The following is a 113,471-nucleotide window of genomic DNA, read 5'->3' as shown; positions in this document are numbered from 1 at the left end:
TAATCATTGGACGCAAGGCGGGAATACACCCTGGAGGGGGCGCCAGTCCTTCACAGGGCACCAATAGAAATGACCCCAATTTGCTTGGAATACGTTGCACTTAAATTAACTTCACACAGGTGTCGGGCAGCACAGGGGAGCTCCAGGAAGAGTCACTGTCACACAGCAGCAGGGTCTCTAGGTCCTGGGTCAGTGAGGAGCGTGGAGCATTCTCCCTGTGTCTGTGTGGGTTTCTTCCGGGCTGTCCCCTGTGAAGTTACACTTTTTTCAGACACAGTTTTGTTTGGACAGCGATGTTTTAAAGTGGAGGTTCTTAATCAGAAGAATAGGACCCCTGAACGGAGGAAGAGACTGCAGCCTGTTCTGGCCCCCTGCCCCCTCCCTCTCCACCGAGAGGTGGTCTGGGGGCACTGTCATTTCCACAGTGTTAATTATAACGTGTGTAATGTGAGCTGAACTGAACCGGCTGTTTGTTATTTGTGATTGACTCTGTGTGGAATACAGTAGGTAGTAACTTTTTAGTGTTTTGTGTGTGTGTCCAGGAGGAGGCATTATTTAGGAATCTCAGCCCCTGCACTAATCCCCCCTAAAGCCCCCCCGCTGCCAGGCCCAGGGCATTATGACATTGTGAACTATGAGGATCCTCCCAAGCAACTGATGACTAGCGCTGCGTTCGTGTCAGGAACGAGCCGGTGGTCTCAGCAGCCCAGAGGAGACGGAGTCCCTGGACCAGGTGAAATGACATATTACACATCTCTCTCCCTCTCTCTCTCTCAGTCTCTCTCTCTCTCTCTCTCTCTCTCTCTCAGTCTCTCTCTCTCTCTCTCTCTCTCTCTCTCTCTCTGTCACTCTCACTATCTCACTCTCACTATCTCTCACTCTCACTATCTCTCTCTCTCTGTGTCTCTCTCTCTCACTATCTCTCTCTCTCTCTCTTGCTATCTCTCTCTCTCTCTCTCCCTCTCTCTCTGAATGTGTGTGTGTGTGTGTGTGTGTGTGTGTGTGTGTGTGTGTGTGTGTGTGTGTGTGAAAGCCTGACTCAGTGTGTTAGCCTGATTTGGTTGTGGACACAGTTCTGATGTGCAGTGTGATCCGTCTCTGTTTAAGCAACATTGTTTTTTCTATGTTCCAGGCTCCTACGAACCAGACGTTCCCACAAAGCACACACACTCTATCAGATTGAACAGAACCTGGGTACCAGCCTAGACCTAAACCCAGCCTGCAGCCTTCCCAGCCCTGAAACCCCAGGGTAATACCCATGAGCACGCATCCCATCAGCCTTTCTGTGTCTTTTATTTACTTACACTGTTTTACTGAGCTTCTGTTGATGAGCAGAATGTTTCTGTGTCCATTCCTCGTGGACTCATACGAGGCAGAGCACAGGGGCTTTCCAATAAAGCAATGTCCAAACTAAAGCTTGCTGTTGGGTGGTGTTCTCATTTACCTCACTTCAGACTTCAGTGGACGTGTGTGCTCAGAACGTACGCTTGGTCTCTCAGCTGTGATTCACATTAATGCTTTGGACCTGAAGCTGAGCGGCGGTGACGCTACCTGCAGTGCCATACGGTACGGCCCCCTTAAATGTGACGCTTACGATTGTGCTACAAAACTAAACAGCTCAAGTTACAAATGAGTTTCTGTGGTAATTCAAACAGTGAATAAAGACAAGGTAAACTTCAGCCACCTACATACAACAGTCGTCTTTCTCCTGAAACACACCGTTCCACTTTAAAAGACGTGGACCTTCTGAACGTAAACAAACTGAAGAGAACTGCATTTCCTCACAATCATAGAGGTTCCCTAAAAGGGTGATGTATTCTACTTCTTTTCCATAATTGAACACAGTTATAGGTCTTTAATGAAACACCTATGACCTGCTTTGGTCAAAACACCACAAGGATCAAACCTCACAGCAGCGTTCTCCCCTGATAGATGACAAAGGAGCACTTGATAGCGCTACAATTATAGATTGTAGACCCTCTGTTGCTCTGCATACATAGGTTAGATATTGATGTTGGACGATGGGTCACAAACACCACTTCATTCATTCATTCATTCACTCGTGTCCTGTAACTGCTGCATCCTGATCAGGGACGTGGTGAGTCTTCCTGGAATCATTGACTACAAACACACCCCAAAGAGAGCAGCACACTCTCCAGCTCACCCCAAAGGTGCTGAATGGAGTTCCATCACTCCAGGGAACACTGTTCCTAACTGAGTCCCAGCTAATCCTCACCCGCCAGCCCACAGTGTGTTGGTGCCCACAGACCTCATCTACGGATGCAGAAATTAGACCCTGCACTAAAGCCTGTTTCAGCAGTGACTCAGAGACAGCTGAGAGCCACAGACTGCACAGCTGAGCTCCACTGATCTGCATCATTACAGTCTGATCCCAGAGCAGTCAGTCCCGCTGATATGGAGACTGTGTGGTGTAAAGGAGCGGCTGACCCTGAGTCAGTGGATCAGACCGTAACTGGAGCTCATCGCCACGGCAGCTGCTGTGGGCTGTTTGAGGGAGTGGATGTGGGCGTCAATGTGAGCAATGTGGGAGGAATTGAGACAAATGGAAAATCAGCTGCTCCTCGGCTAAAACAAAGTCAGAGAGCTTTTGCTGCAGTCTGATGAGTTACTGATCAGGAGCTGAATCTGGGGCCCACCAACCCACACACTGTGAAACAAGACCACCCAGTCAGTTCCTAAGTCTGAAAACATGGGATAAAACGAGTCGTTCTGATTATGCTCTGCTTCTGATGTTGAGTACAGACTTTAGAATGGCCCCGCCCCCTTGTCTGAGCCTGTCCAATCACAGCGCTGGACCAACATTTATGTGAGAGTGCAAAGACGAGGTTAAACGCAGCAAAATAGACACAACGAGTGCAGAGAAATAAGAGCCCTGAATAAAGTGAGAAAATCCCTGAGAAAAGCAGAACGGAGAAGAAAGAGAATGGAGTGAAAACGGTTAAAAACCAGAGCTTCTGCACCACACTCCTCACTGCTGTGCACTCAGGGTCAGGGTGAACGGCAAGTGACTCATTATCAGTGTGTGGACTGGTAAGCTCCAGATCCTCACATTATTTAGGGTGACCAGACGTCCTCTTTTACCCGGACATGTCCTCTTTTTTAGACATAAAAAAATGTCCAGGCGGAATTTCACAAACGTCCGGGATTTTGTTTTTCTAGCGCTTACAAAGAACTTCGAGAAGTTTCGTTCACAAACTAGTCCCGCCCTCCCCTACTCCGATTGGTTCGTTGAGTGAGAAGGGGGCGTGGTGAAGTAGCCTAAAGTCTTCTGATTGGACGGTCTGACTGTAGAGCTACAGTTATTGGTCGATAACCTTCTGTGTAAACATTTAATTGGTCAGTCTGCACGTCAGTAGTTATTGTTTACGTCAGGCAAAGCTCATGTACCTACCCTCATCTCGAGCAGCTATGCCGAAACGTAAATGTAAGTGTGTAGCAAATAAAGGTGTAAAAGCCCCCCCCCGGAGGCATGTCCTCGGATCTCGAATCTGGTCACCCTACATTAATGTGCACATGCTCTGAACAAGTGAGTTTTTCATAACATGACCCATGTAACACAGTTCTGGTTCAAATTTAATGCCGTCCTTCAGTTTCTGGTTTTGAAATAAAAAAATTACAGCATAAATTTGAGCGAATTTGTTTCCATCAGGAAGTAAAAAAGTTTCAAGGTGAATATTTCCAAAGGCTGAATTTTTCAGACGCACTTATCCACTGAGCTGTCAAATCAAATAGACCTGTATATGTCAGATACATTTTAGATTTTGAGGGTGAAGTAGGAAAGTGTGTAATTCTAATTTTCCAGTAAACTGTTCCTATTACAGGATCCGTCATGGTTATTAGGACACAGCCGGCTACAATTCTCCAGCACACACCAACAGCCCACATGCTAGGAGGTGTGTCACGTGTGTGTAACAGTTGGAGTAATCCCAATTCACACTGGTTCATTTGGCTTGTCAATTTTTTAACCTCCTGAAGATAAGCAGCACTGGGGTGTTGGTCTCTGTGGGTAGTCACTCACACCTGTGGACAGTTTCACACACTCACCCAGTCACTCACACACACACCTGTGGACAGTTTCACACACTCACCCAGTCACTCACACACTCACCCAGTCACTCTCACACTCACCCAGTCACTCACACACTCACCCAGTCACTCACACACTCACACCTTTGGACAGTTTCACACACTCACCCAGTCACTCTCACACTCACCCAGTCACTCACACACTCACACCTGTGGACAGTTTCACACACTCACCCAGTCACTCACACACTCACCCAGTCACTCACACACTCACACCTGTGGACAGTTTCACACACTCACCCAGTCACTCACACACTCACCCAGTCACTCACACCTGTGGACAGTTTCACACACTCACCCAGTCACTCACACACTCACCCAGTCACTCACACACTCACACCTGTGGACAGTTTCACACACTCACCCAGTCACTCACACACTCACACCTGTGGACAGTTTAACACACTCACCCAGTCACTCACACACTCACCCAGTCACTCACACACTCACACCTGTGGACAGTTTCACACACTCACCCAGTCACTCTCACACTCACCCAGTCACTCACACACTCACACCTGTGGACAGTTTCACACACTCACCCAGTCACTTACACACTCACACCTGTGGACAGTTTCACACACTCACCCAGTCACTCACACACTCACCCAGTCACTCACACACTCACACCTGTGGACAGTTTCACACATTCACCCAGTCACTCTCACACTCACCCAGTCACTCACACACTCACCCAGTCACTCACACCTGTGGACAGTTTCACACACTCACCCAGTCACTCACACACTCACCCAGTCACTCACACACTCACACCTGTGGACAGTTTCACACACTCACCCAGTCACTCACACACTCACACCTGTGGACAGTTTCACACACTCACCCAGTCACCCACACACTCACATCTGTGGACAGTTTCACACACTCACCCAGTCACTCACACACTCACACCTGTGGACAGTTTCACACACTCACCCAGTCACTCACACACTCACCCAGTCACTCTCACACTCACCCAGTCACCCACACACTCACATCTGTGGACAGTTTCACACACTCACCCAGTCACTCACACACTCACACCTGTGGACAGTTTCACACACTCACCCAGTCACTCACACACTCACACCTGTGAACAGTTTCACACACTCACCCAGTCACTCACACACTCACACCTGTGGACAGTTTCACACACTCACTCAGTCACTCACACACTCACTCAGTCACTCACACACTCACACCTGTGGACAGTTTCACACACTCACACCTGTGGATACATTTCACACACTCACCCTGTCACTTATGCACTCACACTTTTGCAGTTTCAGAAGTGAGGGGAGGACCCCCAGACCCTGGAGTTTTGTGTCAGTAACAGCACGTGTAGCGCCACCATGTAAGAATAACAATGTTACCATAAAATAAGGGAGTATAGATTTCAAGTGTAAAATTGGAAGTAAATAACAGTGTGTTAATTCTTAAAAACAATAAACAATAATCCATTGTATGTTGAACCTATGCTATCAGGAGAGTCTCCTGAGTTATGTTACCTAATTTAAAGTGTGGGTTATTGCATCCATTTAGAAAATCAGCAGGTTTTATACTTTCTTTAGTTTTTCACATTTAATTTTACACCCTTATTAATTTTACCTCATGTTTAATAAATAATGGCTATTTAATATGAGTAGCTGACTCTGTGACACACATGGACTCCAGCAGCTAACCTGGTTACACTGCTACAATAATCTGTCCTCTCTGGTCATTTATGTTTAATGGCAGTCATTATTTCCAGGGTAGGTCAAGGTACAGCTGAGTATCCTCCACCCAGGCCCCCCCTGCCCTGCAGCCTCCTCAGCTCATCAGGTTCATACGGCCTCCAGATCACACACTGAGAGGGCTTACTGATGAGCTGAATCAAGTGTAGACCACAGCAACACAGCACTTCATGTTGCTCCTGCTCCACACTGTGACGAAGTAAATCTGACATCCCCTCACTCACTCACAGTGGTCTGATAAGACCACTATCTTTACACATAACATCAAAGACAGTTCTAAAGATCAGACCCCAATAGTTCCACAGGTGTGGGCATTGCAGGAGGTGGTCTTTTGAACCTCAGAGTGGTGGAGACACAGGGGGCGTGGTTATTAAAGAGTCTTTTCCCGTCTTTGTGAGGAGACGAGTCTCAGATTAGGTGTCCTCTAATCCACATTTAGCAGGAGGACTTTAAAAGGATTAGAGGGACTGGCTGCTTGCTTAATCCCATTTGTGTTTGTGTTAATCATATCAACTCTATCCTGTTTCAGTGGCTCAGTCTCAAATCATCAGGCTATATGCAGCTGAAGGGGGGCTGGAGGTGGGCTCTGAGAGCAAATATAATCCCACCTGAAACACTGCAAACATATTTAAAGAAAGCAATCGAAGAAGAATTGAGCTGATTTCCCGGAGATCTGGATGTTGCTGGTGGCTTTTGTATGACATTAAACCATTATGACATCATAAAATAACCAGATGTTTAATTTTACTAATTAATTATATACATTATAATGAACAAAGACAAGCAACATTTATTTTCCCTTATTAATAGCTCAGATTTGTTCATGATGACATCACAAAGAGAACCAGCATTCCTTTTCCTTTATTAATTACTCAGTTTTGTTCAAGATGACTACATACCATTGTGACATTACAAACAGAAGCAGAGTTCCTTTTCCTTATTAATCACACAGTATTGTTAATGATGATATCATGCCAGGGCGACATCACAGAAAAGTTCAATTTCTCTAATTAATTACATATTGAAAATGATGACATCACACCATTGTGAAAACATGAAGGGAACCAGCATTCCATTTCACTTTTTTATTACACACTGTTGTTACATATGAACAACTATTGTGACATCATAAACAGAGCCAAGGTTTCATTGATTTATTATTCATTACTGATTCATTACACCCTATTGTTAATGATGACATAACACCACTGTGACATCATAATGAGAGTGGATGTTCCATTCCACTTAATAATTCCACACTATTGTTAATGAAGACAATACTAGAAACAGGTGCTCTAATTGTAAACACAGAGCAGCCCTGAGCAGAGACTAAAGACACAAAGGGACGAACTACCTGCACCTGGGATTTATTAGGACACCATGGAGACAGACAAAGGGATGGAGGATAGAGACACAACAGGAGAGGAGGTGGAGACAAGGACCAGGACAAACAGAGAATGTGGCACATGACAACAGACTGGATCATAAATGAAACAGAGCATGAGATGGAGGTAAACAGACTCAAGTAGAAAGTTACACACTCACAAAATGGGTCTTAGTTCCTTTGCCACAAACTTCCTCCTCACTGTGCAGAGCCCCACCTCCACCTCCATCCCTCATCCCCCCTCACAGACCAGGTGAATGGGTTTCAGATGAGCTCTGCCCCCTCTGAGTGAAGGTAAAGGATACTGAGGCAGGAAAAGGGGGCAGGGTGAGATGAACAAGAATGGCACATCTTACAGCAACAGTGTCCCCCAAGCAGGGTCCTCCACACAGCCCCTCTACACAGTGCTAATCTGGGCAAGGAAAGGGGGACACCTCATGTCCTCTCCAGGGGTCTGACAAGGTCTGTATGGGGTTTAGGTTTAGGCTTGGATTAAAGACCTGTTTCCTCAAAGCCACTAAAGCCCAAAGCTACCATTAGCAAGGACACCACTGTGAACAGGTCATCCTGGAGCTTGAGAATGATGCTGATTGGTTAGATAATTCTACTGTGAATTTTGAATTGACAAGGACAGGTGTTGTGTTCAGTGTGTGACACTACACGAAGGTCTATTGTCTCTTAATGAGACAATAAATAAAAGTAGATAGGTTTTGAGGAGTACTACGTCACAGTGGTGGTGCTCATCCTGGACCACTCTGTAGGACAGGTCTCTGTTGTTTATCTGGGTACTGACCAAGATATTTTCATCCCCTCTGCCCCAGTGACATCAGTGACTCTGAGAAGAGCAGGAGATGAACTGTACTCTATGTCCATGGGGTGTTTCCATTTCTCTGGTTCTAGATTTTCCATTTCTCATATATAATATAATCAATATATCATTTAATCTTGATTAAAATAATATGATTTCACAGAAATCTATTCTATTATATGTATATTGATTTGAGTGTGTGAAACTGTCCACAGGTGTGTGTTACTGAGTGACTTGGTGAGTGTGTGAAACTGTCCACCGGTATGAGTGTGTGGTTGTGTGAGTGACTGGGTGAGTGTGTGAAACTATCCACAGATGTGAGTGACTGGGTAAAAGAGTCCAAAGAGTGAGTGAACCAAGGAGCAAAAATACCAAATATTACCTAGTGATGCTTTTAAACATCTTATGTTTAGCTATTTCTGTTGATTAGCATTTTATTTATTTGCTTATTCAATATTTTTATATGGCCACATGTTGGCTATTAGCTTAAATTTTGCACTAATTCTATATTAACGGTTGGGTGCAGCCTAGATGGACCCTATGTATCCTATTGGGTCTTTCCACTGCATTGTACCTACATTTTTTGCATTTCCATTAGGGAAATATGGTCCCAGTACCTAGAACTGGGTTCTTTTTTATTCCGTTCTTTCATGGTTCTGAGCGAGTTGATTTAGGACTAAACCTTGCAGCGTGTAAACCTTGGAGAGCACTGATTGTCCGGAGAGAGTCATCACTGCAGACGACCAGCACTAACTCTCCATCTGTAAAATCTCCAGCTGCAGCAGAGATCACGTTTGTTTTTATCCGACTCACGACGGCAGCTCGTAAAATGACACCGTGGCCTTTTGAAGAGGTTCAAACGCTCCTTGGATCAGTGACCAACGAAAGAATCCTGCGAGAACAGAAATCACAGCTAGTCAAAAAACCTAACCTCAACATAAGTCTCTGGAAGAGATCTCCAAACAGGGGGAAACCTTCTTAAACTATGTTTATTTTCTCCTGTTAAGAGACACAAACACTGCTCACTGACTCTCAGACAAATGGTTAAATCCCATATTAGCTATATTAATGCAGTATTTCACGGTAAGTAAACGATATCCATAGTTTTGGTAATGTACTCTTCACCAGCGCTCCCCCCATTTCCCGGAGAATGGTAGAGTCCGGCGGCGAGGCCAAGGAGCCTCTTCAGTAAAGAGATCCAACTCCAGCGCTGCCGCGGGGAGGCGGCTTTCTCTCTCTGTTTTTTTTTTTTTCTTTTTTTTCTGTCTTCTCTCCGCCCGAGCTGGGCTGTGTCCTTCTCTTCTGAAGCGTTCCCTTCGCTTTTACCTCCGCCCCTGCCTCGAGTAGTCGGAGGTTCGCGTTTTATTAAGCAACCGGGTCGTTTTTCCTTTTTCAGAAAGGAATCTGGTGTTATTCGGGCTCGTGTTTTTTTCTCATTCTAAACGGAAGAACTGGGATTTGGTGAGAAATAAAAACCTCTCTCTATCTCGGTCTCTCTTTCTCCCTCTCCCCGGGAGCCACTGTTGGAATGACGGAGTGTGGAGAGGAGCAGCAAAGAGATTAAACATCGCGATAAAACACAGATATGGAGATCTCACACCTCGAGAGCAGCTTTGAGGAGAAGCTGACCCTGGCAGAGAAAGGTAGGTGGGCTTTAATGCAGTAACGAGGGGAAAAAAAACACAAGCATTTCGTTAGATAGAGAAGGAAGGAGGAGAAGGAGAGGGAGGGGGCATCCCATAACTTTGCCCTCATTGTCTTCTGGAGCAGTGAGGTTTGGCGCAGTGTTAAATAATCTAGTCCTAACACTGACACAGCCCTGGAGGGTGAAATAAATGCCCCTCTCTCCCATCACCTCTTTAATTCTCTTTAAAGAGTGAACAGGACCCTTCCCTGCGACCTGCATAACGGTTCAAGGGTGTAGCACTCCCCACACACTCCCACAGTCCGAGTACTTCTCATAGCAGGCCCTTACAGTTCCCTTTCAGTATTCACCACGGTTAGTAACGGTAGGTACATTGATATTAGAGGTTCTGCTCTCATTTGTTTTTGAGAGATACACTAATTAAGAATACAGTCTCCACAGCCTCATCCTCACCCTATTTTTAGGGACTTCTCCCTCAGGTCACAGTGAAGGGCAACTGGAGTCAGGTCAACGAACCTAAGACAGCATTAACGGAGACGGACGGCCTTGTTTTGGCAGTGAACAGTTGTGTAGTTTATATTTACTGAGGGGAAACACAGGGAGTGTGATTAAATTACAGCCTCAGGGGGGGTCATATTCCAGTCAAGTCTACGAATCACGGATGAATGTAACTGTCATAAACACAGGTAATGACTGGACGAGTCGGGAGACGCCATGTGACTTTGTTTCTTAGCCTCTGATTGTTGCTCTGTCCTAGCCCCCTCGGTGCAGGCTGTGACTTGCCCCACATTCACAGCCCCTCAGCTCCAGCACTGAAGTGTTTCCTTCCAGTCACTTCCTTCCCAGAGGATATCCCACACTCAGTTCATCAGAGCTGGGTAAACACCTTTGCTGCACCCCCCCACCACTCCCCACCCCCTCAATGCCAACGTAAGGACGAAAGGTCTTGAGTGCACTGATGTATTCTGACCTTCTGGGGGTCCATTAGTGTGTGATATCAGGAGGGTAGCTTGAAGGACACGGATGTACTCTGTGTGTGTGTGTGTGTGTGTGTGTGATGGAGATATGGGTTCAGTATCCAATCACAGACGCATGGTACCTAGAGTAACTCATAAATCATTTGATATGAGATGGTGTATTTGCTCAAGGGTGTGTGGAGTGGATAACACTGCTGCCCTCCTCAAGGCAGACTAGGGTTCATTTCCCAGCTCAGGCAGGAACACTACCTTATAACTCAACACACTTGGAGGAGAACACAAACTGCACAGCTTTCTTTGGCCTTTGCTTTCAAATTAAACTGAATCCTATCCATCCATCCATTATCTGTAACCCTTATCCAGTTCAGGGTCACAGTGTGCCCAGAGCCTACCTGGAATACACCCTGGAGGGGGCACCAGTCCTTCACAGGGCAACATACACTCACTTTTTGAGTCGCCAATCCACCTACCAACAGGGAGAACACACCACACTCCTCACAGACAGTCACCCGGAGGAAACCCACGCAGACACAGAGAGAACACACCACACTCCTCACAGACAGTCACCCGGAGGAAACCCACGCGGACACAGGGAGAACACACCACGCTCCTCACCGACAGTCACCCGGAGGAAACCCACGCAGACACAGAGAGAACACACCACACTCCTCACAGACAGTCACCCGGAGCGGGACTCGAACCCACAACCTCCAGGTCCCTGGAGCTTTGTGACTGCGACACTACAGTTCAAAAGAGTCAGTTCATGAAAATGAATCACACTTTTGAAGCTGTTTTTTCATCAACCAATCAAATTTCTACAGATACAGTTCTTCACATCTCCTCCCACCCAATCCTCCAGTTTCATGCTGATACATCACAGTAAATATGTGAATTTGCTGTGATTTCTCTTTAACGTTGACTTCAAAGGCAACACATTATGAAATAATCACTTGCTCAGTTCATGTTCATATTACTGTGAGAATTTGGAACCCACCAACCCACACACTGTGACACAAGACCACAGTCATTTTTTCTGTCACATGACTAACCGAGAGTTTGTGCTCCTCGTTCCTCACTGCTGTGCACTCAGGGTCGGGGTGAACAGCGGGTGGTTATTATTTAAAGGGACAGGCGCTGAAAGTGGCCGCTCTGAACGCTACTGTTGGGTTTGATCCTTGTGGGGTTTTGATCAAAGCGTGTCACAGATGTTTCATTACGACCCAGATCTGTGTTCACTCGTGGAGAAGAGGGGTATATGTCCTCTTTATGTGTTGTGATGTGGTGCTCCTGCCACATGTCCCTCCCCGGTGTGGCGTCTCAGCTACCGGATGAAAACACATTCCTTCTGGGTGACTGAAGACACAGAGTCTCCTGTAAGAGCTGCATACCACAGTGTCTCAAAGATACAGCCTCCTCCTCCTCCTCTTTCTTCTTCAGTGGGTTTGTATTGGTCTTCGTGGCCGTGACGTTTGCGCTGCATGTCCTCTCCTGTCCAGAACAGATGTTGATGTTTGATAGTTGCTTTAAAGTCTGGCTTTGGTTTCGTTTGAAGTCCAGAAGGCCCTCTCCTGCTTTAGCAGCGTCTATTGTTCTGGAAAGGCCTTGCCGTAGATGGTGTTGTGGGTACTGCTGTTGGCATTAGAGCTCCATCCCACCAGAGAACACAGTAACACCGCTGCCCTGCTCAGTGCTACGGGGATTTATACCCCTCTTGCCAGCTGTTGGCATTGGATATGGAGCAATGTGTAGCTACCGTTGCACATATATGACAACCCAATTGATAGCAACATACATTGTGTTTATACAATGTCACCCCGTCACTCTCTCTGAAGAAAGTGGGAGTGCAGGAATCCCTCGTGAGTGAGTGTGTTATTCCTGGTCTCTGTGATGTCCTCGGATTTCGAGGCACGTGCTCGTCCCATGCCTCAGGAGTGTGGTGATCAGAGAAGCAGATTCCATACGGGGTTAATACTTCCATCTGACTCTGCAGCAGGAGGGAGCGGAGTGCGCAGTAGGAAAGTTTTCCATGGAAACAGATGGGAACAGAGAGGGCTGATGAAAGTCCTGAGTTGCTGCCACCTCTTGATCAGATATGTGGTTGATGAAGAGCTTCCTCTGAGAGGTGTGAACCCAGCCACTGATTCTTTTCAAACGGCTACACACACAAGTCTACACACTTGGAGAAGGCTTGTGGGTGGCATTTGTAGTTTTTGGGGGATGAGTGTTCGGGAATGTCCGGATACATACGGATGATCCTGAGTCTGTGATCCTGTGTTTGTCTGAAAACCTCAGGCTCCTGTGAGTAATGAGGGTGTGTGTGTGTGTGTGTGTGAGTGTTGGGCAGACTACCAACAATCTCCATGACTGAACTTGTTCAAAGAGACAAAAAGAAAAAGGCGTGAGGTCTCTCTCTCTCTCTCTCTCTCTCTCTCTCTCTCTCTCTCTCTCTCTCTCTCTCTCTCATGTGTTTCTCTTTCTCAGTTTTTTCACCCTCTCTCCCTTTTCTGTCTCTCTTTTCGCTCTCACTGTTTCTCTCTTCGTTTTCTATTCATTTCTATTGCTCCCATTTTCTTTCTCTTTTCTCTCTCACTTTCTCTCTCCATTTTCTCTTCATTTCTCTCTCTCTCTCTCTTCTCTCACACACCCTCTGTTTTATCACTCTTTATTTTTCTCTCTCTGTTCTATCTTTATCCCTCTCTCTGGTTTCTCTCTCTCTTCATTTTCTCTGTTCTCTCTCTCTCTTTCTCTTTCCCTTACACATTCTCTGTTCTATCACTCTCTCTCACTCTCTTTCTCTCACCTATTCTCTGTTCTCTCTCTCTCTCTCTCTCTCTCTCTTTCTCTTTCCTTTACCCATTCTCTGTTCTATCACTCTGTCTCTCTCTCTCTTTCTCTTTCCCTCACCTATTCTCTGCTCTCTCTCTCTCTCTCTCTCTCTCTGTTCTATCTTTATCCCTCTCTCTGGTTTCTCTCTCTCTTCATTTTCTCTGTTCTCTCTCTCTCTTTCTCTTTCCCTTACCCATTCTCTGTTCTATCACTCTCTCTCTCTCTCTTTCCCTCACCTATTCTCTGTTCTCTCTCTCTCTCTCTCTCTTTCTCTTTCCTTTACCCATTCTGTTCTATCACTCTGTCTCTCTCTCTCTTTCTCTTTCCCTCACCTATTCTCTGCTCTCTCTCTCTCTCTCTCTCTCTCTCTCTCTCTCTCTCTCTCTCTCTCCATCTCCATTCTCTGTTCTCTGTAACAGACCAGGGAAGTTAATATTCTCCTGAAAGCGTGTTGAGCTCCAGTGGCATAGCTATAACAGCAGCTCAAAAAGAAGCAATGGTTGTCTTCAGTCGTCTCAGAGGAGGCACATTCTCCTCACCCCGGACTGGGGAGACGGAGAGAAGTTTTTCTTCCTTACAGTGCTGATATATGTTTATCATCCTCCTCTGGAGAAGCAGAGAGACTCTTCTTTCCCTCCCACTCTTCCCTGAGAGAGGCAGGACCAGGCCGTTCTCTCACTGCCTCCTCTGAGCGACTCCTATCACATGATGTGGTCATTCTCCCTCTACAGAGCTCTACTCAGCAGTGAAACATCTCCTGGCCGAGCCAGCGGACAGCGTGGACGATTGGAAATGTCGATCTCGGGCCAAAAGTCCAGCTCGCGTTCTCCTGACCTACTTCTCAGCCGAAGACCAGACTGGAGTGAGATAAGGACGGTGTTATCAGACTAACAGCTGATAGTGTTGTTTACGTAAATCTGATCTCAGCTGTAGTGAAGGGGTTAAAGCCGGTCGTAGATGAACTAATCATAGCCACCTCCCGGAGTTCAGTCTCTTCTCAACTTTAACCCTCTGGACGCTGAGAGCTGCTACTTTCAGTTCTCTGTGCTAGAGCTGGGCGATGTGAGCGCAAACCAATATCACGATTAACATTTTACCTCAATTACGATTAATGAATGTTTGTATTGTTTTTGTTCTTTCCCCCTCATAGTACACTGACGAGGCCTGTACTATAAATAAACTCCGGTATTTAAGGTGGGATACGTGTTTCTGATGTCGCTTGGAGCTACTTCTCTGTTCTTGAGCCACACTCGGTGTGTGTGTTCAGTGTAAAACAGTCATTAACTTCGGCAGCATTAGTCTTTGGTACGATCTGTTTGAGTTGCTCGGACCGTCTCAGTGTTTAGGTTCTCCTTCATGTTGCTTCCATGTGTCAGACTGGATGGGGAAGAGTCATGTGACTACAGTGCAGTAGTGTGGTTTTTAAAAGGACAGTACATAAACAGACAGTAGGATGTATTGACAGAATTAACAGTAAAAAGCATGAAATGAGGCTGGACAGTAAGTCAATATCAATATATATCACAATATAAAATGTTCGATGGTTGGCTCTAGCCCTTTACTCTCAGAAGATCTAATATAAACAGTGTGACTCATTTTCTACTTGTTATATTATCATTATATCAACAGCAGAAAATGGTCTAAAAATGACAGTAATATCGTTGATTGCTATTGATTCTGAGGCTATATATCAACCACAAAATAAAAGGCTGTTGTGACAGGACTACCGTCGTGGTGAAGACGGGGCTGAGCTTTAAAACAATGCTCTAAATTGACCGGTCGATCTACATCCCCATCCTACAGTCATGAGCTTTGGATACGGACTGAGAACATCTTTCAGAAGCGAAACTTGAGAAAAACAATGCTTTCATCAGGTGACAACAGCCATTTCCCACGGCCTTGGGTTAGAAGAAGACTCCAGGCTAAAGCTAAGCCATGTGTGGTTCACTGATCACCAGCTCTGACTGAGTCTACTTCTCTCCTAGTGTTTTGGAGCGTGTTGTAATAACATTAAGCCGAGCTGAGGAAGCAAGAGGAAGTTCCTATTTTCGTTCCTCGCGGCTCTGTTTTTGGTCAGAGCGGTGTGTCTGGTCATGAACTGGAGGAGAGTGGACGGGAGGGAGGCTGCTGTTAGACTAGAGTAATGGTTTACTGCAAGTGCAGGAGGGAAAGGGAGGGGAAGAGAGAGAGAGGGAGGGGTGCGGGGGGTTAGATTTTCCTCTGTCTCAGATCTACCACGTCAGCTCTCTTTTATTCCTCCTGACGTACTGAGCATGTTCAGAGGAAGCTCAGGAAATGTTCCATCCGGTCACTCAAGGACGGGCAGCAGCACGAAGAACCTTGTCAGAACAAAACCCTGAATCTCTTTACTGCCCTTGTACTGCCTTGTGCTGCACCATTTAACGTGGAAAGGACAATTTCAGCTTTATAAAGTCCTGTTGAATATTTGCGTTCACTTTAATTTTTGCAGCAGTTACCATGTATTTTTCATTCCACCTTAACCCAAGCAGCAGCTGTGTCCTGGTATTAATTGTATTTTCAATTCCACCTTAAATTGTGTAGCATTTACTTTCTGACTGCTTATTAAACTTTCTCCTTACACATTAACTTGTGATTTCCTATTCAAACTTGCAGTTCCACCTTAAATGATGTGGCAGTTTCATTATGGTTTATTTGAATCTTCCATTCCACCTTAAATGGCAAAGCAATTATATACAGACTTCTGATTTGTGTTATCCATTCTAAATTAAATGGTGCAACAGATATATTGAGATTTCTTATTTGAATAATCAGTTCCACCTTAAATTATACAGCAGAAGTGGTTTGAATTCTTATTTAAATTCTTATTGCATCAGTTATATTTTTTATTTCTTATTTGAACAATTTTTTCCACCTTAAATGGTGTATTAGTTACACTCCAACGTCTAATTTGAAATATCAGCTCCACCTTAATTGGTGTAGTAACAAATTTCTGGCATCTTATTTGAATTGGCCTTTCCACCTTAAACCCTGTAGCAGTTCCACTCTTCGTACATTTTATGTTCAAACTTTAATGTCCACCTTAAATGATGCAGCGGTTACACTCTGAATTTTTATTCCAGTTTTTAGTTGCACCTTAAATAATGGCAGACTAACATTGTGGGTTATTTGAGGTTTCCACTCCACCTTAAAGAGTACAGCAGTAACACTGATTTCTTATGAGAAACTTAGGTTCCACCTTAAATCTTACACATCTTAAAAATTTCAGTCAGCTCCTGAGCTGTGACCCTTTCATTTGCATATTTTGAAATACTGGCCCGTGATTGGTTGAAGCTCACATAGTGTCATATGCTGGTAACAGCTGTGATTCAGACCACAGTCTGAGTCATGATCCAGAGCCACACGAGTGAATCCCACATTTCTGAGAGCGGGGGTCTTTACCTGAGGAGCCATGAAGACCACCTGTGAGAGACCACCCCAGTGACAGTGTACAGCCCCTTTTTCAAGTTGGTGGATCATCAGAAATGTAACTGCTGTTATATTAACTCTGATAAAAAGCTGTGATTTTTCCATTTTCTTGTCATATTAAGTTTTTGGAAATACAACAGGTGAATATCGCCTTCGGATCTAGAACCAGAACACTACTGGTTGTGTTAACTACATCTCAGCCCAGTAACATTGTCCTACAAAGCTGGGGGCCCGGCGTGGTGGGGGTGGAGCTACTTTACACGTTCTCTGAGACCCAATGTAACAGCACTGGATCTCAACACACTTGCAGGAGAGCACTAGGAGACTGACTCTCCTATGAGCTTGAGAGCACTCTGAGACATGGAGGATAAACAATAAACGTCCCCCTCCCTTTGGTCCTGGCTTTGTTTTTAAATGCCTCGTCTGCAGGGCTGGGGGTCTCAGGAAGGAACCCGGCCCACCCTGGCGACTCCCTCAGACAGCGAGACGGGTGAGAGACCATGTACGCCGACATGAAAGAGTCTTTCAGTCAGTCTGATGTCTCAGTCCCTCTGATGTGTCTGCAGCAGGCCTCTACACGCTCCTGTGAGGACACGTGTCTTACTTTTGAAACGTGAAATATCTAAAACATATGTCTTACTGCTGTAATGTGAAGTATCTAGAACCTCCTACTGCATAACAGCTGATCTAACACAGCTGTCTCCTGTCCAATGCACATTATACTAATTACTGGCAGCATGTGATTCACTGGGAGGCACAGGTGTGTGTGAGAGTGACTGGGTGAGTGTGTGATATGGTCGTCATTCAACCTGAACAAGATAAATCAGTTACAGAAGATGAATGAATTAATACATTTGAATCTCTTTGTGAGACATTAATGAATAATTAATAGAATCAGTAGCTGCTGTAAATGATTATGTCAAATTACTGTCAGTAACTGCCAGTGTCCACTATGAAAGACTCACTACCTATTATCACTTTGGACAGTGCAGCGAAGAGTGTTGTGGACAATGACTGGACCATTGTTGGATGGTGTGGTGGACAGGAGTTGGACAGTGTAGTGGACAGTTGTTGGATGCTGTGGTGGACAGGGGATGGACAGTGTAGTGGACAGGAGTTGGGACAGAGTGGACAGTTTTCTGTGGAGTCACTAACAGCTATAGAGTTCATTTCAGCTTTGAAGTGGTGTGTGTGTGTGTGTTGGGTGTTTGTGTGGTCATTGGTCACAGGACTAGCTACTAAATTTAGAGTCCCATCTGAGACTGGACACCTCAATCACACACACACACACAAGAACACACTGGAATGACATTAACAGGAGTGTGGCCCTCTTTCTTGCAGTAGATACTGCACTAGATGTTGGAACATTTATGTGAGGATTTGATGGCAGCCACAAAAACTCACAAAACCTGCAATTCCCAATAAATTATTTAATGCCTTTTCAAACCTGGAATATTTTCACAAACCTGAGATACTAGGTTTTAATTCTCTATGGACTGGGACATCCTCAAAAACCTCGGATCCCCAGTCTAGCCTAGGATTCCCTCAAAAACCAGAGATTCCCTCAGAAACCTGAGATTCCTCACAAACCTGAGATTCCCTCACAAACCTGAGATTCCCACACAAACCTGAGATTCCCACACAAACCTGAGATTCCCACACAACCCTCAGAAACTTCGGATCCCCAGTCTAGCCTAGGATTCCCTCAAAAAACAGAGATTCCCACACAAGCCTGAGATCCCCTCACAAACCAGAGATCCCCTCACAAACCAGAGATTCCCACACAAACCTGAGATTCCTCACAAACCTGAGATTCCTCACAAACCTGAGATTCCCTCACAAACCTGAGATTCCCACACAACCCTCAGATTCCCACACAAGCCTGAGATTCCCACAGAAACCTGAGATTCCTCACAAACCTGAGATTCCCTCACAAACCTGAGATTCCCACACAACCCTCAGATTCCCACACAAGCCTGAGATTCCCACAGAAACCTGAGATTCCTCACAAACCTGAGATTCCCACAGAAACCTGAGATTCCTCACAAACCTGAGATTCCCACAAAAACCTGAGATCCCCTCACAAACCTGAGATTCCCACAAAAACCTGAGATCCCCTCACAAACCTGCGATCCCCTCACAAACCTGAGATCCCCTCACAAACCTGAGATCCCCTCACAAACCTGAGATCCCCTCACAAACCTGATATTCCCACTCAAACCTGAGATTCCCACAAAAACCTGAGATCCCCTCACAAACCTGAGATCCCCACACAAACCTGAGATTCCCTCACAAACCTGACATTCCCACACAAGCCTGAGATTCCCTTACAAGCCTGAGATTCCCTCACAAACCTGAGATCCCCTCACAAACCTGAGATCCTCTCACAAACCTGAGATCCTCTCACAAACCTGAGATTCCCACACAAACATGAGATTTCCACACAAACCTGAGATTCCCTCACAAACCTGAGATCCCCTCACAAACCGGAGATTCCCACACAGACTGGAGATTCCTCATAATCCTGAGATCCCCACACAAACCTGAGATTCCCTCATAATCCTGGGATTCCCAAACAAACCTGAGATTCCTGGACAAACCTGAGATTCCCACACAAACCTGAGATTCCCACACAGACTGGAGATTCCCACACAAACCTGAGATTCCCACTCAAACCTGAGATTCCCTCATAATCCCGAGATTCCCAAACAAACCTGAGATTCCCTCATAATCCTGAGATTCCCAAACAAACCTGAGATTCCCACACAGACCGGAGATTCCTAACAAACCTGAGTTTCCCACACAAATTTAAGATTCCCACAGAAACCTGAGATCCCTCACAAGCCTGGTTTCGTCCTTAAGCTCTTTCCTCTCTGGACCACGGATGGTTTGTTGTCTGCAGGTTGGTAGTGTTTAATGATATGGGGCTGCATGTTTAAACAGATGGAAACTGTCATGTTTCTCTGCTGTCAGTCTACATAGTTGTCGGACTGTAGCTAGTTAGCAGCAATGGGTGGGAATTATGGCTATGACAGGGTACTAAAATTGGTTTTAATCCAGACAGCCCCCTTTAGTGGATCTGACCCCTGTCCCAGTCTGAGCGGGCAGTGAAAGTTGATGCCTCACCAGGAATCATCAGGAATTTGTCCTGTCCTCTCTGACCTCCCCGCAATAGCTCCTCCCAGAACAAATGGCTCAATCATGGCTTGCACAAGTGCTGCACTAAACTGGTTCACTGTGTGTCTCCTGGTCTGATCTCCTATGGGAAGCTGAGGGAGATTGGACTAGGTGACACAAACAGTATAATTCATTTCTTATGGACAGCAGCCAGTGCAGCATAGCATTTAACAGGATTTGGAGCTTGCCACTTTGCTGTTGCATTTGTGAACACTGTGTAGTCTGCTGAAGATGTCCTCCAGTGCTGCTCTTACTGATCCTGCTGCATACGAGCAGGTGGGCTCTAGCCTCATCAGTCCCCCGTGGTGCTTCTGGTAGTGTCACTGTCACACAGCTCCAGGGGCTCGGGGTCCTGGGTTCAGTCCCTGCCTCGGGTCACTGTCTGTGAGGAGTGTAGTGTGTTCTCCCTGTGCCTATGTGGGTTTTCTCCGGGTGCTCCTGCTTCCTCTAACAGTCCTAACACAGTTTAGGACGTGGACTGTACACAGGGGCGTGTGAGTGACTGTGTGAGTGTGTGAAGCCCTGTCGGGTGTGTGTTCCTGCCTGACGCCGCGACAGTGATACGGCTGAAGCATTTTCAGAAAATTAAGTGTTGGAGATGCTCTGATCAAAGTTGTTATGATTATTAAAATGATTAATAAACGCTTACTTCAGACTTTTTTAAGGTGGAACAGAACTTTCAAACAAGAATCTGATGAATAATGTCAACGTTAGCTGCTTCATAAACAGACTCATTTAAGGTGGAAATTAAGGTTTGATTTTGATAAATGAGAATAAGAAGCAAACGTCTGTCTCCTAAAATGACATTTATCCTTCTGTGCTTTCTCACCATCCGAAGTGGAGCCATTTAAGGTGGACCAGTTAAATTCTGATTTAACTCTGCAAGTCTCAACTTAGTCCTAGACCTTTGCTTCAACAGAGTTCCCTCCGTCAGTCAGTGAGTGAAACGGTCTCTTTATATGAAACATGTAAAGTGTTGTTGCTTTGATAAAAAAGCACTTCTCAAAGTCAGGACTTATTTGTTGGCTCTGAGTTTTTACAGGTACTGAAGCTCTCTTAACAACAGCAGCTTTACAACACCCCACCCACACGCTCCCGGCCGCACACACACCACCATTAAACTCTGGACTGTGGCGATATTTCCGCTCCATGGAGTGTTTTAATGCTGTTTATCTCCTCTCTGATCTCAGATCAGCCTCTCGGTTGAGGTCTAGACTAAACACAGGCCAAACCCAGTCAAAACAAACACGGCGGCCCTCACCGTACCCAATCGTTTAGGATGCAGATGTGCCATGGAGCAGTTCTGGGAAAATGACCAGGACCACTGTGAAGAACCCAGGAGAGTGATTAGTCGCAGTGGGATATTAGACTCATGGCTAATTCTCCAGCGCCGCAGACACGTGACCGTCCTGCATTTCTTCGCACAGCAAGGGTGCTGAGTTGGCTCCCGTTTCTGCAGACACAGCCTCTACTCTTCTGGGAAGGCCTTGCAGTATTCGTGGGAACGCTGCTGTGAGGATTTGGTGGAATTCAGCCTGGTGACTTTCAGTGAGGTCAGGTCGTGATGACGGATGATTAGATCTAGATCACAGACACGACTCACACACTTTACTCCGAGGTACTGAGTGGAGATCCACTGAGTCACAGTCCAGAGGTGGCAGGCTTTATACACCACTGGCTGACTGTTGCCATTGGGCATGATCCATATTGTACAAGCTGTGTACGTTTTTAAATAACAGCAGGAGCGGTATTGAGTAGACACTGTGCATTCTTAGAATCCCACTGTTTTAGTTTCAGACTCTGGAGAAGAGCAGAGGGAGAGGAAGGGCGCTGAAATATTTATGCGGTGTGTAAGGTTTATTAGGAGCAGTGTGTGTGTGTGTGACTGTGGGTGGATGGGTGTGTGTGTCTGTGTGAGACAGAGGGAGAGACAGACAGAGAATGGCAGAGCTTGCATTTGTGTGAAGCTGTGTGTATGATTCATTATGACTGTGTGTATGTGTTGGAACAATGTGTGTGTGTGTGTGTGTGTGTGTGGGAGAGAGAAGTTGAGAGAGGAAGAGAGAGAGCTTGCATGTGAGTGAATGTGTGTGTGTGATTCATGATGACTGTATTTATGTGTTTGAGCTGTGTGTGTGTGGCGACTGCAGATGTGTGTAACCCAGTTTCTGAAGCGTGGACGATGTGGAACATGCTGCTTGTGCTCTAATGGAGGAGGATCATATTCATCACAGGCTTCACTGCTGCTTCAACACAGAGCTGAGGCAGAGACAATAGAAAGCCCCCAGACTGCGATTACCAGGGTGATAACGTTATTAAATAAACACTTCAGGGGTGTGGAGCGATTCATTGCAATGAATCATCAGTAATCGTTGTTTTAAGTTTAAGTACGTTTGCTGATATTTGACCATAAAGTCAAGATGTTTAATTACGAACGTAAGAGTGCTGCATCAGGAAGGACTCATCACCGTTCTTCACTCGGGATCAGTGTTCTCACACTGCCTCATGTTTATTGGAACAGAACGTCTCCAAGACATGGAGCAGCACAGACCAGGCATTTAGGAACGCCGTTCCCTTTGTTTTTCCCTCAGATTCACTGTTGATGATGATTTAAAGCAAAATTAATAGAAACAAGAAGCACATGGCGTAGATGCAGAATAGTGATCCAACAGGGTTTCCCCCAGAAAATCGCTTAGTCAAGGCGGTACCTTTGTTGACATGGCGTCCACTGATATTTCGTGAATTTTGTTGTCTGGGCACTCTGAGGAACTTATATGTTGAGTGTAGAGTCGACTTGTTGAGTGAATCGGTTCACGAATCAAGTGTAAATTCAAATCAGTGATTCAAAACATTGTTTATGAGCATGGGCTGCACATGCTCTGACCTTGTGTTCACGGGAAAACTCAGAGAGGACACACAGCTCGCCTTAAACACTGGATTATACTTCAGAACATGTGTTTGTGACTGAAAACTGAGGAATAACTTACTTGCGTACTTTAGAACTTTGAAGGAACTCTTATTATTGAGTGTTTATTAAAATGGATTGATTAATCACGGATCACTGGACACAGCAGAAAGCCACGCTCAAACACATCGGAAGCCTTAATAGAAACTGAACGAATTGTGGGGGTGGGGGCAGGGGGGTGGACGACGTTGTCAGGGCCGTAAAGCACTGTAAAGCACTACTGGAAACCCTGTCCAGTCACTTGGGCACTGTGTTTCCTCTGTATCTGCCACAGTGATAGGATAAAACCTCCCACTGTTCACTGGGTCACTCCAGAGCCCCACATCTGTGTTACTCACAAACAGAAAACAATAAAAGGGCAGGATACCAGTTAGCATGGTCATAACTGTGCTGTGTTGTCTCCTCCAAGTGTACTCTCCAGAGGCACTGAGTTAGCAACAGTGGAGGCTGGCGTCCCCCTCCTAGTTTGGCAGCACTGTGTTACTGGGGAAACCTGCCAATGGCTGGAAAACTGACCAATAAATATGCTTTTCTAAATAACCTGGCAGATCCAGGACCTGATGCGGAAGCAACCATACATCACCCTAAGGAGCTTTTAAGGTGTACGTTATATATCTATTTGTTGGGTTGAACACCTGGGACCCACCTGGCTTCAGGATGGGCTCTAAGGGGATTGGAAAGTAGGCTACTGAAGGGAGCCAGGTGGGCTGCTTATATTACTGTGCAGACAGCCCAGTAACTCTCAGTATATGTTGGCCCAAATAGGCCTATAATATGTTGTCAGTTGGGCTACCCTCTGGGGCCTGTGTTTGACCAATCATGGCCCCATCATTGACCTTGGAGGGCATGCACTGCTGAAACCCCGCTGATTTTACCCAGATAGCAGACACATTTGGGCTCTTATGGTTCAGGTACGACGGTGGCATGTGTCGTGTGGGCTGGACATGAGCCAAAAGTCATCAGCCGGACTTGACTTGTGTTACAGCACGTGTTGTGAGGGCCAGACGTTGTTCCACCACACACCGGACAACTGGCACATATAAGCTGAGGCAGCCAGACTCACCCGGAGTCCAGGCCAAATGTGGGTCATAAGAGAACTGCAGATGTGGGACACATTTGGGTCAAACATTCATTGCTACATATCTGTGTAGCAACTGCTTAAAGTTTGGTGGTTAGTCAGCACAATGCTAACTGCTCAAAAATCACCACACATTAGCCTCGTAGCTTCAGCGGCAAACTAAAGGAGAGGACTTCAAGGCGAGGTTCACGATTTTAAAGGAGCAAGCCGTAGGATAATTATTGTACTCAGTCATAAAATGTCCAGGGTGTGTGATCATAGAGAAAGAAACAGTCAAAGCTAAAGCACTGCTGCCTCTCACAGCATTGCTGAAGCAGTATATTCTCTTTGAGAAGTGCCCAGTCTTTTCTATATATTTTGTTTAGCATAGATAGATGTTTTAGTGAAACAATAAACACTTTTATGTGTAAACAGGCCGTGATCTTCTTAGCGATTACGGCCCAAGTTTTTAAACTCGTCTCTTGTTTGTTCAGTTTTCCTCGAACTGGCCCCCTGCTCGAGCTGCTCTGGGGAGGAGGGGGAGGAGGCAGATATCTCTCTCCACTGTTTTGACACTGTAGTATAGTTTCGAATTTTAACGCTTGCTGTCAGTATTACAGGTTGCTCCTTTAATCAAAAAAGGGCTAAATAAGCTTAAATAACTTAAATAAGTTTTTTGGTGATGAAGAAAACTGCAAATGTTGAAAAGCACAAACCGAAATGGGGATATTGCTCTATTCCTGTTTCATCGGTGGGTAATATTCACTTATTTCTGCTGTCTCAGATTATTTAAGTTAGAACTGACAGCTAAATTTGGGGGAGCGCTAACTGCATGAAAGTAAACACAGAGTGAAAGTGCTACAAAACTAAACAGCTCGAGTTACAAACGAGTTTCTGTGGTAATTCAAACAGTTACAGACAAGTTACACTCCAGCTACACACAAACAACAGTTCTTATTTTCCTCAAGCACACCATTCCATCTTAAAAGATGCAGAGCTTCTGAACGAAAACAAAGCAGACAGAACTGCAGTTCCCCACAGTTAGAGATGTTGCTTTTCATGATGCACTACTTTAGGGATTCCTGGAGTCCTCAGCTCTTTGTGTGTGTTTAAATGGCGGGTCGTTGCCACCTCCACATTTCTCCTGTGTCCTTCTGCCAGTGGCTGTTCGGAGAAAAGGAGGCGCTGGCCTCGTTTCTCTGCACGTCCTGTGTCTGCGGGTGATATAACTCAGTCACAGGATGCTCCTGGACTCCCTGCTCGCACAGTAGAGGCTTGTTGTTCCAGGCCATTGAAGGTTTCCATCAACATCTTCTGAAGGGGGATGGGGGGTAAACAGGGCTTTGAGCTTAGGGAAGGTCTTATGAGAATTTTGGATGTTCTGTGAAAACTTTACATTACGTATTGGAATATAGCTGTGAGGATCTGATGGCTCCACTGCTCCACAGCCCAGTTGTGGGTGGTCTTAACACCCCTCTTGCAGGGAGGCTAGTTGCTTTCTGTTGACCCAGCTTTTCAGTGAAGGTTATATAGACAAATTAAATGCAACATGACACTAGTAACAGCATTGCTGTGAAGATTTGATGGCACGCAGCCAGGAGAACGTCAGGTGCTGATGTTCGATGGTTTGTTCTGGATCACAAACCTCACTCCAGATCGTCCCGGCAGTTATTGGATGGAGCCCAATTGCTCCGGAGAACACAGTTCCAGTGTTTTTGTTTTCTGCGCCGTCACGGTCACGGGCGCTTTGTTTGTGTTTTGTTGGTTGCCCTTCGCACCAGCGCATACCCAGCATTCCCAAAGGGACGGCTGACCCACATCCTCCTGCAACCTCTCAGCCCAGCACCAGCTCCGCTGACCCACTTCACGCCCTGTTCCCAGCTGACCCGGGAACCAAAATAAACAGCCCCAAAGTCATCCAGCACGGTTTATTAAACAGACTGGACGCTCTAGCCTCTCCCAAACCTTTGTTACAGAACTGAACCATGTCAGAGGGAGATCAGCACTCTGTACCATTGCTGTGAGGAATTGATGGTATGAGTGAGGTGGGCATTGAGCTGTGTATCCAGGGGGGTTCACACGAACTCTGCTCTCCCAGTGGCTGTAATGTGCTGCACTGTGGTGGTGAATATCCCATGCTGTCTTTGTTGTCTGATTGTATCCGTGTCCCACTGTGGCTCTGCATACGAACAGCGGGGATTCCTGGAGAAGTGTCTGCTAAGTCTCAGAGCCTTTTATGGAGGGTGGGTGATCTGTGGTTATTTTTACTTTGGGTAGATATCGGCTTGAAACTTGAGCACTCATCTGACAGATCTGTGTGTGTGTGTGTGTGAACACTTGTGCACAAGTGTGTGCATGTTTAGTTCACGGCTGTGTCGCCCAAACAGATGCAGCCCTGGGTTTTCTCCGACGTCTGTTTGAGCGAGAGTTTATTCAAACGTAAATCTGACCCAGTTTCTCCAAACACAGTTCGGTCGCTATTTTATTTTAGCTCTGGACCCAGTGCTAGTGTTCATGGGCAACATTTGACTGTTTGCCCTCCTTCACTGGAACCAGAGCATGAACATGACCCACTGTCCGTAAAGACCACACGCTCTTCTAGTTCTGTTTGGTAACATGCTGTTTCTATGGTTACACTTCACGGCTTTCATTGACACACGACTCTGGGTTTTCTGGAGTCGACTCCTGCTGCTGGAGTCTGATTCGACTCCTCCACTCCACTCGAACCAGGATTGAACCACAGCTACACACAGAGCAAATACAGGTCTGTCACGAACATACACTGTCGAAATAAAAAGTCCAGTACAGACTAAAGGAACAGACAAAAATACGTTAGTTAGATTCCCACCGCCAGAGTGGAACGTACCACAGTGACAGTTATTCTGAGCGTGTCGCCTAGGGTTCACCTCAACTCCCAGAAAGTTCAGAGTCCAAGAGTCGACTCTTTTGAAGCCTTGAAAAGACTCATTTCGCGACACGCCAGACCAGCGTGCCATGTAAAAACAGTGCTTTATAAGAAGAGCAATCCAATGAGCGACTGCCAAACCAGGTTTCCTACACTCATCCTACAGTTACATAGTGCAGCTTCTGCAGTGCTGAGCTTTTAGTAGCAAGGGCAGAGGCTCTGTTGTTCGTACTACAGCTCTGTGTAGTATCAACCAATAACACCCAGTTAATCCAGATTTCAAAGCTTTAGAAGCAGAGTAAGAGCCCCCACGGCTGTAGACTGGTAGCACTGCTGTTAAGTGACTCTGCTGCCCCCTGGTGTTGTGGAGATCAGATCAGCGTAAAAGGAAATGTAATCCTGCCATAATTAGAGTGAGACGACTAGAAGGTCGAGGGGGTGAGGGAAGGCCCCTCCTGACACTATGTGTGGTTTGTTCTGGTGCAGTTCGGTGCTAAAGTCAGTAAGGGTTAGACTGAGGTCATGGCTCTACGGCCACAGAGGGGGAGTATAAAGCCCACCCCAATCCAAAATCACTCTCTGACTTCACTATTGGTCTTGTGGCTGCCATCAAATCCTTACAGCTTTGTAGCTGTGTTCAACACGGAGTTCAGTGTCTCTCTACTCAACCCTCACTCTGTCTTGAGCTCTCTCTCATACTCTTTCTCTTTCTTTATCTCGTACTCCCCCTATTTCTCTCTTTCACTCTCATTTCTCTCTCTCTCTCTCTCCCTCTGTCTCTCTCTCTCTCTCTCTGTCTCTCTCTCTCTCTCTCTCTCTCTGTCTCTCTCTCTCTCTCTCTGTCTCTCTCTCTCCTGTTGCTATGCAGTGTGGTGAGGAGGACGTCTGTGTTGCTGTGGTGCCCGGTCCTAAAGTCAGTCTGTGTTTGGTTATAAGACGAGCTGTGATTCACATCGGCTAAAACGTCCAGAAGTTTGTGGACACCTGCTCTAGTTAATTCTGGCATGAACTGCTCGTCCCGGGTTAGGGTTGCTGTGCGGATGCAATGGTGTTCAGTCACATTTACTTTCCTGGGGTTAGGTCTGATGTTCGTGGATCTCCAATACATCTCCAGCTTGTCCCAATGGCGTCCACTGCTGTTGCTCCATCAGAACACCGTTCCACTGCTCCACAGCCCGGTGCCGGGGGGTTCATACCAACAACTACATTTCACATTGAAGAAATTGTTTTAAGGAGGAATTGGACCTCCTCAAACAGCCGTAGATCGACTCCAGTGACCCACTGGTCCTGAAAGGGTTAAATCCAGTCTCCAGTCCCAGGTTCTGGGATCTGTCTGGTTCTGATTTACACAGAGTGTACTTCACTTCCTTTAGCACAGGATAATTCATCACATCCCTGAGAGAGGGAGAGAGGGGGGGGGGGGGGGGGACTGAGGGAGAGAGAGAGAGACAGAGGGAGAGAGAGAGACAGAGGGAGAGAGAGAGACTGAGAGAGACAGGGAGAGAGAGGGGGGGGGCTGAGGAGAGAGAGAGAGACAGAGGGAGAGAGACACAGAGAGAGAGTGAGAGACAGAGGGAGAGAGAGAGACTGAGAGAGAGAGAGAGAGAGTGAGAGACAGAGGGAGAGAGATAGATAGATAGAGAGAGAGAGAGAGAGAGAAGGGGCGAGAGAGAGAGTGTGTCAGACTGGGACAGATGGATCTCTGCAGTGGCCGTTTATCTCTCTCTCTCCCTCCAGTGATTTTCCTGCTGCTAAAACATATAAAGGCCCTGCAGGAGAACATTGGAGACCAGCCCACCCCATCTCTCGCTCTCTCTCTCTCTCTTTCTCCCTCCCTCTCACACTTTTTCTTTCCCTCTTTCTCTCTCTAGCTCTTCCTCCCTGTCTCTCTCTCTCTCCCTCCCTCTCTCTCTACTTCTCTCTCTACATCTTTTGTTCTCTCTCTCTCCCTCTCTCTTTCTCTCTGTCTCTCCCTCCCTCTCTCTCTACTTCTCTCTTTACATCTTTCGTTCTCTCCCTCTCTCCCTCTCTCTCTCTCTCTCTCTCCCTCCCTCTCTCTCTACTTCTCTCTCTACATCTTTTGTTCTCTCTCTCTCTCTCCCTCTCTCTTTCTCTCTGTCTCTCCCTCCCTCTCTCTCTACTTCTCTCTTTACATCTTTCGTTCTCTCCCTCTCTCTCTCTCTCTCTCTCTCTCAAGAGCAGACACAAAGCACACAGCGTCGATGCCAAGTAGTGCTCTAGATGCTCGTGGACAGTGTTCTCACTCATGAGTTTATTAGCCACAGTGGCTGGATAGGACTAGGCCTCACAGCGACCAGTGTCCACTTCATACACGTTATGACCAGAGCAATCCAGAGCAGTGCGGCTGTGTCACTCACAAACAGAAGAGACTAAGGGTCTCCTTGTGCTTAGTGGAGCATCACCATGACTTTGAAGCTGTACTTTTACATAGTGTTACTTTAATCACAATAGCCATGTAATCCCTGAAAGGATCTCTGTAGGAGATCTGAGGTGTTTGCTCAAGCAGTGAGTGCTGAGGGTTTCCCGCACTTTCAGGAGTTAATCCATGTCTCGCCATGGCTTTGTTGTTGTGTCTGTGAGGTCTGAGCTTTATCAAAGGCAAAGAAATATACCTTCGACGTGTAAAAACACACTCCTCGCAGGACAACACCACCACAACGACAGGACGTCTGGGCACTCACGGACCTCCCAGAGACCCCACTGAGGTCAGGAGCTGATGAGCGTGTCAGTGAGGTCAGGGGCTGATGTTCGATGATTAGTTCTGGTGCTTCAGCTGTTCCCAGAGAACACCGCTCCACCGTTCCCCAGGGCTTAACCTCCCTCAGAGAGTCAGGACACTGGTCTTTACGTCTCGTCTGTTCAGTACAGTGTCTCTGACGCTGCCCCCAGTCATAAACACCGCCCCCTGTTGGACTCATCGTGTGGTTCCCATAATGACTAGTTCCTTCCTCAGCAGAGTATTAACTCGGGAGCTGTTATCTCAAGGCCAAACCGAGGGGTCCGGACCACGGAACCCTTAATTACACGGGCTCAGAACCCGCCGCTGAGAAACTAAACCGCGTGGAGACTCAGTTGTTCGCCACTGCGGTTCACACAAGGGCATCACAAACACGCAGTGAGTTTCCCAACCTACTGTAATACCCAGCTATTGGAAACATTTCTCTCTCACACACACACACACACATGTTGGTTCTTCTATACTTGTGAGGACTATCTGTCGGCTAAATCTGGCGCATTTACAACATGAAATTATGATGTTGATTAAAGTGTGCTGTCACTGTTATTTAAAATAAATGAACAATAAATAACACACACACACACACACACACACACAAAAGAGAAATCACACATTGACAAAATACAATGGCACAGTGGTGTCCTCCCACAGTCCAAAAACACACGTTGGTGGATTGGTGACTCAAAAGTGTCTGTAGGTGTGAGTGAATGTGTGAGTGAGTGTGTGTCGCCCTGTGAAGGACTGGCGCCCCCTCCAGGGTGTATTCCTGCCTTGCGCCCAATGATACCAGGTAGGCTCTGGACCCACCGCGACCCTGAACTGGATAAGGGTTACAGATAATGAATGAATCACTGTAAAGTTATAAAAAAAGTATTATATATTTTGAAGTCCACCAAAATATCCCCAGAATACGACGAAATGTGAGCTCCCCCCTATCCTTGCAAGGTTATATAGTCCTCACAAATATATAAAACACACACAGACACACACACACCAATGTAAAAGTCAAATCGCTGGCCACAGACCCTTGGAAACATTTACGAAACAAACTTGAAGAGGCTGATGTGTAATATTCTGTTACTGAGACCACATCGCAGCTGAGAGTTTTCCATCCATCTCTGTTCTCTATTGTTTCGTGCCAAATATTTCACCCAGTCGTCTCCAACTCCAGTCCGTTAACTCATTAGACACTTTCACCCCGTCACACACGAGGTCACCAGCGCTGGGAAGGTGAGGACAAGCATGTGTCTCAACCACTGTGACATGAGATATCAGCCACTGTCTCCTTTGGACATCCCAGTGTACCGGAGAGTATCACACACACCCACCGACTCGGCCTTGGACAGCTGAGGCATCACCGGGGACTGAACAAGTCCGTTCATGATGGAACCTGATTTACACTCATTTCATTTTTGGATAAACTGTCCTGTAGCTGTTGCTCTGCATACTTCCTCAGCCCCCTTTCCCCCTGTTCTTCAACGTTCAGGACCCCCACAGAGCAGGTGTGATGTGGTGGTGGATCATTCTCAGCGCTGCAGTGACACTGACGTGGTGGTGGTGTGTTAGTGTGTGTTGTGCTGGTGTAGAGTGGATCAGACACAGCAGTGCTGCTGGAGTTTTTAAACCCTGTGTCCACTCTCTGTCCACTCTGTGAGACACTCCTCCCTCGTTGGTCCACCTTGTAGATGTAAAGTCAGAGACAGTAGCTCATCTGTCGCTGCACAGTGTGTGTCGCTCGTCCTCTAGTCCTTCATCAGTGACTCAGGACGCTGTGTGTGTGTGCAGTTGAAACCCATGTGTCTACACATTTTTGGACATGCAGTGCTGAAATCTGCAGGAGTGGAGATGGCTGTGGGGTATGGGGCTGACGCAAACTCCTCTGCCTCAGCGCTCTCTCTTCTCTCTGGCACCGCCGAATGTGAAGGTGTTTGAAGTGAAACCCCTGGGAGCCTCAACACACGGCTAGCTGGTTGGTGTGTGTGTGTGTGTGTGTGTTAGCAGTTTGGCTGGTGTGTGTGAGTGGAGTGTGAAGAGGAATGCTAATGATGCGCTAACTGGATTGGAGTGCTACGCTAATGAGCTCCAGGAGCTCTGCTGTAGCAGAATGAGAGGACACTAGCTAGCGCCGCCATGCTAATGCATGCTAATGTCAGACCAACAGAGCTAGCAGTGCAAGTTCCTGTGTAATGTGCAACTGTTCTGTGTGTGTATTAAATGTGCTGTTGTTTTGTGTTTGTGTGTGTGTGTTTAATGTGTTGTTGTGTGTGTGTGTGGTTTCTGTGTAACGTGCAGCTGTGTGTGTGTGCAGCTGTTATGTACAACTGTTCTGTGTGTGTGTGTTGTATGAAAGCAGCAGAACACGGCTCAGCCGGGGCTCATGTTCTGTCTCTGTGAGATACACTCATCTTCTTCTCATGCTTTCTGTTTATTATTGTCACATGGGTTTAATATCTCTCTCTCTCTCTCTCTCTCTCTCTCTCTCTCTCTCTCTCTGTCTGTCTGTCTGTCTCTGTGTCTCTCTCAGTTCTCAGCAGTTCTCCTCTGGAGTCCAGTACCCAGTTGGAGAAGCAGGACGAGCCGGACTCTGAGCTGTTGAAAGCAGATGACACCACAGTCACCGACTCGTCTCTGATCACTGACCCACCATCCAAAACAGAGCCCCGCTCCAAACCCAGCCCCACACCCAGCACGCCGGCCGCCAGCGCCACCCCACAGGCCAAGAAAGGTACTGCAGCCGGGGAGACAGAGGGAAAGTGAAAGAGAGAGATGAAAACAAATTCCTGGATAATTGGAGAGGGGATAAAAACCTCGCTCGCTCTCTCTCAGGGAGGAGTTGGATGGCCCTCCCTTTCCCATAACACAAGAGTGGAGAGAGTGTTTATTGGACGGCTCACTTGACCATTTGAGGTCTTTGCCAAACCCAGCCCTGGGCTGTTAGTGTTCTCCTGCAAGCGTGTTGAGTTTTCCAGAGCTGGAAAATAAGCTGTAAGGACTGCCTACAGCCTTTTGGACCAGGCCTAAGTCTCTCTGCAGGAAATTTCTACAGTGCTGACTGTGTGTGTGTGTGTGTGCGCAGTAGCTTCTGTCCTCAGCGGTGTCTGTCCTCTGTCCAGCAGATGGCTGTGGCAGGATGCCAGATTGTCGTTTGTCCAGAGCGAGGGGTGAGACCGCCACGGTCATGGAGCAGGTTTAAATGCACCGTCCTGGACACAGGAGAGAGAGAGAGAGAACACAAAGATAGGAAGGAGAAAAGAGAGAATGGATAAAGAGAACACAGAAAGAGTGAGGGAACACACAGAAAGAAAAGAGAATGACAGAGAGCACACAGAGGAAGAAAACAGAAAAGCCAGAAAGAGAGACAGAGAGAGAGAGAGAGAGAGACAGGCCTCAGGCTTCTGCAGTGATTTTCTGTTATAGAAAGAAAGACAAAACACAGAGATTAAGGACAAAGTGGGAGGGGTGGGGGGTGAAAAGTGAAAGATGGAGCCAGAGCTGGATAGAAACAAAACAGAGAGAGTGGGTGACAGCGTGTGTGTGTGTGTGGACACAGGACTGTTGTAAAAGCCTCCTGAGCGTCTCCAGTGTGTCTTGTCCTGCCGTGCCTCTCCTCTGCAATGAGAGGAAAGTGGTTGCCATAGCAACAAACCGTCTGTTCTCCACTGCGACTGTTGTTCCCCCGTTATAGATTCACTGAGTAAACATTAGCACACAGCACATGACGCAGAGCAACAAACACCAACACAAACACACACACACACACACACACCAGTTCTACACCAGGACTGAAACACCATATATAAACACCGACCTGCCATAACATTAAAGCCACCTCCCTGTTTCTACACAAGTGGATCAGACACAGCAGTGCTGCTGGAGTTTAAACCCTGTGTCTACTCTCTGTCCACTCTGTGAGACACTCCTCCCTCGTTGGTCCACCTTGTAGATGTAGAGTCAGAGACAGTAGCTCATCTGTCGCTGCACAGTGTGTGTGGGTCGTCCTCTAGTCCTTCATCAGTGACTCAGAACGCTGTCGGCTGGATGTTTTTGTTAAATGTGTCTGATCCACTCTACACCAGCACAACACACACTAACACACCACCACCACGTCAGTGTCACTGCAGCACTGAGAATGAACTACTAAGTGGACTACAGTAGTTGTAGAGCTACAGAGTGCTCCTGTGTGGACAGTGAGTGTAGAAACCAGAAGGTGGCTGTAATATTATGGGTCTCTCGTGAATCTCTTGATACGAGTAGTTTTTTTTTTATTTCAACACACACTGAAGGATCCTCAGATCGGTGTTTCACCAGGTGTCAGTCTTTCAGCTTCACGTATGGACTCCCCTCTGAATCCTGGACAGCTCCTGGGTCCTAGCTCCTTGCCCCAACCTTCACTGCCCGATTAAACACATCCTTCAGTAATTAGAAAAGCACTGATCTGAGACCAGACGAGTGAAGGGTCCTCAGCACAGACTCCAATCACTTTCTCTCTCTCTCAGCACACTACACTTTCATTCATCTGCACACTGTGGATAGACCCTCGGGGGTGGGGGGTGGGGGTGGCATTTGACAGACCCTTCATGACAGAGGGAGAGAGAGAGAGAAAGAGAGAGAGAGAGAGAGAGAGAACATAAGAAAATAGAAAGCAAAAGAGAAATGCAGCGAATTGAGAGAAACAATGAAAAAGTAAAAGAAAGCACAGATAAAAACAGTGAAAGAAAAAATATAGAACAATTCACAGAGAGAAAGAGAAGAAGATGGAAAACTGGAGAGAGTAGAAAGTGAAAGGCCATAGAGAAAAAGAAGTAAGAGACAGAGAGGGGGAGAGATAGAGAGAGAGAGAGAGAGAGAGAAAGAAAGAGGGGGGAGAAAGAGAGAGAAAGGGGGGGAGAGAGAGAAAGAAAGAGAGAGAGAGAGAGAGAGAGAGAGAGGGGGGAGAGAGAAAGAGAGAGAGAAAGAAAGAGGAGGAGAGAGAAAGGGGGAGAGAGAGAGAGAGAGAGAGAAAGAGAGAGGGGAGAGAGAGTGAGAGGGGAGAGAGAGAGAGAGAGAGAGAACCCTATAACAGATCCAGGCCCTGCTTCCCCAAAGCTTCTAAGTTCTGAGATCATTTTAAAGAGTAGAGAGAGTGTTCAGGGTAATGCTCGCTCTACCATTTGGGACTGAGTGTAAAATGACCAGGGCCTTTGGGAAGCCCCGCCCCAGAGAGATGGTGTTCTCCTCCGAGTGTGTAGAGCTGTACAGTGGTGTTGTGTTAAGAGCAGATGGAAAAGAAGTGTGGTCGATGGCAATGTGTGTGACTTTTGAGGCGGTGGGGTCTTAGCTAATGGAGGAGGGGCTGACGATGACTAAACTGTTCAGGGGAAAAGGACATGAGTGAAGCTGAGGCTCGCGTTATTCCTGAATTAGACTTTTCCACAGATTTCTCAGACATTCTCCTCTTGTTGTTTCAGATGGGATGAGCTCAGAGCAGAGACAAAAGCAGGCCAAGCAGAGGAGAGAGGAGAGAGCCAAGTACCTGGGTAAGACACACACACACACACACACACACACACAGCTTCTAACCCTGATCCAAAGGAATTCATCAGGCCAAGGTGGGTCACCCTCAGGCTCTAATGAGGTCTTATGGATCTGAGCCCTGGGCCTGGGCATTACCACCTCTCGCACTGGTCTGGGGTCAGGAGAGAGGAAAGTGTGATTGATTACTGATTGGTTACTGACTGCTGCTCTTCTCCACTGTTTCTTAATGCTTCAGATCAGAGAACCCAGGAGCAAGGTAAGATCCGTTACGTTATCTAGAACAGGCGATGCTCTCCTTCCTGACATCATTCCCGCCCTGATCATTCTGATTTTGGTTCAGTGGCTGTCTGTGGCGACCATTTTCATTGTCCAGGCGCTGGAGTAATCTAGGGCTCTCACTGATTTCATATTTAATTATGGGTTTGCTTTGGTTTGTTTGTTTGTTTGTTTGTTTACATCGGGCTTGAGTCACAGCAGCATGCCGTTTTTATGGGTTACCATCTGAAGCTCGCAAGTGCAAAATGAAGGCTATTAGAAGGACATCTGTTCCCCTTGTGCTGCAGTAACAGCCTCTGCTCCTCCTGGAAAGCTTTACCCCGGACGCTGGAACATTTCTGTGAGGATTCTGTGAGGACAGCGTTCCTCTCAAATAAACCTTAGTGAAGTCAGGTGCTGATGTTGGAGGATCAGTTCCGGATCTCCAGCTCTTCCTGCAAGTGTAGGATGGAGCTCCACCACTCCAGAGAACACGGTTCCACTGCTCGATACGGAAGACGAATGTCTGCATGTGGGAATCGACCATAGACCAGTGCCCCCCCACCAGCCGTGATAACGATCGGCTCTTAACCCTTCAATAGGGCCCCGGGGTCTGAGATATGTGCCTCCATTACAGCGGGGGATCAGAGGGAATTATTCCAGCCATTAGCGTGATTAGCCGGCTTGGCTCTCTGTGGCTCTCTGCAGCTGTGGAGGAGCTAGTGGAGCCAACCTCTGTCCAGCTGTTAGCCGCCAGATAAGTCTCAGAGCGCTCCATTTCAGCTCCGCACACAAAGCCTTTTATCTGGGAAATAAAAAAAAATCCCAGCTCCGCCAATGCAGCGTTTACACGGCGACAAAGCCGTCTCTGCTCCGCAGATGAATAAAGACATTTTAATACGTCCCCTTTTCAGCCGCATTCAGGAGGAGAGGGTATTTTTCCCCGGCTCTGAACGGCGCTGTTATGTAAGCGAAGCCGTGTAAAGCTAAAAGGATTAGAGTGTTTTGTGCTCGTCCTCACGTATCAGGATCATGTTCTACAGTGGGGGATATGTGCAGAGAGAAGGCAGGGGCTTTTATTTTGGAGGCGAATAAAGCAAATTCTAAAGGAATAACTGGTAAAACATATGACACTGTAATTTACACACAACAAAGAACCTTAAATCCTGAATAAATGCTGCACAGCCTGGTGTTCGTGCGGCAGGAGCAGTGTTTCTGAACTGCAGATACAGTATGACTTTAAATAGCTGTAGTGGAGTGGGCTGGGTACCTACACAACTCAGCTCTACTCAGCACTGCTCTTGATTTTCCATCAGATAAATCCAGTCCTGGTCCTAGAACTGGTTTCTTGTTTAGTGGCTGTTCTCTCGTGGTTCTCACTGAGACGAGTAGGGCGTGTAAACCTTGCAGAGCACTGATTGTCCATAGAGAGTCATCACTGCAGACGACCAGCACTAACTCTCCATCTGTAAAATCACCAGCTGCAGCAGAGATCACGTTTGTTTTTATCCGACTCACGACGGCAGCTCGTAAAATTACGCCGTGGTCTTTTAAAGAGGTTCAAACGCTCCTCGGATCGGTGCCCGACGAAAGAATCCAGCGAGAGCTGGACGCTGCAACAAGGAAGGAACAAACTCTACTGATCTGTCTGAACTGATGACGGAGCTGTGTTCAGTCCCAAACAACAACAACAACACGCCAATACACCATGAGTAAACACCACGTAATGTTACTGCCTCCGTTGTTCCAGTTAGAGACGGGGTTTTGAGACAACACTGGATACATTTGGGGAGGGGCGGAGCTGTGGTAGTGGAAAACAAACCAGAGACCAAACAAATAGTAGAGTCAAGTAGGTACCATGCAGTGGAAAAGGGTCATTAGTGGAGTTCACTGGGCCAAAGAATGGAGACTTTAGTTACTTTTCGGCGCAGTAGAGTATTGTACTGTGACTCCAACCAGGTATTTCTCACCTCAGTGGCTGAGTTGGCTGAGCCACGAGCCAGAAACTTTCTCACAGCAGTCGTAGAGCCGACTCGTCCGCTCCGCAGCTTGTGTGTGGGGTGTTTTGTTGACGCTGACAGTTCTGTGTTAGTTCAATTTGCTTGAGTAAACATTTGTTTCAATCAGACGAGCGAGTTCATGTTTACACCAGCCTGGGAATGGACTTTAGTGGCCCTTCCTGAAGACCCTGATTATGTTTCACTAAGGGAGAAATGGCTTAGACAAGGAAATCCATATATGGGCGTGAAGTCTTTAAGAGAGGTCTATGAAAGCTTGAGTAAGGCCCACGTTTCATTGAAGCCTCGAGTGTGGGTTTGGAGTCAGTGTGTTTCACTTCTGCTGGGTTCACATTCCTCCCTCCCCCCACTGTCCCATCTGGACCATCTTTAAACACACTGTTGCATGAGTATGTGTGTGTGTGTGTGTGAGACAGTGAGTGAGCTGGTTAAGGCTGTGGAAAACAGGAAATGCTTCCCCCCAATGTTTTCCGCAGGGAAGGACTTCACGCAGACGGCTGCGCAGCATGCGGGGAGCTGTAACCACCGCAGTGTGATTGGTTTTTAATGGTGGTTGTATTAAGGAGAGAAATGGAGCTTGATGCAGTTTCAGGCTCTAGGTTGGTTGCGCTCTCCTCAGATGCTGGTGTCCCGTAGGAGGCTGTGCTAACAGCTCCAGGCAGAACCAGCTTTAATTAATCCTGCTTTATTAAAGAGATTAGACAGCGGTTAATGATGGAAATATGTCTCGAGCAGTAGTTTTGAGTATGACGAGGTTATTTTATGGCTGTAGTGAACTTACCATGGCCTCAAGAAGAGGCTGGAGGATTGTTGGTGACAGCACTCTAGCTTAGGTCTTTATTACAGCAAAAAGCCATGAGAGGACATGTGTTACTGTGCTTTATCATGGGGAAGGGTTTGTGGCACAACATGCAATGGAGTACCCCGTGATATAAAGACCAGTTCAGGGTCACGGTGGGTCCAGAGCCCAGAGCCTACCTGGAATCATTGGGCGCAAAGCAGGAACACACCCTGGAGGGGGCGCCAGTCCTTCACAGGGCAACACAGACACACACACATTCACACCTATGGGTGTACACACAGGGAGAACACACCAAACCCCCCCTCATAGACAGTCACTCGGAGCGGGACTCGAACCCACAACCTCCAGGTCCAGGACACTACCTGCTGCACCACTGTGGTGACCAACGTAAAATATGACAAATACACTAGTTTACAAAAAGCCCTTTCACAATAAACTATACTTCCACCACACAATGTAGTCGGTTAACAGTGATCACTGTTGCTGGGCAACACGAGGGTGATGATATAATTAAATATTAATGTGGCGTAGCCACTCCATGAAACAAAATCTGTTTGTGTGTATTCAGGGGGTTCGGTTTAGTAGAAAAACATAGACTTTTACTCCAAACAATCTGTGGCACTGACATCGTTAAAACACGTCTGTGATGCCTCTGTTTCTCTGGGAACTTAACGAAACTGTGTGTAAAACAGTGGGACATTCAGATGTGATGATTCAGATTTTAGGACTGAACTCTCCTTTCTGCAATTGTTAATTTACCTTGATTATAGCTACTCCCTCAAAGGGACAGTCCTCCATCTGTAATGTCTGAACCTGCATGATTACTGAGTACATTCCCAAAGGGAAAGTCCACCAAATTTCCAACATTGCTGCAGAGATGTAACAAGGTCATGAAATGTATTTCCCGATTGTTTTAAAGAGGTGGGGACTAAATGTATTTTCATGGATCTGCACATATTGAATGAAGGTGGAGGTGTAGAGTTTACATTAAGGCACATTTTTGCTTGGAAATAACATGTAAAATTGTTGTTGTGATGAACAGAGGGGAGTTTATAGGGATTTAGTCAATCAGCAGGGTATAGGAGGACTATTTTTTGTAGTGTGTGACTCTAACTTTTCCCCTTCCTCCTCCTCCTCCTCCTCAGCGGCGAAGAAGGCTCAGTGGCTGGAGAAGGAGGAGAAGGCTCGGCGTCTGAGGGAGAGTCAGCTGGAGGAGCGCAGGAGAAAACTGGAGGAGCAGAGAATCAGAGCCGAGAAAAGAAGAGCTCTGCTCGAGGACAAACAGAGACAGAAACTCCAGAAGAACAAGGTCCTCACACTGCACTTAAACACACACACAGCCCCTCCCCAAATCACTCCCGACTCCTTCTCATGTCTCAGAGAAAGTATGTGCTTGTTTTGCCCCCGTACCCCCAACCAGTTTGGAGCGTGGTGTGACTGGGGGGGCCTTGGCTAAGAGGTGGAGTCAGCAGAGACTAAACTGAGGAGACAAACTCGCAGCCCACAGCTTTGCTCTGTCACTGTCATGGAAGGAGAAGCAGTATTTGTCTGAAGCTGCACCACACACACAGTTTGTGACAAAGGGCTACGGCATTAATATGTATAGATTGTTTAATGTGTAGAGTACGTTTCTCTCCAATTTTCTCTCCTATCCCTTAATGAAACCCAGAGGAGTGACTACGTGTCTCTGTGCTGTGTTCTGTTTTCAGGAGAGATACGAGTCTGCCATCAAAAGATCAACCAAAAAGACCTGGGCTGAGATCAGACAGCAGAGATGGTCCTGGGCTGGAGGACTGAACCAGACGTCCCGCAGAGAGAGTGAGCAGTTTATGATTATGAGGAGTATTAATAACTCTGCTTCAAAGGCAAAAAAATGTTACCATACCATGTATTATAAAGAAAATATGAAAATTAACAAAGATAGAAAGTCAAGAAAGAAACTTGAATGCACATTAGAGAACAGAGCACACTGCACAGAGTACACGGTACAGAGTACACTGTACAGGGTAGTACACACTACAGAGTGCACTGTACAGAGTACACAGTACTGGGTAGTACACACTACAGAGTGCACTTTACAGAGTACACGGTACAGAGTACACAGTACTGGGTAATACACACTACAGAGTGCACTTTACGGAGTACACGGTACAGAGTACACAGTACAGGGTAGTACACACTACAGAGTGCACTGTACAGAGTACACGGTACAGAGTACACAGTACAGGGTAGTACACACTACAGAGTGCATTTTACAGAGTACACGGTACAGAGTACACAGTACAGGGTAGTACACACTACAGAGTGCACTTTACAGAGTACACAGTACAGAGTACACAGTACTGGGTAGTACACACTACAGAGTGCACTTTACAGAGTACACAGTACTGGGTAGTACACACTACAGAGTGCACTGTACAGAGTACACAGTACAGGGTAGTACACACTACAGAGTGCACTTTACAGAGTACACAGTACAGGGTACACACTACAGAGTACACAGTACATAGTACACACTACAGAGTGCACTGTACAGAGTACACAGTACAAGGTACACTACAGAGCACACTACAGATTACAAAGTACAGAGTACACTACAGGGTACAGAGTACACCGTACAGATTACACAGTACCCAGTACCTAGTACACTACAGATTACACAGTACAAAGTATACTACGGAGTACACACTAAAGAGTACAGAGTACACGTACAAAGTACACTACAGAGTACACACTACCAAGTAAAGAGCAAAAAGTACAGTACACGGCAGAGTACACAGTGCAAATAGTAGAGTATTGAATACACTACAGAGTATGCAGTAGAAAGTAGAGAGTACAAAGTAGAGTGCAGGGTACATGGTAGAGCGTAGAGAGTACACAGAACCGAGTACAATACAGAACTCATAGATCAGAGTACACAGTGCTGAGTACACAGTATAGTACAGAAGTCTTTTTGACTGATATCTCAGCCCCTAGATCCTTCCTGACACCAGCCAATAGTCTGGAGGTCACTGCAGTGGACCCTTACACCTCAGTGCTGGACCGGTTTTCTCAAAAGTGTGTGTGTGTGTGTGTGTGTGGGACTGTGAATGTGAATGTGTGAGAAAGAGAGAGTGCGATGATGATGACGATGGCGTTGTTGTGGTTAAGGCATTTCTCCTGCTGGACGCTGCTGTATGAACGTTTGATTGTGAGCTGTGTGTGACTCCATTCTTCCGTACTGAAGGGATCATGAATGACAGAGGGTCATACACCCCGGCTCGCCAATGAGAGAGCGGTTCAGTCTCATGGGAGGTTGGGGTTAGGACACGGCGCATTTCTCATCTGCCTCTTACTAGTGTCAGCTGATATTGGGAGGAACACATCATCTGGTGGTCATCTGAATATTTTACTGCTGATTAAAAACTTCTGCCGGTTTGATCTCAGGTGTTTCCTCACTCATCTGAGTCCACTCTCCTACAATCTCAATCACAGTGCTAGCCAGTGTGTGCCTCTGTAGCTGGCACAATAGATCTGCGCAGGTAGTGTTCTCCTGCAAGCGTGCTGAACCCTCCAGTGGCTCAAAGAGGAGCAGGGAAGCTTCACACTTGTGCTCCTGAGTCTCCCAGTGTGAGACGGTGGGGGGGATTGTGGGGGCAGCGATGGAAGAGACGGAGGGGACGGGGTTGTGGAGGGATGAGAAGATTTCCGTCACAGGAGACTAAAGGGAGGAAGAGGGATTTACAGGGCGTGGTCCCACACCTGTGCCATGAACAGCAGGAAAACAGGAGAAAGGGATTATAACTCTAGATGGAGCCGGGTTAAGGTTACCATAATAATATCAACTTTAATTTCTATAATAATAATAATGATGCTTTCTTCAAACACACACAGTTTCCCTTGCATATTATTCCCTGGCAGTAAGCCCATGTAAACTCTGCTACCGAGCTGAAAGTCCAGGACTAGTTGGCCTTGTAGATCTCCACCACTGCGGCTGGCTCTCAGTCAATGTGTCGGCCGGGGACGTTCAAAACCAACCCAAACACAAACCCGCTGCAAACAATACGTAAAACAACCAGCAAAAAGCAGTATTAGATTCACATTCACAGCATGTGGAGGACTCTGTTCTGCAGAGTGACTTACAGTTTCTTATTCATGTTTCTGATGTAGGTTGAGAAAGCCTAGGGGGCTCTGTTTTCATGGAAATAAGGCACAAACCTGAGCATGTGGCACAAACCACACAGAGACTAATACTGGCAGTGCACACAGATGTCAAAAGCATCGCACAAACTAGGTATATATTAACTGTATTCTAAAGACATAGGAAAATAATAATACATTTAATTAGTCACAAAACCTACTTAAGTGCACAGAACAGCGCCCTCAAGTGGAAAACCAGCCCGTGGCTCAGAACACCTGCCCGCTTCCAAATGTTGCACAGTGCAGTTTCTGTAGTGCTGAGCCTGGAGTAGCAAAGACAGAGGCTCTGTTCTCCCTGTTACAGCTCAGTGAAACATCACAATGATTTTGACGCTGTTATTTTAGTGTAGAAATGCTACCTAATGCTACTTTAATATCACTTTTAAAGGCTAAGCACCAATTAATGGACCTCCATGAATATTTCACATTATTGTAGTTACTGACATATATAAGTATGAATTAAAATGAAAATAGCAGCTTAATTTGCTTTAAAACTGACAATTTTATTAAATTGACGGAAAAACCCGAGCTCATTACGGAAATTCTTGAACGCGACCGTGACGTCACTGGTGGACAACAGCTGAACAACGCCGCGGTAAAACACCGTTACGACTGACTGTTATGACAGTATCTAGCTAAATAACCAACATTATTCATGACAATAGCCTAGCAATAAGCTAAACTCAAATGTAGAGGTACCGTTATTCTTGTAAATGTGATCGAAGTCGAACTCGAATTCATCCGACACTATAAACCTCCGTAATGCAGCTACGTAGCCGAGTATAATCTGAGCCCCCGAGTTTAGCGAGTCAAGCTAACGTTAACTAACACCAATTAAAACAGGCGAAGTGAGTGTCCTTACCCTGTTTACCTCCATGTTACAGAGGCTCTTGAACACCTTTCGTTGGTGTCCTTACATGCCCATATTGTTGGAAAAGCGCCAGTGAAATGAGCTACAGATAACGGAGTGAGCGGATGGTCCTTTCCAAAGTGCCCGTTTAAAGTTGACAAATTTAGTCCATTTTCTGGATATTTTGGGATCTTTGGGCCATTTGTGCACAGATGTCCCACTGTACATTGAATGATTGCAGCCAAAAACAACACACCTTTTCGTGCAACTTCTAGAGTTGTTGTCCACCATCTACGTCACAGGCAAGACGCCTATTAGAGTTTCCCAACACCGTGGGCAGGGGGGGTAATGGTCTTTTAAACCTTATTCCTTGAATTAGTAAGAAATAACATGTTTTCTGACTGTCAATAAACACAAGTTAGGAACTCAAATTCCACTGCATTTATTTGTTTGACACTTTCATAGAGCTGGTGCTTAGCCTTTAACGTCCACAACTGAGTCTGCACCACACAAAATTTACAGTACAGCGCTTTGAGGGTTTACCGCCAGAACACATCCATGAAAGCAGAGCCCTAGGAGTCTTGCCCAGGGACTCTGGTATTGTATTCCTGCCCAAGCTAAGACTCCAACCCCAGTCTGCTGTGTGGAAGGCGGTGGTGTTATCCGCGCTGCTATCCAACGTACACAAACACACTGTTCTGCCTTTCCAGCAATTGTAGGAAATGTCTACTGCTGTTTGAATGCTCTCTCCTGAACAGCCCCCCTCCTCCCCCTCCTCTCTTTTACTGGGATCCTATGTGTGGTTCCCTTGTGAACAATATATGTGTATGTGTGTGTGTGTGTGTGTGTGTTTTGCATTCTCTCCGGTGCAGGCAGATGCTCGGCCTCCACGGTAAACCTGCCGCGGCAGACGGAGCCTGTCATTAACAACAGGCTCTCCAAGTCCTCAGCGACACTCTGGAACTCGCCCAGCCGAAGTAAGGCCGTCCGAGCGGCTCTGTGTCCCTCCTCTCACCCCCCACAGACCCTCCAACCCCACCTTCTTCTTTACGTTTTTATATTAGGGATGTGCCATTTAAGTTTCTAAGCCCTGATCTCAATCCTTGAGCTTTAACACAGATACGGAGTCAGATCTGAGCCTGGTATTTATCAGACGTACAGCCAGAGTCAGAAAAACAGTTCAAATCAGGACAAAACTTAATATCTACACAGTGGTAGTTGGACAGGAGATATCAGGAAAAAACCTTCTTAGCTTTTTAACGTTTCCCAAGGTTCACACAATAGCAAGATGGAGATACAAGGTTTTTGCACGACACTGACAATATGCAGCCAGTTATTTTTAAATTTAAATTTAAATACCACGTATAAAAAGTGTGTTTGTACCGTGTTTACTCCAGATGTAGTAGATCCACTGAGGCATGGCTGCTTCTTTAATTTAGCAGTTATCTGATGAGGCTAACAACCACTAGATGTCAGTTGTGGTCATCAAAGCTCCTCAAAATACATCCAGCTCTTCATTAAGGCCAAACAGGCTTGTGGAAATGGTTTAGGGGAGAGTACGGAAACTGTAAGCTGTAATTAGTGTAGCTGAACGCAGATATAGTGCTTACATTTAAGACTTACATTTACATTTAAAAGATTTAACGTTATATACATTCATGATTGCTAACATCGGAATCACCCTCTTTAAATCGTCTAAATCAAACCTCACGTAATTTTGGATACAATATTATCCCAGAGAACGATATTATGGTACATAACAAAACAATTCTTTGTACACCTAAAATATTCTATAATAATATAATATAATATTATATATTATATATATAATATTATATTATATAATTGGCTCCTCATTAACGTTACTCCGCCCACATCTCAGCAGTTTTCTCAGGCACTTTCTGAACAGCACAAACTGATAGAAACAGAAACTGTAACCAGGCTGAGAAGTTCAGACACATTTCAAGTGGTCCACAGATGGAATTGGACACCTGAATCTTGCAGTGTGGACAGTCTTTGGCATAATCAGACTCAGCGAAGAAGAGTAGCCTTTTGTAAGGACTGTAATGAGATTAAACAAGGTCTAACATAAAATCTCCAATACGCCCGCAGTGTGAACAGAGGACACTGGATTGCTCAGAACTGGATTGGGCTTCACATCTCTGATACTGATCTTCTAGATCAGACTGGAACATCCCTAATAACCCCTGTTATTACTCTTATTCTTTTGTTTCTCATTTGTTGGGGTTAGTGTGTGGTTTTTTTGGTGACGTACGTGCCTGCCTGCCTGTGCCTGGTAGTTGATGGTCATTCTCACCTCCCTTTCCCCCCTCTGAAACCCACGCACTCTCGTTCTTGTGTTGCATTGTGGGTAATAAGCCCCCCCCTCCTCAGTGCATCTTCGATCAGCCCACACATCTCTAATCTCATGCTCTGTGGTGGTCTTCAGCGGCGATGTGGCTGTTTGTGGTCAAAACACTGCATTTCATGGTCGCTTTACCATCCTGCTGTGTGTGGTGGGCTTTCTGTGATGTTCTGTCTCTGTGGTGCTGGGGTGGAGAAAATGGGCGTGTGGGTGTGTGGATACTGTTTATTATGGATAATATGGATTATATGTGTGTATGGATAGCATGGATTATGTGAGTGTGTGGATTATATGTGTGTATGTGGACTATATTTGTGTATGTACTATATGAGTGTATGAATTATATTGATTATATGAGTGCATGGATTATGTGAGTGTGGATTATATGAGTGAATGGATTATACAGGAGTGTGGATTATATGAGTGAATGGATTATATAGGAGTATGTATTATATGAGTGAATGGATTATGTAAGTGTGGATTATATAGATGTATAGATTGTATGACTGTATGGATTATATAGGAGTGTGGATTATATGACTGAATGGATTATATAGGAGTATGGATAATATGAGTGTATGGATTATATAGGAGTATGGATTATATGAGTGTATGGATTATATAGGAGTGTGGATAATATGAGTGTATGGATTATATAGGAGTATGGATTATATGAGTGTATGGATTATATAGGAGTATGGATTATATGAGTGTATGGATTATATAGGAGTGTGGATAATATGAGTGTATGGATTATATAGAAGTATGTAAAATAATATGACTACATGGATTATATGAGTGTATGGATTATATAGGAGTATGGATTATATGAGTGAATGGATTATATAGGAGTATGGATTATATAAATGTATGGATTATATAGGAGTATGGATTATATAGAAGTGTGGGTAATATGAGTGTATGGATTATATAGGCGTATGGATTATATGAGTGTATGGATAATATGAGTGTATGGATTATATGAGTGAATGGATTATACAGGAGTGTGTATTATATGAGTGTATAGATTATACAGGAGTATGGATTAAATGAGTGTATGGATTATATAGGAGTGTGGATAATATGGGTGTATGGATTATATAGAAATATGTGAAATAATATGACTATATGTATTATATAGGAGTATGGATTATATGAGTGTATTGATTATATAGGAGTACGGATTATATGAGTGAATGGATTATACAGGAGTGAATGGATTATATAGGAGTATGGATTATATAAATGTATGGATTATATAGGAGTATGGATTATATGAGTGTATGGATTATATGAGTGAATGGATTATATAGGAGTATGGATTATATGAGTGTATGGAGTATACAGGCGTATGGATTATATGAGTGTATGGATTTTATAGGAGTATGGATAATATGAGTGAATGGATTATATAGGAGTATGGATTATATGAGTGTATGGATTATACAGGCGTATGGATTATATGAGTGTATGGATTATATAGGAGTATGGATAATATGAGTGTATAGATTATATGAGTGAATGGATTATATAGGAGTATGGATTATATGAGTGTATGGATTATATAGGAGTATGGATTATATGACTGAATGGATTATATGAGTGTATGGATTATATAGGAGTATGGATTATATGAGTGTATGGATTATATATGAGTGTATGGATTATATAGGAGTATGGATTATATGACTGAATGGATTATATGAGTGTATGGATTATATAGGAGTATGGATTATATAGGAGTATGGATTATATGAGTGTATGGATTATATAGGAGTATGGATTATATGACTGAATGGATTATATGAGTGTATGGATTATATAGAAGTATGGATTATATGAGTGTATGTATTTTATAGGAGTATGGATTATATGAGTGTATGGATTATATAGGAGTATGGATTATATGAGTGTATGTATTACATAGGAGTATGGATTATATGAGTGTATGGATTAAATAGGAGTATGGATTATATGAGTGAATGGATTATAAATGAGTGTATGGATTATATAGGAGTATGGGTTATATGAGTGAATGGATTATATATGAGTGTATGGATTCTATGAGTGTATGGAATATGGCATGTGTGTATGAACTATATGGAGGTATTGATGTATGTGTTGTATGGATTATGAAAGTGTGTATGCATTGATAACTCACTGTTTGGTAACAGAGATTGAAGTAGTTTGTTTTATTGTACAGGATCAATAACCCTGGCCATGGTAACGTCGTTAATAATCCTTACTGATGAGGTTCTGCTCTTGAAGCATGAAAACTAATAGAACTGAATAAACTGAATTTTACAAGCATTCACTACACTGAGGGTCCTGATGTACACTTTGAGCGGACTGTCTCCTCCTCCTTTGTTCAGTCTCAGGGGTTTACATTATCTTCCAGTCCAGGCGGAAAAGAATAAAGTTATGATTATTAGTATTATTAGCTGCTTTATCTAACTATGTCACCTGTGCTGCTCTTTTAAAACTAAAGTGTAAAGGCGTGAACACACTGAACAAATTTGCCTCTCAGACCATTTCAGCAACGTTGCCTGAGAGATTTCTGTCCTGCAGCATGTAGATGAAGAGTAGATGGACCTCTCTGGACCTCTCTGAAACACAGGGATACGTGGTATAATAACAGCTGTGATGCAGTAGTTTACAGACGTTGATCCAGTGGTGCAGATACAGCCGGCCGTGCGCTGCATGTTTTGCCGCAGTGAGAAAGGAGGGAGAAATCAGAGGTTGCTTAGCAACAGAGGGATCTCGCCCCAGTCCTGCAGTTTGAGAAAGTAAGAAGTTGTTGCAGTCCAAGCTGAGTGACTTTCAACAAATCTGCATCAGTCCTTATCCAGAGACAGAGACAGATATAGGAGAGAGAGAGAGAGAGAGAGAGAGAGAGAGAGAGAGAGAGAGAATAATTACAGAACTACAAAGTGCACCTGTGGTCTGTGGAGCTGACTAAATGGACAGTGAATTTATAAACTAGGAGGTGGCTTTAATGTTACAGCTGATCTGTGTGTGTGTGTGTGTGTGTGTTTGTATGCAATAAAATTATATAATGTGTAGGTGTACTAAGCTCAGTACACGTGTGTGTGTGTGTGTGTGTGTACGTGCATATGTGTGTGCGTGTGTGTGTTGATTAACCTTCCGATCTCCTGTCAGCTCGGAGTTTGCGTCTGAGTCCATGGGAGAGTCGTATCGTTGAGAGGCTGATGACCCCCACGCTGTCTTTCCTCGCCAGGAGTCGGAGTGCCGCCACCCTCCTCAACAACAATGACTCTCGTGAGTAACCCCCTCACACACACATTACAAGCATCAGTAGAGTCTAATAACTTTGTTATTGTGTTTGTGTCTGTGTTATCAGTGTTGGTGCTGTAAGGTGTGTAATCATGGAGGTATATTACTGTGTGACTGTGTTAGTGTCTGATCTCAGAGCAATGTTGTTTATGTAAGGTCTGTAATTATGGAGGATATATTACTGTCTGTGTTTGTGTCTGATCTCAGATCAGTTTCGGGTCTGTGTCTGATCTCAGATCAGCTTTGGATCTGTATGGGAGATATTTAAAACTGTGTGATAGTTTGTGTCTGATCTCAGATCAGTCTTGTGTCTGTAAAGTGTGTAGTCATGGAGGATATATTACTGTGTGACTGTGTTATTGTCTGATCTCAGATCAGTGTTGGGTCTGTAAGGTGTGTAGTTATGGAGTATATACTGTATATAACTCTGTGTTATTGACTGATTTCAGATCAGTTTTGGGTCTGTATGGAGGATATTTAAAACTGTGTGACAGTTTATGTCTGATCTCAGATCAGTGTTGTGTCTGTAAGGTGTATAATTATAGAGGATATATGACTGTGTTACTGTATTTGTGTCTGATCTCAGATCAGTGTTGTGTCTGTAATGTGTGTAGTTACGGGGACTGTCTAAGTGGTTAGGGTCCAATCGCAGATAAGTGTTGGATCTGTAAGCTGTGTAGTAATAGAGAATATCTAACGGTGTGATTGCGTTTGTGTCTAATTTCAGATCAGTGTTCCCGCTCTGCCTCTGCCTCCCCTCTGACCCCCTGCTCCCATCACCATCATCAGCACACCACTGACCGCTGGAGCTCCAGCACACCTGACATTACACAGCGCCAGCGCAGACGCAACTCCACACCGGTAAACACACACTCACACTCACAAACTGCTTCTGTTCCTCTGGGCAGGCTTTACACAAGCTCCTGGAACATCATTGTGAGGATCTGATTGCAATCAACCAGGAGAACTTAAGACAGGTCTGACATTTGTTCATGTCTAAGCTATTGGATGGAGCTTGATTACACCTGAGAACACAGTCGTACTGTTCCACAGCGTTTTACACCCCTCTAGCCCACCATGGGCATTGGGCTTGGTGATCATCAACTCAGAAGATGGACTATTATCCGTCAAGCAGTGACACTGAGTGGTTTAAAAACTGTAACTGCTTGTAAACTGCAAGTAACTGCTGTGTCTGATCCACTTGTACCAGCCCAACACACACTAAGACACCACCACCACGTCCGCCAATGACCTGCCTCCCAAATCATACCAGCTCTGTTGGAGTTGTACTGAATGCAGATTACTTGATACTGTGCCCTTATTTTTTAAGGCGGAAAAGAAAAAGAAAGAGAAGAAGGACAAGGAGAGGGAGAACGAGAAAGAGAAGAACGCTCTGTCCAAAGAGAAGGTGGAGACGAAGAAGAGACTGTCACAGTCCATCACGAGAGCTAAAGCTGAAGCGAGGTGAGTGCCTGCTTTATTCTGCATTCATGGAAGTGACAGAATGGGCGAGCAGCCAGGACACACTACGACTGTGTCTCCAACTGAAGGTAGCAACATTGATGTCTTTTGAATCACTGCCTCAGAAGGCAGCGTTTTGACCTGAAGGGAGCTGTATCAGAAACATTTTGTAGCTAGGATAATTACAGTTTTGGAGAAATCTTAATAAAACTAAGGCTGTATTTTGTAAGAACACGTAATTCACACACAACTACGGCCCTTCATCCCTCAGAGGACCGCCTCAAGGACAGTATTTAGGGACACAGGTTGCAATAAATTGTCACAGGGGGAAGCCAGTGATCTGGTTGCCCGACCACAGACCCAGCTTACCGGACCCTGAGGAATTCTGAAACTCAGACACTTGAGAGGGACTCCTATGGTGATAGAAAGGAAAAAGGAGGCCTTGCCCTTAAGCGAGGGAATGCCTCGCCTTATGGAACATGAACGAGGAAGCTCGAGAGTCAACCATCAACTCTCCTGAGGTGTACCGATGCTGTACCATCTGTGCAATCCTGGTTCATACATTCACTCGCTTAAGGGCAAGGCCTCCCCTGCCTTCAAGCTTGGAGTTCCCTCTTACGACATTCAGAATTCCTCTGGGGGTCCAGAGGGCTGGGTCTGTGATTCCCTCAGAGTTATACCCACCACTTCACAAGTGAACCTGAATATAGAGACCGTTATGGACTGTGGTTATATTTCCTCTGATTGAACACAATGTGGATAAACTCTGAACACTCAAAACTCTCACACTCACTCAGAAAAAAACAGCGCCTCCAACAGGACAGAAAACCTGTAGATCATTTCTATAGAGGATGCACATACAGAGCAGGACGTCTCTATGAAGTGATGCTACCTCTTTATCAAAGAGTTGGAAAGTAGGGAAACAGCTTAGAGCCAAACTGCAAATAAATTCAACTCCCACAAGTCACTGTAGGTTTGTGATGTCATAAACTGGTGCCAAATATGTGGCCATTGCGGCAGTCCAAATTGTGCATTTGGTGGGAAATATTAGTTTGGGAGTTTACAACAGATCTCTCTCTATCTCTCTCTCTTTAACTCTTTCTGTCCCTCTATCTCTCTCCTTACTCTTTCATACTCTCCCTTTCTCTCTCTCTCTCCCCATCTCTGTCTGTCTCTGTCTCTCAGCCCCAATGTAAAAACCAAGAGCCGAATGTCTTCCCCGGCACCTCCACGGAGTCGCCCCCTCTCTCCCAACCCTGCGGCTCCCCCCAAACACTCCTCATCCTCCTCCACAGGACGGACCCCTCCCGGCACCAAGACCCGGCCCAAACGAGCCCAGACCCCTGCTCGGATCCAGCCCCCCGCCGTCGGCACCGTTGCCGTGGAAACAAAGAAAGAAACCAATCAGCCTGAAATGCCTAAAGAAGCAAAGGGTGAGTTTAATCGTCATGGCAACAGATCTGAGGCTCAAACCAATAACAGATATTAAACTACACATCATCTCTTTCTCAGCTACACCCAGTGTTCCCGCCATCACAGTCTCCGCCTCCCCAGCTCCACCGCCTTCTGCCCCTCAGCCAATCACAGCGGCACGACAGAGCCCTGAGCCTGTCCCTAAGCCAATCACAGCAACACGGCAGAGCCCTGAGCCTGCCTCTAAGCCTATCACAGCAGCACGGCAGAGCCCTGAGCCTGCCCCTAAAGTGACCACAGCCACTCCCCCTGCAGACCCAGCCCCCTCTGTGGCCACGCCCACTCCTGCAGCTGACTCCGCTTCTCCTGCAGCGAAGCCCATGGCGGGAACCACGGACCGCGAGGAGGCAAGTCGAGTTCTGGCAGAGAAACGGCGTCAGGCTCGAGAGCAGAGAGAGAGGGAGGAGCAGGAGAGAGTGGAACAGGAGATCAGGAACAGGTCAGGACACACACGCGCACACACACACACACGCAGTCATATATAAACACACATACACACACATATATAAAAACATACACACGATCATATATAAACACTCATACACACCCACACACACACACACACTTATATATAAACATACATATACACACACATACACTCATATAAACACTCATACACTCACACGCTCATATATAACTGCACATACACACTCACATTCATTTATAAGTACACACACATATATAAACATTCACACACGTTCATATATATACACTCATACACATACACACACACACACACACCACACGCATTATAAACACACATGTACACACACACACACTCACACAAACAGGAGCAAGCTAAAGTTGGGCACACACACACACACACGCACACACACACACATATAAACACTCAGACATATTAAATGCTATTCTGTTATTGTTTACCACAGAACGCTGTCAAGGTTTTAAGGGTTTTATGTTTCGTGCTGTGTGTGTGTGTGTGTGTGTGTGTGTTTGTGTGGTGTGTGTGTGTGTCAGGGCTCTGAGAGAGGAGAACAGTCGACGGGAGGAGGAGGAGAGGAGGCGCAGGGAGGAGGAGGCGCGCTTCATGGCGGAGCAGCAGCGTTTGAAGCAGGAGAAGGAGGAGAAGGAGCGAGCTCAGGCCGAGCAGGAGGAGAACCTCCGCCTCCAGAAGCAGGTCCGCAGCAGATCAGACCCAATGAGGCTCTGTAGTTTACACACTTACACAGTGTGGTGGTAGTGGGGGGGGGGTCTGTGAGATAGAGAGAGTGTGAGACAGAGACAGAGAGGTGAGAGCAGGGGAGGTACAGAGGCAGAGAGAGAGGGGCAGGGTACGACAGGACATTGGCCCGTGGTCTGAGCCTCAGGTCGTGTCCAGCTGGTGTCCTCTCTGTCTGGCCTTGTCCTTTTTGTAGGTCATTTCACAGCAGTTTAACCCATTAATGCCAGCTATGCTTCTGTTATTAGGGCAAATCCACTAATATCTTTATATTCCTGTATTAGTCAGTGGTTATTGGTCACTCTTCCAGTAAAGTCTGGTTTGTGAGTGGAGAGAAACTGACACTGGTGTCTTTACAGTGAGGGTGAATGGAACCAGACATCAACACTAAGGCGCCCATTTTATTTCCTCTCCACACCCACCAGTGAACCTGCTAATGGTGGAGAAACTGGGGGTAATGCGAAAACATACATCTTCTTTGGGGACTATTTTGCCGTAGAACGCTCAGCATGTAACTCTCCACCACGAATGGATATGTAACAAACACCATCCAAATCATACCGGCTCTGTGGGGTCCTGATTACTGAAGGACAAGGGCCAAGGGGCAAACAGAGTATTCAGAGCAACAGATGAGCCACAGTCTGTAGTTGTAGAACGACACCGTGCTCCTGTGCGGCCAGTGAGCGTAGAAACAAGGAGGTGGTTGTAATGCTATGGCTGATGTGACTGCTAGTAGAAATGTCCTCAGACATGTTTAACACTCACAGCTGGACAATGTACATCTCTGCTTTCTCCTGGTGGAAGTAAGGTGAATTACAGGCATTTGATTCTGTACAGGAGCAAGCTAAAGTTGGGCACTCACACACTCACATACACACACTCACACACACACACACACACACTTATAAATATATATATATATATATATATTCTTTACATTATTTTTCTTTCAGAGAGAGGAAGCAGAGTCCAAGGCTCGGGAGGAGGCCGAGAGGCAGAGGATGGAGAGAGAGAAACACTTCCAGAAAGAAGAGCAGGAGCGGCTGGAGAGAAAGAAGGTGAGGACAGTGAAAGAGAGAGAGGGGTGAGGTTAGAAAAGGAAAAGGGTGTAATATTATATATACATAATGTGTGTGTGTGGAGGGCTTTGGGCTTTACACCCCTCTGGTGGACACTTGGCATTGGGCATGATGACTCATGTGCAGCTGCTTCAGAGAGTCCTGAGCTCCTCAGTTACCTCAGCTTTGTCCTTGTCCATTAACACATTATAAAAGCATACAGTATGTATAAAAGAAACCACTCTTATCCCTGGAAAGTGAACAGTGCGTGTGTGTGTGTGTGTGTGTGTGTGTTTCCAGCGTCTGGAGGAGATCATGAAGAGAACACGTAAGAGCGACGCTGGTGAGAAGGTGAGACCCTGTAGAAAGCTGCTTTCCCAGGTTGTTTCAGAAGATCTGTGTCCTCCAGAAGCTCAAGATCCATTCAGAAAAGTGTTGAAATGCTGCCCCCTGGTGCTTTTCTCCAGTTGATGAACTTCTGTTGTTTCGTGTTGTTGCAGAAAGACGCCAAGTCTCCAGCTCAAGTCAACAGCCAGGAGAAGGACAGAAGTGAGTGTCAGGGCTGAGGGACACAGCGATGGCATTCATTGTTGTGATCAGTTATGTTCCAGTGGGCTCCTCTGTGCTCTCCTGTGTGTCTTAATCAGGGCTGGGGAACCTGCCGCCAGTCACCGGGGGACAAATTAGTAGGTGCACATCTGGTCTAGGGCCCCAGATGTGGTGGGAATTTAGAGAATAGGGATCCCAATGGGGGACATTTTGCTGGGGAAGACCTCAGCCAGTCAGAAACGGTTTGAAAGCGTTTTGAAAGGTCACAGCGGCTCTCTGCGTTTTCTTTCCGCCGAGTGTTTTCTTCTATGTTGTTTTCACGTGTACAGAATTCCTGCTTAGTTTCTCTCTATTTCTGCCTCTGGATTCAGTCGGTCTGGGCTTTGCAGTGTTTCTCAGGCTTTGTCTCGGCTTGTTTCTCTCTTTTTTGCTTTGCCCTTTTTATAATAAACTCCACATTGCTCACTTCTGTCTGTAGCCTTTAGTTACATTCAGTAAGAAGCTGGGTTTTCTGGGGGATCCCACTCCCTCCCTGGAAAAAAGCAGAGGAACACCGTCCCCCACCCACCGTTCCGTTCAACTACAGTGTATTACGCTGTATTTTTCTACAACACAAATGTATGTCATTGGGGCATAATTATGGAAACTGTGAAATATCATGTAATTCACACATAAATCTATAGATATTCAGTTATTAATGAATTCCTTAATTAAGTAGTAAATTATTCGAAGTCATTTGGGGTGCCACCTCCTGCTGCTTCATGCACCACTAGTGATTGACGAGTACGACAGTTTGGGAACCACTGGTTTAGACGATTGAGTGCGTATCGTAAAGAGGAGTACAATGTACTGATTAACTCTGTGTTTTATCGTTGTCTTCCCAGGTTCTGCCCCTGCTCTAAACCCAGCTGTCAGCCACGGCAACCAGACGCAGGGAGAGGTCAAAGTCAGGTGAATAACACACACTCCATCACACTGAGAGTGTTCATCAGAGAGAAGTAACCCTCTCTGATTATCTCTAAAATAGGAACTCTACAGGAGAAGGAAAAAACCTTAATCACTTTCAGTGGAAGTCAATGTTAAAAGATTGTATTGATTAAAGTGTCGTCCCGGTTTGGTTACGATACTGAAGATAACTCACATCGCAGGACAGTGTTTGTGAAGTAAATATATTGTGAATGAATATAAATGAATACAGAACAGCTCTGTGTGGAGTGAGAGTGTTTCTGGGTGTGAACCATTCTTTCTTCAGCTTAAATTTACAATTGGTTCCAACGCAGTAGAGCACTGTGACGGCTGATAATCCTCTTCTACTGGCACTTTTCCACTGCATGGAACCTACACGACTCGACTCGGCACGGCTCTTTTGCTCTTCCACTGGCCAAATCTGGTCCTGGTCCCTGGAACCGGGTACTTTTTCAGTCCTGGGGTTCCACCGGTGCTGAGTAGGTACTAAATGGTCAGGTGTAAACCCTGCAGAGCACTGATTGACCAGAGCCCTGTCAATCACCACGAAATACAGAGCTCATTCAAATCCAGCACAAACCACCGCTTGTAAAATCTCTAAAGTTACAGCAGCTTTCACGTTTATTTTTATCGGACTCACAACTGCAGCTCGTAGCCTTACCTCGAGGCGTCAAAAATTTCCAGTGAAAGCTAAACCTGCTACAAGTAAAACTGCTCTGTGGGACCTGGGGGCAGAGCACAAACAACACGCGAATAGACGATGAGTAAACAGCGCCTAACTTTACCGACGTTTACAGAAGTTCGCATGGGAGCCCTAACAGTGGAAAAGTGACAAACTTTAAGCGAGTCGAGTCGTGCAGAGCCGGACCCATGCGGTGGAGAAGCACCGTAACAGTCCAGGATGAAGCAGCTGTTCAGGAGAGACGTATTGTTGGTCCACTTCCATGTCTCTAAGAACCTTTAAACCAGAGTAAATGATGCTCTATCAGTCGTGGAGAATGAGAACTGTGTGACCTTTCCCCTGGTACCACACCTCAAGAACCCTGCAGCATGTTTTTGATTGTATCTGCCTTCATTGAAGCTGCAGGTAATGCAATGCAGTGTGATTATTGAACTAGCGCACATTGCGATGACGATCCTGAAATGATAAATTGTGCAGCCCCAGTGCAGATATTAATGGGTAACATCATTCTCAGAACAACAGTGACACAGGCATGGTAATGTTCATGGAAATAAGTGTGTGTGTGTGTGTTTCCTCTCAGCCCTGTGGCCTGGGCTTCTTCTCCGGTGGTCAATGGAGTCCAGCCCAACAGACACCACAACGGCCTCTCCTCCAATGGTGAGGCCACCGACTTTGAGGAGATCATCCAGCTGTCCAGTCACAACAGCAGCAGCAGCGCTGGGCAGGGCCAGAACCAGCCTGATCCAATCAGGGCTTTTGAAGGGGCGGAGCCCTATCTGATGAAGGCAGGACCTATGAAGCCCCAGCATGTGGCAGGTAAAAGAAGTAGCGCTGTCATTAACGATGAAGCTGGAACATGGAGGCGTTTCGTTGTTTAAACTAATTTTCTCTTTTAAAGCTTCTGTGTCTGATTTCATAAAAAGAACAAATTCAAATAAGAGTTTAGTTACATATCGTTGCTTTCAAAGAACATATCTAGAACATTTTCATGGCCATGTAGTTTACTACATCATTTGAACACAGCTGCTGTCCTTCACACTGTGTGAAATCACTCTCAATAAAATCTGTTCATTCCAGTCAGGTTTGGAAATGCCTTGCCTTGATTTGGTGGCTGTTGGAACAGTGCAGTGAGGATTTGATGGCATACAGCCACATCAAAATATCAAGCTTCAATGGTTCTGGATCACATTAGTATCTGACCTCATTCAAACGCTCACGACTGCTATCAAACCCTCCCCGAAATGTGTAGTGACAGGTCTTAGCATCTGTTCGAGCGTGTCCCCGTTAACCCTGTGTTTTCCGGTCTACAGAAGTCCTGTGAGTGGTCGTCCCCTCAGTGTGTCCAGCCTTACGCCAGCGCCGAAGCCAAGGGTGTTGAGTTTTTAATGCAGCAGCTGTGGATCCACCAGCGAAAGTGTGCCAAAACTTTACAGACTCTTTTGGAGAAATCCTCTCTGCCACCTCTGTCTGGACGCGTTCGGACGTCCACGCGGAGACGAGGATGTCCATCTTATTACCTACCGTACAAGGAAAAAAAAAAGAGTTTGCTGATAATGAAACAAACGAAGCCTAAAAGTGTTCCTGTCTTTCTCACTGCGTGTGATGGTGCAACAGTGTTGAGTTATGATCGAACCGTCACTCGGAGAGTTTTATGGTGCACCTTAAAAAAAACAACAACAACAGACTGTAAGGAGATTTAGAGAGTTTTACAGAGTGCAACTTGGACATTTATAAATATATACAATATTTGGCTATCGTTACGATCAGTAATTATTCTTGTTGTTGTTGGTGTTGTTGTTGTTCTTATGACATATTACCATTGTTCATTTAATTTCAGAAAGAAGTGAGAAAGTGTGTGTGTGTGTGTGTGTGTGAGTGTGAGTGTGTGTTGAACTCTTGAGATATTTAACGTCAGACGCAGTAGCAGAGGGTATGTAAATGTATATTTGCCTGACCTGTGGAATAAAATCTTTATGAAAGGGACCCTACGTGTGTATTTTTCTTCTTTAATCAGTTTGTTTCAGCACTAATACTAATGAATTAAAGGGGAGCTTGGGGACTTTAACTCTCACTAACTTATCTGCCCCTACATCTGTGTAGATATATCATCCCCTTAAAACTATAAGCTTCTATCTGCATTCGAAGCACTTTAAAGGTGTTGTGATTTAAAGGTTTTGCATTTCCAAGCTGATACGTGGAAGAAGTCTCTTTCAAACATCAAAATAACACACACCCTAAATGTACATCATCAAAACACTGTCACAGGACCCTTCTGTTTTTTGGAACAGGTTCAATTAAGACTCAGTCACTCACACACTCACACCTGTGGACAGTTTCACACACTCACCCAGTCACTCACACCTGTGGACAGTTTTACACACTCACCCAGTCACTCACACACACACACCTGTGGACAGTTTCACACACTTACCCAGTCATTCACACACTCACACCTGTGGACAGTTTCACACACTCACCCAGTCACTCACACACTCACACCTGTGGACAGTTTCACACACTCACCCAGTCACTCACACACTCACACCTGTGGATGGTTTCACACACTCACCCAGTCATTCACACACTCACACCTGTGGACAGTTTCACACACTCACCCAGTCACTCATACACACACCTGTGGATAGTTTCACACACTCACCCAGTCACTCACACACTCACACCTGTGGACAGTTTCACACACTTACCCAGTCACTCACACACTCACACCTGTGGACAGTTTCACACACTCACCCAGTCACTCACACACTCACACCTGTGGACAGTTTCACACACTCACCCAGTCACTCACACACTCACCTGTGGACAGTTTCACACACTCACCCAGTCACTCACACACACACACCTGTGGACAGTTTCACACACTTACCCAGTCATTCACACACTCACACCTGTGGACAGTTTCACACACTCACCCAGTCACTCACACACTCACACCTGTGGACAGTTTCACACACTCACCCAGTCACTCACACACACACACCTGTGGACAGTTTCACACACTCACCCAGTCATTCACACACTCACACCTGTGGACAGTTTCACACACTCACCCAGTCACTCACACACTCACACCTGTGGATGGTTTCACACACTCACCCAGTCATTCACACACTCACACCTGTGGACAGTTTCACACATTCACCCAGTCACTCATACACACACCTGTGGATAGTTTCACACACTCACCCAGTCACTCACACACTCACACCTGTGGACAGTTTCACACACTTACCCAGTCACTCACACACTCACACCTGTGGACAGTTTCACACACTCACCCAGTCACTCACACACTCACACCTGTGTTTCACACACTCACCCAGTCACTCACACACTCACCTGTGGACAGTTTCACACACTCACCCAGTCACTCACACACTCACACCTGTGGACGGTTTCACACACTCACCCACGCACTGGCCAGAACAAGGACCCTATGTTTAGATGGTGATCATCACATCCTGACAGCTTTTATTCATTAATGAAAGGCCAGGGACAGAATGGACTGTGTCCCCTGGGTCAGGGTCTCTGTGACCAACACTGACCCCTAGCCCCTGCATTCCTGGACAAAGAGAGTGAGTCTAAACACTGGAGGTTATTTATAGTCCTGTTGGTAGGAGCTTTCCTCAAAAGTATTCTGTCATAACATTACAACCACTTCCTTGTTTCTCCACTCACTGTCCATCTGTTGCTCTGCATACTTTCTTACCCCCTTTTCCCCGTTTTTCAGTGCTCAGGACCCCCACAGAGCAGGTGTGATGTGGTGGTGGATCATTCTCAGTGCTGCAGTGACACTGACGTGGTGGTGGTGTGTTAGTGTGTGTTGTGCTGGTGTAGAATGGATCAGACACAGCAGTGCTGCTGGAGTTTAAACCTCTCAGAGTCTGGACTGAGAACAGTCCACCGACCAAAAACACCCAGCCGACAGCGTCCTGTGTCACCGATGAAGGACTAGAGGACGACCCACACACACTGTGCAGCGACAGATGAGCTACTGTCTCTGACTCTACATCTACAAGGTGGACCAACGAGGGAGGAGTGTCTCACAGAGTGGACAGTGAGTGGACACAGGGTTTAAAAACTCCAGCAGCACTGCTGTGTCTGATCCACTCTACACCAGCACAACACACACTAACACACCACCACCACGTCAGTGTCACTGCAGCACTGAGAATGATCCACCACCACATCACACCTGCTCTGTGGGGGTCCCACAACATCAGCACTACAAACTACAGATAGGTATTGACTGTCACTGGTGTTGACTGCGCAGTGAAGCAGACGACTGCGTGAGTTCACCCTCACGTCCTCACACTGACCACTGACTTTAACGAGGGCTGTTTACCGGTGATCACTGAAGGCCACTCTTACACTCCTTTATTTGTTGTGATATCACCATGGTTGCAGTTATTAACAGAATAACACAGTGTGTGTGTGTGTCCGAGTACTTGTTTTTATACTTTTTCTAAACAAATTTGCAGTAAAACAAGAAGAACATGACATGATAATGTTAAATCTACACATACAACATATACACAGGACATAGATTTATAACACCACTTATGTTTCCAATTAGATTACTGACTGATTGATTGATTGATTGATTGATCAAATCAAATTTATTTCTATAGCGCTTTTTACCACTGATGTTGTCACAAAGCAGCTTCACAGAATTCCAGTAAGACAAAGATTTGACATGAAATGTAAAAATCCCCAAGTGAGTGAGGCCAGGAGCGACAGTGGCAAGGAAAAACTCCCCCAGCTGAGGAAGAAACCTTGGGAGGAACCAAGGCTCACAAGGGGTGACCCATCCTCCTCTGGTCAATCTACTGGTGATGATAGTTAGTAGTCCATGAGAACTTCAGTGTAGGGGCAGCTTCAAGTCACCTGGTGGTTGCTGGAGAGTGGGCAGCTGGTCTGAAGCGTGGAGGAGGGTCTCGACAGTCATCCATCAGTGTCCAGACAGACAGGTGGGCAGTCGTTTACTCGGAAAAAGCTAAAGGTATAGAATTAGTTTTGAACTGTTTGGTGTTTGTAAAGCAGAAAATGTGAACGTTTACAGAGTGTGGCTAATGACTCGGGCAGATCTGACCATGACAGCTTTAACTAAAAGGAGAGAACCAGAAGGACACACAGACACGGGAGCATCCTGAAACACTGGCATCCCTTCGTTCCACCGATTGATTGATTCAGTAGTTTCTCCTAACCTCTTCATCCTGTTCAGGGCTGCTCTGGATCCAGATTCAGTAGCGGTTGGTATGATATCGGATTATGAAATCTAACTTTATACTGGATTACCGTATCATTTATTACATCAGATTATGATATTAGCTCTTGACCCCTGTGTGTTCTGTCAATTAGATTCTTTTTTGTGTTTACAATTAAAACACAGGATTCTTTTCTTTTCTTTTTCTGTAACTGAAGTAAAATAAAACCCTAAAACACCTGGATCTCCTGCTCACAACGTTAAATAGAGTTAAGTAAATGCCTTTGGTTTTTAGAAATATGATATTGGTTTATAACATCGGATTATGACGTGGACTTCCATTTGAAATGTATCCTTGTAAACAGGATGAAGCATTTAGGTTTGTACTGTTTTCTTGACAGAATACCCACACAGTGTCATGCCCTCATCCTGTCGTGTCTGTTTTCCCCGCCATGTGCTATCTTAGCACATGGCTCTATTTGTTATTGTCCATGTCTCTGCCCTTGTCCCGCCTCCTTGTCCGTCCTCCTCGTTATCTGTCTCAGGTGTGTCTTGTCTGTGTCATGTATTTAAGTTCCCTTGTCTCACTTCTTGTTTGTCAGTCATTCGTTTCTTTCCTCTAGTTATGTTCCTCTTCCAATGTCTGTCTCAGTCGTTTCTTGTGTCATGTAATTAAGTCTGTCTGTCTTGTTTGCTCTAGCCCTCTGTGTTTAGTTTCAGATTTAGCACTGTGTCTATGTTTAGCGTTAGCTATCAGTGTTTATTTAGCTTTCTAGGTCTTAGTGAAGTATCTCTGTCTAGGTCTTTAGTCTGTCTGTCTTTCCCGTTTGCTATAGTTCTCCGTTTTAGGTTTAGTCTGTCTAGCTCTTTGTATTTTAGTTTAGCCTGCTTAGCTACCATTGTCTGTTTGTTACCTCCCTGTGTGTTGCCTTTCTGTTAAAGTCTTGTTGTTTTGTTATAGTCTTTTGTTAATAAAGTATGTGTTTTAGCGTGTGCGTCCACCTCTGTCAGCCCGCCAGCCGTGATTCCTGACACAGTGTATGTGGGGAGAAGGTGTAGCGAGTTTCCAGATGGTGAGTGTCATACCAAGACAAAAATAAAGACAACAAAACATTTGCTGCTATGAGGCCATTTCCCCTAGACCCCTCTAACCAGCTGTTGGCATTGAGCATATCTCAGAGGGCCAGTCCTTTGTAGTTGAGTATTCTTCTTTATCTGTACTCTGTGGTTTGTTCTTCCCCTCTGTATTTGAATTGGCAGCTCACGGGAACTGGATTCACTGGGGTGTGTAGTTCCTGGAGAACGAGGCTTCTGTCCCTGGACAGAGGTGTGGGTGTACCATTATTTACATTTATGGCATTTGGTAGACGCTGATATCGAGACGGACGTTAAAGATGGAGGCCACAGTGGCGCTAATAACCCTGCCCATTGGGTTTTATGGGGGGTGTGTGTCGGGGCTTCATAGGAACTGCTCTCTATATCCCACCCCCACTGGTTGTCATGGAAACCAGTCAAACACCACAATGCAGACAGCAGCAGAGCTTCATTCACGTCAGTGGGGCATTTGTGACTACAGTAAACTGCAGACAGTATCCCGTTTAACATTAGCATTCTCCTCCAAGCGTGGTGAGGTCCAGCGACTCTCTGGCTTGTGTCACACATTTCGGAGGAAGCATGTGCTGTCGTCTTCTCCCTCTCAGCCTGGAAACACTGTGAGATTCGGGAATATCTATAAAATTGTACGGAGATACCTTTAAATCAATGGAAATAACCAACAGTGAAGAGTCACCCATTCCCTTAGAGATGGAGGGCAGTTTATTAAAATTACGTTTACAGAATATGTGTCACATCTAAGCCTCAAGACTACAGGTCCCAGGAGCTCCTGGGAGCTCACGTGGGCAGGAGCGGCAGTTCAGTATCCAATCGGAGATGGAGCGATCGTTCTCCGTCACCTGAATACTGAATTGCTTGCACCTGTCGGGGTCTACTTATTTGGCATGCTCTCGGTTACTCCTTTGCGAAGTATTGTTTTGTGACTAGTCTCATCCTTTACCAAGCATTCGTCGTGTTATCAGTTTTTGACCAAAGTTTTGTCTTTCTGATTCCTCTTAGCTATTGCCCCTTTTGTACCTTTGCAGCAGATGATCCCTGTGTCTTCGTCTCAGCCTGTGGATAACCACTGTGTGAGTGTAGGAGTGGGTCGTGCTGGAGCTTGGGTACTGCATACTATTTATGTATGCACCTCATTCAAATGCGCATGATGTACACATAGAAATATGCAGTTCTCCTCAGGGCACTTCATGTTTGAAGTATCCAGTGCACCCTATACACCTGTATACACTTCATGTACTGTATAATCACCACAGTAATGAAGTGACCAAATATAACAGGACTCTCTGGACGAGTACGAGGCACTCATTTGTCGAGTAGTGTAACAGTGTTCTCACAGTACACTGGCGCTCCATCCAGTGCATCCAGTGTTCTGTTTGGGATCCAGGACTAATCCCCCAACATCATCAACTGACCTCGCTTACGCTCTCATGGCTGAATGCCATCAAATCCTCACACCACTGCTCTAACATCTACAGTAAAGCCTTCTCAGACAGAGCGGAAGCTATTCCTGACGTGAGGAGAGACCCAGATTCATATCAGACCATCTACACCACCCCAACCCCCACATTCTCTCAAAACAGGAAGGGCGAAAGGGCTTTGAAATTGTAGCAGGGCGTCTTCTCTGAGCTTTTGTTTTCATTTTCTCCCTCACTCTGCACTAAGGTAAGAGGCTGGTTCTCTGTCATTACCCTCCTCACCTCAGAGAAACCTGGGGGCTCACTTTAAACTGACTCGTGAAGAACTAGCATCCGTGGAAAAGCAGCTTCTTAAGCACGAGTGAGGTTTACCAGTGACGTATGTGGATAGTAACCGAGTGTGTAGCACTGTGAGTCTCTGATTGTTCAGGCCGGAGCTCATATTACACAGTGAGAGCGCAGCGGTGTCTCACTTATCTGTTTTTTGTTGCATTACTAAGTTCCTGAGAGTTTTATTCACTACCTCTCAAGTTCACTAAATGGCCACTCAGTGACGCACATATCACTCATGCGGCCTTGGATTTGGTGTTTATACACAGCCCTCATTTGCAGAAGTCCACTCAAGTGCCATCAATCCATGGCAAACCGTAAAGTTCACTGGTCGTCTGTAAGTCATTCACAGGAACACACACACCACACTCAAAGCTTGTACGCTGTAGACTTACACATGCATTTACCACTTACCATTTTAATGAAAGGGCTGGGCCTAGCCACGCTGTGAGAGACTTGATCAATGAGTGTTAAATGCAGATCTGGCTCAGCATCCATTTTGTTACGGTACTTGGTCTTGATATTTTTGGCCAGAAAACAAAGTTTTTCACCAGTTTTGTACGACTTACCGGCTTTTGCAATACACAAGTGATATTTCTTGGGATTTGGAAACTGGGGTGACAATATTTGTTATTGTAGATGTGCACTGCTTTAGACCTTTAAGCTGATATTTGCCCACATGTTTTTTTTTTCAGTTTGTTTGTTTGTTTTTTTATGCAATACACAAATCTCTTTTATATAAACAGAATTATGAAATATCTGAAACTGGGCGGCACGGTGGTTCAGCAGGTAGTGTCGCAGTCACACAGCTCCAAGGACCTGGAGGTTGTGGGTTCGTGTCCCACTCCAGGTTACTGTCTGTGAGGAGTTAGGTGTGTTCTCCCTGTGTCCATGTGGGATTCCTCCGGGTGCTCCCATTTCCTCCCACAAAAGACAAAACAGTCCAAAAACACACATTGGTAGGTGGCTCGGCGACTCAAAACTGTCCATAGGTGTGAGTGAATGTATATGTGTCGCCCTGTGAAGGACTGGCGCCCTCTCCAGGGTGTGTTCCTACCTTGCGCCCAGTGATTCCAAGTAGGCTCTGGACTCACTGTGACCCTGAACTGGATAAAGGTTACAGACAATGAATGAAACAGAGTCTGTCATTTACATTTAGATTTACAATTATCCACTAATTCCCTTTTCCAGTGAATGTAGTAAATGTTCAGATGTTGTCTGATGTAAAACCTCTGGATTTTTCCCATGACACCAATGGTACACATAACACAGTTTGAGAACCACTGATAAAGCAAACTGGTTCTAGCCCAGGTGTGCCCCACATCCCGCATTGTCATGGCCCCTTTGCCAAAAGGATGGATGCCCCTGGAATGGTCCATCCACATAAATACAAGATCAGGGCCAGGTGTGGCCAGAGGTCAATGTTTTGGCCACTTTTGGTTCACATCCACTTTTGCCACAATCAGCACAGCTCTACCTTTGCCCAAAGTGATGTATGATCAGCAGTGCGTTTAAAGTACAGGGGCCCACTTTAGAAGACTAGAGTAGCAACAATAGACAGAGGCTTTGTTTGAGTACGTAGTGGCCGGGTAAAACACAAATTGGCCCCTTCACAGCAAAAAGCAAAAAATAAAAGGTTACCTCTGCACTGTATCTCTTCCAGTACCCTTTACTCTCTTGGTTGTAGGATTCAGCCTTTGTTCATGCAGTCATCTACACAGGGTCTTGGGCATCCGACATCCAATACCGCCGGTAGAGATGAAACTCTGCAGGTCACTAACTAGAAAATTCAATCAGCCAATGGAACTGGATGGTTACGTTCATGCATTTAGTAGAGAAATAAGGGCCAACTGAGCTAGTCAACTTAAAGTCTCTTTTAGCAGTGTTCCCACTAACATTAGCAGCCTGAGCTAGCCTACTGTAGAGTACATAAAACAGCAGCCTGACCTAGCATATTATTGGCTCACCAAAGAGAAAGAGACTAAAACTAGTAGAAAGGTATACAGTAATCCCTCGCTACTTCGCGGTTCATCTTTCGGTGATTTTTTTTTTAAATCTAGGAAAACCATGAAAGAAGTATTTTTTTTTATTATTTATATGTATTAGACTAAGCCTGTAGGTGACAAAAGATATCATTTACAAGTATTTCTTACATACATTACATATATTGTTCATGTCCACATCCGAGTAAAATTTACTTACGCTAAATCACAGCTTAGGAATGACTCTATTAAAGAAACTGGTAGGATATCGCATGTAGTTCCAGCTGAAAAACATTATAGAATGACTGTTTAATGTAAAGGGTGGGTTGTTAACAGTAACAGGGAGGGTTTTAAAAGTCCAAATACTCGTTAAATACATAAAAAAATATCTTTCCTCTACTTCGCAGAAATTCGTTTTTTTGCAGGTAGTCTTGGAATGCATCCCCCATGAAAAACGAGGAATTACTGTATAACCAGATTAACAAAACACACTGAATTCACTGAAACATGTATCAGAATATCTACACCATTTTTAAATAAAAATATATAAAATTAACTGTTCGTTTTTTAACCGGGCTACATCTATATAATAAACCTGGCTTGACAAATACACAAACATAAAACCAGACAAGAAAACAATGCCTCAAATACAGCTAACAGAAGCAGCATTAAATAATTTCAATTCAATTAAAAAAATTCAATTAAATTGAATTATTTTGCTTTTTGTCAATAGAAACTTTTTTTATTTTTTTTTACTAAACCTGATACCCATTTCATGGTTGTTTCTACAAGTGTATTGGCTATGACTCTAGAAGTGTATAAAGCTGTTTGGGTTAAAAGGTTTGTTTTGTCAGGGGAAAAAACAGTTTAATTTAAAGCACAGGTGGAACGGAACCTCAGACTAAGAACCTGCGGAATAAAGACTTATTCAGATTCGTTACCGGTTCACTGCAGCTTTGTCCTGACGGAGCAGATGCCATCGCCAGCAAAGTGCTGGGAAACTAAAGTGTGGCTGTGGAACTACGCTCTGACAGAGTTTATAGCTCTTTTACTGCAAAAGGTACCAAATGTTGTCTAAAAGAGCTCACTATAAAAGACTTTGACACTAAAGTCAATGTTTTACAGTGAATATTGCATATAATGTGAATGTTCATTGATATTTCTCATAGTCAACAAAGAGGAAGGTTCTCCGCCTTCATTGCTATGCAGTCAGTCATTAAACCACGCCCCTCTCCGCTGATGTCCCACCTCCCACACTAGATCAGGGCCAAAAATCTGAAACTGAAAAACAAGGATCTGAAAGTGAAAATAAGATCTGTGACTGAAAAAAGATATGAAACTTAAAAAAGTACAGTAAAATACATGTAGGATACATCAGAGTACAGTGGAGTACAGGTAGGTACATGTTGTATCGTAGTGATTAATTCACTTAACAACAAAAAAACAGAGGGAGGCTTGAGTTCAGGTTCTCGCACTGGTTCTTTTCCTGAGGTTGTTTTTTTTGTGTAAAACTGCAATACTCTAGAATGGATGAAGGAACATCACCTCCAATTGAATTTATCCAAAACTGAACTACTGGTCCTCCCAGGCAAACAAGCTATTCTCCTCAACATCAGCATCAAGCTAGAGTCCCTATCAGTGGCTCCCACCAAGGTTGTAAGAAACCTGGGTGTCATGGTTGATGACCAGCTGACCTTCGCAGATCACGTTACCGCTGTAGCTCGATCGTGCCGCTTCTCCCTATTCAACATAAGGAAGATTAGGCCATACCTAACTCAACATGCAACACAGCTCCTTGTTCAGATGTTAGTAATCTCCCGTCTTGACTATTGCAACGCCCTTCTGACAGGTCTTCTGGCCTGTGCTGTGAGACCGCTACAGATGATCCAGAATGCTGCAGCACGCCTGGTCTTCAACCAACCAAAAAGAGCACATGTCATGCCCCTATTAGTTGAGCTGCATTGGCTACCCTTAGCTGCTCGCATCAAATTTAAATCACTAATGATGACCTTCAGAGTATTCACTGGTTCTGTTCCCGGCTACCTCAATAGACTCTTAAAACCATATGTTAGTGCCCGCCCTCTCCGTTCCTCGAAGGATCGCCAACTAACACGGCCAACCCCTCGTACAGGTCAGTCGAGGCTATTCTCATCTCTGGTACCACGCTGGTGGAACAGAGCAACAGAAACTCTCTCCGCATTCAAGAAATCCTTGAAAATTCATTCTTTCTTTAATGCACTTATTACTTCCTGCATATTGCACTTAATGTAAGGTAATTTGTATAAATTGTGCTGTAGTTTGAATGTTAGATCCTCTTTTGTAAGTCGCTTTGGATAAAAGTGTCTGCCAAATGCATAAATGTAAATGTAAATAGAACTACAATTGCCTTGTACAGGACAGAATGCCATAAGGGTCAAAATGCATGAACAATACACATGTTCCTTCCCCTTTACTTTGAATGCCACCACTAATACAAATATTCCCTAGTTTTATTTATTTTAACTAAATACAGTCCAAGTACTGAACACTAGGGAAAGAGGGTTGACTACCTCAGTTCCTGGGCTGAACCCTGGGGATTATTCTGCCCCAATGGTGTGGGTTAGCCACTAGACTAAATATTCAGTCTCTCAGGTGGCCGTCTGGCTCTAGAGGGATAAGGACGTCCAGTATGCTGTAATTTTGTGCCAGAACACTCTCACCTTGACTGAAAACTTGGTGCTTTGCTTTGCCATGCCTATCCACTTGAGTTCTCTGTTGTGACTGTACCACTTGTCTTGTGCTTGGTGGTCTCAGGAGGTCCAATCTAGTACGAAGCTGTCGGTTAAACATGGCAAATGCCGGAGTTACCTTTGTAATGGCATATGTGGTGTTTCTGTATGCCAACAGGAATGTGTTAAGTGGATGGTTAAGAGAACCATTGCCTCGAGCTTGTTTCATCGTCTGGACAAATGTCTCAGCAAACCCATTTGTTGCTGCGTGACAGGGTGCTGATCATATGTGCTTGATTCTGGAAAGTCCCATGGATGTAGAGGGGCTAATTGTGGCACATTTCTCTGTTTCTGGCAAGTTACACAAGTCTTTGCTTTCTTCTCAATTGCTGCATATAGCCACCAAAAGTAGCTGCGAGCAATCTCTTTCATTCTCACAACTCCACAGTGTCCTGAGTGAAGTTATTCTAGCATCTGGCATCTCAGTGATGGTGGTATTACCACTCGAATACCCCACAGCAAACAACCAGCTTGAACTGTGAGCTCATTTCTTCTCAACAGATAAGGCTTTAGACTTTCTGTCATCTCTCCCCTTCTCCCACAAGAGACAATGTCCAGCACTTCGGACAGGACAGGGTCAGTTCGTGTGCAGTTTCGCACTTCGGCTGAAGTCACTGGAGCATCAACAATTGCTTTGAATTTTGATGGGGCCTTGTGAAGACCAGTGCTGTCCATTACATGGCCAAGGTACTCTACTGATGGGCAGAAGAACTCACATTTATCTTCTCTGACCCAAAGACCATAGTCCTGCAGCCTCTGAAGAGCAGCATCAAGATTTCTGAGATGGTCACTATCGTCTTTGCCTGTGATCAGAAGATCATCAAGGTAGCATTGTACACCCATCAGCCCACTGAGGATCTGATCCATTGTTCGTAGAAACAATGATGGAGCCTAGGTAATACCAAATGGAAGCCTTCGGTACCTATAGAGTCCCTTGTGTGTTACAATAGTCAGTAACTCTTGTGAGTCTGGATCTACATGCATCTGTAAGTAAGCTTGGCAAAAATCTATCTTGCTAAATTTCTGGCCCCGAGAAAGATTAGCGAAAAGATTATCAATCAAGGGAGGTGGATATCATTCAGCAGCCAGGACTTGTTTTGTTCACCTTGGGTTTTTGTTTTTCACTGTGCACTTTTTGTACTTGCACAGATCCACTTAGCTGTTGAGCTTGTGGATGGATGTGCTCACTTCAATTGCCCTCTCTATTGTTAAGTTGCTCTCTGTCAAAAGACGCTTCTGAATTGTCTCACTGCACAAGCCACAAACTAACCTGTCTCTTAGTTTCTTGTATTGTAGCGATTAATACACTTAACAACAAATAAACAGAGGGAGGCTTGAGTTCAGGTTCTCACACTGGTTCTTTTACTGAGGTTTGTTTTATTTTGTAAAACTACAATACCCTAGCATAGAACTACAATTGCCTTGTAAATGACAGGATGCCATAAGGGTCAAAATGCATGAAGAATACACAACAGTACATGTACGTTTTTAAATCTTTAACATTTGCAATATGAACAGATATATGTGAGGATGGTTTGCTCGTTTCCTTGCAATTGTCTGTTTTATCACACATTGCCACTAATTTGTGCCTTCTCTGCAATGTTTTATGTGTATACACACAGGTTTTACTTAAATGTACAATCCTTTTTACACCAAGTTTATAAGGGGATACAGATAATGAATGAATCCTAGTGAGATGTTGCTCACACACATTACAGACACATTTCTATGCATACACAACCTTTATTAATGAGATCCCTGGTCTCACTAAACAAAACCAGACAATGCAGGACCTGCATCAGGGAAAAAGGTGAGTGATTGAGGGTCAGGGCAGCTGAACTGAGTATAAGTGCAGGCCTGTAGCACTATGTCTAGCTGGTCAACTCACAATGCTTAAATTAGTAAGTCATGTATATTTCACCAGTCTCTGTGGTAACAGACTGAAGCAGAAGTGATATTATTTCCTGCACGTACTTCCCTGTCATATTTAATTTCCTTTATATGTTCGCAAACCAGATAAATATCACATTATGAAAAGACATGAGCAGAAGTTATACAAATTAAACATTATGACCCTGTCTGGGATCCATTGTGTCAGAAACAGTATAAAAGCCAAAAAAATGAAGTGTGATGCGCTGTCACAGTTTAAAAGAACAATCACTTATTTTCCCTTTCATTTCCATGTTAAAACATTAAGTGATTTTATTGCCCCTTCCAGGGACTGAATATAAATATCACCCACCTCTAGTTTGATGTAATATTTCTGTGAAACTTATGTCGTATGAAGTTCATGATACCACAGGGATCCTGGATATATGTTTATGACTAAAAGAATAGATAATTTACAATGATTAAAATAACAGATAGTGTGTTTTAAGGCATTCTGCACAAAAGTATCTGAAATGTTCATATACATTTTATTTCTGTATGTTGCTTAGGTGAAAAAGGATGCCAAGGAGTGTGTGGAAAGTTTGTTATTGCATAAAGAATATTCAAGTTCACTATGGTATTTATATAAACATTTTATTTTTATGGCTTTTTTATACAGTCCATCCTTCTGCTGGCAAATATTCATGCTCACCCTAAAAAAATAAATAAATAATAAATAAACTGAACAAATTATTTATATAGTATTACATAGTATTTTAAAACTTATTTCTATATTTAAGTTATTTATTCTAGTATTTTAAGTGACCCTTTTTGTTTTGTATTCTTAAATCATGAGTGAAGACTGCCATCTAACCTCGAAATAGATAGAATTATTCCAGTCCACTGTAAATGCTGTAAGAACTTGTATGGGGCAAATCTAATCTTGAAAAGGCAGCCTTTTATGACATTTACCGTGTTTCCCCGATAGTAAGACACCCCCGATAGTAAGACGCAGTGTGGGTTTTAGGGGGGTCGGCTAATGTAAGACGTACCCCGAAAGTAAGACATAGTAAACTGTACGTTGGAAAAATATAAGCCATAGTACCGGTACCTTTTGCTGCATTAACTGCGGGATGCGGACGGTTAAAGCGGGATGAGCGGAGGGATGTGGAGGCCGCGGGAGCAGCAGTAATGTTGTCCGTGGTCCAACACGCAGCCTCAGTGCCCTCATGTGCAGCCGCTGGTGGCCGCTCTGATTGGCATGGCCATGGTTGTCATGGAATAAATCTGTTTTATCTTCCAGTATAACATATTCAAACTGTTCGTTCTTACCGTTTTTCATTGTTTTACATGTTATACATGGAAATACCGTCATGATACGGTTGTAACAAGACATTCTTGGCACTTGCTTTTATAAAACTGTTTTATGGTGAATACCATACTGTTCAGGTTGTTAATAAATGTTGATTTTATGGTTAAAACAAAAATCGACATTTTTTACCAATATAAGACATACCCCGAAAGTAAGACATAGTGGGACTTTTGGGGGTAAAAAGAATGTATGACACTGTCTTACTTTCGGGGAAACACGGTATTATATCAGCAGTGGTTATGATTAAACATGATATAAATTTATTAAAAATAAGTAATGTATTTGTGTTTCTTTTTTTCCCTCCTGTACCATATTTTAATCACCAATATTTTACATATAGTTCATTATTTGGCAATTTATCAAGCAATTGCATGTCATTAATCCTCTACGGTAATAATATACATAAATGCTAAAGAACCAGTCATTTATTTTTACCTTCACAGAATAGAAAATATATTTGAAAGTGAGTTGCAATCCCTAAACCAGCCAGTTGCTTTGTCCTTAGATCAGGTGCCATACAAGTTAGAACATTTAGCAACAACTACAATTGAGGAGGAAAAAAAAACAAAAAACAAAAAAACATAAACATCTCAAAACTATTTCCAAAGGGTATGTAAAATGTATCCAGCAAACACACTTAAATGGCAATATCTATGAAAATTCCCACGTGACTGTCTATCCAGTGTAGTTCAATGATGGACTGAAGTCATGATTTGAATAATGTTGGATAATTTCCAGATGAGAAAATGCCTTAGATTTCAACAACCAATATTGACTGCAAGAGATTTCCTCCTTATGACACTTTAGAGGAGGAGGAGTTGTGTGCTTTATATAAAAGAGTTACTGTCTGGGCTTATTTCAGTTTTGTAGCCATGGCCAAAATATTTACATTGGTGTTGCTGCTCCTCAATACACTAGGGATGATTTCAGGAATCAGACTGGACGGAAATGGATACACTGACATTGTTATAGCCATCAATCCAGCTGTGCCTGAAAATGAAGCCCTTATCGATCAAATTAAGGTAATTATTAACATACATACCAGTAACATTATACATATCGTACTGAAGATAAAATATTTTAATATAATATTTAACTACTTTTAATATGTTTGAAAAATGTCTGTGGTTCATTAAATCTATGTTCATTTAAAAAATATTAGGCAAAGTGTCAACTTAAATAATTTAAACTACTCTTTTAAATAGTTGTTTTAAAATTATGGCAGAGCTTAGTTAAATACATAGAGACATAGCCCGCCAGTCAAAAGTTTGTACACACCCATAATGTGATCTTCAAAATGTTGGGATTTTTTTTCTCTAACAAGCTCAAGCATCTTAATATATTCTTCTTCTTTCAACTACTCCCTCCCGTCAAAGGTCGCCACAGCAGATCAACCGTGATCTGCAACATTGATCAGGCACAGTTTTTATGCCGGATGCCCTTCCTGATACAAGCTCATGCATCTTAATATTAATAGCTTTAATTCCGAAGTGGTATTAATTAAAAAGAAAATCATAATATAATTTAGACATTTTTCAGCTGGTTTTCAGGTAGATTACAAAGCAATCAACAGATATAGTTAATAACACTACTGCCCTCTGCCAAATTAGGCTAAATGCCATAAATGTAATATGTAAAGTGGGTAGTTAATCTAATGTGACTCCTAATGAAGCTGAGGCAATAAAGCATTACCAAACAACAATAGGATTATTGTCAAGAATCTTAATATTTGTTAAAAAAATTAAAGTGCACAAGTTCAGCAGAAGCACATGAGCCTAAAAATAGCATGCTTAGTGTTAGGTATGGGCTACAGACCGATTCCAAAAAAATTAGAATATCATGGAAAAGTTGATTAATTTTCATAATTCCATTCAAAAAGTTAAACTTTAATAGATTATAGATTCAGGGCCCACAATTTAAATGATTTCAAGTATTTAGTTGTTTATTTTCACATAATTTTGGCTTCCAACACATAAAACAGGATTTTAAAAAAGTGCAGAAATCATCCCAAATTTTGCAGGGCATCAATGTTTTATATACACAATGCCATAGAAGAAACATGTTTGGTTCCATAAAGCACCATGTTAGTTTAGCAACCTTCTAAAGTTTCTAAAATGCAGTAGCATATCATGTGACTTGGAGGAACAAAATCCTAGCCTTTATTATTCCAGTGTTGTTAGCTCTGTTTGATGGAGTACTGGATGATCTGTTTATTATAAAAAATCAACTACAGACTCGGTTAAACAATTAATCTGTAATAAAAGTTGTTGGGATTTTTTTGCAGATAATGATAGTGATTACACTTACTGACTACAATGATTTCTGATTATTGGTTATTTTCTTTACCCAGGGAATGATTACTAATGGATCAGAATATCTGCTTCAAGCCTTGGACAAGAAAGTGTACATCAAGGAAGTGAAAATATTAGTGCCACCTAATTGGAGAGGGACATATGAAAGAGCAAGGAGAGAAACTTATGATAAGGTATGACAGGTGCTCCATTTTTCTTGACATATACACATAGCACAGGGTGCAGTGGGACACAGTCTCTGCCTAAAATCCTCACACACCAGTGAGTCTTGCTGATCACAAGGTCACCAACCGAGGGAGAGTGAGAGAGAGTTTGCACTTCCTCCAAACATGCAAAGCCAACCCATTGTTTCTTTTCAAACAGCTGATAATGCAACATCAATTAACCAGTTAATGCGCTGGAGAGATAGGGGAATGGGGGTTTGTAGTTAGACCACAGTGGAACATTGGATATTTTGGAAAACTGAGTAGAACAGTACGGCAAGAATGCCAGTCTACCACAAACATTCTCAAGTAACTCCTTACACGTTAAATGTGGCTAAACATGTTGAAATAACCGAAAGTATAAAAATAAACAGTTCAAAAAGCAGCATTCAAATGAGAATGCTCAACAAATAAACAAATGCTTTTTTTTTTTTTTTGAAAACTATCAATGTGGTGGTACCCTCAAGAGTACATAGTGTGTACTTTTCATTAGGGAATATATTCTATTATAATTTAAGATTTTTAAATTGTGTTGAATTCATATGGCCCATTTCACTTTCAGGACTGATATTTTGTTTATTATTATTTTACACAGGCCTTTGTTCATAAACTCTCAAAAACATGGAAAGAGTTTGTATACATTCACAAGGGGTGTTGCAGCAGTTTTGTATTTTCATCCTTCTTTTTGGCTTATGCTCTCTCGCTGGCACACAATGCTGCTGCACTGACACTGAACTGGAGAACTCTATGTAGGCAAGCATTAGAAAAAAGTAACAGATTTCTCATAATATAATGGAGTAAAAATTATGATATTTAGTATTGAAATGTAGTGAAGTCAACGCCCTCCAATACATACCCATCGCACAAACAGTACTGCATTATAACTAACAACAACATTTAAGGCATTAAGGTCTTCAGGAATTTGCTATCAAATAAACAAGCTAATAAGCTAAGCACCTAAAACTCTTAGTGATTTTTTTAAATATAATAATATTGTGTGTTTTATGTGTTTCCATTATAGGCCAACATAATCATCGATTACCCAAACCCAGCATTTGGTAATGACCCTTACACTAAACAGCTAAAAGGTTGCGGAGAAGAAAGTGACTACATTCACTTGACGCAAGAATTCCTCTTGAATGACACTCTTGTTAAAGTATATGGGCCTAGAGGTAAGAGCTTAAAGAATCAGAGAATCAATCTAGAATTAGCTAAAATAATCATTATTAATGAATTATGCTCATTGACCCGCCGTACGTTCTTGGCTCTGAAATTGAATCTGAACTAGAAGGAATAATTCCGTACAAGAAAATTGCACACACAAACAAATAACCAAGGATTGGTTTTATCACACAACTGGTTTATTAATAATAATATCAAATAATGAATATTGATTATACATTCATATAATGAAATGGATTACAGCGATACATGAGGGAACAGGGAGGTTAATATATGAGGAAATTTCTCTATGATAATTACCCTAGATTCTACAAACCGGATTCCAAAAAGGTTGGGACACTAAACAAATTGTGAATAAAAACTGAATGTAATGATGTGGAGGTGCCAATATCTAATATTTTATTCAGAATAGAACACAAATCACAGATCAAAAGTTTAAACTGAGAGAATGTATAATTTTAAGGGAAAAATATGTTGTTTCAAAATTTCATGGCGTCAACAAATCCCAAAAAAGTTGGGACAAGGCCATTTTTTACCACAGTGTGGCATCCCCCCTTCTTCATACAACACTCAACAGACGTCTGGGGACAGAGGAGACCAGTTTCTCAAGTTTAGAAATAGGAATGCTCTCCCATTCATGTCTAATACAGGCCTCTAACTGTTCAATCGTCTTGGGCCTTCTTTGTCGCACCTTCCTCTTTATGATGCACCAAATGTTCTCTATAGGTGAAAGATCTGGACTGCAGGCTGCCAAATATGTTGTTCTAGAACCTGAATATAGTTATCTGCATTAATGGTGCCTTTCCAGACATGCAAGCTGCCCATGCCACAAGCACTCACACGCAGTTTGGGTATTTAAAATCAAATCTCAGAAAGTCAAATTTCTTATTAGAAATTAATACACATTCGTCATATCACACTACATATCCCCCCCCCCACTTTTTTTGGTTTGATATTCTCCCTCAGAAAACATCGGACCACAATATGGAGATGAATGGTGATGGTAAGGTCAGTGGAGACATTCATTCATACACTCAGGGTTGATATCTTTCTGGGATCATTTAATATGGGAAGAAACCTTTATTGGACTTGATCCAATATGCTGGTATGAGTGTTCAACTTACTTTTAAAATGTCTGTTAACTAGGAAATATTATTGTTATCAAAAGAAATTTTCTGGGGTAGTTGCAAATGGGGTATGCAAATACTTAAAAAAAATACTGGATAAGCAGGGTGTTCCTCTATAGTTAAGCTAACTACTAAGCATTGAATATGAGCGTTGTCACCTTAGATTACTGTAGAAACAAAGAAAAATAAGTTTTCCATAAGAAAAAAACATTAAAACAGTACTTTGTGCTGACTGCGTCACCCCCCTTTTGAATAGTTTTTCGTGGCTTAATGAATGAGCTGTGCATAGCGACGGACAGCAATTCACAAGCTAGAGTGGAATACAATGCTTAAAGTAGAAATTAGAATTTTTACTTCTAGATTGATATACCATGGATTACTTTATCAGGCGGACGCATCGTAAGTACAGAAGAAAGTTTGTTTGTTTTTTTGTTTTTGTATTTATATACTTGGTTGTGGAAGCTGACAATTAATATCATTAATAGTATTCTGGGTGTCTGCTTCTCTTTTATGACAAGTGTGCTGTTGTTCCCTACAAGTCCCATGGGAATTTGGTGAGGTTCCATCTGGGTGTGAGGAACCCATTTGAAGTCAGCGCTTTGCTGATCTTTATTCACATTCCTGGATAAATGGTGGGGGGAAGATTTAGGACCCTGTGTGGGTCTGACCCATGTGGCAGGAGCTTATGAACTTGTTTCTCACTTTTCATGGACTTTGGGGCCAGGTTAATTGAGTTGTACTTTTGCAACTTGTCCCCCCTTTTCAGCCTTTCACAGAACACATTTTGGTCATAACCATTTTTGCATCCCCTTTTTGCTCTGTTGTGTGTTGTATGTATTTTGCTGGACTATGTGATGTCTTATTTTAATCCCTTTTTGTTCTGCACTTGGGAATTGAATGTGATCAAAATCACATTAGATGTTTTTTGTGGTTACCCTGGTTTGTCAGGTCTTTTAATTTATCTCTTTCTGGAGGCCATTTGGGATTTGAATGGGTGTTAGGAATGTGTGCCTAATGTGTGCTAACTAATCACATTCATCCCTACCTGTTGGCTGGTAACCAATAAAAGCAGCACTGCCTTCAGAACCATTTTGAGTAGTGATATTGCACACAAGCTTAACCAAAAGTTTTAAAGTGCCTAATAGATATCCAAAATGCAAGTTCAGCATAGTCAAGATGGAAAGGAAATTCCAAATATATACAAGAATGAAGTCACAGACTCATGATCTCTTCTGTTTTTATATGTATTCTGTTCTCAGGAAGGGTTTTTGTGCATCAATGGGCTCACCTCAGATGGGGAGTATTTGATGAATATAATGAGAATGAGCCATTCTACTTTTCATCTACCAAAGAGATACAACCTACAAGGTCATATCAGCTTCTTACATTAGAATTCCTCATGAAAAAAGCAGTTATCAGATGTTTTATAACATTGATATATTTAAACATATTTAGGAATAAATTCTTGTGTTACCTTTTACTTCAGATGTTCAGGAGAGATAACTGGCCAGAGGTATAAACTGATGAATGGAGATACTTTGTCTTGCCGTGAAGATGAAAATGGCTTACCCACTAAGGAATGCCAGTTCTTTCCAGACAAAAATCAAAAAACAAATGCATCAATAATGTTTATGCAAAGCTTGGACTCTGTAAGTGTTTATATATATATATATATATATATATATATATATATATATATATATATATATATATATATATATATATATATATATATATATATTCAAGTGTTTATTTATTTTCGTTGATGATTACAGCTTAAAGCCAATGAAAACCCATAAGTCGTTATCTCAGAAAATTAGAATAAACAACATAAAACTGCAAATGTTTCCTAAGCCTTTTAAATGGTCCCTTGCTCTGGTTCAGTAAGCTACACAATCAAGTGTAAGACTGCTGATGGGACAGATGTCCAGAAGGCATTCACTGAAGTTATGTCATAACATAATTTTGGAAGTAGGACCACACCCAAACTCCTCCTCTCAGCCCTATATATACCCTGCAAATTCACGTCATTTCCGTGTCAGACAAACTCGCTTCATTTAGTTCAGGAGACAGATCTCGACTCGACTGCTTCACTATGTCAGCTCACTCCTCCGCGCTGGGTCATTCCTGCTGATCCCCATATTCGGAGCCGTGTTCAGCCATTATCAAACCCACCGAGCCTCCTGTTTTAAAACTTGCTATGGGACTGCCGGTATCTGAAGTTGTGTATGGCCGTTGTTGTGTCTGCAATCGCTTAGACTATTCTATGCTCTGTGGTCTTACCCACTCTGGATCGGTACTCTGCTCTCATGCTTCTCCGCCCACTGCAACCGGCCTCCTGAGTGACCCCCCACATCTGCCTCAGATGCTGGTGCACCCTTACCTTCATCTCCAGGCTACACTGCTACGGGTCTGCCTTGTGTTTGGGGAACGCGAATCTACCTTCGGTATGGCTGCTGCTCCACAGCTATGAGCTCTACAGCGCCTTGAAACTCCCATTTCCTCCTCTCCAGCAGAACAGCCTCCGCATTCCAGTAACATGCTCTGAAACAATGGCGTTCCCTTTGCTCACTCAGCTAAAGAGAAAAACCCGTCTGCGGTGTATGGAGCCCCTGCGTAGCAATGCAATGACATCACAACCTCCTCTCTCTCCCCTGACTCAACGCCCCCTGCTGGAGCATTCTTCGTCTTCCTGTTACCCTTCCTTGTTGTGTCTAAGCTGAAGACATTAGCCTCAATGTCGGTTCCTTAGAGGGCTGTTTTGATAATAATATAATTACCTGAGCTGCATTGGATAATGGCTTGGAATCTGCAATATTCATGCACATCACCAGGGCACTAGTTTACCTACACTGTTTGCCAAGATGGTCCTATTTGAAATGTTAGAAAAGAAAGCAGGCAACATGTTTAAGCCTTTATTCCGAATTTGCTCCTCTTTCCCTCTGAATACTGCCTTGATTGACAGCATTGCACCCATTTAGACAGAGTCTCCTTGCTCATTTTGTTCTCTCTTATCCTCTCAACACATCATCCCAACTCCTCCCTTGCTCCTCCTCTCTACATCTGTCTCTACACATCATTCCACCCTTCCCTTTATCATCCCACCCCTCCCTTTCTCTTCCTCTACATCTGTCTCTACACATCATCCCACCCCTCCCTTTATCATCCCCACCTCTCCCTTTATCATCTCACCACTCCCTTCATCATCTCACCTCTTCCCCAATTGCAGCTGCAGCTGCATGCCTCAGACCTTCTAGCCTGCACCCCTCTATAGGTGCTGCGGCGGGCCTGTCTCCTGTCCAGCGCTTTGGGCACTTGATGCAGTCTACTCTACGTAGGTCTACTCTATGCATCATCCCAACTCTCCCTTTATCATCCCACCTCTTCCCCCGTTACAGCCGGAGTTGCATGCCTCAGACCTTCTAGCCTGCACCCCTCTATATGTGCTGTGGTGGGCCTGTCTCCTGTCCAGCACTCTGGGCACTCGACGTGGTCTACTCTTCATAGGTCTATTCTACGCATCATCCCACCCCTCCCTTCATCATCCCACCCCTCCCTTTATCATCCCAACACCTCCCTTTCTCTTCCTCTACATCTGTCTCTACGCATCATCCCACCCTTTCCCATCATCATCCCACCCCTCCCTTTCTCTTCCTCTACATCTGCCTCTACGCATCATCCCACCCCTCCCTTTATCATCCCCACCCCTCCCTTTATCATCCCACCTCTTCCCCCTTTGCAGCCGCAGCTGCATGCCTCAGACCTTCCAGCCCGCACTCCTCTATAGATGCTGCGGCGGGCCTGTCTCCTGTCCAGCGCTCTGAGCACTCGACGCGGTCTACTCTACGTAGGTCTACTCTATGCATCATCCCAACCCTCCCTTGGGGCCTGTCTCCTGTCCAGTGCTCTTGGTACTTGACGCAGTCTACATTATGGTCTACCCTACGCATCATCCCAAACCCTCCCTTTATCATCCCACCCATCCCTCCATCATCCCACCTCTTCCCCCATTGAAGCTGCAGCTCCATGCCCCAGAATTTCTAGCCCGCACCCCTCTATAGGTGCTGTGGTGGGCATGTCTCCTGTCCAGCGCTCTGGGCACTTGACCCGGTATACTCTACGGTCTACTTTACACATCATCCCACCCCTCCCTTTATCATCCCATCCCTCCCTTTATCATCCCACCCCTTTCCCCGTCGCAGCCGCAGCTGCATGCCTCAGACCTTCTAGCCCGCACCCCTCTATAGGTGCTGCGGCATGCCTTTCTCCTGTCCAGCGCTCTGGGCACTCAATGTGGTCTCTTCATTGCATGGCTTCCTCATTGCTGATTCATTTTCATTTCACCCACCCACCACCCATTTCTTCATCCCACCCTCTACCCCACGGCAGCTGCTGCTCTATGCATCATACTTTCCAGCTCGCACCCCCTCTACAGGTTGCTGTTGCGGGCCTGCCTCCTGCCTGGCCCTCTGGCCATTCTATGCAGTCTCCTTGGAAGCTGTGCATCCTCATCGTATATTTGCTCTCATCCTATCGTCTCATTCTCCCAGCCTCTACATCAGCAGCTTGTGTACTCCGTGGATGCTCATCCCAACCCATTCAATTTGTGGCCATGCCATACTTTACCTCTAACTTTACAATTCTCACTTTTCTATTCAGGTGTTGCTGCGGACCCTCATTCTGACTCCTCTGCTGTTGTGCTCCTCCCACCCTCTGGCTTCCTGTTTGTACTCTTTTCAGATGCTGCTGTGGACTATCGTACCGGACCCTTCTCTGTGCTGCCTTGCTGCTCACAGTCTACAGCTTCTAGCTTCTGCTCTGTTCATGTGCTTCAGTGGACATTCCCCCCCAATTATTGCTGCTGCACTACTCCCGGTCTCTGACTTTCCAGCTCATTGTCTTCTCGGGTGCTGTTACAGACCATGTCCTAATCCTCTCTATTTTTCAGCTGTCCCACACTCAGCCTCTTCCTTTACAGTGCACCCTCTATCCTAATGTGGACCTTCATCCTAATCCCCTTCCCCTTGCTGTTTCGCTGCATCCTGCCTCTTCCTTTACAGCCCTCCTCTCTCATGCCACGGACCTTCATGCCAACCCCATAGCTTTGTGGCCGCACCGCCCGCCTCCAACTTCACAGCTTGCACTATCTCCTCAAAAACTGCTGTGGACACTCATCCCTATGCCTTCCCCTCACAAACAAACAGCGCCCTGTGTCCACTGTACAGCTTGCACTCTCTCCTGCTGGATCTTGCTTTCTGTCTCTCTGCTTGCAGCTAAGCTTTTCCTAGTGACTGCACCTCACCCTGTCTCTTATGGTACTGTTCGCACTGATTTCTCCAGCAGCTGTGGGCTTTCAACCTGACCTCTCCGCTTCGCAATCATGCTGCTCAGAGCCCCTAAGTTCCAGCTTATGCTCTCTCCTCAGGTGTTACCATGGAAAAGCACTCAGGCACTTGATGCCACCTCAAATTCAATTCACCTTCTTACATGCTGCCTTTTCTCTGGCACCTGTTTTTCATCACCACTAGGCATTTTTGCTATCTTTGAGTCAACTTTCTACCTTGTCCACTTGCTTGAGCACCTTTGGATTTTGTCTCTTTAAGAGTTTTCATCTGTCATCCCTCTAGATCACCCTTCTGTTCTCAATTCCACTTCCAATGCCATTGGAAAGGCACCACCAGGGCACACCTGCCAACTAAGGACATCTCACTTTATTAATGCTGCCCCTCTAGTATTTGACTTCAAGGCTGCTAGTAATCCACTTTCCACCTATTGTTGCCAGCCTTCGACCCCTCACCATTACCCAGCCACCATCAATTACAGTGGACTTAGCAACACACTGTCCAATGTATCCAGTCTGATGCACTATCATGCTGGCCCCAGATTAATGTCACTATTATTGTTACACTGTAGCTTAATGACATTCAGCTGGTAATACTTTAAAATTCTATTAGTAGTTGATCAATTTGATTTCTGCCGATGCAATGATCTTGTCCATCTTAAGACCAACTCGGACTCTATCGCATTTCGCAATCATTTCCCCTTTACCGCTGCATTTGAATACTCAAATTACCAATCATGCTAGAATTTCTGTCATCATAATCAATAAAGGACATTCAACTTACTCAAACTAATGCTATTTCTCACATGACACTCATGTGTCATGCACCAGTTTAGTAAAAGTAGTTCATTCATAGACTCACTAACCCCTTTCATTTACCTACACACAATCCAGGACACCAATAAAACCCTTAACCAGAGTACCTGAACCTGTTCATTATGTATCACCTAATGACCAGCATTCCTGTAAATTTTTGGGGGTCGAGCTTCACACGCATTCATAAGCCACCCTGAACTCCTCCCCAAAGACTTTTGAGTTCATCTCCCCATTTCAGCCTCTACGGGCATGGTCCGTACTAGCAAATTGAAGTTATGTAATAACAATTTTGGAAGTAGGACCACGCTCAAACTCCTCCTCTCAGCCCTATATATACACTCTGCAAATTCATGTCATTTCCATGTTGGACAAACTCGCTTCATTTAGTTCAGGAGACAGATCTCGACATGACTGCTTCACTATGTCAGCTTGCTCCTCCGCACTGGGTCATTCCTGCTGATCCACCTATTCAGAGCCGTGTTCAGCCATTATCAAATCCACAGAGCCTACTGTTTTAAAAAACCTGTTCCCACCTCCACCCCGTCTCCACCGTTTTCTCATGTTCATTTATCCAACGGGGGGGGGGCTCCTCCCCAAAGACTTCTGAGTTCACCTCCCCATTTCAGCCTCTGCGGGCGTGGTCCATACTAGCAAATGGAAGGTTAAGTGGAAAGAAAAAGTGTGGTAGAAAAAGGTGCACAAGCAACAAGTATAATCACAGCCTTGAAAGCATTGTCAAGAAAAGGCCATTCAGAAATTTGGGGGAGATTCACACGGAGTGGACTGCTTCTGGAGTCGGTGCTTCAAGAGCCACCACACACAGACGTACCCAGGACATGGGCCACAACTGTCGCATTCCTTGTGTCAAGCCACTCATGACAATGCCAGAAGCATCTTACCAGGGCCAAGGAGAAAAAGGTGTTCAGTTGCTCAGTGGTCCAAAGTCTTGTTTCCAGATGAAGGTAAATTTTGCACTTCATTTGGAATCCAAAGTCCCAGAGACTAGAGGAAGAGTGGAGAGGGGCACAGTCCAAGCTGCTTGAGTCTCGTGGGAAGTTTCCACAATCAGTGATGATTTGTGGAGCCGTGTCATCTGCTGGTGTTGGTCCACTGTGTTATATCAAGTCCAAAGTGTGCACAGACGTCGACCAGGAAATTTTAGAGCACTTCATGCTTCCCTCTGCTGACAATGCAGCTTTCCAGCAGGACTTGGCAACTGTCGACACTGCCAAAAGTACCTATACCTGTTTAATAACCACAGTATCATTGTGCTTGATTGGACAGCTATCTCACCTGACCCGAACCCCATAGTGAATCTGAGGGCTATTGTCAAGAGGAAGATGAGATACACCAGACCCAATAATGCAGACAAACTTAAGGCCACTCTCAAAGCAACCTGGGCTTCCATAACACCTCAGCAGTGCCACAGGCTGATCACCTTCATGCTAAGCTGCACTGATGCAGTAATTCATGCCCTGACCAAGTACTGAGGGCATGTACTGTACATACTTTTCACTAGGCCAACATTTCTATATTTTTTTTTAATTAGTCTTATATAATATTCTAATTTTCTGATATAATGACTGTTGGGTTTTCACTGGCTGTAAGCCATAAATATCAACATTAAAAGAAATAAACGCTTGAAATAGATCACTCCGATTGTTTTGAATTACTGAAATAAAGAACAATTTTGATGCTATTCTAATTTGAGATGCACCTGTGTGTGTGTATATGTGTGTGTGGTGGAGTGATGGAGTGACACTGATGTAGTGGTGGTGTGTGTTGTGCTGGTGCGAGTGGATCAGACACAGCAGCGCTGCTGGAGTTTTTAAACCCTGGGTTCACTCACTGTCCACTTTGTGAGACACTCCTCCCTCGATGGTCCACCTTGTAGATGTAAAGTCAGAGACAGTAGCTCATCTGTCACTGCACATTGTGTGTCGGTCGTCCTCTAGTCCTTCATCAGTAGACACAGGAAAACTTTAGCAGCACTGCTGTGTCTGATGCACTTGCACCAGCCCGCCACACGCTATCACACATCATCATCATCATGCCAGTACCACTGCAGCACTGAGAATGATCACCATGAATATCATACCTGCTCTGCTGGTGGTCTTCTGGGAGTTTTGACCATTGAAGAGCAGGGTGAAAGGGTGCAAAAGATGGACAACAGTTTATAATTGTAGAACTACAAGGTTCTACTGTGTGGACAGTGGAGCTGAGAGAATGGGCAGTGAGTGTAGACACAAGGAGGTGGTCAAAATGTTATGGTTGATCAGTGTATTATACTATATGTATTTTATTTCCCATTGTGTGTGTGAATTTATTGATTGATTTATTTATTATTTTTACATTTACACCCTTTGTTTTTGCTGTAGGTAAAAGCGTTTTGTCATGAAAACGAGCACAATACTGAAGCTCCAAACATGCAGAACCAGAAATGTGATGGTAAAGCTACACGTACAGTGATATTTCAAGATTCCGTAGACAGGGATGCCCTTAAAACTTTAAGCCCTCTACAAACCCCACCACCACCCCCATTGTTCAAGATCATCCAGAGAAGTGGTCGAGTTGTCTGTCTCATCCTTGATGTCTCTGGAAGCATGCAGGTAGACAGCACTACATTAGACTTTAAAACCAAAAATCAGGAGTAAATTTAAAAAGATCTGTTTGAAGCATACTCAGAGATACTTTTGAATAATATGAACATTATTTCTATTTTGTATTTTACACAGATGAATCTGCCCATGTCCCTTTTAAAAAGTGGTCTAGACTCAAACGTTTGCAATAAATCTGACACTATAGCTATTTTTTTCCAGTGACAGAATGACACTCTTTGGCCAAATAATGAATGTCCATGCTGTCTTACATGGGCCTATAATCACAGAATCATCAAACCTCACTTATAAACTTGTGGCTGATCACAATCAAATCCTCACAGCAAATGTTGCTACACCTAGGGTGAAGCCTTCCTGAAAAAGAAGATTCTTTTACTTAATGGAACACTATGTACAAACCAGATTCCAAAAAAGTTGGGACACTAAACAAATTGTGAATAAAAACTGAATGCAATGATGTGGAGATGGCAAATGTCAATATTTTATTCGTAATAGAACATAGATGACAGATCAAAAGTTTAATCTGAGTAAATGTAACATTTTAAAGGAAAAATATGTTGATTCAAAATTTCACAGTGTCAACAAATCCCAGAAAAGTTGGGACAAGTAGCAATAAGTGGCTGGAAAAAGGAAATTGAGCATATAACGAACAGCTGGAGACCAATTAACACTAATTAGTTCAATTGACAACATGACTGGGTATAAAAAGAGATTCTCAGAATGTCAGAGTCTCTCTGAAGCCAAGATGGTAAGAGGATCACCAATTCCACCATTGTTGCGCAGAAAGATAGTGCAGCAATACCAGAATGGTGTTACCCAGCGTAAAGTAGCAAAGACTTTTAAGTTATCATCATCAACCGTGCATAACATCATCAAAAGATTCAGAGAATCTGGAACAATTGCTGTGTGTAAGGGTCAAGGCCATAAAACTCTACTGGATGCTCGTGATCTCAGGGCCCTTAAACATCACTGCACCTCAAACAGGAATGCCACTGTCAAGGAAATAACAGAATGGGCTCAGGAATACTTCCAGAAAGCATTGTCAGTGAACGCAATCCACTGTGCCATCCGCCGTTGCCAGCTGAAACTCTACAGTGCAAAGAGGAAGCCATTTCTAAGCAAGCTCCACAAGCTCAGACATTTGCACTGGGCCAGGGGTCTTTAAAAATGGAGTGTGGAAAAATGGAAGACTGTTCTGTGGTCAGATGAGTCACGATTTGAAGTTCTTTATGGAACACTGGGACGCCATGTCATCCGGACCAGAGAGGATAAGGATAACCCAAGTTGTTATCAACAGTCCGTTCAGAAGCCTGCATCACTGATGGTATGGGGTTGCATGAGTGCTTGTGGCATGGGCAGCTTGCATGTCTGGAAAGGCACCATTAATGCAGAGAACTATGTTCAGGTTCTAGAACAACATATGCTCCCATCTAGACGTCATCTCTTTCAGGGAAGACCCTGCATTTTTCAACAAGATAATGCCAGACCACATTCTGCAGCAATCACAACATCATGGCTACGTAGGAGAAGGATCCGGGTACTGAAATGGCAGCCTGCAGTCCAGATTTTTCACCTATAGAGAACATTTGGCGCATCATAAAGAGGAAGGTGCGACAAAGAAGGCCCAAGACGATTGAACAGTTAGAGGCCTGTATTAGACATGAATGGGAGAGCATTTCTAAACTTGAGAAACTGGTCTCCTCTGTCCCCAGACGTCTTTGAGTGTTGTAAGAAGAAGGGGGGATGCCACACAGTGGTAAAAAATGGCCTTTTTTTGATACTGTGAAATTTTGAAACAACATATTTTTCCCTTAAAATGATACATTCTCTCAGTTTAAACTTTTGATCTGTGATTTGTGTTCTATTCTGAATAAAATATTAGATGTTGGCACCTCCACATCATTGCATTCAGTTTTTATTCACAATTTGTTTAGTGTCCCAACTTTTTTGGAATCCGGTTTGTAATATTTGTACAGTAAAATAACTGCTTCAAAATATTTGTGATGGTTCACTGACCCGTAAAGGGGGAAAACAGAGCCTCTGCCTCTGCTACTCTGGGCTGAGCACTGCAGAAACATTTGGAGGAGGGAAATGCATAATATGGCTTAAATAATCTTATAAACAATAACAAGACCTATAAGTCTGTCTAATTAATTATAAAGAGATTATAGCTACATTTGTCATTGTAAAACTATATATAGATATAGTTGCTATCAGTGTGTGAAGAGTGGGAGAAGAGGGTTGCATTGACAATCCAACACAATGGGCAGCACTTTGAACACATTTTATAAGTGCTCAAACCTGTAAATAACTCATGAAAGAATAAAGTTACATATAATAATAAAGTTTTCCCCCTCCCATATACTAATGTGCCACAAACAGGAAGTTAATATCACCAACCATTCCCATTATATATATATATACGTGTGTGTATCATGCGCCTTGCACCACGAAATAATTAAATCTGTCGACATCATCCGTCAGTGGGCGGGCCTAACTCTGATCCAGTCCGATTGATTGGCTAAATTGTAAGGCAAAACAGATTGATCACGTATGTTAGATTCACATTTCCTTCTACTAAGAGTTTTAATAGGGCAAAATCTCCAAAACGTCCAGGGCGAAAAGCAGCTCTGATCTCTTAAGGGCAATTTAACTGAAAAATTATTAAGAAACACCCCAGCTGCTTCCACTCCATCAGCTTCCATATGAAGCGAGTGTGAGAGAGTGGAGTCCTCGCGAGGCCATGTGGAATGCGCGTGAAAGCGAGTGAACCAAAGTGTGAGACCAAGTAGAATGCACGAGAGAGAGCGAGACAAAGTGGAGATATCATGATGTGTGTGAATAAATAATCCTGTTTCCGATATAATTCATGAGGAAGCCACAGGGCGGTACTGTTGAATAAAGATAATAGATGATGGCTGAACCTAAAGTGGTGTAGTGAGATCTGCTATGGCAAGCCATTTTAACATTAAATCGTGCGACTGGATTTACATTACAAATATCTGCCATATGACTAGACAATTCTAAATTAAGATATCTCTGATTATATTTTGCCGAAATAACAACATGTTGAATAAAAGTAATGACTAGTCAAAACTAAGTTAACTGTATTTTCCAAAACTGTACAAAACTGTATTTTCGACTAGTCAGAATTCCTTCTAAGATATCTTCAGATAAATTAGATATTCATTCATTATCTGTTAGCGCTCATCCAGTTCAGGGTTGTGGTGGGTCCAGAGCCTACCTGGAATCATTGGGCACAAGGCAGGGATACACCCTGGAGGGGGCGCCAGTCCTTCACAGGGATAACACACCACACTCCTCATAGACAGTCACCCAGAGGAAACCCACGCAGACACAGGGAGAACACACCACACTCCTCATAGACAGTCACCCAGAGGAAACCCACGCAGACACAGGGAGAACACACAGTCCTCACAGACAGTCACCGGGAGGAAACCCACGCAGACACATCACACTCCTTACAGACAGTCACCCGGAACGGGAATCAGACCCACAACCTCCAGGTCCCTGGAGCTGTGTAACTGTGACACTACCTGCTGCACCACCGTGCCTCATAAATTAGATATCTTGAACTTAATTACCTTTATGGCAAGCCGTTTTAACATTAAATAGCTTTCATCTGACGATCATTAATTAAATACTTGCGATCTACAACAGAGTTTTGACTAGTGACCGTTATATTTTGACTAGTCAGAATCACAATTTAAGATCTGTATTTACAGTCTGACAGAGAACAGTAATTTAAGATATCTACAGTTATATTTTGACTAGTCAATGTCTTTAAAGATATCTCTAATGACGTCAGCGAATTCGTCATCTGAAGAGTCATAAATCTATGGCAAGCCATTTTAGCTTTACATTGTTTTTTTTTCCTGATAACAAGAATTCAATTTAAACATGTGAAAATTCAATTGTTACTAGTAAAAAAAGCTATTTTTAATAGAATTTAAATCTTACTATAAGATTTCAGTTGTCTTTAGTAAAAATTGAATTTCTGATATCAGGAATTTAATATTTACTAGTAAATATTCAATTGTTGATATCAGAAATAATTTTTTCACTAGTAGAAATTAAATTCTTGATATCAAAAATAATATTTTTACTAGTCAAAATTTATTTTCTGATATCAAGAACTTAATTTTGACTAGTAAAAAATCTTATTTTTACATGTAATAATTCAATGACATCTAGTAATACATTTCACATGTAATAATAAAGATTTTACCTGTGGGATTTAAATTCTTACTAGTAAAAATAGCTTCTTTTTTTTTTACTAGTAACAATTGAATTTTCACATGTGCAAGTTGAATTCTTGATATCAAGAACAAATTATTAAAAGCTAAAACGGCTTGCCATATAAAGCCTGAATTAGTATTAAAGATATCTCAAATTAGATTTGACCTGTCAAAAATACATTTTCAGATATCTGAATTGTAGTCATTGCGTGTAGTAGCCTCCCCATGTGTCGCCACGGTTGCCAGGTGTGTTCATTTGAACCGATTTTGGGCTTATTTCTCTGTAAAGTTGCATACACTGTAGTAACATCAGCCGATGCTCCATCAATGAGAAATGTTCATAAGTATATTTACATGTCAGGGGGGAATACAGAAAAAATCTACAACGCTGAAGTTGGCTTCTCATTCAGATTTTCTGTTCCACCTTAAATGATGCAGTAATAGCATTCTGTTACCAATAGATGTCAACATATGAACATGATTTTCATACCGTGGAAATATTACGTTTGGCTTATTTTCGTGGACATTATCTGTATGAAGCAACCCCAAAAGGCAGCTACACTTTAGACACAAACTCAAAAAACAACTCATGACTACAGATATTTGTAACTGACTTTACTGAAAAGGTAAAATCAAAATCCCCTATAATATGCAGATCTGGCAACTTTTACATGGTGCAAAAATGGGCTATGTAAGTCAGCTACATTATGACTAGTCAGAATAATAATTTAAGTTCTCTACAATCACATTCTGACTAGTCAAAATGATCCTTTAAGATATCAGAAGTACAAAAAATGAATTATTTCAAGAGTTCTGTAATTTATTTGAAGGATTAAAAGACATTCTAACTAGTCAAAAATACAATTTTGGAAATCTCTAACTTAGTTTTGACTAGACATTACTTTATCTCAAGATATCTATCTAGAATTTAATTTCATATATCTACAATTTAGTTTCAGATATCATAAAATATATTTAACATATCCTTAATATAGAGGGAATTTAAGATATATTTTATAGGAATTATGACTAGTCAAAACAAAAGATATCTCTAATTTACTTTTTGACTAGTCATAATTTAATTGTAGATATCTGAAATGTAAATTTAAGATAGCCAAAACTCCTTTCAGATATCTTGAATTGGAGCTTCCGTTGAACTAAATCTGAAATTATTTACACTAGTGAAAATATAATTAGAAATATATTTTAGAATTTAGAATTATGTCTATTCGTAAATGAATTGCATTTATCTGTAATGTAAATCCACACAATTTAGTGTTATCACGGCTTGTCATATCATCTTCTGTATTTCTGATACCTTAAATGATATATCTGACTCAGAACGTGATTGTAAATATCTTAATTGTTTCTTCTGACTAGTCAAAACATAGTTGATTTGCATAGCACATTTTCTCGCCATGTAAAAGTTGCCAGGTCTGCGTATTATAGGTGACTTAAGAAAATTTTGGTAGTTGTGGGTTGCTTTTTTGACCTTGTTTCTAAAGTGTAGTTGCCTATTTTTTGGGCTTGCCCCAAAACAACCACTTTTGGGTTGTTGCTTATTTTTTTTGTTGTTGTTTTTTTCTTGTTAGGGTTAAATCTTCCAGTCTCTTTCCCTACGTTGTATTTTTTCTGTATTTCCCCCAGTAAATGAATAAGACATATGAACATTTCTCGTTGATGGAGAATCAGCTGGTGTAATTACGATTAGTTTAGATGTATGTGGGGAAGTGTAGGAGGAAAATGCAACCTGCAACTAATATTTGTAAGTGACTTTTCAGAAAAATTAGCCCTAAATCTGTTAAAATAAACACAACTTGGCAACAGTAGCAACACACGGGGGACTAATGCACTATAATTCAGATACCTGAAAAAAATGTCCTTTTGACTAGTCGAATTAGAATTTGATATATCTTTAATATTAATTCAGGCCTTTATTACTCCTCACTGAGACATCTTAAATCTGAATGTGCCAAAAAATAACTTCAAATGTTTCCAGATTCCTTTTATTTTAAATACTTGCTCTATTTTTTTTATTTGCCTTACATTGCTGTTTGTGTATGATTTAAAGACCCATGATCTTTTGTGTTTTTATTTTCCTTCATTGCACTGTTCCTCTATGAGGTTTTGTACTATGAGGTTTTTTTTTGTAAAAAAAAAAATATATATATATATATATATATATATATATATAGGTGTCCGACCTGTGCTCCCATGGATCTTTACACCAGAGGATCGCTGATTCGCTCATTTCGCTGTCAATCAAAAAGAGATTCAGCCTCAGACAGATCATCCAATCATCATGCAGAAGCTGAGCGTCCGGGCCAGCCGAGGCCAGCCCACTGCCCCATAGACCCCCAGAGACGCTGAGCGTCCGATGGGTGGGACAAAGCCCAGCATTTATCCAATGACTCGTCTCGTTTCGCTGCATTTCGCTGCTTCGCTATTGAACTCTGTGGATGCTCAGCGTCCTCACTGTTTAAAGCACTGTGAAGCTGCGGGAATGATTGAGAGGAAAGCCGCATCTTTACCAGTGATAAGAAGCTGATTCTGAACAAAAGTTAATCGCGTTGTAGTCCATATTTATTCAGTGACATGTACACACAACAGTATATATTTGATCACTTATTTTTTTACATTTTAGGGGAAGCTGAGCTTCCCTTGCAGTCGTAGAGCAATCGCCACTGATATATACTCTCTCGCGCATTCCACTTGGTCTCACAAGCACTTTGGCACTTTTATTTAAATAATACAGTTTAAAAATATTTAAAATGCACATTTAAATAATGATTAAATAAATCACAAAATGATTTAGGGTTTTATTTAAAATTTTAATTATTTAATAAATCATTTAATTATATAATATTGTCACAAAAAAAATTCATAGGACAGGGACATTTGATTTGGCTGGGAATCATGATATTACTCAGGCCATACACATTTTTTATTGTGTATATTAAAGTAAACATTATACGCTTTATAATTACCATGTTCATCTGACTACTGACCAATCACAGTCGTGGTTGGGGTAAAAACAACAAGTTACATTTCTAGGCCATGGTGCCAACAGCATAGGTTCAACACAGAAGCATACATTGGGCTTAATACTCAGGGTAATTTATGATCAAATAAAAAAAAGCTTTTTTTTTTTTCAAGTTTACTTTTTATGACATTATGGATAAATAAATAACTAAAAAAATGAAAACCTTTATTAATAATGAAATTATTGATGAAATAATTAATGATGAATCTGTTATAATTTCAAAGTAATGGAATACACAAGTGCATCAACTGAAAACTACAGCTCACCTCACTTTGACTGGACTTGTGATGTTCGCTGTCATATTTACTTGTGTTCTACACATTAGCGTAGTTCTGAGTCTGATTAGCTGTAGTATTCATGTAACTGGAAGTTTTGTCAGATTGCTCAACAGTGTCCACATATAACTGCTTTATCTCAGTCTTTATATTCAGAAATATAAAAAGAATTAATTAATTTGGACTGGTTTAGATCTTTGCATGCAAACACAGGCACATACAGACCTTGACCTTGAAAATAGGTCCTATAATTTTACGACTTTCTGTAACAACTGTATAAAATGTGCTAATGAAAAGAAAATACAATTACATATATTTTATATTGTTAATTAGCGAACAATTTGTCAAACAAATAATCATTATAATTTTGTTTAGGGAAAGGAGAGAATACTTCGCCTACAGCAAGCTGCTACACTTTTCCTGAGTGACATTGTGGAGGAGGGAGCGTATGTGGGCATGGTCAAGTTCAGTACTCATGCAAGCATTATAAGCCCATTAACCAAAATACAGGGTAAAGCCTCAAGAGACAGTTTAATTAGGAACCTTCCAACAACAGCAGCTGGAAAAACAAATATGTGTAATGGACTAAGACTTGGTTTTGAGGCAAGACTTGATTTATTGCTCTTTTACTTTTTTACAGTAATTCTTACTTTTGTATTGCACTCTTAGTAATTAATGTGATACAAAATGTTCTTTGGGTGATGCCATAGAAGAGCCACTTTTGGTTCCATAAAGATCCATTTTGCCAATAGGTTTAAACGGTTAAAGGTCCTTAAGACCATTTATAAACCATTTTAAAGTTTCTTCACACTCACACATCTCAAACAACAGGGTTCTTTATGGAACCAAATGTGGTTCTTTTATGGCATCACTCATTGGTAGCACATTTATTTTTAAACATTGCTCTGTAATTTGGGGTCTTCCATTAGAATTAGAATAAATGTTAACATTTATAATAGACATAATTCTCCCATAAATTCTGCTTACTGTCTATTTCAGGTACTTCAGCAAGACGATAAAAGTGCAGTAGGAGATTATGTGATTTTTCTCACAGATGGGGAAGCCACAGATAACATTCAGGATTGTTTACAGTTAGCTGTGGACAGTGGTGCTATTATTAACACTATAGCCTTGGGTCAGAACGCCTCTAATGTGCTCATCACCATGGCGAATCTAACAGGTAAGATGTCAGTGACATGATGTACAATCACTGGATTAATAACACCTACCTTGTATCTACACTCATTGTCCATTTCATCAGCTCAACTGACCATGAAGGAGGACTTTGTAGTTCTATAATTATAGACTGTAGTCCATCTGTTTCTCTGCATACTGTATGCCCATTTCACCCTGTTCTTGAATGATCATTCAGGGTTGGTCCTGACCACTGAAGAGCAGGGTGAAATGGTGATAAAGTATGCAGAAAGGCAGGTAGACTACAGTAATTGTAAAACTACAAAGTACTCCTGTGTGATCAGTGGAGCTGATAAAATGGACAATGTGTTTAGATACAAGGTAGGTGTTCCTAATCCTGGGATCATTCGGTGTATTGCACAGGTTAAAAATGTGCCTCTAGAACTGCAAGTAAACTACTTCAAATTTTAAATCCTATCGTTAGGTGGGACGTTCCAAACTGCTGATGAGAATTTGCTGTTCAACCAACTTGTGGATGTCTTTTCTTCATTTACAACGTCAGATGGGGATCTCACCAAACAGACATTCCAGGTGAGCAATTCATACAGTATACGAACTGAGAGTATATATTTATTGTGAGCCAACACATACTTCACAGATACTTTTCTCTAAACAGCTCGTCAGCACTGGAATGATCACAGCTGATTGGTTCAATGGAACAGTGCCAGTTGACCGGACTGTGGGAAACAGTACCACCTTTACAATAATCTATGAAAAAAGTCCCCCCACTGTGTACATCCAGACACCAAGTGGTTCAGTTTATAGTCAGATCCATGTCACAAATAATGCAGCTACTAAGACAGTCACTTTAAATATTCCTGGAACCGCAGAGGTAAGACAACATTTATTTTACAGTTTTACAGCCCAGCCATGGCCATTATTTTTAAACCATTTATCTTCAGAAAGACTGTTGTTTGTTTGTTGCATTGTATTTACCCTTTTTTCCCCTGCAATTTATTCACTGACAGTTCTACCTGTTAAAATGTGGAGGCAGCCATCTCCCCTTTTGCTAAGATGACAGCTCAACATTCTTAAACAGAGAATCCTAACTGCCCAGTTCTATTAACTATAAATAGAAAAAGCTGAAAATATAATATTTAGAGACTTCAATTTAACAATTCCCACAATTTAATAATTAACTTTACAATCCATTCCCTTAATTTAAATTAACAATTCGTTCGTTATTATAAATTAGTTCATATGAATAATTTAAAATCTCCTCAGTTTAAAAACAGAGTTTACATTCACAGAGACTTTTATTCTGGAAAACAAACTAATACAATTATTACAGACAACTATGAGAGATATAATAATGAGTATAAGCCTGATATATTGTAACATCCTGTCTGTTTTCCTCACCATGTGCTCGTGTATCACATGGCTCTGGTTGTTGTTCTTGTCTCTGCCCAAGTCCCACCTTAGCTCCGCCCTCTCTTCAGTGTCTCCGTTGTAGTCCTGCCCTCTCGTTACAAAGATTCCTTGTCTGTCCTTCCCAACCGTGACAGGTATAAAATGATTATGATAAAAATGTTGACACTATGCTGGATTAAAATTATGTACTAATCTTGTTTATAAAGAATAACAAAACAAACCTAATGAAGGAAAAAAATGTAAATTGGACAGTGAATGGAAAAGTGCTAAAATGTGGCATTTTGTCTAAAATTCTGTTTAATCACCAGTGGTCCTTGCTATAAAAGAATGATATATGCCCAGTGTCACAGTCTTAAGAACCTGTTTTAATAAAATGTTGAAGTGATCCCAGAGATAAAACAATGTAATATTTAGTGACTAAACCTAATGTACAGTTCAAAATAACACTGATTAAAATCTAAGTGGCCTAAGTACTGCTGTGTACTACGTATTATGTCCCGAAAAAGAATTGGTTGGCAGCACAATATAATATTTTTGAATATTTCAGTGTATTTAGACATTGAGTGTAAATATTTTTAAATTGATGTCAATTTATTAAACTGAGAGATCAGATTGTTAAATTGTAGTAACTAATTTTTAAATTGAGGGAATGATTTATAAAACTGAGGAAATGGACTGTGGACTGAAATAGAGGGAATACACTGAGGACTGTTAAATAGAGGGAATGGATTACTAAACTAACGAAATGATTTAAGTCTCTAAGGATTATTTTTCAACTTTATAGTTTAGAGTTTCATCCCCAGAAGGCAAGGTCTAGTCAATTTTCTTTCAGATGAAAAATTGCAAAGAATATTTAGTTAGGACTTTTACAGGATGTAAACAATAGCTTCTAGGACACAATGAGAAAAATCTTTCTCCTGATTTTGTGCTTGACAGACTGGTGACTGGGAATACAGCTTCCTCAGCAAGGAACCTTCTACTCAAGCAATGACTTTAACAGTAACCAGCCAGGCAGCAAATAATGATGTCCGTCCAGTTGTAGTTAAGGCCCAAATGAACCAGTTAAGCAGTGATGGTAGCAAACCCATGGTAGTGTATGCTGACGTCAGTCAGAATTACCTTCCTGTGCTGGAAGCTAAGGTCATAGCCACTCTGCAGTCAGATACTGGACATCCAGTAGACTTATACCTCCTGGATAACGGAGCAGGTACAGATCTTTGGGTCTCAATACATCCATAAATTACCTAAAACGGTGTTTCTCAAACCTGGTCCTGGAGGCAACCTTTCTCCCAACACACCTAATTCAACTCATCAGTTAATATAGAAGTTAATAAGCGTGGAAACCACTACAATGGTCCCTCCAGGACCAGGGCTGAGAATTACTGACCTAAACATATCTAAACATTACATAAATTTGGACTGCACACTACTCATTGATTATTTTTTTACAGGAGCTGATCATTTGAAAGATGATGGCATCTATTCTAGATATTTCACAAACCTAACGACAGGAAGGTACAGCCTGAAAGTTCAGGTCATAAGCCAAGATAGAGCCCCCAAGCATTCACCCAAAAAACACAGTTGTGCTGTGTATGTTCCTGGGTATATTGAAGATGGCAAGTTTTCCACTTCTTTTGTTGTTCATTTGTTTATGGTGAAGATGGTAAATGAAAATGGAGAGTTTCACCAAGGCCTAGATCTAATCATTTTAATTTTCAGGAGTTTTTTTTCTTTATGTAGGTATTTGGTTTTGTTATTGTGTAGTCAGAAGACTTTAAAGAACTTAAAAAAAAGTGTCAGATTTAATATAGCACTGATTTAAATATAACTAATATAAATGTGATATAACCAGAGGAAAAATAGCTAACTCGTTGTTATGGCAATAGTGCCACCAGGTGTACCCACACAGACACAGGGAGAACACACCACACTCCTGACAGACTGTCACACAGAGGAAACCCACGCAGACACAGGGAGAACACACCACACTCTTCACAGACAGTCACCCGGAGCAAACCCACACAGACACAGGGAGAACACACCAACTCCTTACAGACAGTCACCCGGAGGAAATCCACGCAGACACAGGGAGAACACACCACACTCCTCACAGACAGTCACCCGGAGGAAACACACGCAGATACAGGGAGAACACACCACACTCCTCACAGACAGTCACCCAGAGGAAACCCACGCAGATACAGGGAGAACACACCACACTCCTCACAGACAGTCACCCGGAGGAAACACACGCAGATACAGGGAGAACACACCACACTCCTCACAGACAGTCACCCAGAGGAAACCCACGCAGATACAGGGAGAACACACCACACTCCTCACAGACAGTCACCCGGAGGAAACCCACACAGACACAGGGAGAACACACCACACTCCTCACAAACAGTCACCCGGAGGAAACCCACGCTGACACAGAGAGAACACACCACACTCCTCACAAACAGTCACCCGGAGGAAACCCACGCTGACACAGAGAGAACACACCACACTCCTCACAGACAGTCACCCGGAGGAAACCCACGCTGACACAGGGAGAACACACCACACTCCTCACAGACAGTCACCCGAAGGAAACCCATGCTGACACAGAGAGAACACACCACACTCCTCACAGACAGCCACCCGGAGGAAACCCACGTAGACAAAGGGAGAACACACCACACTCCTCACAGACAGTCACCCGGAGGAAACCCACACAGACACAGGGAGAACACACCACACTCCTCACAAACAGTCACCCGGAGGAAACCCACACAGACACAGGGAGAACACACCACACTCCTCACAAACAGCCACCCGGAGGAAACCCACGTAGACAAAGGGAGAACACACCACACTCCTCACAGAAAGTCACCCGGAGGAAACCCACACAGACACAGGGAGAACACACCACACTCCTCACAAACAGTCACCCGGAGGAAACCCACGCTGACACAGAGAGAACACACCACACTCCTCACAGACAGTCACCCGGAGGAAACCCACGCTGACACAGAGAGAACACACCACACTCCTCACAGACAGTCACCCGAAGGAAACCCACGCTGACACAGAGAGAACACACCACACTCCTCACAGACAGCCACCCGGAGGAAACCCACGTAGACAAAGAGAGAACACACCACACTCCTCACAGAAAGTCACCCGGAGGAAACCCACGCAGACACAGGGAGAACACACCACACTCCTCACAGACAGTCACCCGGAGGAAACCCACGCTGACACAGAGAGAACACACCACACTCCTCACAGACAGTCACCCGGAGGAAACCCATGCAGACACAGAGAGAACACACAACACTCCTCACAGACAGTCACCCACAGGAAACCCACGCAGACACAGAGAGAACACACAACACTCCTCACAGACAGTCACCCGTAGCGGGACTTGAACCCACAACCTCCAGGTCCCTGGAGCTGTGTGACTGAGACAGTACCTGCTGCACCAGCGTGCCGCCCTGTACACAATGAAATTCATTCATTCATTCATTCATTATCTGTAACCGCTTATCCAAGTCAGGTTCGCGGTGGGTCCAGAGCCTACCTGGAATCATTGGGCGCAAGGCAGGAATACACCCTGGAGGGGGCACCAGTCCTTCACAGGGCAACACAGACACACACACACATTCACTCACACACTCACACCTACGGACACTTTGGAGTCACCAATCCACCTACCAACGTGTGTTTTTGGACTGTGGGAGGAAACCGGAGCACCCGGAGGAAACCCACGCAGACACAGGGAGAACACACCACACTCCTCACAGACAGTCACCCGGAGCGGGAATCGAACCCACAACCTCCAGGCCCCTGGAGCTGTGTGACTGAGACACTACCTGCTGCACCAGCATGCCGCCCTGTACACAATGAAATGCAATATTTATATCTAAAATGACCAACATGCAGTTAATTATATTTAGTAATATAAATAATGTAACTAATATTGTTTAGGGCGGAAGTATTTGTATTCATTCAATTCTGAGTCTTCATCCTGCATTTATTACTTCCAAAATGTGTGTGGTTTGTTACATTCTTTTGGCATCAATGGTCAGTCTGTATGTGCCCAATCTCTTAAAAGGCAACAGTAAAACTCCCATTCCACACTTGTTTTCAGGTAAGGTACAGCTGAACCCTCAGAAGCCCTCAGTCAGTGTGCAGTCAGCAGATGTGGGCAACTTCAGTAGAACAGCCACTGGAGAAAGCTTTGTGGTGAGTGTGCCCCCAGGTGTACCCTCACCTAACTTCCCTCCCAACAAAATCACAGATCTGAGCGCTGAAATCCAGGGGGACAGTGTGCTTCTCAACTGGACGGCTCCAGGCGAGGACTATGATCAAGGAACAGGTAAATATTGAATATTTTTTGTCTTTTGCACATAGAAAAATGTTTTTAAAATGTATACATTTACAACACTGAGTAGCATGTTTTATAACAGGAGCTTTGGACCTATGTTAATGAGATTTGTAGCATTCAGCATGTCCCAAAATTATGGATACAGAAACACCAGGATGGTGATCCAATTAATGAAAAATTAATTTTACCGAAGGCATCTTTTTGAATGTGAATCTTTCTTGAACTTAAATGCTGTATAGTTAGTATCAATGCACCAAACACAAAGCAAAAGAGCACTGTGCCTACATTTCTGAAGTGATTTTGGAGGGAAAGGTGACAGAGGTTAACACACTCTTTGACTCACCATCAAACCACTGTATTCTTATAATACTCTTCTATCAATTCAGATGAGTCAATAATCAGACATGTCATAATTCATGAGGTTTACCCTGAAATGAGTGGCTAATCTGTGAATAAAGGGCAGTATCTCGAAGGCATACAGAAGATTACAGAAGACTATATTTCAGTTCTTCAAGCTAAAGCAAAGTTTTTGTTTTATTAAATGGAATATATTTTATTAGCATCATGAAAGTAAATACTGTGTGTATATATTTACTTTATATATTTATATATTTTGTGTATATAGTTAGTAGCATGTTCTTAATAAGTTTATTTCTCACATTTTAAGCAAAATTCTACGAAATTAGATGGAGCTACCATTTGGAGATGCTTAAGAGGAATTTCAGCAATGCATATCCAGTAAACACCTCTACCCTCCAGCCACAAGAGGCTGGTTCGGCTGAACATTATTCCTTCTTGTTTGAGACCACAATCCCGAATGGCACCATACTGTTCTTTGCTGTTCGGTCCGAGGATAAGGAAGCAATGAAGTCGGAGGTATCAAACATTGCTCAAGGGACAAAATTTGTTCCAAGCCCCAAACCACCAGAAATTTCAAAACCTGGCCTGAACCTGATTGCTATAGTATTCTTAGTACTCGGGGTAATTATATTGCCATGTATCATAGTGTGTATAGCCATATGTGTGTTGAGAAGAAAGAATAAAGTTAAAGAAGATACTGAGAATCTTGTAGATATGAATATGTAGGCCTCGTCTGTAATGGGTGCATTTAGACGTAGTGGATTTCAGTCTTCAATGTAATAGTGCTTTTCCACAGCATCTTTTGAACTAGACACATCTGGCCCCCTGTATGTGGAGTCAGTACTTTTTTAATCCCTGCTCACGTGCCTTTCCAAGTGAGCCAAGTAAGGACTCTAACTATGATGTGTAAACCTTGCAGTGTGCTGATTGGCGTCTGTAAATTTATACATTAATTTATTTTATCCAATTCACAATTGCAGCTCATAAATTTACACCTTTAAAAATATTTAAACAGCTTCTTGGCTACGTCACTATATTTTAAACAGTACACAAGCATGTAGTTAGCGTAATGTAATTGCAGAAGTAAATTCTATATTAGGGCAATTTCTTATGACAGCCTTGTTTGCTGTTGCCAAAAACTGATAATGCTTTGCATGCTAGATTTGGCAATTAGCTAGATTTAGCAACAGCACCACATCTGTGCAGAGGGCTGACTTTTTGTAATGTGATTTCTTTTTAATGCTGTTGGAAAGTGATTAATTCTATATTCATTTTATATTTAATTTTGATTGTTGCTTTGTTTTGGGTCGCTCTCAACTATTTCAGAGTTGTTTGTCTCTACTGTCTGTTTATCACTGGCCTTCAACCTCGACCCACTGACGGTGGGAGAGAGTGACCAAAAGGGCGAACTATTCACATCTCTGTAAGACATTTCCATAAGACTTTTCAAATAAAACTTTCTCTCCTGACATGTGCATGACTCTGTTTTCAACAACCTCCCAGATAACCTCAATCCAACAATGGGCTTATTTACATTTACATTTACATTTATGCATTTGGCAGACGCTTTTATCCAAAGCGACTTACAAAAGAGGATCTAACATTCAAACTAGCTGAAACAAGCTTATGTTTATTAATGTTGTTTTTTTTTCAATGTGCATATCGACACACTCTCATTTCTTGTTTTATATCATTTTACAACTTGGCAATAAACATCAGATTAAATGGCCTACTGTATAACTTTGAGCATTCATGTTATTGAAAGCCTCCTTTATTTATACATTTATTTATTTTTATAACTTTTTTTATAAACCTGTTTTTCTTTTGCCTTACAACTCATGCATGATACCCTCACAGGGGCAGCAAGCACAATTCATACGGTACTTTCAAGACAACACTTTTGGCTGATGGCTCCCTACTTTCTTTGCAGTGCTTCCTGTGCTTTGATCTTTAAAGTTATGGCTTCAATAAAATTTTGGTTTCAGGTGTTTGACTGGCAGTAGCATGTTATGGTTAAATAAAATGGACTTTCCCTTCACGTCACAATGCACTCTCTTAATTGTAAAAGCTAATAACTTAAAAAAGTTCTATCTCTCTATCTATTGTTACACTTATATAGCGCCTTTCTAGACACCCAGGGATGCTTTACAATCCATATATATATATAACCTTAATTATACATGTACATTACAGTGACAGTAAGCTTTTTCATTCCATACCAATTCCATAATTCATTCCATGTTAAATATTTAGAAATTAGTCTTAAATCACTTAAGAGTTACTTATCAAATGAGGTACATTTTTAAAGAAATGTTCTTTATGAATATAGCATTTGTCAAAGACAAAACATTTACAGCAATTTCAACAGGTTTGCCCTTGTTTTTATAATTTCGTAACAAAAACGCTCTATATCTCATTTAAGAGAAAAGTAATGTGTAATTTTGTCAGATTATTTGCACAGTAGATGTGTTAACACATTATAGTGTAGGAAAATGAAAAAGATATACATGACCAGGTTGCAGAAAAACCTGATGTATGCTGAAACCAATTTGTCATTCATATTGGTTCTTACCCTGTTCATTTAATGGTTAGTCAATTAAAGTTATTAGCTGTTTTCATGATAACTCTGGGCAACAAGAAAGAAATCTATGACATTTGCATATTACAGCAAACATTACAGGTTTATTATGCCTTGAGTAACATGTTTTTTTAAGGATTACTGTTTAACAGTATTTATTTTTTAATAAAAGTAAATACAAAACTGAACAAACGTCAAATTCAGCTCTTTTTCAGGCCATGCATTATATAAGAATGGAATTTAGTGACAGCCAAGGGGCAGCAGAGAGTTGAGTGGCTTTGTTAAAAACCTGTAGATCCACAATTTTGGTCCCAGAACAAATGCAGGTGTGGCACCCTGCAGGTTTTATTACGGGCTGCAGCTGTTCTATCAGAATGCATCACAGATATCCCTTTGTCGCCAGAAGGTGGCAGCAGTCCCATAGGGTTGCAGTGTTAAAGATGCAGGCAGCAGATCCTCCAGAGCACTGGCTCTTCTCAGATCAGACCTGTGCTTACGCCTGGAGCACTGGCCAGAACAAGGACCCTATGTTTAGATGGTGATCATCACATCCTCACAGCTTTTATTCATTAATGAAAGGCCAGGGACAGAATGGACTGTGTCCCCTGGGTCAGGGTCTCGGTGACCAACACTGACCCCTAGCCCCTGCATTCCTGGACAGAGAGAGTGAGTCTAAACACTGGAGGTTATTTATAGTCCTGTTGGTAGGAGCTTTCCTCAAAAGTATTCTGTCACAACATTACAACCACTTCCTTGTTTCTCCACTCACTGTCCATCTGTTGCTCTGCATACTTTCTTATCCCCATTTCCCCCTGTTCTTCAGCGCTCAGGACCCCCACAGAGCAGGTGTGATGTGGTGGTGGATCATTCTCAGCGCTGCAGTGACACTGACGTGGTGGTGGTGTGTTAGTGTGTGTTGTGCTGGTGTAGAGTGGATCAGACAAAGCAGTGCTGCTGGAGTTTTTAAACCCCTCAGAGTCTGGACTGAGAACAGTCCACCGACCAAAAACACCCAGCCGACAGCGTCCTGTGTCACCGATGAAGGACTAGAGGACGAGCGACACACACTGTGCAGCGACAGATGAGCTACTGACTTTACATCTACAAGGTGGACCAACGAGGGAGGAGTGTCTCACAGAGTGGACACAGGGTTTAAACTCCAGTAGCACTGCTGTGTCTGATCCACTCGCACCAGTGCAACATATATCAGCGCTGACAATGACCCACCACTCAAATCATACCTGTGGGTGTCCCACAACATCAGAACTACAAACTACAGTGTTGACTGCGCAGTGAAGCAGACGACTGCGTGAGTTCACACACTGACCACTGACTTTAACGAGGGCTGTTTACCGGTGATCACTGAAGGCCACTCTTACACTCCTTTATTTGTTGTGATATCACCATGGTTGCGGTTATTAACAGAATAGCCCTCCCTCTCCCTCAGACTGTGTGTGTGTGTGTGTGTGTGTGTGTGTGTGTCCGAGTACTTGTTTTTATACTTTTTCTAAACAAATTTGCAGTAAAAGAAGAAGAACATGACATGATAATGTTAAATCTACACATACGACATATACACAGGGCATAGATTTATAACACCACATACGTTTCCAATTTAATTACTGACTGACTGATTGATTGATTGATTTATTGATTGATTCAGTAGTTTCTCCTAACCTCTTCATCCTGTTCAGGGCTGCTGTCGACCCCGATTCAGCATCAGTAGCGGTTGGTATGATATCGAATTATGAAATCTAACTTTATACTGGATTACCGTATCGTTTATTACATCAGATTATGATATTAGATATTGAGCCCTGTGTGTTCTGTCAGTTAGATTCTCTTTTTCCATTTACAATTAAAACACAGGAGGCAATTATATCTTTTTCTGTAACTGAAGTAAAATAAACCCCTAAAACACCTGGATCTACCGTTCACAACGTTAAATAGCGTTAAGTAAATGCCTTTTATGATTCTAATTGTTTTATTGGACTTTTATGATTTTTATTCTGGCTTTTTATTTAACAGTGTTTTTCTGTAAAGCACTTTGAATTGCTTTTGTATGAAAGGTGCTCTATAAATAAACTTGCCTTGCCTCCTTTCCTGACGTTACGACTGTGTATTTGACAGATACCTGGATATAATCAGTTAATAGCTGTTCACAATTCAGCTTTGAACAGGTGCCGTCAGGTGAAAATATTCACATTAGATTGAACTTGCTTTTAATTAAATAATAACAATAATAATAATAATAAATACTTTTTTAATGATTTGTAATATGATTTCAGACATCCAGGTTATAAAACACAACTGTCAAAATATATCCATCAAATTTTATTTATATACCGCTTTTCACAATAGAAAGTCGTACCAAAGCTGCTTTACAGTGATCCGAGTCCAAGCCTCCTCTGAGCGAACCAAGGGCAGCAGTGGCAAATAAAAAACTCCCTCAGCAACATGAGGAAGAACCCTGGGAAGGAACCAAGACTCAAAGGGGGAACCCATCTTCCTCAGGTCGACACCGGAGACACAAGAGAGAACTACAACTGTAGAACAAATGCACCTTGATTTTACCTGTCTATATTCACAGTATTTGAGTGTAAGTTATTTCTATAGCGCTTTTTACCACTGATGTTGTCACAAAGCAGCTTCACAGAATTCCAGTAAGACAAAGATTTGACATGAAATGTAAAAATCCCCAAGTGAGCGAGACCAGGAGCGACAGTGGCAAGGAAAAACTCCCCCAGCTGAGGAAGAAACCTTGGGAGGAACCAAGGCTCACAAGGGGTGACCTATCCTCCTCTGGTCAATCTACTGGTGATGATAGTTAGTAGTCCATGAGAACTGTGTAGTGTAGGGACAGCTTCAAGTCACCTGGTGGTGGCTGGAGCGTGGGCAGCTGGTCTGAAGCGTGGAGGAGGATCTCGACAGTCATCCATCAGTGTCCAGACAGACAGGTGGGCAGTCGTTTACTCGGAAAAAGCTAAAGGTATAGAATTAGTTTTGAACTGTTTGGTGTTTGTAAAGCAGAAAATGTGAACGTTTACAGAGTGTGGCTAATGACTCCGGCAGATCTGACCATGACAGCTTTAACTAAAAGGAGAGAACCAGAAGGACACACAGACACGGGAGCATCCTGAAACACTGGCATCCCTTCGTTCCACCGATTGATTGATTCAGTAGTTTCTCCTAACCTCTTCATCCTGTTCAGGGCTGCTCTGGATCCAGATTCAGTAGCGGTTGGTATGATATCGGATTATGAAATCTAACTTTATACTGGATTACCGTATCATTTATTACATCAGATTATGATATTAGATCTTGACCCCTGTGTGTTCTGTCAATTAGATTCTTTTTTGTGTTTACAATTAAAACACAGGATTCTTTTCTTTTCTTTTTCTGTAACTGAAGTAAAATAAAACCCTAAAACACCTGGATCTCCTGCTCACAACGTTAAATAGAGTTAAGTAAATGCCTTTGGTTTTTAGAAATATGATATTGGTTTATAACATCGGATTATGACGTGGACTTCCATATGAAATGTATCCTTGTAAACAGGATGAAGCATTTAGGTTTGTACTGTTTTCTTGACAGAATACCCACACAGTGTCATGCCCTCATCCTGTCGTGTCTGTTTTCCCCGCCATGTGCTATCTTAGCACATGGCTCTATTTGTTATTGTCCATGTCTCTGCCCTTGTCCCGCCTCCTTGTCCGTCCTCCTCGTTATCTGTCTCAGGTGTGTCTTGTCTGTGTCATGTATTTAAGTTCCCTTGTCTCACTTCTTGTTTGTCAGTCATTCGTTTCTTTCTTCTAGTTATGGTCCTCTTCCAATGTCTGTCTCAGTCGTTTCCTGTGTCATGTAATTAAGTCTGTCTGTCTTGTTTGCTCTAGCCCTCTGTGTTTAGTTTCAGATTTAGCACTGTGTCTATGTTTAGCGTTAGCTATCAGTGTTTATTTAGCTTTCTAGGACTTAGTGAAGTATCTCTGTCTAGGTCTTTAGTCTGTCTGTCTTTCCCGTTTGCCATAGTTCTCCGTTTTAGGTTTAGTCTGTCTAGCTCTTTGTATTTTAGTTTAGCCTGCTTAGCTACCATTGTCTGTTTGTTACCTCCCTGTGTGTTGCCTTTCTGTTAAAGTCTTATTGTTTTGTTATAGTCTTTTGTTAATAAAGTATGGGTTTTAGCGTGTGCGTCCACCTCTGTCAGCCCGCCAGCCGTGATTCCTGACACAGTGTATGTGGGGAGAAGGTGTAGCAAGTTTCCAGATGGTGAGTGTCATTCCAAGACAAAAATAAAGACAACTTTAATTGAATACAATCTTGAATAAACCACACTGAAAAGCCACTGATGCTGAAATAGCTTTAAGCAGCAGAGGAAACCTGATTATTGATGAGGGTAAAGTGAGCTGCTGAAAAAGCCGGTTAAGAAGTACATGCATGAGTTTTAGAGGCAGAGTGCACTGATGTTTCTGCACGTTTTATTCTGTAACAGCATTTTAGTTCTTTTCTTTTATTGTATCATTTTAAATAGTTTTATCATGTTTTCTTTTACTCTTTTATATTTCCTTTTATTGCACGATTCTAATTGTTTTATTGGACTTTTATGATTTTTATTCTTGATTCTTGCAGTGTTTTTCTGTAAAGCACTTTGAATTGCTTTTGTATGAAAGGTGCTCTATAAATAAACTTGCCTTGCCTCCTTTCCTGATGTTACGACTGTGTATTTGACTGTGTATTTGATACCTGGATATAATCAGTTAATAGTTATTCACAACTCAGCTTTGTTTTTCTAAACCAGGTAAAAAAAAACCTTTTTATAAAGATAGAATCCTCCAAAGAGCCGTCAGGTGATAACATTCACATTAGATAGAACTTGCTTTTGATTAAATAATAATAAATACTTTTTTTTTTATATAGCGCCTGTCACAACAGAAAGCTGCTTTACAGCGATCCAGGTCAAAGCCTCCTCTGAGCGAGCCAAGGGCAACAGTGGCAAGGAAATCTCCCTCAGCACACGAGGAAGAACCCTGGGAAGGAACCAAGACTCAAAGGGGGAACCCATCCTCCTCAGGTCAACACCGGAGACAAAACAGAGAATTTTGTAGAACAAATGCATGTTGATTTTACCCGTTTATATTCACAGTATTTGAGCGTAGGTGGGACCTGCTTTACTTCATCTGGACCTCATCAAAAACATTTGCTGCTATGAGGCCATTTCCCCTAGACCACTCTCGCCAGCTGTTGGCATTGAGCATATCTCAGAGGGCCAGTCCTTTGTAGTTGAGTATTCTTCTTTATCTATACTCTGTGGTTTGTTCTTCCCCTCTGTCCTTCCCCTTGCATTGGCAGCTCACAGGAACTGGATTCACTGAGGTGTGTTGTTCCTGGAGAACGAGGCTGCTGTCCCTGGACAGAGGTGTGGCTGTACCATTATTTACATTTATGGCATTTGGTAGACGCTGTTATCGAGACGGACATTAATGATGGAGGCCACAGTGACGCTAATAACCCTGCCCATTGGGTTTTATGGGGGGTGTGGGGGCACAAAGCTTCATTGGAGGAAGCATGTGCTGTTGCCTTCTCCCTCTCAGCCTGGAAACACTGTGAGATTCGCGAATATCTATAAAATGGTAAGGAGATACGTTTAAATCAATGGAAATAACCAACAGTGAAGAGTCACCCATTCCCTTAGAGATGGAGGGCAGTTTATTAAAATTACGTTTACAGAATGTGTGTCACATCTAAGCCTCAAGACTACAGGTCCCAGGAGCTCCTGGGAGCTCACGTGGGCAGGAGCGGCAGTTCGGTATCTAATCGGAGATGGAGCGATCATTCTCCGTCACCTGAATACTGAATTGCTTGCACCTGTCGGGGTCTACTTATTTGGCATGCTCTCGGTTACTCCTTTGTGAAGTATTGTTTTGTGACTAGTCTCATCCTTTACCAAGCATGGTAGTGTTATCCGTTTTTGACCAAAGTTTTGTCTTTCTGATTCCTCTTAGCTATTGCCCCTTTTGTACCTTTGCTCGGACTTGTTTTTCTGTGCATGACCTTTTGGATTGCTAACTAATTTAGGATTATTGATTAAAGTCTTTTCTCTACTCTTGCGAACGGTTGTCTCTTTTCCCACACCTACGTGACAATGTAAAACACATCTCGTCCACATCACAGAGCAGTGCTTCACTGAAGGGGGAGGCCTTTCACAGGGCTCTTATAGCTCTTTTACCTCAATAGGTACCAAATGTTATCTAAAAGAGCTCACTATAAAAGACTTTGACACTAAAGTCAATGCTTTACAATGAATATTGCATATAACGTGAATGTTCATTGATATTTCTCATAGTCAACAAAGAAGAAGGTCCTCTGCCTTCATTGCTATGCTGTCAGTCATTACAGCACATCCCTCTCCGCTGATGTCCCACCTCCCGCACTAGATCAGGGCCAAAAATCTGAAACTGAAAAACAAGGATCTGAAAGTGAAAATAAGATCTGTGACTGAAAAAAGATATGAAACTTAAAAAAGCACAGTAAAATACATGTAGGATACATCAGAGTACAGTGGAGTACAGGTAGGGTACCTCAAAGTACAGATAAGGTAAGCCAGAGCACAGTAGAGACGAGAGAGTACATCAGAGTACAGTAGAGTACAGGTAGGTACATGTTGTATCGTAGTGATTAATTAACTTAACAACAAACAGAGGGAGGCTTGAGTTCAGTTTCTCGCACTGGTTCTTTTCCTGAGGTTGTTTTTTATACCTAGCATACCCTAGCATAGAACTACAATTGCCTTGTACAGGACAGAATGCTATAAGGGTCAAAATGCATTTACAATACACAACATGTTCCTTCCCCTTTACTTTGAATGTCACCACTAATACAAATATTCCCTAGTTTTTTTAATTTTAAATAAATACAGTCCAAGTACTGAACACTAGGGAAAGAGGATTGACTACCTCAGTTCCCGTGCTGAACCCTGGGGATTATTCTGCACCAATGGTGTGGGTTAGCCACTAGACTAAATATTCAGTCTCTCAGGTGGTTGTCTGACTCTAGAGGGATAACGACTGTTCAGTAGGCTCAGATGGCACATTTGCAGATGGACGGGTAAAAGCATACAGCCAGGTTCCAGTCTTCATCCAATTCTGTTGATTGATATTCGGAAGAGGGTTCCTGGTCAACACAGACATTGGGTAAAAAGTCAAATGATTCCACCTTAAGTGTGTCATCACTAGCTTTTGCTGAATACAACAGTTGGTCTATGTCTTCGCCAAATCACATTGTCTTGGGTTTGGACAGTATAAGAGACGGGACCAGTTTGTGTAACTACTGTAGCTGGAACCCATTTTGCACCCATGCTGTAATTTTGTGCCAGAACACTCTCACCTTGACTGAAAACTCTGTGCTTTGCTTTGCCATGCCTATCCACTTGAGTTCTCTGTTGTGACTGTTCCACTTGTCTTGTGCTTGGTGGTCTCAGGAGGTCCAATCTAGTACGAAGCTGTCGGTTAAACATGGCAAATGTAACTGCCTGTAACTGTAACTGCCTACCTGGACAGTTTATAATTTATTTTATTTTTTGGTTAATTCCCCTTAAAGACATTAAGAACTGAGGCGGAATTATATGTCGGCAAGGGTCTCCAGGGGGACACATTATATGCACGGATAACACAAGTAGCAGAATGTTTGTCTTACGTAATTTTCAAGGTTAAAATAAGTGTTAAATAAGGTTAAAATAAGTGTTTTCACATGTCAAGGAACATTCTAGATCAAGCTATATACTCCCTTTGTTATTTAATGCAGCCAATGAGGTTTGTGTTGTGTTTGAATGTTATTTTGTGTTTAAGTGAAGTTGAAATATTGCATTGCTGCTAAAGTTGCTAGTATGCATTTAGCTATAAGTTTATGTTAAGTTTAATTCATGTGGTTTTAATAAAGTTAAAAGTCAACATTGACACTAAGAACTAATTCATAATGAATAAATAGCAGTGATAGTTTACAAGGCAAGAAACATTTCATTGTACAAGTTTAAAATTATGTCATATTCTAAAATTAAGGACTACTTTATATTGGAGTTACTTGTGTATAATTGTATATTTGTTTGTGCAATTTTATATTACAGTTCTCACGTTTAGGAATAAACCTAATCAGTACAATAAGGAAAGCTGTGCTGTCATCATTATATCAGAGGGAGTAACAGTGACCTTTGTAATGGCATATGTGGTGTTTCTGTATGCCAACAGGAATGTGTTAAGTTGACGGTTAAGAGAACCATTGCCTCTAGCTTGTTTCATTGTCTGGACAAATCTCTCAGCAAGCCCATTCGTTGTTGCGTGATAAGGTGCTGATCGTATGTGCTTGATTCTGGAGATTGATTTTATTTTGTAAAACTACAATACCCTAGCATAGAACTACAATTGCCTTGTAAAGGACAGAATGCCATAAGGGTCAAAATGCATGAACCATACATAACAGTACATGTACATTTAAATCTTCAACATTTGCAATATGAACAGATATATGTGAGGATGGTTTGCTCATTTCCTTGCAATTGTCTGTTTTATCACACATTGCCACTAATTTGTGCCTTCTCTGCAATGTTTTATGTGTATACACACAGGTTTTACTTAAATGTACAATCCTTTTTACACCAAGTTTATAAGGGGTTACAGATAATTAATGAATGAATGAATCCTAGTTTCTACATGAGATGTTGCTCACACACATTACAGACACATTTCTATGCATACACAGCCTTTATTAATGAGGTCCCTGGTCTTACTAAACAAAACCAGACAATGCAGGACCTGCATCAGGGAAAAAGGTGAGTGATTGAGGGTCAGGGCAGCTGAACTGAGTATAAGTGCAGGCCTGTAGCACTATGTCTAGAAGGTCAACTCACAATGCTTAAATTAGTAAGTCATGTAAATTTCACCAGTCTCTGTGATAACAGCCTGAAGCAGAAGTAATATTATTTCCTGCACGTACTTCCCTGTCATATTTAATTTCCTTTATATGTTCGCAAACCATATAAATATCACCTTATGAAAAGACATGAGCAGAAGTTATACAAATTAGACATTATGACCCTGTCTGGGATCCATTGTGTCAGAAACAGTATAAAAGCCAAAAAAAATGAAGTGTGATGCACTGTCACAGTTTAAAAGAACAATCACTTATTTTCCCTTTCATTTCCATGTTAAAACATTAAGTGATTTTATTGCCCCTTCCAGGGACTGAATATAAATATCACCCACCTCTAGTTTGATGTAATATTTCTGTGAAACTTATGTCGTATAAAGTTCATGATACAACAGGGATGCTGGATATAAGTTTATGACTAAAAGAATAGGTCATTTACACAATGATTAAAATAACAGATAGTGTGTTTTAAGGCATTCTGCACAAAAGTATCTGAAATGTTCATATACATTTTATTTCTGTATGTTGCTTAGGTGAGAATAGTTGAATATTGAAGTTCACTATGGTATTTATATAAATACATTTTTTTTTATACAGTCCATCCTTCTGCTGGCAAATATTCATGCTCACCCTAAAAAAATACATAAATAAATGGAACAAATTATTTATCTAGTATTATATAGTATTTAAAAAATTATTTCTATATTTAAGTTATTTATTCTAGTATTTTAAGTGACCCTTTTTGTTTTGTATTCTTCAATAATTCAGTAATAATATACATAAATGCTAAAGAACCAGTCATTTATTTTTACCTTCACAGAATAGAAAATATATTTGAAAGTGAGTTGCAATCCTTAAACCAGCCAGTTGTTTTGTCCTTAGATCAGGAGCCATACAAGTTAGAACATTTAGCAACAACTACAATTGAGGAGAAAAAAAAAACCCAAAAAAAAAACAAAAACAAAAAAAACCATAAACATCTCAAAACTATTT

The 113,471-nt window shown here is 43.1% G+C and overlaps 3 protein-coding genes across 8 annotated transcripts in view; all 3 read left to right on the top strand.

Annotated features, from left to right (window-relative positions):
- Nucleotides 1-1,403, top strand: part of stpg1 (sperm-tail PG-rich repeat containing 1) — a 6,743-nt gene extending 5,340 nt beyond the window's left edge. Inside the window, 3 exon segments of the mRNA XM_066668749.1 lie at nucleotides 201-438; nucleotides 543-733; nucleotides 1,133-1,403. Coding sequence (XP_066524846.1) covers nucleotides 201-438; nucleotides 543-733; nucleotides 1,133-1,206 — 503 coding nt within the window. The 3' untranslated portion in view covers nucleotides 1,207-1,403.
- A 7,845-nt stretch (nucleotides 1,404-9,248) lies between these two features.
- map7d1b (MAP7 domain containing 1b) lies at nucleotides 9,249-58,411 on the top strand. 4 transcript variants are annotated; one of them, XM_066667822.1, is made up of 19 exons: nucleotides 9,249-9,675; nucleotides 32,314-32,514; nucleotides 35,237-35,305; nucleotides 35,539-35,559; nucleotides 39,524-39,687; nucleotides 40,088-40,196; nucleotides 44,280-44,384; nucleotides 48,932-49,051; nucleotides 49,794-49,927; nucleotides 50,397-50,530; nucleotides 51,713-51,960; nucleotides 52,040-52,439; nucleotides 52,979-53,138; nucleotides 54,134-54,238; nucleotides 54,539-54,589; nucleotides 54,739-54,787; nucleotides 55,672-55,738; nucleotides 57,016-57,251; nucleotides 57,746-58,411. In XM_066667822.1, exons 1-19 carry the CDS (start codon nucleotides 9,618-9,620, stop codon nucleotides 57,754-57,756), a joined length of 2,442 nt encoding a protein of 813 aa, XP_066523919.1. In that variant the 5' UTR covers nucleotides 9,249-9,617; the 3' UTR covers nucleotides 57,757-58,411. The 4 variants fall into 4 exon arrangements, with proteins under 4 accessions (XP_066523919.1, XP_066523920.1, XP_066523921.1 ...); XM_066667823.1 differs by lacking the exon at nucleotides 35,539-35,559; XM_066667824.1 differs by lacking the exon at nucleotides 44,280-44,384.
- A 5,949-nt stretch (nucleotides 58,412-64,360) lies between these two features.
- On the top strand, nucleotides 64,361-102,173 carry LOC136695178 (calcium-activated chloride channel regulator 4A-like). Of its 3 annotated transcripts, XM_066669068.1 has the most exons (16): nucleotides 64,367-64,437; nucleotides 71,709-71,776; nucleotides 73,430-73,533; nucleotides 74,862-74,996; nucleotides 76,048-76,198; nucleotides 78,595-78,703; nucleotides 78,822-78,984; nucleotides 85,871-86,101; nucleotides 94,063-94,290; nucleotides 94,687-94,867; nucleotides 95,306-95,412; nucleotides 95,498-95,713; nucleotides 97,189-97,459; nucleotides 97,704-97,868; nucleotides 100,388-100,615; nucleotides 101,292-102,173. In XM_066669068.1, the coding sequence occupies exons 2-16, from the start codon at nucleotides 71,719-71,721 to the stop codon at nucleotides 101,708-101,710; spliced, it is 2,766 nt and encodes a 921-aa protein (XP_066525165.1). In that variant the 5' UTR covers nucleotides 64,367-64,437; nucleotides 71,709-71,718; the 3' UTR covers nucleotides 101,711-102,173. The 3 variants fall into 3 exon arrangements, with proteins under 3 accessions (XP_066525168.1, XP_066525165.1, XP_066525167.1); XM_066669071.1 differs by lacking the exons at nucleotides 71,709-71,776; nucleotides 73,430-73,533 and having other exon boundaries at nucleotides 64,361-64,437; XM_066669070.1 differs by lacking the exons at nucleotides 64,367-64,437; nucleotides 71,709-71,776 and having other exon boundaries at nucleotides 73,384-73,533.
- The last annotated feature ends 11,298 nt before the right edge of the window (nucleotides 102,174-113,471 follow it).

Source organism: Hoplias malabaricus, chromosome 4, assembly GCF_029633855.1.
Source record: "Hoplias malabaricus isolate fHopMal1 chromosome 4, fHopMal1.hap1, whole genome shotgun sequence".
Classification (NCBI taxonomy): Eukaryota; Metazoa; Chordata; class Actinopteri; order Characiformes; family Erythrinidae; genus Hoplias; species Hoplias malabaricus.
This window is presented reverse-complemented; position numbering and strand designations above follow the sequence as displayed.

Excerpts from the sequence above, each read along its gene's own strand:
- LOC136695178 (XM_066669068.1), top strand. The coding sequence starts at position 71,719 with ATGCCAAGGAGTGTGTGGAAAGTTTGTTATTGCATAAAGAATATTCAA. Across the intron at positions 78,985-85,870 it reads TTATGCAAAGCTTGGACTCT|GTAAAAGCGTTTTGTCATGA; the intron begins GTAAGTGTTTAT and ends TTTTTGCTGTAG. Across the intron at positions 95,413-95,497 it reads TCACCAAACAGACATTCCAG|CTCGTCAGCACTGGAATGAT; the intron begins GTGAGCAATTCA and ends TTCTCTAAACAG.
- map7d1b (XM_066667822.1), top strand. The coding sequence starts at position 9,618 with ATGGAGATCTCACACCTCGAGAGCAGCTTTGAGGAGAAGCTGACCCTG. Across the intron at positions 49,928-50,396 it reads GCAGACGCAACTCCACACCG|GCGGAAAAGAAAAAGAAAGA; the intron begins GTAAACACACAC and ends TTATTTTTTAAG. Across the intron at positions 53,139-54,133 it reads ACCTCCGCCTCCAGAAGCAG|AGAGAGGAAGCAGAGTCCAA; the intron begins GTCCGCAGCAGA and ends TTTTTCTTTCAG.